The sequence below is a fragment of the Melospiza georgiana genome, chromosome 29 (genome assembly GCF_028018845.1).
Source record: "Melospiza georgiana isolate bMelGeo1 chromosome 29, bMelGeo1.pri, whole genome shotgun sequence".
In the NCBI taxonomy this organism is placed as follows: Eukaryota; Metazoa; Chordata; class Aves; order Passeriformes; family Passerellidae; genus Melospiza; species Melospiza georgiana.
Genome location: NC_080458.1, coordinates 5272852 through 5393897, shown reverse-complemented (window position 1 = coordinate 5393897; position 121046 = coordinate 5272852). Strand labels below are relative to the sequence as shown.

Here is a 121046-nt window from a genome sequence, read left to right as displayed (position 1 = left end):
CAGCTTCATCCCCCGTCGCTCCTCACCATCCCAAAATCCACCCCATGCTTGGAGATGTTTGGACATGACCAGGATGGGACGTTGAGCAGAACCAGCTTTGCCACATAACTATTTAATGATTAAGATTTAATATATTTAATAAAGTGTAAAGCTATTTTATCACCTAAGAGCTGCCCAAGCTCCCACGCTGGGCACGGGGGGCACCATGGCAAGATGGGCATGGGCACTCCTGGCTCAATTTAGGGCTTCAGCTCCAGAATGTTCTCAGCAGATCACAGCTGCCACCTTGGTCTGGCCCAGTTAGAGACTGGGAGGAACTGGGCAGCTGCTGGTTTTGGGCATGGCATGAGGTTATGGAGGGGTTTGGGTGTCTTAAAGTGGGCTTGGAGTGTTCAGCTTGGGGTTTGGGGTGCCCTAACCAGAGTTTGGGGTGCCCTAATGAGGGTTTGGGGTGCTCAGATGGTGGTTTGGGGTGCCCTAATCAGGGTTTGGGGTGCTCAGATGGTGGTTTGGGGTGCCCTAATGAGGGTTTGGGGTACTCAGATGGTGGTTTGGGGTGCCCTAACAAGGGTTTGGGGTGCCCTAATCAGGGTTTGGGGTGCTCAGATGGTGGTTTGGGGTGCCCTAACAAGGGTTTGGAGTGCTCAGATGGTGGTTTGGGGTGCTCAGATGGTGGTTTGGGGTGCCCTAATGAGGGTTTGGGGTGCTCAGATGGTGGTTTGGGGTGCCCTAACAAGGGTTTGGGGTGCTCAGATGGTGGTTTGGGGTGCTCAGATGGTGGTTTGGGGTGCCCTAATGAGGGTTTGGGGTGCACAGATGGTGGTTTGGGGTGCCCTACCAGGGTTTGAGATGCTCAGCCCATAATTTCGGGTGTTCTAATCAGGGTTTGGGGTGCCCTACCCAGGGTTTGGGATGCTCAGATGATGATTTGGGGCGCTCAGATGGTGGTTTGGGGTGCCCTAACCAGGGTTTGGGGTGTCAGTCTGTGGTTTGGGGTGTTCAACTCAGGGTTTGGGGTGCTCAGATGATGGTTTGGGGTGCCCTAACCAGAGTTTGGGGTGCCCTAATGAGGGTTTGGGGTGCCCTAACCAGAGTTTGGGGTGTCAGTCTGTGGTCTGGGGTGTCCTAACTAGAGTTTGGGGTGCTCAGATGGTGATTTGGGGTGTCCTAACCAGGGTTTGGGGTGTCAGCCTGTGGTTTGGGGGGCCCTGTTCAGGGTTTGGGGTGTCGGCCTGTGGTTTGGGGGGCCCTGTTCAGGGTTTGGGGTGCTCAGATGGTTTGGGGTGCCCTGTTCAGGGTCTGCAGTGCCCTGCCCGGGTTTGGGATGCCCAGCCTCAGTGCCCACCTGCCCCAACATGGCACACACGCACACACTCACACATCAAGCACATGCACACATCATGCTTGCACACACACACACCTGCACACACACAAATCATGCTTGCACACATGTCCTGCACACACACATCATGCTTGCACACACAACCTGCATTCCTGCACACACACTGCACACACACCTGCACACACACATCATGCTTGCACACACACACCTGCACACACACAAATCATGCTTGCACACACAACCTGCATTCCTGCACACACCTGCACACACACCTGCACACACACCTCCTGCACACCTGCACACACACTGTGCACGCACATCAGACACAAACAACACCTGAACACACACACCACACGTGTGTACACACACCAGACATGACTGCACACATGAACAATGCCTGAACACACATATCACACAGTGTGCACACACGTCAGACACAAACAACACGTGAACACACACATTACACATGTGCACACACACCAGACACGGCTGCACACATGAACAATGCCTGAACACACAAATCACACGTGTGCACACATATCAGACACAAACAACACCTGAACACACACATCACACACTGTGCACACACGTCACACACAAACAACATGTGAATACACCAATCACACACTGTGCACACACATCATGTTTGAACACACACATCACACATTTGCACACACATCACACACAGCTGCACACATGAACAACACCTGAACACACAAATCACACGTGTGCACACACGTCAGACACAAACAACACGTGAATACACCAACCACACCTATGCACACACATCACACACAGCTGCACACATGAACAATGCCTGAACACACACATCACACACTGTGCACACACACCAGACACAGACAATGCCTGAACACCTGCACATCACACATGCGCACACACGTCATGTTTGAACATACAAACCACACGTGTGCACACACATCAGACATGGCTGCACACCTGAACACACACATCACACACTGTGCACACACGTCACGTTTGAACACACACTGTGCACACAAATCGTGTTTGGACACATACGTCACACATGCGCGCACACACATCAGACATGACTGCACACGTGAACAATGCCTGAACACACACATCACATGTGTGCACACACATCATACACAAAAATCCCACTCGCATATCACACACATATCTCACACACTTATCACACCTGTATCACACATGTAGCTCACCCATATCACACTTATCACACACGTATATCTCACATATCTTACACACTTATCACACACGTATCTCACCCATATCTTACACCCATATCACACAATTACCTCACCCATACCTTACACACTTATCCCACCCACATCATACACATCTCACACTTACCACACACTTATCTCACACATACCTCACACACGTATATCTCACATATCTTACACAATTATCACACACGTATCTCACTCATATCTTACACTCATATCTCACACTCATATCTCACACTTATCACACACGTATCTTACACACTTATCACACTCATATCATACACACATCACACACTTATCACACACGTATCTCACACACTTATCCACACCCATATCATACACACATCTCACACTTATCACACACGTATCTTACACACTTATCACACCCATATCATACACATATCTCACACTTATCACACATGTATCTCATCCATATCTTACACCCATATCTCACATTTATCTCCCCTTATCTCTCCCTTATCTCCCCTCCCCAGCCCGGGGTCCCCTCCCGCTGTCCCCCCCCTCCCTTCCCGAGTGCGCACGCGCGAGTTCGCCCCGCCCCCTCCCCTTTAGCCCCGCCCCCAGCCCCGCCCCCGCTCCCCCTCCCGCCGGCGCTGCGGCCGCTCCGCTCCGAGGCCGCGGCGCGTCCCCGCCATGGCTGCCCGGGCCCCCCGCTTCCCTCCGGCCCTTCCATCCGCCCGCCGCTCCCCGCCGTCCCCCGCCGCCCTCCTGCCCGTCCTGCTCCTGCTCCTGGCCGGCCCGCTCGGCGGGGCCCGCGGTGAGTGAGCCCGGCCCGCACCGGGCACAACATGGCGGCGCCCCCGCCCCCGCCGTGAGGGGAACGGGGAGGACCGGGGAGGGGTCGTGAGGGGGAGCGAGGGATGATGGAGGGAGGCGAGAGGGAGGCGATGCGGGGAGCTGAGGGCAGCGCGGGGGGATGAGCCGGGGCCTGCCCGGGCCTGGGGGCGGCCGTGGGGCGGGCGGGTGTGGGGTGAGGCCCTGGGGAGGTTTTAGGGTGAGGGGAAAGGGGTGAGGGAGGGCTGGGGGTGTGAGGAGGCCCTGAGGGGTTTGGGGGCGGGGAGAGGCAGGGGTGGGTGTTCCATGGTGGTGAGAAGGGCTGAACTGAGGGGAGGGGTGGATCGTGGGGTGGGGTTGGAAGGGCCTGGAGGTGCCCCCAGGGCTGCCCCTGAGGGTTTGGGGTGTGGATGGGTGTGGGTGTTTCGGGGTGAAGGGAAGGATTTGGGGGTAAGATCTATGTATGGGTTTAAGGGGTCTGGAAGAAAGGGCGACTCTGAAGGCATCAAGGATGTGTGTTGGATATTTGGGGGCTCACAGTGGGGGTGTGGATAGGTGTGGGTGTTTCGGGGTGAAAAGAAGGATTTGGGGTGGGATCTATGGGGTTAGGGGTTCTGGAAGCAGGGGGGACTCTGAAGGCATCAAGGACGTGTTTGGGGGGCTTGGATAGTGTGGGTGTTCCGGGGTGAAGGGAAGGATTTGGGGTGGGATCTATGGATTTAGGGGTTCTTAAATCAGGGGGAACTCTGAAGGCATCAGGGATGTGTGTTGGATGTTTGGGGGGTTCACAGGGGGCTCACAGAGAGGCATGGAGAGCTGTGGGTGTTTCGGGGTGAAGGATTTGGGGGTGAGATCTATGGGGTTAGGGGTTCTGGAATCTGGGGGGCTCTGAAGGCATCAGGGACGTGTGTTGAATATTTGGGGGGCATGGATAGGTGTGCGTGTTTTGGGGTGAAAAGAAGGATTTGGGGTGGGATCTATGGATTTAGGGGTTCTTAAATCAGGGAAGACTCTGAATGCATCAAGGACGTGTTTGGGGGGCTTGGATAGTGTGGATGTTTCAGGGTGAAAAGAAGGATTTGGGGTGGGATCTATGGGGTTAGGGATTCTTAAATCAGGGGGGACTCTGAAGGCATCAGGGATGTGTGTTGGATGTTTGGGGGGTTCACAGAGGGGTGTGGATAGGTGTGGGTGTTTTGGGGTGAAAAGAAGGATTTGGGGGTAAGATCTATGGGGTTAGGGGGTCTGGAAGAAAGGGGAACTCTGAAGGCATCAAGGATGTGTACTGGGTGTTTGGGGGGTGTGGATAGCTGTGGGTGTTTCGGGGTGAAAAGAAGGATTTGGGATCCATGGGGTTAAGGGTTCTGAAATCTGGGGGGACTCTGAAGGCATCAGGGACGTGTGTTGACTATTTGGGGGGCATGGATAGGTGTGGGTGTTTTGGGGTGAAAAGAAGGATTTGGGGGTAAGATCTATGGATTTAGGGGTTCTGAAATCAGAGGGGACTCTGATGGCATCAGGGACGTGTGTTGGATGTTTGGGGGCTCACAGGGGCCCCGTGTGCTTTGTGTGAACCAGAGCTGCTTTGGGGCTTTGTGGGATGAGGATGTGTCAGGATGAGGCAGCAGCAATTGGGGCTGGGGGTGGCTCTGAAGACCCCTGTGCTCACCTTGAGAGAAGATCTGGGAGCCTTCAGCCTCAGGTTTTGGGAGATATGGATGGAAATGGAGATTTAGGAGTTTCACAGAGGATGGGCTTGGAGGTCTCAGAGCTTTCTGGGCTTGTCACAGAGGTGTGGATGAGCCCAAGGTGGGAAGTGCCACCGTGTTGTCGTGCAATTTCTGGGGTTGTGGCCTCTTCCCGTTATCCTGTGGCTCATGCTGGGGTGAACTGGGCACCCCAGAGGTGTGTCTGTACCACCCACCCCCCTCCAATCTGCAGTTTGGGCTTTTAAGGAACCCTTTCATACCCTGAGCTTCTGGAGCAGCTGTAAATATTTGTTTGGAGGGAGGTGAGGGGGGAGGAACTCTTTGTGTCTCTTGTTTGTTCTGCGTTGTTCCTTTTCCTTTCCCTGCTCCTGCTGCTCCTGGGGGAAGAGTGAGAGCTCTCAGCTCTGCGTTTGAGAGGAGCAGGAGGTTTCTGCTGCAGGTTTGGGGCAAACAGAGGATCCCAGCTCCATTTTTAGGAAGGAAATTGATTTGGGATGAACTGAAGGAACGATTTTCCCAAAGGAAAAACGTGACTGAACATCTCTGGGCACAGAGGACGGGCTGGTGGCCACTCTGGTGTTCAGGGCTTCCCAGAGCAGCCCAGCTCTGTGCCCAGGGGGGTGATCATGTTGTGTAACTCGGGTACCTGTCCTGACAGGTTCCTCTGGGGAATATTTTTCTCCTCCCCAACCTCTCCCCGTTTGTGCTCTGCATTCCCACCTGACAGACAGAGGGTAATAATAATAACTCTGTGTGTGTGTGTGTGTGTGTGTGTGCGCAGATCTGGGCTTGTCAGAGCACACAAAATGCCTTCCAACCTCACCTGGGCAGCAGATGAGGGTTTACCTGGGATTTCTGAGAATTTGGGGGTGCAAATTTGGGAGGAGAGGAGCCGTGTTTTGGTGTAACCCCAGCCTTACCAAGGGTGTTTCAACTCCTCCGTGATAAATGGCAGAGCAGGATCAGATGAGACTCATGGCATGGCTGTTCTCAGGCTTTCACTTAGCTAAAAATGGGTGTTTATTAAAAAAAAAAAATCATAATTAATAAACAGGAAAAGACCAATTGAGTGTACAAATCCCCTGGAAACTTGGCAACTCGTGGTGCCTTTGATTTTGGGCTCTAGGAGTGATTATTGTTTCCGCTTTTATTCAGTGCAAGGTGTGAGCTCAGCCTGGGCTGGAGGGAGCTGCACTCGTGGAATGAGGTGCAGGATGGCAGGGATCACCCTGGGAACAATAAAATAATCAAGAAAAATCATCAATTAAAAAAAAAAAAAAGGAAAATAATCAAGAAAAATCATCAATCTTTAAAAACAAAAAAGGAAAATAATCAAGAAAAATCATCAATCTTTAGAAACAAAAAAGGAAAATAATCAAGAAAAATCATCAATCTTTAGAAACAAAAAAGGAAAATAATCAAGAAAAATCATCAATCTTTTTTAAAAAAAAAGGAAAATATCAAGGCTTCTTTGCAAAGGGGTGTTGCAGCTCAGCTTTGCTTGAAATAAATCAAAAACCCACCTTGAGGGAATCATTTTGGGGCAGCAAATTTTATTATTAACACCACCTGCTTCAAATATTTCCCCAGTTAAATCAGGCGAACCCTGCGTGGTTTGCAAGTTACATCTTACAACTTTCCAAGAAAGCCTTTCTCTAACTGGAAATTAAAACCAGTGTCCAACAAACATTCTTGAACTCGTCCAGCTCCTTGGCCAGACACTTGGGTTGGTTTTTATTTTTTCTTTCCCCTGAATTCCCTGCCAGCAGTGGATGCTCCGGAAATGGCTTTTGCGAAAGGAGCCGAGTCAAACGTCAGCTCTCATAGCAGCAAGCAAAGTTCACTGGGTGGTGACAGCAGCAGAGCAGGCAGGAATTGCTTCTCTGTTTTATAGACATGAAATTCTGGGTGGGAACTCCTTATTCAAGGCCCTGCTTTTCAGCTGTTTTGTGCTCCTCTTGTGCAGCACTGTTTGTTTCTTTCTTTTCAGCAGAAAATAAAGAAACACTTTAAATCCCTACACTTTAAATCCTTGCTGCTTTTTGTGGCCTTCTTGCAAGTGTGGATTGCTGGATGTGGCAATGTTGGCCACACGCTAAACAATTTCCACTCTGGAAAAGCCTGAGAGAAGCCAGGATGGCTCTGAAGTGTTGTTGATAAACCTGGGCAGCATCAGGTGTGCAGGGTGTTCTTCCCCAGCACCAGTGGCTGTGGGGTCTTTTGCCTCCTAAACTGGTTTGCTGAAAAGTTAAAACACAAAATTGGTGTCAGTTAAAACACAAAATAGGTGTCAGTTAAAACACAAAATTGGTGTCAGTTAAAATACAAAATTGGTGTCAGTTAAAACACAAAATTGGTGTCAGTTAAAACACAAAATTGGTGTCAGTTAAAATACAAAATTGGTGTCAGTTAAAATACAAAATTGGTGTCAGTTAAAATACAAAATAGTGTCAGACCAGGAGCTCTGTGTCCATGGTCTGGGTGGAAGAGCAACAGCAGAAACATCAAGGGTTCCTCTAATTAACCTCTTAATGATGAGACTCCTGTCAATTCTTTATTTACAATTTATTCAGAAGCTGGTTTGTGTTCCTGGAGTGGATGCAGGGAAAGTTCTGCACTTTAAACACAAAATTGGTGTCAGAGCAGAGCCCAGAGAGGGAATGAGGAGCCCTGTGTCTGTGTTCAGGGTGGAAGAGCAACAGCAGAAACATCAAGACTTCCTCTAATTAACCTCTTAATGATGAGACTCCTGTCAATTCTTTATTTACAATTCATTCAGGAGCTGGTTTGTGTTCCTGGAGTGGATGCAGGGAAAGTTCTGCACTTTAAAGCCACATTCTTCCTGCCTCTTTTATTTTTTTGTTGTTTTCCATTTCGTGTGTTTTCTAGTCAGCCCTGCTGCCTTCACGTCAGGTCCAGCCTGTGCCAGGGGACTGCAGCCAGCTCAGAGAAGTTGAGGCTCTTACTTCCAACTTGAAATATCCCAGGATAATGTTTAGTTTCTGGATGACTTGCTTTAAAGTGCTTTGTTTTTCATAGTGTGCTTTGCAGCTAATTTTAACTCCATTTCATGTAGCAGCAGTGGGTCAGTAGATATCAGAAGCACCGGCAAGAAGCAAAAAAGAGAAATGTTTTGATCCACAACAGGAGGGGAAATGAGATGTGGGGAAGGTATGGAAGGGTTGATTTCTCCAGCTCCTTAGTGAGGAAATGGGCACTGACAGCACCCAGAGCTGGCCTGACATTGGATTTTGGGGGCAGTGGGTGCAGGTGACACCTGGGGAGCCACTTTGGACTCAAATTTATCCCCACCAGCAGGGTGGATGTGAGTATAAAGGGCCAGCAAGGGATGGAGCAGCTCCTGTGAGAAAAGGATGGGACAATTGGGATTGTCCAAGAAGCTTTGGGGTGTCCTGATTGTGGCCTTGCAGTACCTGAAGAGAGTCTGCAAGAAGAAATTGGGGAGAATATTTGCAAGGAGCTCCAGGACAAGAGGGAATGGCTTGGTGGGATTTTGGGCAGAAATTGCTCCCTGGGAGGGTGGTGAGGCCCTGGCACTGGATGCCCGGAGAAGCTGGGGCTGCTCCTTCTGTGCAAGTGTCCAAAGCCAGGTTGGAGCCACCTGAGATGGTGGAAGATGTCCCTGCCCATGGCAGTGGGGTGGAACAAAATGAGCTTTGAGGTCCCTTCCAAGCCAAGGCATTCCAGGATTCCGTGATAATAGAATGGAATAATAATATTCCATGATAATAGAATGGAATAATAATATTCCATGATAATAGAATGGAATAATAATGAATAATAATAATAATAATAATAATAATAACAATAATAATAATAATAATAATCCGTGATAATATAATGGAATAAGAATATTCCATGATAATAGAATGGAATAATAATATTGCATGATAATAGAATGGAATAATAATATTCCATGGTAATATAATGGAATAATAATATTCCATAATAATAATAATAATATTCTGTGATAATATAATGGAATAATAATATTCCGTGATAATAGAATGGAATAATAATATTGCATGGTAATAGAATGGAATAATAATATTCCATGATAATAGAATGGAATAAGAATATTCCATGATAATAGAATGGAATAATAAAATTCCATGATAATAGAATGGAATAATAAAATTCCATAATAATAATAATATTCCATGGTAATGTAATGGAATAATAATATTCCATGATAATAGAATGGAATAAGAATATTCTATGATAATATAATGGAATGATAAAATTCCATGGTAGTGTAATGGAATAATAATATTCCATGATAATAGAATTGAATAATAAAATTCCATTATAATACAATGGAATAATAAAATTCCATGATAATAATAATATTCCATGATAATAGAATGGAATAAGAATATTCCATGATAATAGAATGGAATAATAAAATTCCGTGATAATAGAATGGAATAAGAATATTCCATGATAATAGAATGGAATAAGCATATTCCATGATAATAGAATGGAATAAGCATATTCCATGATAATAGAATGGAAAGTAAATCTTGATTTTTTTAAAGCCTTCATCAGATGGCTCAGTGTCCCCTCATCATTTTCTCTGGGAAAGTGGAGCTGAGTTTTTCCTGTTCCTTTATCCAGCTGAACAAGGAGCACACAGGGACTCCTGGACACACCTGAGGAGTTCATGGCCATGGATTCCTAACCCTGGCTGATACAGGTTGCTCTTTATTCTGGCACAGCACAGAGCCAGACACTGACAGGTATTTCTTTCTTCCAAGCATGTTTCCACCCGTCCCTCTTCTTTAAAGCATCCAAAGAAGCTGCAGAGCTACAAAGCCAATTAATTGTTCCCCATTTCTGCTGCTGATATTATTCTGAAACTGGTGGTCCCAGAGTGGGGCTCAAAAGGCAAAAATCAACTGCAGCTCCTGTGCCCTCAAAGTCAGGGGAATCATTCTTCCAGCCTGTTGAAAAAGAACAGCAAAAAATCCCTGCAGAAAAAAAAAAAAATCTGTTTATCTGGTAAATAACGTGGGTGGTTATTGGCAATTTTACCAATGATCATCTTCAGGTTAATTATCCTCATCCATATTGATCAGGTAGAGTTTTCAGCCCTGAGAAAATGGCATCTTTCTTAGGGAGATGCTGGCAAATGTATTCCTAAAGGTGCTTTAACACCATTGCAGGAGATTCTGCTGTGAAACTTTTTCCTGTCTAGCTGCAGAGACATCTTGACACATGTGAGAATAAATCCGTGCAAAATGAGCTGGGAGAGCTGCTGGGAGAGGAGGAGAAATGTTCTTTGCCTGTCAGAGCTCAGTGTTTGAATCTCCCTGGAGCACAGAGCTGGAATCTGCAGCCCCCCACCTGTTTGTTTGGATCCATTTTGGGAATACAGGTTGTTTTAATGGAGGAACAGAACAATCCCAGTGGGTTTTTCCTTTTTTCTGTGGTTGATGCAGGGGGATATGGACACTTTCAGTGCCCCAGGATCCTTTCAGAGCTGGATTTATAACCTGAGAACCTTGTGGGGAGCAGGAATCAAACCCTGGGCTGGTCAAGGATTGAGGAGAGATCACTCAGCACTGCAAATAAATAAATTTTATTTTGTTTATTGTCAGAGCACTGGAATCTCTCAGGTTTTGGTGAACAGCAGTGAGGCCCAGCCTTGGATAGAGTCACAGCAAGGTTTGCTCCAAGCTGCTCCGTCCCTCCAGTGAGAACAAAGCTTTTCATGTTTGTTTGGATCCATTTTGGGAATACAGGTTGTTTTAATGGAGGGACAGAGCCATGCCAGTGTTTTATTCCTTCTTTGATGCAGGGGGATATGGACACCTCTGTGCCCCAGGATCCTTTCAGAGCTGGGTTTATAACCTGAGAACCTTGTGGGGAGCAGGAATCAAACTCTGGGCTGGTCAAGGATTGAGGAGAGATCACTCAGCACTGCAAATAAATAAATTTTATTTTGTTTATTGTCAGTGCTGAGGGATCTCTCAGATTTTGGTGAACAGCAGTGAGGCCCAGCCTCGGATCAAATCACAAACCTGCTCCATCCCTCCAGTGAGAACAAAGCTTTTCATGTTTGTTTGGATCCATTTTGGGAGTACAGGTTGCTTTTAATGGGGGGGTTTGGAGGGACAGAGCCAGCCCTTGTTTTTTTCCTCTTTTCTGCTTGATGCAGGGGGATATTTTGGTGAACAGCAGTGAGGCCCAGCCTCGGATGGAATCACAGCAAGGTTTGCTCCAAGCTGCTCCATCCCTCCAGTGAGAACAAAGCTTTTCCTGCCCAGGATGTGCAGCTGAGCCTTGGGCTTGTTCAGGCAGGGTCTGTGCAGGGCTGGGCTGGGCTCTGGCTGTCTGGGTGGGGAGCACATCAGGAGGGCTCAGCTCCAGCTCCAGCTCCTTCCACACAGCCTGAGCACAGGGGGAATGCACGAGCCCAGCTCTGGGAACTGCTCCTTGTTTCCCTTCACTGTTTCCTTCAGCCCAGGTTGGTTTTTTATTAAGTAGATTATATGTTTGGCTCAATAGGAGCTTTTCTTCCCCAAGGAAAAAAAGAATGCTGTTGGCATGAAAAATCCTTTTATCCACTCCTGTCTCCTGCTTTGCCCTGGCTGCTCTCAGAGCACTCAGGAGACACCAGCTCTGCTTCTTGCCCACCTTCTGTCCCCTCACCCAAAGGCAAACAACAATTTACTTTTTCCTGGCTTCTGATAAGTTTCTGATAGAAGAATGAAGCAAACTGGAGTTTCCTGGACCCACATGAGTTGCTCTGTAATTCTCCTCTCTGCCAGGAGCACACAGGCCTTTCCTCCCTGGCACACACAGAAAATTGGAGAGTTCCTGCCTGCAGCTTGAAGGTTCTGGCCAACAATACCTGGAAAGCCCCTCAGGGGTCTGTGCTGAGAGGTGGAGGAAGGACAGCATGTGCTGAAGGCTCTATTCTCTTTGTTCTAGCTGCTCTCTAACCATGGGGATTTTTGAGGTGCAAACATCAGAATTAAAGTTAAAACAGGGCAGAGAGGGGTGAAGTTGTCTCAGGGTGAGGTGAAGCCACGGGGCATCCCCCTCCTTTAGCAGGAAATTTTGGCTTTCTGCACAGAACAGATAAGGATCTCCCTCTGTCTCCAAGCTGGGGCTCTGGTATCATACCTTGCAGGTAAACTGATTTTTTTTCTGTTGTTGTTGTTTTTTAATCCTACAAAATGAGACTGAGCAGACACAACCTGCTTCTCTGCTTTCCCTCTCAAAGGCATGCTCAGTTTCAGGCCAGATAATTCACTCAGAAGTTTACAAAACCAGTTTTATTAGTGCATTTTGAAGTGTTTTGTTTGCTTTGTAGCTTCTGGAAGCAAAACTTGCCACAGCCTAAATCTTGGAATTGAGACCTCAAAAATGAGTCTAACAGGAACAAAGTTCAGTTTTGTTGTATCTAAATCAAACTGAAAAGAACCTACACAGTGAAATGTGTGTGGGTTAAATGTTTTTAATTTGTACCTCGAGCTTTTGATAAGTAATAAGGGAGATGCTTTAAAAGACCATTTCCTTTTAAGTAGACATGAAGGCAGGAATGTGCCCTGGGTGCTCTTTGCCATCTCAGATTTTCATAAAATCTCCTTTATCGCCAACCTTTGTTCCCCCAAGTGTATGGATTTTTCAGAATTGTCTTTTCTGCACTCTGCTGACCATGGGAAAACCCTGATCTTGGAGCTGTTTGAAGTGCATGTTAGTGGATGGTTTTTTTCCTTTCATTACAACATTTCCTCTCAAAATCTTCAGAATCTGTGGATGTTCTCCATCCTTCTCAACACTGATCAGTCTGTCCTGTCCGTTTTCTGTCCTGTGTCCCATTTCTCTGGCCTGTGCTGAGCACCTCCATTTGCTCATGATGCTTTTTAAAGGTGTCTCAGCTTTTGATCCCAGAGTTACAGAATCATGAAATATCCTGAATTGGACCCACCAGGATCATCCAGTCCAACTCCTGGTCTTGTGGAGACATCCCAAAATCCAACCTTTTGGAGAGCAGTGTCCAAACACTCCTGGCAGCTTCAGGACCCTTGGGGGAAAAACCTTTCCCTGTACCCATCCTAAACCTCTCCTGCCACAGCTCCAGCCCTTCCCTTGGCTCTCAGCACTGGATTTTCATTGCTGTTTTCAATCTGTTGATTCCAAACTAACCAGCACCCATGTCTGAACCAGCTCACAACAGCAGCTGGAAAAGGAGGAGCAGAGTCCAGAGAGAATTAAGTGAGTAGTAATGCAATTAGCCTGATTGATTTACCCAGGTCTCTGGGATAAGGCCTAATGGGTGTCTTCCTCCTAAAGGAACCCTGAGTAAATCAGGAGCAGCTTGTTTTTCATGAAGCTTAGGGTGACATGGCCCCCACACACAAATATTGAGGGTGATTTAGTGTGTGACTTTACACTGAGAGGATTTAGATCAGCTTGGGCAGAGTTAACTGTGGCCACTTGTATCTTTTAAAACCCTTCTTCGCACCCTCCCTACCTGAAAGCCCATTTCTGCAGCAGGTAAGGACATGTTTTGGATTCCCTCTGGGAAGGCTGGGAGAGCTGATGAAAGCTGCTGAAAAACCCAGCATGCTGCTAAACAAGCCCCACCCTTCTTCTTGACATTGTTGGATTCCTCTTTGTTCCCAAGGATGGCAAGGCCTGAGGATTTGCTTACAGTTTTTCAGGCAGCTTGAGAAAAGTACAATGACAGCTGGGAGGTGGAAAAAATGTGAGAATCTGCCTGAGAGTTTCTCCTTCTCTTTATCCAAATCATCTTTGTGGAGAGCAGGCAAAAAGCCAGGAATTTATTTGACCCAAGGTGGTGTCTCGGATCAGGGAAGCAGTTATTAAATAAGTGGCTGATCTGGCTGGGTGTGCACACTTGGCTCGTGCAGTCACTGGGGATTGGGTTGGCTTTGGCCTCTGCCAGCTGCTCCCTGTCTCCCTGAGCTGGGGTGGTCATCCCTGGCCAGCAGGGAGCCTGGACACTGAGCTCAGGTGGAATCAGGTTGGAGGAATTGTTGGGTTTTGTGTTGAGTCTGACCCAAGGTTGGGCTGGGAGAAGATCTCGGTCAGATCTCACTCGGATCTCACCCAGTTTGCAGGCATGACTTGGGTCATGGCTGGTGGTCCCTTGCCAGCCCAGATTAAGCAACTCCAGGGAGCCTGGACACTCAGCCCAGGTGCAGTCAGGTCAGTCAGCTTGAGGAATTGTTGGGTTTGGTTGAGTCTGACCCGAGGTTGGGCTGGGACAGGATCTCAGATCTCAGATCTCTGTCGGATCTCGCTTGGATCTCCCCCAGTTTGCAGTCATGACTTGGTCTCTTGCCTGCCCAGATTAAGCAGCTCCAGGGAGCCTGGACACTCAGCCCAGGTGCAATCAGATCAGTCAGTTGGAGGAATTGTTGGGTTTGAGTTGGGTCAGTTGGAGGAATTTTGGGTTTGGGTTGGGTCTGACCCAAGGTTGGGCTGTGAGAGGATCTCAGTCGGATCTCCCCCAGTTTGCAGGCCTGACATGGGTCAAGCTGGTGGTCCCTGGCCAGCCCAGATGAGGCAGCTCCAGGGAGCCTGGACACTGAGCTCAGGTGAATCAGGTCAGTCAGTTGGAGGAATTGTTGGGTTTGGATTGAGTCAGTTGGAGGAATTGTTGGGTTTGTGTTGGGTCTGACCCAAGGTTGGGCTGTGAGAGGGTCTCAGTCGGATCTCCCCCAGTTTGCAGGCCTGACATGGGTCATGTCTGGTGGTCCCTTGCCAGCCCAGATGAAGCAACTCCAGGGAGCCTGGACACTGAGCCCAGGTGCAATCATGTCAGTCAGTTGCAGGAATTGTTGGGTTTGGGTTGAGTCTGACCTGAGGTTGGGCTGGGACAGGATCTCAGTCAGATCTCACCTGGTTTGCAGGCCTGACTTGGGTCATGGCTGGTGGTGATTGCAACAGGGGCAGGCAAAGGGCTGCCTGGACAGGCACCTCCTGGAAAGGCTCCTCTGCCTCCACAGTCTGGTTCATGCTGAAATTGGATTCTTGCAGGTCTGGAATACTGAGTATGACTTGTGCTGTTTGCAGAGCCGGTTCTTCCAGAGCTTGAGAGCGGCTCTTGAAATGGAGAATTTAAAGAAGGTTTCCTCTCATTCAAGCTTTAACTCTCTGTGGGTTTTAAGGGGTTGATCTTGTTTTGATTTCAGCTTTGACATGTCTGTGCTCTGACTGCAAACAAGCCAACTCCACGTGTGAGACGGACGGCGCCTGCATGGTCTCAGTGTTCAACCTGGACGGTGTCAAACACCACGTTCGGACCTGCATCCCTGAGGCAAAACTGATTCCTGCTGGGAAACCCTTCTACTGTCTGAGTTCAGAGGATCTGCGTAATACTCACTGCTGCTACTCTGATTTTTGTAACAAAATTGATTTAATGGTTCCCAGTGGTAAGTAGAGAGTGAGATAAATCATGTGTTTGAAGTGGGAGGAGAGGAGCTGTCTGTTTGGGATTGGGAATTTGGAGTTCTCAGCCTTGTTTTCACTTCTTCCCTTCAGTTGCTGCATGAACTTGAGCTCTGGGTTTATTTCCTTCATCTGTAAAGTGGAAATAACAAACTACTTCAAATTCAAATGGGAATGTGTTTGTTCCCTTTTTCACTGAGCTGGCCCTGCCTTTATCAGCTGATGTTGCTTCCCTTCCAAGACTCCAAATCTTTTCAGTGCTGAGCACAAGTAGAGGAACATTGCAGCAGCTTCAGAGCAAAGTGTGTAGGGAGGAAGGTGCCTGTGTTCAGAACCATGCAGGGGAAGCAGCCCTGCCTCTGAGTGAGGCTGTGGGAAACTTCTGCTTCTCATCCCTGGGACAGAGAGGGCATGTGGTGCTTCCTCACACCTCCTACTTTCTGTTTTGGGCTGGTTTTTAGTGGGTGCTGGGAAGACTGCAGAGTCATTTTCCTTGGGAGCAGTGGGGAGGTCTCATCTGTGCTCAAAACAACAAATTATTGTCTTCAGGTTTGCTTCTGTAGCACTTGAAAGGAATGCCCAGAATAGATGGAAAGTCACAGTTTAGTGGTGCCTTTGAACTAGGAAGGTGGTTGGGTTAAAGAATTTATATTCTTTAATATTCTGCAGCAGATGGAAACTGTAGGAAAATCCACAGAGGCAGAGAATGTCACAACCTGATATTTGACCAGGTTCAGTTCACTGTTGCAGGGAAAAAGGGAGCAGGGAGCCCTGGCCAACTGGTTGAGTTCAAATAGGAGGTGAACTGCAGAGTGTTCTGGAAAATCAGCCCAGAACTCCTGTCTAAGAGAATGAATGAACAGCCCACAATCCCTAATCCCACAAAACTTCTTTTTGAGGTTTCAGCTGCATTTTGCCTGCTTGACGATCAGCCCCACCCTAACACTTTAATTAATATATCCTCAGGCTAAAATTGCCCAGGCTCTGAGAGAGCAGTAAAACACTCAAAAGTCCTCAAAGCAATGATAATTTCCTCAAAATCTCTGTTTGTTTTTCTCTTCCCAAGGACACCTGAAAGACAACGAGCCCCCGTCGAGCTGGGGCCCGGTGGAGCTGGTGGCAGTGATCGCCGGGCCCGTGTTCCTCGTGTTTGTCGTCATGATCATCGTGGTCTTCGTGTTCCACCACCACCAACGGGTCTATCACAACCGCCAGAGGCTGGACATGGAGGATCCTTCTTGTGAAATGTGCCTTTCCAAGGACAAGACCTTGCAAGATCTGGTCTATGATCTCTCCACCTCCGGCTCTGGCTCAGGTATTGCGAGATGATGGGACATGACCGGTGAGAAGTTGCTGTTGTCTCTTTGGGCTGGTGGTTGCCACAGCTTTGCTGCCTCAGAGCCTCTTCAGGGGCTCTGGCATGAGGAACTTGAAGGGATGTTTAAATTCAGTCTCATGTCTGTTCAGGTAGGAGCAATAGTTAAATTCCACCTTAACTGCAAGAGCAAAGAGCTGCATCTGTTCCCCATTTAGCCTTGGAGCAGGGTTTGGCTTGAAAACAGCCATGAACTTCTAACCTGTGTGTTGTTGGATGTCACCTGCATCAAAGCTGCAGGAAATTGGGGAAGATCCCAGCAGATCAACATTTTACAGTGCAAATAGCTCATTTCATCCCAAAGAACCCTTGGGTCTTCCCAGGTGGATGATGTGCAGTGTTTGCTTCTGTAGCACTTGAAAGGAATCCCCAGAATAGATGGAAAGTCACAGTTTAGTGGTGCCTTTGAGCTAGGAAGGTTAAAGAATATAAGGAATTCTACAGCTGTAGGAAAATCCACAGAGGCAGAGAATGTCACAACTTGATATTTGACCAGGGAATAAACCTTCAGCAGCACATCTGCTGCTAGATATAAAATATTTGGGATCTTTTCTATGTATGCCGTGGGCAGGTGAGCTCAATGCTTTCTGTGAGCAATGGCAGCAATGTTAGGACTCCTTTCTTAAGATAAATTTGGGGAGATTTCTGCTTTTTGGCAGAAAGTGACTTCAAGTTCCATTCTTTGCATGTTGAGGCTGCAGTTCCTTTCATGTGTTATGGAGCAGAATTTCCCCAACTGCTCCTTGCTGGATCTCTGCTTCAAAGCAAAATTCAGATGCTGCCCAAGAACTGGCACATCCCACACAGGAGCTGCCACCATTCCCTGCTTTGGGTCTTGCTCAGGCTCCCAGTTGTTATCAAATGTAAAATCTGCTGGGTTTCAGGACATTTTTCAGCCTCTGGTGTTTCAGGAGGTTTTTTGGTACCACAGTGTAGGAATGTGCCCCCTGTTGACAGAGTGACCAAATTATCCTTTGTCTCCTTAAAAAGGGAAAAAAGCTCAGAAGTTCCTTTCCTCAGTTAGCAAGGAAGACACCTCATAGGACCTGAGGGACTTCACCTCAAACTTCAGGATAGCCAATTGGACAGGAGCCAGAAATCCCACCTGAGCAATTCACTAGAAAAAGAAGAGAACAAAGGAACTGATTGCTTTTGTGGGATGTTTTACCAGGAGCAAAATCCTCGAGTTTTCTATATAAAGAGATTTATTATTTTGCCTTTTATTAAAACTTTTCCGTTTCCAACACCACCACAGAAAAGCCATCCTGCTGATTTTATGCCTTCTGAGGTAGCTGAGCCATCTTGGGTGTGAAATAATTCCCCAAGAGCTTCTGAGACCTGGCTTCTATCACCTCAGGGATTGATTCCTTCCTTTCCTTGTCCCCAGGCTTGCCTCTGTTTGTGCAGCGGACGGTGGCTCGGACCATTGTCCTTCAGGAGATCATTGGCAAAGGCCGCTTTGGGGAGGTGTGGAGGGGCAGGTGGCGTGGGGGTGACGTGGCTGTGAAGATCTTCTCGTCACGTGAGGAACGTTCCTGGTTCAGGGAGGCAGAGATCTACCAAACAGTGATGCTGAGGCACGAGAACATCCTGGGATTCATTGCTGCAGATAACAAAGGTAAGAGATGCCTCAAGCCTAGAGCAGAAGCTTCACCACACCCTTTCCAAGAAGTTTTCTCTAATTTCCAAGCTAAACCTCCCGTGGTGTGACTTTAGGCCATTTCCTCTGGTCCTGTTTCTTGTTACCTCACCTGGCTCCATCCTCCTGTCAGAGTGAGAAGGTCACCCCTGAGCCTCCTTCAGGTGGAGCCCTCCAGCTCCCTCAGCTGCTCTTCAGAATTATCCATTCCCCAGCTTCATTGCCCATCTCTGGTCACATTCCAGCACCTCCATCCTCCTGTCAAGAAGTTCATCAGAGTGAGAACATCACCCCTGAGCCTCCTTTTCTTTAGGTTGAGCCTTCCAGCTCCTTCAACTGCTCTTCACAAGTTATCCACACCCTTCCCCAGCTCCATTGTCCATCTCTGGTCACACTCCAGCACCTCCACATCTTTCCTGTCATGGGGGATTAAAGCTGATTAATTCAGCTTCTCTGGACCTCTACACTGCCCAAAACTCCTCCAGGATTCGAGCTGTTGCCTCACCAGTGCCTGGCACAGGAGGAAAAATCACTGCTCTGGTCCTGCTGGCCACACTGTGGCTGATTTGAGCCATTTCTTAACTCACCCCTGTCGAGCTGCAACCTCACCCAGTCCCAAAAACCTGTGGGATGCTCAGTGGCCATTTCTACTCTGGATCTGCCTGAGCTCCACCTCTTTCCTGTTGCAGATAACGGGACATGGACTCAGCTGTGGCTGGTCTCTGACTACCACGAGCACGGCTCTCTCTTCGATTACCTGAACCGCTACACGGTCACCATCGAGGGCATGATCAAGCTGGCCCTGTCTGCTGCCAGCGGGCTGGCCCACCTGCACATGGAGATTGTGGGCACTCAGGGTAAAAACTAAATTGGGAAATTGGGAATTCTCGAGGGGAGGATAAAGCAGGATTGCTGAGAGGAGCTTGTGATGGTGTTCACGGGGGTTCTTGGATGAGGGAAGTGGGAAAATTTTGGGATGGGGCACTGCAGACCCTCAGCACATCCCTGTGACCGTGTTCACAGGGGTCTTAGGATGAGGGAAGAGATGAGGATCTGACTCCATGTTTCAGAAAGCTTGATTTATTATTTTATGATATATATTACATTAAAACTATACTAAAAGAATAGAAGAAAGGGTTTCATCAGAAGAATAGAATAGCAAAGAATGATAACAAAGGTTTGTGGCTCAACTGGGCTGTGATTGGCCATTAATTGCAAACATCCAAGATGGGCCAATCAAAGATTCACCTGTTGCATTCCACAGCAGCAGATAATCAATGTTTACATTTTGTTCCTGAGACCTCTCAGCTTCTCAGGAGGAAAAATCCTAAAGAAAGGATTTTTCATGAAAGATGTCTGTGACAGGAGCTGCTGTGCTGTGCAGCAAACCCTGCCTGAGTCAGCCCAGCTTCATCTGGTGGTTCTGGAGCAGAAATAGAGTGATTGCTTTGGCTGGCTGTGAAGTGGGTTAACCCAGGAGTTATATCACCATTTCACATCCCATCCTAAAATTGGCGCTGCCTGGGTGGGATGTGAGCGCAGGCAGAAGCAGAATCACAAACTTCTGACGTCTGCACCTATGCTGGGATGTGGAGTTTACATCCCTCTTGAGGCCTCTGCGTGCCACTGCATCAGTGACGCCTCCAAAACACAGAATCACAGAATTATCACAGAATCAATCACAGAATCACAGAATTATCGCAGAATCAATTACAGAATCGCAGAATCAATCGCAGAATCAATCACAGAATCACAGAATCAATCACAGAATCAATCACAGAATCACAGAATTAGTCACAGAATTACAGAATCACAGAATCAATCGCAGAATCAATCACAGAATCAATTACAGAATCGCAGAATCAATTGCAGAATCAATCACAGAATCAATTACAGAATCGCAGAATCAATCACAGAATCAATCACAGAATCAATCACAGAATCAATCACAGAATTACAGAATCACAGAATCAATCACAGAATAAATCACAGAATCAATCACAGAATTACAGAATCAATTACAGAATCACAGAATTACAGACTCACAGAATTACAGAATCACAGAATCAATCACAGAATTACAGAATCACAGAATCAATCCCAGAATAATGAGATTGGAAGAGATCTCTAGGATCATAAAGTCCAACTTATGCCCTAACACCTCAACTAGACTATAGCACCATGTCCAGTCTTTTTTTAAACACATCCAGAGCTGGTGATTGTACCTCCTCCCTGGGAAGAGCATTCCAGTACAATTTGAGCTTTTCCCTGCTCTGTTCCTTATGAATCTAAACAGGAAAAAGTGTTGCAACAGCGGCTTTAACGCCCTGAAATCCAGTTCTGCCTCTGTGCCAGTTCAACAAATGGATTTCCCCAGCTTGTGATGGTGTTCACAGGGGTCTGAGGATGAGGGAAGAGACAAGGATCTGACTCCATGTTTCAGAAGGCTGATTTATTATTTTATTATATATATTGTATTAAAACTATACTAAAATAATAGAAGGAAGGATTTCATCAGAAGGTTAGCTAAGAAAAAAAAAAAAAAGAATGAATAACAAGAGAGTTATTCAAGTCTGAGCCAGCTCACTGTGATTGGCCATTAATTAGAAACAACCACATGAGACCAATCACAGATCCACCTGTTGCATCCCACAGCAGCAGATAATCAATGCTTACATTTTGTTCCTGAGGCCTCACAGCTTCTCAGGAGGAAAAATCCTAAGAAAAACATTTTACATAAAAGATGTCCGTGACAGACCCTTGCTGCTTTTTATTTTGCTCTGCTAGGAAAACCTGGGATTGCTCACAGAGACCTGAAGTCCAAGAATATTTTGGTGAAGAAGAACGGCACGTGCGCCATCGCTGACCTCGGCCTGGCCGTGCGGCACGACTCCGTCACCGACACCATCGACATCGCCCCCAACCAGAGGGTTGGAACCAAACGGTGAGAAAATGCATTTGGGTGCCTGGAAATGGTTGAGCTCTGGGTTGAATTCTCTGAATTTAGCATTTTCTGGTCCTTGCAGTATGTTTTGTGCCCAAATTGATGCCAAAGGGATGCTCCAGGTGAAGGCATTTGGGTGCCTGGAAATGCCTGAGCTGTAGGTTGAATACTGGGGGAATTCTCTGATTTTGGCATTTCCTGGTGTCCTGCAGTGTCAGTTTTGTACCTGAGTTGATGCCAAAGGGATGTTCCAGGTGAAGGCATTTGGGTGGCTGGAAATGCCTGAGCTCTGGGTTGAGCACTGGGAGAATTCTGAATTTAGCATTTCTCAGTGTCTTGCAGCATGTTTTGTGCCCAAATTGATGGCAAAGGGATGTCGCTGGTGAAGGCATTTATGTGGTTGGAAATGCCTGAGCTGTGGGTTGAGCTCTGGGGGAATTCTCTGAATTTAGCATTTCCTGGTGTCTTGCAGAGTGTTTTGTGCCCAAATTGATGGCAAAGGGATGTTGCAGGTGAAGGCATTTGGGTGGCTGGAAATGCCTGAGCTCTGGGTTGAGCACTGGGAGAATTCTGAATTTAGCATTTTCTGGTCCTTGCAGTGTGTTGTGTGCCCAAATTGATGCCAAAGGGATGTTCCAGGTGAAGGCATTTGGGTGCCTGGAAATGCCTGAGCTGTGGGTTGAGCACTGGGGGAATTCTCTGAATTTAGCATTTCTCAGTGTCTTGCAGCGTGTTTTGTGCCCAAATTGATGGCAAAGGGATGTCGCTGGTGAAGGCATTTATGTGGTTGGAAATGCCTGAGCTGTGGGTTGAGCTCTGGGGGTATTCTCTGAATTTAGCATTTCCTGGTGTCCTACAGCATCAGTTTTGTGCCTGAGTTGATGTTCACATGTTTCAGGTGAAGGCTGGAAAAGCCTGAGCTCTGGGTTGAGCACTGGGGGAATTCTGTGAATTTAGCATTTTTCAGTGCATTGCAGTGTCAGTTTTGTGCCCAAATTGATGCCAAAGGGATGTTCCAGGTGTCACCACGCTGGGAGGTGTGGGCCAGCCATCTACACCTGGCACCAGGAGCTCATTTAATACATCACAACAAGCTTGGCCTCACTAAAGCCTTTGGGACTTTCTGGTGGGAGCCTGATGTAGTTTTGGGACATTTCTACCTCTTTTCCCAGCTTGGTGTTATTCTTGAGTTATTTTTTTCACTCTGTTAGATCACAGGGCCCAGTTCTGTTCTGATGCCAGCAGAGCTTTTTCTGCTGGGAAGAGCTGTGTGGGAAAACCAATCATTTCCTGTATTCCAGAAAATTCCCTCTCAGAATGAAAATATTTTTTTCCTTTTTCTGTGCAGATACATGGCCCCAGAAGTCTTGGATGAAACCATCAACATGAAACATTTTGATTCATTTAAATGTGCTGATATCTACGCCTTGGGCTTGGTCTACTGGGAGATTGCCCGGAGGTGCAATGCAGGAGGTAAAAGTCCTGTCCTTTGTGTGCCTGGACCACTGGCCATGCTTGCTCCTGGGTCTCCCCCCAGCCTTGGGGTTCCATTGATGAGGAGGAAGGTGGTTTGATCAGATTTGGGAGGTTTGAGGGAGAGCAGGGCTGTGGGAGGACACGTCCCTGTGTGTTGTCACCAAGAAGTGACTCATGAGTGCTGCTAAGCCCAGCCAGTGTTGGGTCAAGGCTGTTGGTGCTCCCAGTGGTGGCTGGTGTTCCTTTGGATGGATTTTCAGGAAATGCTGGTGCTGATTGCTGGGGGACTCCCCCAGATCAGTATAAATGTCTTGGCACGTGCAGCTGCAGCCTCATCCCACGTGTGACAGCCCCACAGCGACCCTGGCGCCTTGCTGGGAGGTGTTGATCCCAGCCTGCTGACTCTGTTCCAGTTTAGGCAGCTGCATTTTATTTCCCTGAATTTTTCTTGTTCACTCCAATTCCAGATTCTTCATTTCTGTTCTAAATAACTGCAAAGTGTTGACGCATCTCAGCAGTGAGTCATGGAGCCCAAACCTCCGTCCGTCTGTCTTTAGCAAGCACAGTGTCTGTGGTCCCTGCTCCCAGGAATTTAATTTTTCCCTGCTCTGCCTTTCAGGTATCCATGAGGAGTATCAGCTTCCCTACTATGACCTTGTACCCTCTGATCCTTCCATTGAGGAGATGAGGAAGGTTGTGTGTGATCAGAAATTGCGGCCAAACATCCCAAACTGGTGGCAGAGCTATGAGGTGAGGTCTGCTTTCATCTCCATTCCTCTCCTATGAGGAAAGGCTGAGAGAACTGAGATTGTCCAGCCTGGAGAGCAGAAGCTTTGGGGTGACCTGATTGTGGCCCTGCAGTATTTGAGGAAGTCTGCAAGAAAAAGGAGAGGAGAACCTTTCCAAGGAGTTCCAGGACAAGAGGGAATGGCTTCCCAGTGCCAGAGGGCAGCGCTAGGTGGGATTTTGGGAAGAAATTCCTTCCTGTGAGGGTGGTGAGGCCCTGGCACAGGATGCCCAGAGAAGCTGGGGCTGCTCAGAGAAGCTGGGGCTGCCTCTTCCCTGAAAGAGTCCAAGGTTGGATGGGGCTTGGACAACCTGGGATAGTGGAAGATGAGATTTAGGATCTCTTCCAACTCAAACCACTCCACGATTCCCCCAGGATAAGATAACAAATTTTGTAAGGTGTGCTCTGATTTTGGGGGATGTGGAGGCTGTGCCAGTGCCCAGGCAGAGCAGCAGCCTGGCAGACCCACGTGGGCTCAGGGGAAGAGCAGAGCTCTGACATTTGCTGTCGTTTTCTTGGCCAGGCACTACGGGTGATGGGCAAGATGATGCGGGAGTGCTGGTACGCCAACGGAGCCGCTCGGCTCACTGCCCTCCGCATCAAGAAAACCCTCTCCCAGCTCAGTGTCCAGGAAGATGTGAAAATTTAGGCTCTGAGCCTCAACAGGAGGAAACTGCACAGGAGCTGCTGTGCTAGAGTAGACATGTGATGGAGGCCTACCTCGTGTTTCAGCCCAACCTACTGCTACAACCAGACAGCGGGACCTGCAGGCTGCTAGGCAGGGGGACGGAGCCTACGGAACCGCTCTCTTCCCTGCTTGGGTATGAAACAATCCAAAACCTTTTTGTGATCACCTCCTGAGAGCGTGGAGACTTGAAAGGGACTTCACCCGAGGGATCTCAGCCATGATCCTAACTCTTTGTTCCTTGAAAGGAAATCCCTGTAAAGTTGAGTGTGCGTTGAGCACCCGTTGATGTGCTCGGTGCCGGGAGCGGGAAGGGAAAGGGAAGGTTTTTCTTGCCGTACTCTCGAGGATTTTTCCAGGGACTGGCACGTTGATGCAGAAAAAGCAAAACAAATGGTGCTCTCTTCCAAGAGGCTGAGCCGGAACAGTTGATCAGCTTCACAACAACCGTTCTCCCTCCTTTTCTTAAGCTTGAAAAAATCCAACCGGGCTCCGCGCCGGGGCCGCCCCGGTGTGTGCATGCGCGAGGCGCGCGTGTCCCCGTGCCTGGTCATCTCCTCCATAGCCGTGCGGTGTCTCTGCCTGTGGGTGGCTCATCTCTGTCCGTGCTTCCTGTGCATGTGCAAATCTCGAGTGTCCCGTTTGTGAGCTGTTTGCTGGTGCTCTCCGTGCTGAGTCGTGAGCCTCGTGGAGCTTGGACAGGCTGCTGCAGAGCGGATCCCCGGCTCCCCGATGGGCGCCGCCACAACGTCCCATCAGGTTGCCTCACTGCCACCCCCCCTTTCCCTTTTTTTTAAGATGAAACAAATAAGGAACTGAGAATCACTCCTGGAATCCAGGTTTTTTGGTCTTGAGCCCCTGGGGTTTGTAATTCTTGGTAGATGGGAGTGAGTTGTGTCAGAGGTGGAGCAGGCGCTGTTGGGGAATGCAGGACTCAGTTCCCAACTCCAGCACCCAGGCAGATTTCTGGGGACCTGGTGGTGCAGCAGGACAGAGTGGCTGGACAGTGGCCTGGCTGAACATGAGCCAAGAGGTGGCCAAGAACATGCCCAGGTGGCCAAGCAGGCCAATGGCTCCTGGCCTGGATCAGGAATGGTGTGGCCAGCAGGAGCAGGGAGATCTTCCTCTGTACTTTACATTAGTGAGGCTGCACCCTTCCCTTTTTTTTAAGATGAAACAATTAAGGAACTGAGAATCACTCCTGGAATCCAGGGTTTTTGGTCTTGAGCCCCTGGAGTTTGTCATTCTGGGTAGAGGGGTGTGAGTTGTGTCAGAGGGGGAGCGGGTGCTGTGGGGGAATGCAGGACTCAGTTCTCCTGGGAACACAATTCCCAACACCCAGGGAGATTTCTGGGGATCTGATAGTGCAGCAGGACAGAGTGGCTGCACAGTGGCCTGGCTGAACATGAGCCAAGAGGTGGCCAAGAACATGCCCAGGTGGCCAAGCAGGCCAATGGCTCCTGGCCTGGATCAGGAATGGTGTGGCCAGCAGGAGCAGGGAGATCTTCCTCTGTACTTTACATTAGTGAGGCTGCACCCTTCCCTTTTTTTAAGATGAAACAATTAAGGAACTGAGAATCACTCCTAGAATCCAGGTTTTTTGGTCTTGAGCCCCTGGGGTTTGTAATTCTGGGTAGAGGGGAGTGAGTTGTGTCAGAGGGGGAGCAAGTGCTGTGGGGGAATGCAGGACTCAGTTCTCCTGGGAACACAATTCCCAACACCCAGGGAGATTTCTGGGGATCTGATAGTGCAGCAGGACAGAGTGGCTGCACAGTGGCCTGGCTGAACATGAGCCAGAACATGAGCCCAGGTGGCCCTGGATTAGGAATGGTGTGGCCAGCAGGACCAAGGAGACCATTCTTCTTCTTCTGTACTTGGCACTGGTGAGGTCACAACTTTTCCTTTTTTTAAGATGAAACAAATGAGGAACTGAGAATCACTCCTGGAATCCAGGTTTTATTGTCTTGAGCCCCTGGGGTTTGTAATTCTTGATAGAGGGGAGTTGAGTTGTGTCAGAGGGGGAACAGGCACTGTGGGGACTCAGTTCTCCTGGGAACACAATTCCCAGTTCCAGCACCCAGACAGATTTCTGGGGACCTGATAGTGCAGCAGGATGGAGTGAACATGAGCCAGCAGCATGCCCAGGTGGCCAAGCAGGCCAAAGGCTCCTGGCCTGGATCAGGAATGGTGTGGCCAGCAGGAGCAGGGACATCATTCTGTCCCTGTACTCGGCACTGCTGAGGTCACACCTCGAGTGCTGTGTCCAGTTCTGGCCCCTCAGTTTGGGAAGGATGCAAAGGGGAGGACAAAGAGGCTGGAGATGGGCTTGAACAACCCCTGTGAGGAGCCCTGAGGGAGTTTGGGGTGCTCAGCCTGGAGGAAAGGAGGCTCAGGGGTGATTTTATCCCTAAAGGTGGCTGTGCTCAGGTGGGGTTGGGCTCTGCTCCCACACAGAAGAGGGCACAGCCTTAAGCTGCTCCAGGGGAAGTTTTGGTTGGACATCTGAAAAAAATCCTTCACTGAAAGAGTGGTTGGGTGCTGGAATCATCAGCCCAGGGAGGTGCAGGAGTCCCTGAATGTGTTTAAAAATGGCACTCATGGTTTAGCTGATGAGGAGGTGTTGGGTTAGGGCATAGGTTGGACTTGATGATCTCAAAGGTCTTTTCCAGCCTGGCTGATTCTGTGATCTGAGTTCTGGGGGTTCCTCCCAGCAGGTGTGGGTTGGGAAATCAACATCCATCTTTTTAATCTAGGTGTATAAATATCTCCTAATGTGGAAGTGGCTGTGTCTCAGTGTGGGGTGGGGGGATCTGCATGGGTTTTCTTTTGATTCAAGGCCGAATCCAGGTGGGGGAGAGGTGGGGTGACTACAGAGACTCTGGAAGTGACAATTGTGGCTGCCCTGATGACTTTGGCAGTCCAGAAAGATCTGTGGTGTGGAGGTCAGGTCTGCAGTAGAGAACTCTGAAGCCATAACTTTTAACTGGAGTGGTTTTGATTATTATTTTTTTAATTATTATTATTGTTGTTATTATTATTATTGTTGTTGTTGTTGTTGTTTTCTGGGAGGGTCTGGATTTTAACTTTTTTGAATCTTGTTAATTCTTTCTAAGAGCAGAAAAAACAATCTCTAATTATTACCTCTTGACCTGTTGGTTTGTAAAGAAATCACTGCAAAAAAAAAAAAAAAAAAACAACAAAAAAAAAAGGAAAAAAAACCAAATGCACAGCTCGATTTACACTGGAACTGTTTCTACTCTGACCTTGCTTCTGCTCTCAAAGGTGAGGTTTCATCTCTGCTCTGGCTGCCAGGGTTGTCTTTATTTCAGTCCCTGTGTTCTTGCTGTCTGTCCCTGTCCGTGTGTCCCTCTCCCCGATTCCCTGTGTGTCCATGACCTTGTACAGAGTGAGCAGTGTGGGTTGGGTGGGTTTGGAATCATTTTAGGAGCTGGTTTGCACCCCCCAAAGGAGTTTTTGGCAGCGTGAATCTGCCCTGGGAGCAGAACTGGGGTTCCCCTGTGTCCCCCCCAGCTTGTCCTGAGTCACATCTCAGCCAGAGCTTCCCATGCACATCCCTTAAACTTAAACCTGCATTTAGGACCAAGGGGGCCCTTGCAAAACCTAAATGTCAGTTTAGCCCAGTTAAACCTGGACTTGGAAGCCAAGGGGGTCACTTGCAAGTGCTCAATGCAGGTTTAGCCCAGTTAAACCTGCATTGGAAGCCCTAGATGTCAGTTTAACCCATCTAAACCTGGATTTAGAAGCCAAGGGGGTCACTTGCAAGCCCCAAATGCAAGTTTAACTCATTTAAACCTGCATTGGAAGCCCTAAATATCAGTTTAACCCATTTAAACCTGCATTGGAAGCCCTAAATGTCAGTTTAACCCATCTAAAGCTGGATTTAGAAGCCAAGGGGGTCACTTGCAAGCCCTCAATGCAGGTTTAACTCATTTAAACCTGGACTTGGAAGCCCTAAGTGTCAGTTTAACCCATCTAAAGCTGGATTTAGAAGCCAAGGGGGTCACTTGCAAGCCCTCAATGCAGGTTTAACTCATTTAAACCTGGACTTGGAAGCCCTAAATATCAGTTTAACCCATCTAAAGCTGGATTTAGAAGCCAAGGGTATCACTTGCAAGCCCTCAATGCAGGTTTAGCCCAGTTAAACCTGCACTGGAAGCCCTAAATGTCAGTTTAACCCATCTAAAGCTGGACTTAGAAGCCAAGGGAATCCCTTGCAAGCCCAAAACTCAGTTAAACCTCAGTTTAACCCATGTAAAGCTGGATTTAGAAGCCGAGGGGTCCCTGCAGGCTGCTGGAACAGGCCCGGGGCTGGGAGCTGGGGCAGGCAGGAGGGGCCAGGGCACAGCTCAAGCTCCCCTTGGCTCCCCCATCCCTTTTCCCACAGCTCTGAAACTCGCACTGAACTCGCCCCCTCCAACTGTAGCCACACTGCACCTGCCTCAGCTCCAAACCAAGCAGGGGAAAAGACGAGGTGAGGAGGGAAACATCCCTCCCAGCAGGATTTTAGGGCTGAAATCTTCAGGAGAGATGGGGAAAAGCCAGCGGGGAAGGAGCTAACGCTGACCATGTAGCATTTACACAGCACTTTTCTCATGCAAAATCGGTGCCCGGGGGCGCCAGTGCTCGCAGAGCTGTCGGGATTTGCTGCTTTGCCTCCCAAAAAGTTGCAGCAGCTCTGGGGAGGGGGGGAAAAAAAGGAGAAAAATCTGCATTTTATGTAGGATAAGGAAAGGGGGGTCCATCAGCGGTACGTGGCTGCAGGACAGGACTCTTGGTACTTCTCTGCCCCTTTTTTTGATTTGTTTGGTTTTGTACATTTTTTTTTTCTTAGCAAAGGACTGTAAGAAAATAGCCACTTAGCCACTTTACCTCTTCAGTATGCAAAATGTACATACGGTGTAAGATAGGAAATCTTTTGTTTAATATAAAAAAAAAAACAGGCTGTCGATTTCTGCTGTACATTATTAAAAGTTTGTTTTATTCATGTGAGGTGTTGCAATCTCAGTTCACTGGGAAGGGGTGGGAATTGGAGCCCCTCACATCATCTCTTTAGGAATCCTGGTTCAAACATTTTAATGTTGAATATTCTCATTTTTAGTGAATATGAAGCTTCCAACAGCCACCAGCACAGTGGAGGTGACACAAAGAGGTGACAGGTGGGATTTTCCACCCAGCTGAACTTGGAGCTCCCACTCAGGGAAAGACAGCAGGAAGAATAAATAAATAATTTATTTATTCTCAGAGAATAAATAAATTTGGAGATTTATACCTGGAGATCCCCTCAGAGCATCCCTGGGTACAGTGGGCACCTCCTCTGGAGCTCCAAGGAAAGAGAAATCCCACAGCAAACTCCAAAATCCTGTTTGCTCCCAGGGTAAACGGTGCTGCATGAAGTGCAGCGTTCATTCCTTAATTAGAACCTCCTGCTAATGAGTTGTGAGCGGATCAAGGGCAAAATCTGCCGAGGCCTGGGGTCCCCCCCGGGCTCAGACAAGGTGGGGAGGGGGAGGCACCATCTGGGCTTTGTCTGAAGCTCCCCAGGAAAATCCAGCCCCATCCTGCAGCACTGAGATCAGAATATGGGGAATTTTAAAGCAAGAATTTTTGGGAATCTTAAAGCAAAATCTTTGGGAATTTTAAGGCAAAATTTTTGGGAATTTTAAAGCAGAATTTTGGGGAATTTTAAAGCAGAAATTTTGGGGAATTTTAAAGCAAAATCTGTCTCCTCCTCCAGGGAAAACAATCTGGGGTGGCTGCAGCCGAGGGGCCAAGCCATGACCAAATTTTGGGAACAAGATGGGGTCATTCCTGCTGGTTTGGTGACTCAGGGTGGGTGATGGCCTCAATCCCATCCTTCCCCCAGCAATTCCAGCCCAGAGCAGCTCAGCTCCTGCAGCAAATTTGTCTCCTGGTAACCCCAGGCCGGGCTGTGGGCGGGAGGTTTGGGTGGAACGCCAAGCGGGGATTGTTACGATCTTCAAATTTTTTTTTTTTGGCAAATTTTAAACAAACATTTGGGCAAAGCTCTGGACTGCAGCTGGAAAATTCCCGCTGCCCGGGAGCCTCCGGGAATTGTTCTTCCCTCCGTGTCCAGCTCAGCTGGGATCGTGCAGGAGCAGCTCAAATCCCGGGCTTGGGGCCGCTCCTGCCCCAGTCCTGCCTCCCGTTCAATCCCAAATGCGGGTTTGGGGATGTGAATGTGCTGGCAGCAGAGCCTGGCTTGGTTTTGCTCTGGTTTCTCCCCAAATCATCCCTGGGGTGATCCCTGGATCCCTCCTCGGTGCTTCCCGTGATATTCCCAGCAGCAGCATCGCACCCTGCGCCCTCCTCAGGGCACCGCCTCACCCGGGTTCTACTGCCCCAAGGAGCCCGTGGTGTCCCTGAGGATGTGCCCAGGACCCTCCCTCAGACCCCCACCTTGAGTTCTGGGGGATCTCCGTGCAGAACTTCATGAAGGGACCCCCCTATGGACCCCCACGGGGTTCCTGAGCAGGACCCTCACACCAGACCCCCCTGTGGACTCCCATGGAGTTCCTGAGCAGGACCCTCACACCAGACCCCCCCATGGACTCCCACGGGGTTCCTGAGCAGGACCCTCACAGCAGACCCCCCCTATGGACCCCCCGAGGGTCACCGAGCAGGACCCCGGTGGAACCTCCCCCCCTGGACCCCCGCAGGATCCCTAAGAAGGAACCTCAATTGTTCTGTCCTGCTGGACCCCACACAAGGGGACCCCCCGTGGGACCTCTATGGGGTCCCTGAGCACAGTGAGGACGCCCCCCACTGGAACCGAGCGGGACCCTCACACCGGACCCCCTCCCTGGACCTCCAGGGGGTCCCCAAGCAGGATCCCCCCACTTAAACCCCCACTGCACCTCCATGAGGCCCCCAAGTAGGACCCTCACACTGGACCCCCCACATTGGACCTCCACAGAACCCCCACTGGACCTCAATGGGGTCCCTGAGAAGGACCCCCCCCACCTCAGGACCCCCCACTAGACCCTCATGGGGACCCTGAGCAGGACCCCGAGTGGGATCCTCCCCACTGGACCCTCCACTGTTCCTCTATGGAGTTCCCGAGCAGGACCTTCATACTGGACCCCCATGGGGACCCAGAGCAGGAACCCCACCACTGGACCCCCCACTTGACCCCCATGGTGTCCCCGAGCAGGACCCTCACACCAGACCCCCTCCCTGGACCTCAATGGGGTCCCCGAGCAGGACCCCACCACTGGACCCTCCACTGTTCCTCCATGGTGTCCTCGAGCAGGACCGCCCCCTCTGGACCCCCACTTGACCTCCATGGGGACCCTGAGCAGGACCCCCCCCCCTCTGGACCCCCCTGGACCCTCATGGGGTCCCCAAGCAGGACCCCCCCCTCTGGACCCCCCCTGGGCCCTCATGGGGTCCCCAAGCAGGACCCTCCCCACTGGACCCCCATGGGTTCCCCGAGTGGGACCCTCTCACCGGACCCCCTCACTGGACCCCCACAGGGACCCCAAGCAGCCAAGCACCACTGGAGCCCCCCATGATCCCTATGGGGTCCCCAAGCAGGATCCCCGTCCACTGTCCCCTCCCTGGGGTCCCCTCACCGCGGACCCCCCGAGCTCCCCGCGGTCCCTTCCCGTGCCCGGGGAGCCGCCGGCCCCAGCCGGGCCCTGGGCGTGGTTTATCCCCAAAGCCGCGCTCTAACGCCCAAGCGGGCGTGTCCGGCCCCAAAAGGGGCGCGTCCCTTGGTGTCCCCACCCCCAGGGTCCATATAGCGGCTCCCGGCACGGCCCGGCCCGGCCATGACCCTGCGGCGGCGGCGGCGGCGGCGGCTCCGGCCGAAGGACGATGCGGCACCGGCGGCGGCCCCGGAGAGCCCTGGGCCCGCCGAGCTGTACCGAGCGCTGGCGGCGGCCGGCGGGACCCTGCCCCGTGTGCGCAAGGTAGGGCTGGGGGGGGAGCCGGCCCGGTGCCCCTGCTTGTGCACCGGGACCGGTAATGGGGGGAGCGGGGCTGCGCCGTGTCCCCGTCCCGCCCGGCCGCCGGTGGCTGCGGGTCCGCTCCGGTGTCTCCTCTGGGGCTCTTATCGTGCCCCGAGCGCCGCCCGAGCTTCCCTCGTGTCCCTCTCCCGCCCGAGCTTCCCTCATGTTCCCCTCCCGCTCCGGTTCCCTCATGTTCCCCTCCCGCTCCGGTTCCCTCGTGTCCCCATCCCGCCCGAGCTTCCCTCATGTTCCCCTCCCGCTCCGGTTCCCTCGTGTCACCCTCCCGCCCGAGCTTCCCTCGTGTCCCCATCCCGCTCCGGTTCCCTCGTGTCCCTCTCCCGCCCGAGCTTCCCTCGTGTCCCCATCCCGCTCCGCTGTCCCCCTCCCGCCCCGGTTTCCTCGTGTCCCCATCCCGCCTCGGTGTCTCGATGGCCGCCCCCAGCCTCTTGTGCTGCCCCAGCATCTCCTCGCCCCTGTCCCATCACCCCGCAGCCTCTTCCCGCTGTCGCCGTCCCCTCTCGCTCCGTGTTGTCCCCACAAGCGTCACATCCTGTCCCGGATCCTGCTCACGTCCTGCCCCGCGGTTGTCCCGGTACCCCCACCCTGGTTTCCCCCCGGGTCCCCACATGGAGATCCCTCCTCACCTTCCCTCAGGAATCGTCCCTGTGCCCCTTCCCGGTGTCCCCAAGCCCCACATCCTGTCCTGGTCCTTCTCCCTGTCCTGCCCTGCAGCTCTCAGGGCCCAGGACCAGACCCCACCCCACTGTTTGTGGCTCTGTCACTGGGGCGGGAGTGACCCCAGTGGGACAGGAGTGACCCCATAACCCCCCTGGACTCTGGCGAGGGTACCCCAGGAGCGGGGTCTGATTTAGGGACAGATCACAGGGTCTGGTTTAGGGGCGGTAGAGGACAGAGTACCCTGGGTCTGTTTTAGGGACACTAAGGGACATTTCCCAGAGTGCCCTGGCTCTGATTTAGGGAGGACAAGGGACAGATCACAGGGTCTGGTTTAGGGACAGCAAGGGACAGGTCCCAGCGCTCCCCAGCTCTGGTTTAGGGACAGTAAGGGACAGATCAGAGAGTACCCTGGGTCTGGTTTAAGGACAGGACCCAGAGCTCCCCAGGGCTGGTTTGGGGACAGTAAGGGACAGAGTTCCCCGGGTCTGATTTAGGGACAGTAAGGGACAGGTCCCAGAGTGCCCTGGGTCTGATTTAGGGACAGTAAAGGGCAGAGTAACCTGGGTCTGGTTTAGGGACAGCAGTGGACAGGTGCCAGCGCTCCCCAGCTCTGGTTTGGGGACAGTAAGGGACAGATCCCAGAGTACCCTGGGTCTGGTTTAAGGACAGCTCCCAGCGCTGCCAGCTCTGGTTTGCAGGGGCACAGGGCCCTGGCAAAGCTCCTCAGCTGGGCCCGACCCCGCCCTGAGGCTCCCCCGGCCCCGCGGCGCTTCCTGAGCGCGGTGGGAAGCGAGAGCGGAGCCGACATCCGGAGCAGAAGTGGCTGCTCTGCCACAGCCCAGACACGCACGGTGGCCTGGCCAGCAGGGCCACCAGCACCAGCCGTGTCCCCGAGGGCTCCAGAGCGTCCCTTCCTGTCCCTGCGGTGACGTGGGGCCCAGCGTGACAGGCGACAACGTTCCCGTTTCTGGTGGTTTTGTGCCTGTGGGTGCATTTGGGGAGGTCTGTCGTTATCTGGTGACACCAGCAGGGCTGGCGGCACCCATGTGGCAGAGCTGGTGACACCCATGTGGCAGGCAAAGCACAGAGAGAACCGCCGGCACCCTGCTGCCACCAAACCGTGCCATGTGCCACCAAACCGTGCCATGTGCCACCCTCAAGGGACAGCTTTTTGTGACACTGTGCTGCAGTGCCAGAGCCCAGCACCCTGCTGCCACCAAACCGTGCCATGTGCCACCCTCACAGGGCAGATTTTGGTGACACCGCCTGTGCTGCACTGGGGCTGCACCCCCAGAGGGGCATTTGGGGACAGCCCTGTCCCCTCCTGAGGGTCCTGCCAGTTCCTCCACCCGCCCACGCCTCTGCTCCTGCCACAACAGCGACATTGTCTGGGCTGGCGGGGAGGGAGGGGTGGATTTTGCACAAAAACCCCGATTTTGTGGCCACAACAGGGCCCCCTCTGTGCCGGGGCCCCTCAGAGCGTGGGGTGGGGCTGACGTCAAAGCGTGGGGCGAGCCCCGGGCGCTCTGAGGGTGCTTTGAGCCCTGATCAAAGCCCTGTTATGCCCAGGGGGCACCCGGGTGCTGCCTTGGCACGGTTTGGTGCTGTCCTGGTGGGGGATGTCCCCTCGGGTGTCCCCTCATGGCTCTTCCTTTGTCACAGGACACTGGGTTCAAGTGGGCATCACCCAGCCAGTCCCCGGAGGAGCACAGGTAGGGGCAGGGGGCACAGGAGTGGGGCTGGGGTCCCTGTCCCAGAGGGCTGGAGCTTGGCCTTGGGGACATTGTTCCACTCTGGATACCCTGGGAGGGCTGGAAATGAGGGGGATTTTATGGGGGAAGTGAGAGCAAACGTGGGGTCACAGCTCAGACACCCCCAGACCCTGTGGGCACATCCTGCCTGGCACCCACAGGATTCTGACAAAGGCAAACTGAGGGGGCAGAGTGGGGTGAATCCCATCTCAGGCATTCTGGGGAGCCCAAAGCAGCATTTTTGAGATTCCCACAGGGCAGTTTTGGGTGTGCAGGGATTTTGGGGAGCCCAAAGCAGCATTTTGAGGTTTGCACAGGCAGTTTTGGGTGTGCAGGGATTTTGGGGAGCCCAAAGCAGCATTTTTGAGATTCCCACAGGGCAGTTTTGGGTGTGCAGGGGTTTTGGGGAGCCCAAAGCAGCATTTTTGAGATTCCCACAGGGCAGTTTTGGGTGTGCAGGGATTTTGGGGAGCCCAAAAGCAGCATTTTTGAGATTCCCACAGGGCAGTTTTGGGTGTGCAGGGATTTTGGGGAGCCCAAAGCAGCATTTTTGAGATTCCCACAGGGCAGTTTTGGATGTGCAGGGATTTTGGGGAGCCCAAAGCAGCATTTTTGAGATTCCCACAGGGCAGTTTTGGATGTGCAGGGATTTTGGGGAGCCCAAAGCAGCATTTTTGCGATTCCCACAGGGCAGTTTTGGGTGTGCACCGAAGCAGCATTTTTGAGATTCCCACAGGGCAGTTTTGGGTGTGCAGGGATTTTGGGGAGCCCAAAAGCAGCATTTTTGAGATTCCCACAGGCAGTTTTGGCCGTGCCTGGTGCCCTGACCCCTGTGTCCCCCAGGAAGGTGGTGACGCTGCAGAAGAAGGCAGAGGAGTCCTTTGGCTTCGAGATCCAGGTGGGTGCTGAGCTGAGCCGAGCTGAGCCGAGCTGAGCCTGGCCCTGCTCCCCACACCTTGCTTTGCATCAGGGTATTTTTAATTTGCCTCCGATCCCCGGGGTTATTTTTAGAGGTGACACAATCACCAAACCTCCCCATGCTGTGCTGCTTGGGCAAACCCCCCCCCCCCCCCCAGCAGCAACCCAACACTGCATTGCTGCCCTTGTGGGGGTTCCCTGGGGGTCGGGGTGCCCCTGACTGCAGCCCCCCATCATTGCAGACCTACGGGCTGCACCACCAGGACAGCAACAGCGTGGAGATGTTCACCTTCGTGTGCCGTGTGCACGGCGGGAGCCCGGCCGAGGCCGCGGGGCTCAAGGCTGGTGAGCACATCCTGGGGGGGACCCAGGGGAGCCCCGTCAGCGGGGAGCAGCCCCCCTGAACCCGCCCCGCTCGCCCTGTGCTCCAGGGGACACCATCACGGGCGTCAACGGGCTCAACGTGGAGGGAATCCGGCACCGGGAGATCGTGGAGATCATCAAGAGCTCGGGGAATGTTCTCCGGTGAGTGAGGGGGCTCGGGGGGTTCCTGGGGGGGGCTGCAGCCCCCCCAGTGCTGACAGCTGCTGACCCACAGGCTCGACACTCTCTATGGCACATCCATCAGGAGGGCTGAGCTGGAGGCACGGCTGCAGTACCTGAAGGTGAGCTGGGGCTGAGGGGGGGCTGGAGACCCCTTAGCAGGGTCCTGGGCACCCCTCAGGAGGGTTCTGACCCCCTCAGAAGGGTCCTGATCCCCCCTCAGTAGGGTCCTGACGCCCTCAGCAGGGTCCTGGGCACCCCTCAGCAGGGTCCTGGGACCCCTCAGGGAGTCCTGACCCCCTCAGCAGGGTGCTAGAGCCCCCTCATCAGGGTCCTGGGACCCCTTAGCAGGGTCCTGGGCACCCCTCAGCACGATCCTGGGACTCCTCAGCAGGGTCCTGACCCCCTCAGCAGGGTCCTGGGACCCCTCAGGGAGTCCTGACCCCCTCAGCAGGGTGCTAGAGACCCCTTAGCAGGGTCCTGGGCACCCCTGAGGGTCCTGGGACCCCCTCAGCAGGATCCTGGGACCCCCCAGTGGGGTCCTGACCCCCTCAGGGAGTCCTGACCCCCTCAGCATGGTTCTGGAGACCCCTCAGCCAGGTCCTGACCCCCCTCACCCTCCCCACAGCAAACCCTCTACGAGAAATGGGGCGAGTTTCGCTCGCTGATGGTGCAGGAGCAGCGGCTGGTGCGGGGTGAGTGGGGCTCTCGGGGGGTTGTTTGGGAGGGTTTTGGGGCGCCACCCGCCTCCCCTGACCACCCCCGTGTTGTCCCCCATCAGGCGTGGTGGCCAAGGACCCCAGCATCTACGACACGCTGGAGTCCATCCGCTGGTGCCTGCAGGGGGAGGCGTTGCCGGGGGGCTCCTCCCGAGCCAGCGGCAGCGATGACTCCCTGTACCAGACCTGCGTCTTCGCCTCCTCCAGCTCCCTGAACGGCGACAATGACGGCGACAAGGACAAGGATGAGGACACCGGGGGTCCCGCGCCCCCTCCCCCGCGCCCCCGGCCCGCTCTGGGTCGCAGCTCCAGCCTCAGGTGTCCGGGGCCACCGGGGGCTGCGGGGAAGTTTTGGGCCCGGGCCGGGGATCCCGGGGACGGAGCCGCCGCCGTGCCCCGCAAGAACCGGCACAGCAGCTTCCGCCAGCGGCTGCTCAAGTTCATCCCGGGGCTCAACCGGGCGCTGGAGGAGGAGGAGAGTCACCTCTAAGCCTCCCCAGGACTATTTATTTATTTATTTGCGAGGGGCTTCATTCGCTCTGCCCACCCCCCCAGTCCTTTGGGGGCTGCACGGAGCAGGTTTGGGGATTGTGACGCTGAGGGACGGACGCAGCAGCAAGGGACAGACAGACGTGAGGACACTCCTGGAGCGGCTCACGGAGCTCTGGGCTGGGGGAGCACCGGGGGGAGCCCCAAATTCCCCAGGCTGGGGGGGCCCTGGGGGTCTCACCCTGCTCTGCTGTTGTACCTCGCTAATACAGAGAGGATTTGCAGCGATGCTTGGCTGTGAGTGAGGGGGGACAGAGCCCCGATTCTGTCCCTTTGGGGTGACACACCGATGTCACCTCGGACGTGACTGAGCTGCCGGGGTCCCCCCGGTGTCCCCCCCGGTGCCTTCGGCCGCGTCCCGGCGCTGCGGGGCCCCGGCCCGGCCCTTCCTGCCCCGTTTCCTGCGGCAGCCGGCGGGAAGCGAGTCCCACCCCGAGCCCTTCCTCCGGCACGGGACGCGGTGCCCGCGCAGGACGGGTCCCCCCAAAACTGCCTCGGTGTCCCCCAGCGCCGCTGAAGGAGCTGGGGGGGCATAAAGCACCCCCAGAGCCGCTGAAGAGATTGGGGGACACAAAGCGCCCCCAGAGCTGGGGCTCAAACAGCACCCCCAGAGCTGCTGAAGGAGTTGGGGGGCACAAAGCACCCCCAGAAACGCTGAAGAGATTGGGGGGCGCAAAGCACCCCCAGAGCTGGGGCTCACACAGCACCCCCAGAGCCGCTGAAGGAGTTGGGGGACACAAAGCACCCCCAGAGCCGCTGAAGGAGTTGGGGGACACAAAGCACCCCCAGAGCCTCTGAAGAGATTGGGGGACACAAAGCGCCCCCAGAGCCGCTGAAGGAGTTGGGGGGCACAAAGAGCCCCCGGAGCCGCTGAAGAGATTGGGGGACACAAAGCACCCCCAGAGCTGCGGGACTGCCACAACATTGGTGTGTGCACAGATGGAGCACCGAGAGCCCCCAACCCTCTGCTGTGCCTCAGTTTCCCCTCTGTTTGTGCCTCAGTTTCCCCTTTACTCTGCCTCAGTTTCCCCTCTGCTCTGCCTCAGTTTCCCCTTTACTCTGCCTCAGTTTCCCCTCTGCCTGCGCTGTTTGGGGACCCCAGCTCTCCCTGTCCCCCCTGGGGGTGACAACTGCCGCTTTCTGTGTGTTCCATGGCGGCAGATGGGGGGGCTCAGCCGGCCCCCCCACACTCCCCTGCCTTGTCCCCGTTCCAGGACAGCTCCGGGCTGGACATTTATGGTCCGGTTCCCGCAGCCCCGGCTGCTCTCGGCGTCCCTCCCGTGCTGCCAGCCCCGGAGCATCCCGTTCCTGCCAGAGCCACCACGGGACCCCCCCCCCTTTGGTGGCAGCTGCCACCCCACGCTCGGCTTTTTATAGCCGCGACCTGGGGCTGCGTGTGCCCGGAGAGGGGCAGGTGGCCGTGGGACAGCTGGAGTCACGCGTGGCACCGCCTGGGCACGGCCGGGGCACCGGGCACGCCCCGGAGCAGCCTGTCATTACCGATAAATATAGAGCGCGGGCACGGAGCCAGCCGTGGGCACCGGGGCGGGCACGGGCACCCTGGTGTGGCCATCGTGTCCCCAGCGGGTGTCGCGGTGGATCCCCGGGTACCCCCTGCGCCCCCGCGGCCTTGCGGGGCTGCTTGGGCTCGGGTTTCCTCCCCCGACGCCGCCGCGGCCTCTCCCGGGGTACAGCTAATCCCGGGATGCGGGGGCTGCCGGTGTCACCGTCCGGTAACCGAGCGAGGGATGCGGGGGGCTGCGATCCGCGCCCCCGGTGGCGTTGGGACCCCCGGCAGCTCCGGGACCCTCCTGTGTGATCCGTCCCGAGCGTTCGGGGCCGCATCCCCGGGCTGGCACCGGCCGTGGCCTCACCGGGCCCGGGGGATCCCTCCGGGGGCGTCGCCGGTGCTGCCGCGGGATCCCCAAGACGTCAGTGACCGGCGTGACGTCAGCGGGCAGGTGTGACGTCACGGAACCCCGTCGGGGGAGGGCGATAGCGAGAAGCGGGGCCGGAGCGAGGGAACGGGGGAGAGCGCCCGGTGCTGGGACGCCTCCTCCGGTACCCCCGGGCCGCCTCCTCCGGTACCCCCGGCCCGCCTCCTCCGGTAGCCCCGTGCGCCCTCCGGACCCCTCTGCCGGGCTGTCCCCGCTGCTGCTCACGGTGTTTCGTGAGGCCAGGCAGGGTCCCGGTACCGGCTGCGGCTCCCAGGGCACCGGGCACCGGCTCCAGCCCCCCCGGTGGGACCGTGCCGCTGTAGGGGCGCTAACGGGGGAGCGCTAACGGCGCTGTCGAACCGGGCACAGCGGGCCGGGTCCCCAAGACCCCCCGGTTTGTCCCCGGGAGTGGGAAGGGACGGTACCGAGCCGGTACCGACGTGTACCGGGAGATACCAAGGGAGTGACGGGGCGGTACCGGGGGGTATCACGGGAGGTGCTGGAGTGGTACCGGGATGGTACCGGAGGGTATGGAGGGGGTACCGGGATGGTACCGGGTACTGAGGGGGTTCCGGGATGGTACCGGAGGGCATTGAGGGGGCACCGGGATGGCACCAAAGGGCACTACGAAGTTCTGGGTCTCTTCCGTTCACCGTTCGGCCTCCCGCGGGCCCGGGCCGGGCTGAGCTCATTTTCCAGCCCCCGGGCGCTGTTCCCGGCGCCGCCGCCCGCCAGCAGCCGCCGCTGTTTCCATCGGGCCGGCCAGGGGCTCCCCGCGGGGACCGGGCGGGGGCGGGACCCCGCGTCATCCCCCCCGCACCGGCACCGGGCGGGAGGAGCCCGGGGGTACCGGTGCCGCTGAGCACCGGAGAGACCCAGATGGGCACCGGGCATAGCGGTACCGGGGGTACGGGAGGCACCGGGGGCACATCGGGAATGGGGCAACGGAGATACCGGCACCGAGAGGGCTCCGGGGATAATGGTACCGGAGATACCGGCACCGGGAATGGGGGCACCGGGGTACCGGCAACGAGGGGACACCGGGGATACCGGCACCGAGAGAGAGATGGGCACTGGGCATAGCGGTACCGGGGGCACACCGGGGGCACTGATTCTGACACCGAGAGAGAGATGGGCACTGGGCATAGCGGTACCGGAGGCACACCGGGGGCACACCGGGAATGGGGCAATGAAGACACCGGCACCGAGGGGGCTCCGAGGATGCCAACACTGAGGGGACAGCGGGGATAGCGGTACCGGAGATACCGGCACCGAGAATGGGGGCACCGGGGTACCGACAACGAGGGGACACCGAGAGGTTACCGGAGGTGGGGACTGAAGTGATGCCAGCACCGAGGGGGCATCGGGGGTGGGCGCAACGAGGGGACACCGGAAACACCGGCAGCAAGAGAGCGCCGGCCATGGAGGCACCGGGGCACGGTGCACCGGCAGCGAGGAGACACCGATGGGACACCGGGGATACCCCGGCCACCGGGGCCTCCCTCCCCGCTCCGGCGGCCCCCGGGGGGGATCAGGGGGGAAGCGAGGGGCGCCCGAGCTATTTTTAGCCGGGGCCGCGGGGGTATTTTTAGCCGGGGCCGCGGGTGCGTCAATGGAACCCCGCGTGCGTCACGGCCGCGCCCCCGCCGGGGCCGCCCCCCCCGTGCGTCACCGGCCCCGCGCCGCCCCGCGCGTCACCGAGCGCTTAAGAGAAAGTAGTGGCGGGGCCGGAGCCCGGCGGAGCCCGCGGAGCGGCCGTGGCAGGAGCACGAACCGGAGCGCCGCCGCGCCGGCACCCGGGTACGGGCGGCACCGGGATGCGGGGGGCACCGGGGGTGGTCGTGCGGGCAGTGGGAGGGGCACGGTGCCCCGGTGGTGTCCCGGTGGCACCGGGGGAGCGGGAGCCGTTTGATTCACATCGGGCGCGTCAGGTGGCACCGAGGGGATCCCGGGTGGGGCATCCCGGTGGCACCGGGGGCTCAGGGCGGTGGGCGTCCCGCAAGGTGCATGGATGTGGGAGGGTGTCCCGGTAGCTGGCGCGTCCCGGTGGAGCCGGGGCTGGCGCGTCCGAAGGGCGCTGTGGAAGGAACTCCCGGTGTCACCGGTGAGAGTCGGGGGTGCCGGTGGAAGGCACCGGGCGCTGCGCGCTCTGCGGGGTTGCCCCTTGTGGGTAGCCGGTGGCGCCGGGAGGAACCGAGCGTGCACGGGAGGTGCACGGGATGGGGCGTCCCGGTGACGCCGGGAGGAGCTGGGTCAGGAGTGCCGGTAGCACCGGGGGTCGCGCGGCCGGCGGGAATTTTCAGAGCGACCCCCGGCCCCGGGGGTCCCGGGACGAGCCCGACACCCCCCTCTCCTCTGTGAGGAGCTGCGCAGCACCGGGAGCGGCTCCTTGGTTCCCCCATCCCGGCACCGCAACCGGGACGCAGGGAATCCCCATCCCTGGGGTTGGCAGCGGGCAGAGCCGCCCCACAGCGGGCATCACGCCGGGAACCCCGAGCAGAGCGGGCACGGAACCGGAGAGGGCAGGCGGGAACGCTCGGGCAGCACCGGGAGCTGGCAGCGGAGAGCACCGGGATGTGCGGGCAGCCAGCCCCGTGCGGGCAAACCCCCCGTGCCCAGCGCTGCTGCGGCATTACCGGGCACAGCAGGTGCCGGCAGGGACGTGGGCAGCGGGAGCCACCCCCGGTGTCACCGGCTGCTCTCGCCCGCCCGCGGCTCGGGGCCCGGTGCCAGCGGCTGCCACCCGCCCGTGCAGGCGGCAGCGTCGGGGCTGGGCACGGACGGGCAGCTGCCCTCCCTCCCTGCCAAAGCAGGAATCTGCAAACAGAGCCCGGCCGTGGGCACAGCAGAGGCTGCTGCGGGAATCTGTGCCCGCTCCTCGGGGGGACAGCGCAGAGGGCACCCCAAACTCTGTCAGCGAGTGGGTGGGAGGAAAAACGTCCGAACTGGGAGCGCAGGAAGGGTCGAGGAGTTGCATCTGCCGAGCTTTTCATGCAGGCAAGGAAACTCCCGCTGGCACAGACAGTGTGCCCTGAGGGGTGCACCCAGCTCGGCCCGAGGTGCCCTGGGCTTCATTCGGGGACAGGAGGCAGCTGTGGGGTCGCTGCTCCCCCTCTGCCCCCGGCTGGACACGCACAAACCCCACGGGCACCGCCCGCAGGGGGCTGGGGGCCGGTGCCATCCCGCGGGTGCCAGCGCTGGAGCCACGCTGGGTATTTTTAACCGCGGCTCCTGGCGGGGTGTCGGCTTTCCTGGTGCCCCAGAGAGCTGCCCAGATTTGGCTGGGGGAATCCGGGGGCTCTGGCAGCGGGGGCCGTGCCAGGACGTGGCCGGGGGCCAGCGCAGCGCGACCTTTAAAGGTCTGCGAGATGAATTACATTATCGTCTTGCCACGGGGGTCACTTCTGGCTTGGCTTTCAGCTGGACACAGGGCTCTGCTTGTCTTATGTCCCACCAGGTCCGTGCACACAGCCCTGGGGGGCTCCAGGGACACAGGGTGGGCTCCTCTCCCCCTCACCTGCGCTGATGTTCCCAAAAAGCCCTAAAAGGGATGATGGGGGAAGTGGAGTCCTCAAAATCCAGCTCGGCCCTAACTCCAGCTTGGCTTGGCCAGCCCGAGGGCTTGGGAATCTGCTGGCCACATTCCTCCCTCCTTTCCTTTCGGGGCCTTTTGCTAAGCCAGCGTTTTGGGCAATGTCCTTTGCACCCATTGGCTGTGCCGTGACCTTTCCTGGGGACACTGGTGGCCGCCACCACACTGCCAGTGGCCATGGAGGTGCAGCTCCAGCACGAGAAGAGCCCTGGGGAAGTTCTCACTGTTCCCACCCTGTCCCCATCCTCTGTCTGGATGCCAGAGGGGCTGTACACGGTCCCCTGGATTTCTGCTGGGGAGCCTGAGCTGTTCCAGGGTGACACCTGGATTTGTCCTGGGGTGACGCCTGAATTTCTGCTGGGGTGACAGCTGGGTTTCTGCTGGGGATCCCGAACTGTGCCCAGGGTGACACCTGGATTTCTGCTGGGGGTGACACTTGGGTTTCTGCTGGGGAGACCCAGCTGTGCCCAGGGTGACACCTGGATTTCTGCTGAGGTGACACTTGGATTTCTGCTGGGGGACACCCAGCTGGTGGGAGGTGACAGCTGGATTTCTGCTGGGGTGACACCTGGGTTTCTGCTGGGGAGACCCAGCTGTGCCCAGGGTGACACCTGGATTTCTGCTGGGGGTGACACCTGGATTTCTGCTGGGGGTGACACCTCGATTTCTGCTGGGGGTGACACTTGGATTCCTGCTGGGGGAGCCCCAGCTGGTGGGAGGTGACACCTGGATTTCTGCTGAGGTGACACCTGGATTTCTGACACCCCTCTCTCCCCGCAGAGATGCCCTGCATCCAGGCCCAGTGCAGCACCCCGGGCGCCGGCCCCTGCGAGCGCTGCCCGGCCGAGCTGCTCAGCCCCGAGGGCGGCCGATTCCCCATGGAAGTGGCCGGAGCCGATCTGGCGGCCGCCGCTCCAGCCCTGCCCAGCTTCAGCACCTTCATGGACGGCTACGCCGGCGAGTTCGACGCCTTCCTCTACCAGCTGCCCGCCAGCGGCCAGCCCAGCGCCGCCACCGCCTTCAAGCTGGAGGATTTCCAGGTGTACGGCTGCTACCCCAGCGCTTTTGGGGGGCAGCCGGACGAGACCCTGTCCTCCAGCGGCTCGGACTGCTACGGGAGCCCCTGCTCCATCCCCTCGCCCGCCACGCCCGGCTTCCAGCCCCCGCCGGCCGCGGCATGGGAGGGCTCCTTCGGGCCGTACTCGCCGCTGCCGAACTACGAGGCCGGGCAGCCCTGGGCTGAGCCAGCCAAGAGTGGGGGGTCTCAGCCTCCCTTTTTCGCCTTCAGCCCCCCGGCGCCCAGCCCTGCTGGCTCCCCGGCGACCCTCAAGGGGCAGCTGGGCCCCTCGCCCCGTGTGGACCCGCGGCTGCTGGACACGGACGCGTTTCCCCCGAGCCAGGGGGGTCCCAGGGGGTTCGGGGGGCTGCCCTTGGCTCCCAGCTCGCCGCTGCTGGAGGGGCCCAGCAAGGTGCGCAGCCCCGGGGCGGGCGAGGGGCGCTGCGCCGTCTGCGGGGACAACGCGTCGTGCCAGCACTACGGCGTGCGCACCTGCGAGGGCTGCAAGGGATTCTTCAAGGTGAGGATACTCCCACAGTGCTCTGCGGCGGCGGGAGGATGCCGAGGGGTGGCCCGGGCAGGGACGCGGAGCCGGATGCTGGGCCGGAGAGGGAGGCACGGGAGGACAGAAGGGTTTTTGTTGAGAGCTGAGCGCCCCCGGGCTGAGCTCGGCCGCTCCTTCCCCACGCGCAGCGCACAGTGCAGAAGAACGCCAAGTACATCTGCCTGGCCAACAAGGACTGCCCTGTGGACAAGCGGCGCAGGAACCGCTGCCAGTTCTGCCGCTTCCAGAAGTGCCTGGCCGTGGGCATGGTCAAAGAAGGTACCAGAACCCTCCCCAGTCCCCTCTCTGCAGCCTCTGTGGCCGCTCTGAGGACAGGCACTCACTGCAATCCCAACACAGTGGTCCGGACCGACAGCCTGAAGGGGAGGCGAGGCCGGCTGCCCTCCAAGCCCAAGCAGCCGCCGGATGCGTCCCCCGTCAGCCTCATCACCTCGCTGGTGCGGGCTCACATCGACTCCATCCCCAGTGCCACCAAGCTGGACTACTCCAAGGTAGGGCTGGTGCCACCCCACGCCCTGCCCAGGGCCGTGGCTGGGGCTGCGGTTGGATCCTGACCCATCCCCATCCCAATCCTGACCCATCCCTGTCCCAGTTCCTCACCCATCCCTGTCCCAGTTCCTCACCCATCCCCGTCCCAGTTCCTCACCCATCCCCGTCCCAGTTCCTCACCCATCCCCATCCCAGTTCCTCACCCATCCCCATCCCAGTTCCTGGTGCTGTCCTCATCCTGTTCCTGATCCAAACTCATCCCTGTTGCTAACCCAACAGTTCCCGACCTGTCGCCGTCCCAAATCTTGATCCCATTCCCACCCAGTTCCTCACCCATCTTCATGCCAGCTCCTGATCCCATTCCCACCCCAATTCCCAATCCACCCCTGTCCTAGGTCCTGACCCATTCCAGTTCCTGACCCATCCCCATCTCAATCTTGACCCATCCCCATCCCAATCCTGACTCATCCCAATCCTGGCCCATCCCAGTTCTTCACCCATCCTCATCCCAGTCCTGGATCATCCCCATCCCAATCTTGACCCATCCCATCCCCATCCCAATCTTGACCCATCCCCATCCCAGTCCTGACCCATCCCATCCCAGTTCTTCACCCATCCTCATCCCAGTCCTGACCCATTCCCATCCCAGTCCTGGATCATCCCCATCCCAATCTTGACCCATCCCCATCCCAGTCCTGACCCATTCCCATCCCAGTCCTGGATCATCCCCATCCCAATCTTGACCCATCCCATCCCATCCCATCCCATCCCATCCCATCCCATCCCATCCCATCCCATCCCATCCCATCCCATCCCATCCCATCCTATCCCATCCCATCCCATCCCATCCCATCCCATCCCATCCCATCCCATCCCATCCCATCCCATCTCAATCCTGACCCATCCCCATCCCAGTCCTGGATCATCCCCATCCCAATCTTGACCCATCCCATCCCATCCCCATCCCAGTCCTGACCCATCCCCATCCCAGTCCTGACCCATCCCCATCCCAGTTCTTCTCCCATCCCCATCCCGGTCCTGGATCATCCCCATCCCAATCTTGACCCATCCCCATCCCAACCCTGACCCATCCCATCCCATCCCCATCCCAATCCTGACCCATCCCAATCCCGACCTGTGCCCACCTCGCTCCTGATCCATCCCCACCCCACTCCTGACCCATCTTAGTCCCGACTCATTCCCATCCCAGTTCTTTACCCGTGCCCATCCCAATCTTCACCCATCCCCATGCCAGATCCTGACCCATCCCCACCCCACTTCTTCCCCCGTGCCCACCCCACTCCTGACCCGTGCCCACGGCAGTTCCAGGAGTCAGCCCCGTGCCCGTTTGAGAAGGAGGACTCGGTGGACGTGCAGCAGTTCTACGACCTCCTCACCGGCTCCATGGACGTCATCCGCAAGTGGGCCGAGAAGATCCAGGGCTTCAGCGAGCTGCCCAAGGAGGACCAGGACCTCCTGCTGGAGTCAGCCTTCCTGGAGCTCTTCATCCTTCGCCTGGCGTACCGGTGAGCCCCGGGGCAGCCCAGAGCAGGGGGTGACACCTGGGTTTCTCCTGGGGGTGACACCTGGGTTTCTGCTGGGGGTGACACCTGGGCTTCTCCTGGGGGTGACACCTGGGTTTCTGCTGGGGGTGACACCTGGGCTTCTGCTGAGGGTGACACCTGGGTTTCTGCTGAGGGTGACACCTGGGCTTCTGCTGAGGGTGACACCTGGGTTTCTCCTGGGGGTGACACCTGGGCTTCTGCTGAGGGTGACACCTGGGCTTCTGATGAGGGTGACACCTGGATTTCTGCTGAGGGTGACACCTGGGTTTCTCCTGGGGGAGCTCAAGCTGGGGGGGGTGACACCTGGGTTTCTGCTGGAGGTGCCTGAGCTGTGCCCAGGGGTGGCACCTCAATTTCTTCTGGGGGATCCCGAGTTGTGCCCAGGGGGTGACACCTGGATTTCTGCTGGGGGTGACACCTGGATTTCTGCTTGGGGTGCCTGAGCTGTGCCCAGGAGTGGCACCTCAATTTCTTTTGGGGGATCCCGAGTTGTGCCTGGGGGATGACACCCTGGATTTCTCCTGGGGCATTCCAAGCTGTCCCCAGGGTGACACCTGGATTTCTGCTGGGTTGGCACCTGGATTTCTACTGGGGGAGTCCAAGCTGTGTCCCAGGGTGACACCTGGATTTCTGCTGGGGATGACACCTGGATTTCTGCTGGGGGAGCCCAAGCTGTGTCCCAGGGGTGACACCTGGATTTCTGCTGGGTGAGCCCCTGAGCTGTGCCCAGGGGTGACACCTGGATTTCTCCCGGCAGCTCCAAGCCAGAGGAAGGCAAACTCATCTTCTGCAACGGCGTGGTGCTGCACCGGCAGCAGTGCGTGCGCGGCTTCGGCGAGTGGATCGACGCCATCCTCGAGTTCTCCCAGAGCCTGCACCGCATGAGCGTCGATGTCCCCTCCTTCTCCTGCCTCGCCGCCCTCGTCATCATCACAGGTGAGATCCTGCCAGCTCCAGGCTTGTCGCTGTCCCCATCGCCACCTGCTGTCTGTCCCCGCCGTCCCACACGCTGTCTGTCCCCGCAGACCGGCACGGCCTGAAGGAGCCCAAGCGGGTGGAGGAGCTGCAGAACCGCATCGTGGGCTGCCTCAAGGACCACGTGGCGGCAGCAGGGCCCGAGCCCGGCCGCTCCAGCTGCCTCTCCAAGCTGCTGGGCAAGCTGCCCGAGCTGCGCAGCCTCTGCACCCAGGGCCTCCAGCGCATCTTCTACCTCAAGCTGGAGGATCTGGTGCCGCCGCCACCCATCGTGGACAAGATCTTCATGGACACTCTGCCTTTCTGAGTCCCCGGCAAGGGGCTGCCATGAGCCCCTGACCTGCCTGGGGACATCTGGGACCCGCCCTGGGTAACCCTGGTTCAGTCCAAGGATGCCTGGGAACCCTCTGGGCACCCCTGGGTCACCCCTGGGATGCCTGGAACATCGCCTGGGTACCCCTAGATCAGCCCTGGGATGTCTGGGACCCTCCCTGGGTGACCCCCAGAATGCCCAAAAACCACCTGGGGTATCCCTGGATCACTCCCGGGACGCCTGGAACCTGCCCTGGTCACTCCTGGATCAGTTCTGGGATGCCCAGGACACCCCTGTGGACTCCTGAACGACCTCTGGGACACCTGGGACCCCCCCCAGGCCATTCCCAAGACTCCATGCATACCCCTGGATCACCCCCAGAACCCCTGGAACCCCCTCCTGGGTCATCCACAGGATGTCTGGCACCCCCTGGGCACCCCAAATCGCTCCTGGGATCCCTGGGACCACCCCTGCATCACTCCAGGGATGCCTGGGATCGCTCCCAGGATATCTGGAACATCCCCTGGGTACCCCTAGATCAGCCCTGGGATGTTTGGGACGCCCCCTGGGTGACCCTCAGAATGCCCAAAAACCACCTGGGCATCCCTGGATCACTCCTAGGATGCCTGGAGCCCCCTCCTGGGTCATCCACAGAATGCCTGGGACCCCCTGGGCACCCCAAATCGCTCCTGGGATGCCTGGAACCACCCCTGCATCACTCCAGGGATCCCCTGGATCACCCCCAGAACACCTGGAACCCCCTCCTGGGTCATCCACAGGATACCTGGGCACCCCTAGGTCGCTCCTGGGATGCCTGGGACCACCCCTGCATCACTCCAGGGATGCCTGGGATTGCACCCAGGATATCTGGAACATCCCCTGGGCACCCCTAGGTCGCTCCTGGGATCCCTGGGACCACCCCTGCATCACTCCAGGGATGCCTGGGATCACTCCCAGGATATCTGGGTCCCCCCCTCAGATGCCTGAGTCTTCTTGGGGGCACTTTTTGGGGTGCCCCACGTGCCTTCACGGCTCAGGGCGCTGCCTCCCAGCAGCCCCGGCGCCGTCTTCCCCGGGGGCATCGCCGGCGCGGTGCCCTCCTCCCCTGTAAAAACGCCCCTGATGTAAATAGCGCCGGCCGGGTCCTGTACAGAGCGGGGGGCATGAGCGAGGGGTGGCTCCGGCCCCCTCAAACCCCCCTTTATATATATTTTTCTGATTTTCCCTCTTTTTGGCCATTTTCTGTATATAAACTTGTCCGTACAGTGAGAGCCACTGGGCGGGACCTTTGTCCCTTGTGTTCCCTTTTAGTTAAAATTCGGGGATTGGGAAATAGGAGGACACGGGAGCTGGGACAGGCAGACTGGGGACAGCTAGAGCTGGGGACAGGAGCTGGTGACAGCCGGGCTGGGGACAGTGTAGATGTCAGAGCTGGGGGCAGCTGGGACACTTGGGCTGGATGAAAACAAGACGCTGGAGCCAGGGAAAAAACAGAGAACTGGAGCTGGGACAGCCGGGGTGATGGAGCCGGGGACAGCTGGAGTCAGGGTGCCAGAGCTGGGGACAGCCAGGCCGGGGCATCTGGGGACAGCTGGGGCACTTGAAATGGCGACAGCCAGGATGCCAAACCGGCGACAGCCGGACCGGTGGATCTGGGGACAGCTGAGATGCCAAACCGGGGACAGCCGGGGCTCCGGAGCCGGGATGCCTGAGCTGGGGACAGCCAGGCCGGGGCATCTGGGGACAGCCGGGATGTCAAACCGGGGACAACTCGGATGCCAAAATCGGGGACAGCCGGGGCTCCGGAGCCGAGATGCCAGAGCTGGGGACAGCCGGGGCTCCGGAGCCAGGATGCCAGAGCTGGGAACAGCCAGGCCGGTGGATCTGGGGACAGCTGGGATGCCAAACCGGGGACAGCCGGGGCTCCGGAGCCGGGGACAGCCGGGACAGTGGATCTAGGGACTGTCAGGGCTCCAGAGCCGGGACACCAGAGCTGGGGACAGCCGGGGCTCCAGAGTGGGGACAGCCGGGGACAGCCGAGATGCCAAACCGGGGACAGCCGGGACGTCAAACCGGGGGCAGCCGGGGCTCCGGAGCCAGGATGCCAGAGTTAGGGACGGCCGGGGCTCCGGAGCGGGGACAGCCGGGGAGAGCCCGGGCTCCGGAGCGGGGACAGCCGGGGACAGCCGCGGCTCTGGAGCGGGGACAGCCGGGGACAGCCGCGGCTCCGGAGCCTCACGTTGCCCACGGCGCTGCCCTTGAACCGTCACTCACCCCCGGCTGCCGCCGCCCCGCACCTGTCGCCCGCCTGATTTATCCTCCCCAAAATAACCGGGAAGCGTGACCGCGATCCCCGCTCGTGTTCCTGGGGACGTGGCCGCTGGCAGGGCCAGCCCTGGCGGGGGGGTGGTGGCAGCGTTTGGGGTCCCCAGCCCAGGAGTTGGGGACAGAGCCGGGGACGCCAAAGCAGGAGGGTGACACGCGTGGCCGATTTGTCTCCCGGCTTGTCGCCTTCCTGCTGCTGGGGACAGCCTGGCCCCGGAGCAAACTGAGCGGGGACACTCTGAACAAGGGCCACATTGAGGCTCGGGGCCGGGGGCGCCCGCAGCGACAAAAAACAAGGGTCCCTCTGTCCCCCCCGCCGCCGCCCCCGCCTGGGGACAGCGCTGACGCACGGCGGGGCCGCGAACGGGAACCGGGACACGGTGGGCACCGGGTTGGCACCGGCGCGGTTGCTCTGTCCCCTTCCCACAGCTCAGAGCTGCCCTCTGCCACCTTGTCCCCATCGCTGTCCCCGTTCCCTCGGCACGGGCTGCTGCGGGAGGGACGGGGACGGTACCGGCAGGGCCGAGTGAAAGCAGCTCCGTGGAACCGGCGGGCGGGCCCGGGGCTGCTCGGCACAGACGCGGCCGTGTCGGTGTGTGCCCGCACGGTGACACGGCCACATTCCTGCTGCGACTGACACCGAGCCGTGTGTCCCCATGGCAGGATGGCAGATCAGTGCCCCAAACGTCCCCTTTCCCTGTGTCCCCATGTCCATCCGTCCCCTGTTCCTGTGTCCTCCAAGTCCCTGAGTCCCTGCTCCCACTGCGCCCCATATCCACGTGTCCCCATATCCATCCCTATCCCCATACCCAGCCATCCCGCTGTCCCTTTGTCCCTCTCGTCTTCATGTGCCTTCATCCACTATCCCCCCGTGTCCCCATATTCTGTGTCACTCTGTCCCTTGTGTCCATCTGTGTCCCCCCTTTTCTTTATTTCCCCTGTTGTCCCATATCCTTGTGTCCCTTCATACCCAGCTGTCCCCCGTGCCCTTCTGTCCCATGTCCCCACAGGTGTCACCCACATCCCTGCTCACACCGCACCCCATATCCACCTGTCCCCGTGTCCATCCTATCCCCATATCCAACCATCCCACTGTCCCTTTGTCCCTTTATCCAGTATCCCCCACGTCACGCTGTCCCTTGTGTCCGTCTGTCCCTGTGTCCCCCTCCCTTTCTTTATTTCCCCTGCTGTCCCATATCCTTGTGTCCCTTCATATCCAGGTGTCCCCCGTGCCCCTGTGTCCGGTGTCCCCACGCGTGTCCCCCCCGTTGTCGCCTTGTCCCCGCAGGGGTCAGCGGGGGACACCGGCCCCGCTGCAGTACCCCCGAGGAGCCTCCAGAGCTGGGGGCGCCATGGAGCAGGTGAGACGCTCTGGGCTGCGGCCTTCCAGCTCTATGTCCCTTTTGGAACGAACCAAGCAGCGAAGAGGGGAATCCGCGGACTCGGAACGGCCAATCCACCTCCGGTGACACCCCGCTGGCGGGAACGGCACCGAAAGGGAAAAATGTTAACGGAATCAAGTTCAGAGTGATGAAACACCGTGGTCATGGCCGGAAGGGTGGCTACGGTGCCGGTGGTGTGTTCTGCACTCCCCCCCGCGTAGATGGGATGATCCACCTCCCTCCTCCGTGCCGTCAGATGGTCGGGCCCGGGCGGTGAGTGGGGACCGGGGCCGGGCCCGGGGACCGAGGGGGCACCGCGGCCGGGCCGGGGCTGAGGGGGCGCAGGGACCGAGGGGGGACCGGGACCTCGAGCCTGGAGGGAGCCTGAGGCGCTCCGTGGGAGACTGAGGTGGGCTCCGGCCGCGACGTCTGGGCCTGTGTGGTGTTTTGGGGGACCCAGCCGGGATCCCCCGGGCTCCTGGGAGGTGGGGGTGGGCCCGTACGGGGACACCCGGGTCCCTCAGGGGTATAGGATCCACGAGGGGACCTGAGCAGGACATTTGGGTCCCTGAGGGGACCTGACCAGGACGTTTGGGTGCCTCAGACTATTAGATCCCTGAGAGGACCCGATCAGGATATTTGGGTCCCTCAGGTGTATTGGATCCATGAGGGGACCTGAGAAGGACATTTGGGTTCCTGAGGGGACCTGAGCAGGACATTCAGGTCCCTCTGGGATATTGGATCCATGAGGGGACCTGAGCAGGACATTTGGGTTCCTGAGGGGACCTGAGCAGGACATTCGGGTCCCTCTGGGATATTGGATCCCCGAGGGGATCTGACCAGGACATTCGGGTCCCTTCTGGGGTATTGGATCCCTGAGGGGACCCGACCAGGACATTTGGGTCCCATCCTGGGACACCTGGATCTCTTTGGCACACCCAGTCCTGGACCCCCCTGAACTTCTGCCAGGGCCCATGTCTGTGGGATGTGAGAGATTTCAACCAACCCCAATCTCTGTGGGGCTGTGGGGGGCCTGTACTGAGGGTGCCTGGATCCTTGTGGCATGTGGGGGACCCAAATCAGGACATCTGGGGCTATGGTGGGGGTCTATACCAATGGTGCCTGGATGTTTTTGGCATGTGGGGGACTCAAATCAGGACATCTGGGGCTACAGGGGGTCTATACCAACGGTGCCTGGATGTTTTTGGTATGTAGGGGACTCAAATCAGGACATCTGGGGCTATGGTGGGGGTCTATACCAAGGGTGCCTGGATGTTTTTGGCATGTGGGGGACTCAAATCAGGACGTCTGGGGCTATGGTGGGGGTCTATACCAATGGTGCCTGGATGTTTTTGGCATGTAGGGGACTCAAATCAGGACATCTGGGGCTATGGTGGGGGTCTATACCAATGGTGCCTGGATGTTTTTGGCATGTGGGGGACTCAAATCAGGACATCTGGGGCTATGGTGGGGGTCTATACCAAGGGTGCCTGGATTTTTTTGGCATGTGGGGGATTCAAATCAGGGCACTTGGGTCTCTCTGGGGTCTATACCAAGAGTGCCTGGATTTTTTTGGCATGTGGGGGACTCAAATCAGGACATCTGGGGCTATGGTGGGGGTCTATACCAATGGTGCCTGGATGTTTTTGGCATGTGGGGGACTCAAATCAGGACATCTGGGTCTCTGTGGGGTCTATACCAAGAGTGCCTGGATTTTTTTGGCATGTGGGGGATTCAAATCAGGACATCTGGGGCTATGAGGGATCTGTACCAAGAGTGCCTGGATTTTTTTGGCATGTGGGGGATTCAAATCAGGACATCTGGGTCTCTGTGGGGTCTATACCAAGAGTGCCTGGATGTTTTTGGCATGTGGGGGATTCAAGTCAGGACACCCGGCTGGGTCCCTGTGGGCTACCAGGACACCAGCACACAGTGGGGAGGCAGAGGGGCTGTCACCCAAGCCTGGCAGCACCCAACCCCCCCTGTGCCACCCTCGTGTCCCCTCAGCAGCCGCTGCTGTGGCCCCTCCAGCGCCGGCCCCGCCATGAACTGCCGCGCCGAGGTGCTGGAGGTGTCGGTGGAGGGCAGGCAGGTGGAGGAGGCCATGCTGGCCGTGCTCCACACCGTCCTGCTGCACCGCAGCACCGGCAAGTTCCACTACAAGAAGGAGGGCACCTACTCCATTGGCACCGTGGGCACCCAGGACGTGGACTGCGACTTCATCGACTTCGCCTACGTGCGCGTCTCCTCCGAGGAGCTCGACCGCGCTCTCCGCAAGGCTGTGGGGGAGTTTAAGGTGAGAGGAGGGAGAATGGGGAGCGTGGAAGGGGTTAAAGGGAAGCCACACATCTGCAAGGGTGCCCCAGGATGGAGCAGGGGGCTCCTGTGGGTGGATTAAAAGGAGGAGTGTAGGGGGATACATATGGGTAAATTAAGGTGATGTAGAATGTAATCTTATCCCCCAATGAGTTGTAGCTGGACTAATTAGTAAAAGATTAGGAGCTACACCTGTAGCCAATAAGAACAAGTGGTATAAAAGAGTGGATTGGTGGGATCTGGACTCAGATGATTACTGCAAGGACCAGGAAGAGTCAGTGTGTAGAGGAACTGCTTACAGAAAACATCGAGGAGGCACAAAACTCTGAGGGTATGGAATCCTTGCACTGTAATGATAACAGAACTCTTGATATAAAAGATAACAGCTGAGGGCTGGAGGAGACTGAGAGGAGACTCCTCAGCTTCATCCCCAGGGCAGCTCTGGTCTCTGCTCCGTGGGACAGTGACAGCACTGAGAGAATGGATAGAGCTGTGGCAGGGAAGGGGTGGGATGGATATTGGGGAAAAGCTCCTTCCCCCACAGGGTGATGGGGGCTGGAACAGCTCCCCAGGATGTGGTCATGGCCCCAAGGCTGCCAGAGCTCAGGGAGTGTTTGCACACTGCTCTCAGGCACAGGGGTGGGTCTGGATGATCCTTGGGGGGTCTCTACCAGCTCTGTGATTCCATAAACCCCAGTGGGATGTGCCTGGGGAGGGTTTGGTCAGTCCCTGCTCCCCCGTGACCCCCGGGCTGCCCCGCAGGACGCGCTGCGCAGCTCCGGCTCCGACGGCATGGGGCAGATCTCCCTGGAGTTCTACCAGAAGAAGAAATCCCGGTGGCCCTTCTCAGATGAGTGCATTCCCTGGGAGCTGTGGACCATCAAGGTGAACGTGGTGAACCTGGCCAACGAGCAGGAGCGGCAGATCTGCCGCGAGAAGGTGGGGGAGAAGCTCTGCGAGAAGATCATCAACATCGTGGAGGTGATGAACCGCCACGAGTACCTGCCCAAGATGCCCACCCAGTCCGAGGTGGACAATGTCTTTGACACCAGCCTGAAGGACGTGCAGCCCTACCTGTACAAGATCTCCTACCAGATCACGGACTCCCTGGGCACCTCGGTCACCACCACCATGCGCCGGCTCATCAAGGACACGCTGGCGCTGTAGGGCTGGTGTCACCCAGGCAGGGTCACCGTGGCACTTTTGGGGCAGTGACTCTGCTTGGATCCCCTCCTTCACCTCCAGAAAGCTTCTGGGAGGAGCTTGGCTTGGCCTAGCCTGTAATTTGGGGGTTGTTGCTCCTTGGTTTTGTCCATCCTGGAGAACTGGCTCAGTGGCTCCGGCCTGGCTGATGACCGGGGTGAGTCCTCAGGGCAAGGGTGGCACCAGCCCTGAGTGGTGCTGGGGCCTGGCAGAGGGTGCTGGGGGTCAGGGTGACACCCCACAGCAGCACACTTGGTGCCACACAGCCAGTGCTGGCCGTGTCCCTTATCACCACCTGTCCCCAGTGTCACTCCTGTCCCTGGGGGGCCAGAGCTGCCCCAAAAATAAAAGAGTTTCTGCTTTCACACAGAGCCTGGTCATGTCCTGGCTGTGGGGGCCATGGGAGGGGAGAATGGATGCTGAGGCTGAGCTGGTGGTCCCAAATCACATCCAAAACCAAGGGGCTGAGCTGGGGAGTCCCCATTGCTGTGGGGCTGAGCTGGGGGTCTCCAGTGCTGTGGGGCTGAGCTGGGGGTCCCCATGGCACACTCACACCATGGGGCTGAGCTGGGGGTCCCTAGTGTGATGGAGCTGAGCTGGGGGACCCCAGTGTAGTGGGGCTGAGCTGGGGGTCCCCATGGGGGATTGAGTGCTGTGGAGCTGAACTGGGGGTCCCCATGGCACACTCACACCATGGGGCTGAACTGGGGGTCCCCATGGCACACTCACGCCACGGGGCTGAGCTGGGGGTCCCCATGGCACACTCACACCATGGGGCTGAGCTGGTGGTCCCCTGAGCCATGGGGTCCCCATTGCACCCCAGTGCTGTGGGGCCGAGTGCCTGCAGTGGGGACAGCCAGAATGGGGAGCTGCCCCCCAGGGGCACCTCAGGAGGGGGCTGGGGTGACTCCCCCTTCCCTGCAGGACTCTGCACCCCTCCAGGGGGGCTCCAGGGCGGGGCAAAGCTGCTGCCCCTTGCCGGGGGGGGCACCCAGCGCCAGTGAGCGTGAGGGGGGCCGTGGAGGGAGGATCAGAGAGTTCCTGACATCACTTAAACCCTCGCGTCTGTCACCGCCACACTCCGCTCCCGGGAGGAAGACAAGGAGGAGGAGGAGGAGGGGGACATGAACGCCACCCGTGAGGACACGGGGCTGAGCGAGGCCGCCCAGATCGCCGTGGTCCTGGTGCTCTGCCTCGCCGTCACCTTCGCCATCCTCTTCCTCGGCTGCAACCTGCTCCTGCAGGCCGAGAGCCTGGCAGCGCCCACGGCGCAGGGCGAGCGGCGCCTGTCCGAGCCTGACCCTGCCACCGAGGGCACGTAGGGATCCGGCCGGAGCCTCACGGATGGACAGATGGACAGACGGACATCTGTCCAGATGGACACGGACCAGCACGGATGGACGTGGCCGGGCGGGAGTGTCCTTGGCTGCAGCATCTCCAGTGACCCTTGGGAATGGAGCAGGATGTGCACTGGGATCCTGGCCTGAGTGGCAGATGGACAGATGGACGGCTGGGTGTGGATGGACAGCTGTGTCCTTGCCTGTAGCACCTCTGAAGGTGTGGGACGGCGCTGGGGGCTTGTGTGGGTGGATGTAGGGAATGGGCAGTGAGCCCAGTGGATGGACAGATGGACGGGTGGACATGGATCAGTATGGATGGCATGGCTGGAGAGAAGCATCCTTGGCTGCAGCAACTCCAGTGACCCTTGGGAACAGGATGTGCACTGGGATCCTGCCCTGAGCAGCAGATAGATGGATGGATGGATGGATGGATGGATGGATGGATGGATGGATGGATGGATGGACGGACGGATGGACACGGACCAGCACGGATGGACATGGCCAGACATCAGTGTCCTTGGCTGCAGCATCTCCAGTGACCCTTGGGAATGGAGCGGGATGTGCACTGGGATCCTGCCCTGAGCACAGGGGACTCGGGTGCCTGGATGTCACTGAGAGCAGGTGGGACCCGCCTAAGCCTGGCGGACGGACGGACAGATGGATGGATAGATGGATGGACAGATGGACACGGCCAGACAGCAGCATCTTTGCCCACAGCATCTCCGAGGATCCCCAGGCTGGAGCAGGGGGTTTGTGTGGGTGGATTAAAAGGTCCCAGGTCAGCGGCGGCGCTGGGGGGGCTGAGGCCGGGCCAGATCCCACCCTGGGTGTGGCAGTGCTGGTAATCCCCCCAAGAGGATTAGAGAAAACTTTTATTCCCCGTTTCAGGGCTAATCCCTGGCCTGGTGGGGCTCAGTCAGGGAGGCCAGGCCCTTGTGCTGCTGCTGAGGGTTTGGGGTCACATCCTGCCCCTCCCAGCACCCCATGGCCACCCCCACAAGCCCTTTTTGCCATCCTGCCCCTCCAGTCTTTTGGGACCTCACCCTGCTCCCCCTGCAGCCTCTCACAGCCTCCAATCTGTTCCCAGTCCCCCATAGCCACCAAAAGTGGGGTGGAATGGGGCTGGGGGTGTGGGGGGGCTCCCAATTCCTCCCCAAACCAGGTCCCCCCTCTCCTTAACCCCACAGCTTTAATAACAGCACTGCAAAGCTCTGCCAAATCTCTGCACATCTCTGTGCCCCCTCCCTGTCCCCCCCAAACACAGAACCACAACCTGGGGAGGCCCCCAAACCTCCTGGGCTGCCTCTGTGCCCCCACCACGTTCCCCCAAATCAGGCACTGGCCATGTAAAAGACTCCATATATTTCACATGTACAAAAAGTCACTGTGGTGGTGGGGGAAGGAATGGGCAGGGGGGTCCTGGGGTGGGGGGCACCATCCTGCCCCTCTCCAGGTGCCCCCCCAGCCTGGCTTTGGTCCCTTTTTTTTTTTTTGGCACTTAGTGTTCACATCAGTGGTCAAAGTGTCGAGCGCGGGGTGGAGGGGTCCCCCTGGTCCCTGCAGTGGGGCTGGGGGCTCTGAGCCCCCCCAGGGAACAGGGGGACCCTGACGGGGAGGGGAGCACGCCATGAATCAGCTCCTGATGCTGGGGCTCCACCAGAGATGGATTTGGCCTCTGCCTTAGGTGGGCAGTGGGTGCAGGGTCTCCCCGGGCACAGGGATGTCACCCGTGGGAATGGTGGCATATTTTGGCCCTGTCTCACGTGGTGTCAGGGCAGGACGAAGCCTCACGGGGCACTTGGGGGGCAGAGGGGGGTGAGGAGGGGCTGAGGCAGCCCCAAGTCCTCCCCTGCCCCCCGGTCGGGCTCCTTTGCCTTGCTGGGCTACAGGCGGATCCACCTTCGGGCTGTGGGATGGAAGGGACAGTCAGGAACAGAGCCAGGGACACCTGGGGGTGCCCAGGTGACCCCCCCAGAGTACAGGCACCACAGGCTGAGTCCTCCAGGCACTGGCCCAGGATCCAGCAATGCACTGGGATCCCCACTCTGGGCTCGAGCAGGGCACTGGCACCATACCCTGGCATCCAGTCTTACACTGGGATCCTGCCCAGAATCCAGGAGTGCACTGGGACCTTGTCCTGGGACCCAGTAGTGCACTGGGATACCAGTGTGGGATCCAGTACTGTGCTGGGATCCCATCTTAAGATCCAATAGTGCACTGGGATACCAGCCTGGCATCCAGTCTTGCACTGGGACCCTGCCTTGGGATCCAGTTTTGCCCTGGGATCCTGCCCAGAACCCAGTAGTGCACTGGGATACCAATGTGGGATCCAGTCTTGCACTGGGATACCAGTGTGGGATCCAGTACTGTACTGGGGTCCCATCTTGAGATCCAGTACTGCACTGGGATCCTGCCCTGGGACCCAGTGACCCCACTCTGGGATCCAATATTGCAGAAGGATCTTTGCTGGGATCCAGCCTTACACTGGGATTGTGTGTTGGGATCCTGTGCCAGAGCCCAGCCTTGCATCAGGATCCAGTGCTGGGATCTTGTGCTGGCACCCAGCCTTGCACTGGGATCCTGTGCCAGGACTCCATTCTGGTTAGAACATTTCACTGGAATCCAGTTCCAGGAACTGGCCTTCCACCCAGATCCAGCCTTATGCTGGGATCCTGTGCTGGGATCCAGCCTTGAATTGGGATCGTGTGTTGGGATCCAGCCTTGCACTGGGATCCTGTGCTGGGATCCAGCCTTGAACTGGGATCGTGTGTTGGGATCCAGCCTTGCACTGGGATCCTGTGCTGGGATCCTTTGCTGGGATCTAGCCTTGAATTGGGATCTTGTGTTGGGATCCTGCCTTGCACTGGGATCCTGTGCTGGGATCCAGCCTCAAACTGGGATCTTGTGTTGGGATCCTGCCTTGCACTGGGATCCTGTGCTGGGATCCAGCCTTGAACTGGGATCTTGTGTTGGGATCCAGCCTTGAACTGGGATCTTGTGTTGGGATCCTGCCTTGCACTGGGATCCTTTGCTGGGATCCAGCCCTGTGTTGGGATCCTGTGCTGGGATCCAGCCTCGAACTGGGATCCAGTGTTGAAACTCAGCCTTGCACCAGGATCTTATGCTGGGATCCAGCCTCAAACTGGGATCCTGTGCTGGAATTGAGCTCTCTGTTTGGATCCTGTGCTGGGATCCAGCCTTGCACTGGGATCCTGTGCTGGGATCCAGCCTCAAACTGGGATCCAGTGTTGAAACTCAGCCTTGCACCACGATCCTGTGTTGGGATCCAGCTCTGTGTTGGGATCCTATGTTGGGATCCAGCCTTGCATGAGGATCCTATGCTGGGATCCAGCTTTGCACCAGGATCCTGTGCTGGGATCCAGCTCTGTGCTGGGATCCAGCCTTGCACTGGATCCAGATCTGTGTTGGGACCCTCTGCTGGGATCCAGCACTGGGATCCAGCCTTGCATTAAGATCCCGCCCCAATCCAAAATCCTGAGGCGCACCAGACACCCTGGGGTGACAACATGCAGGGAGGGGGGCGTGCAGAAGGGGGCATGCAGGGCTCAGGGGGAACCCAGGGGGATCCAGGTGGGATCCAAGGGGATCCAGGCATGCAGGTGGTACCTGGGCTCTTAACAGCTGGACTCGTCGTGGTGGGACGGGTCGCAGAAGAAGCGGGAGCCCCGCTTGGCCGTGCGGGCAGTGAAGGGGACGCTCTTCAGCGCTGTGGGGGGACGGGCAGGGGATGGGGGGGACAGGGACATGTCAGCCCCCGTGGCTGGCAGGGCCAGGGCAGGGGGCCAGGGGGGCCGAGGGGGCCATACCTGTGATGATGTCCTCGATGGTGCCATCCTTGCCCTCGTACATGGGCCGGTGGTCCTTGGCCTGGCGCCGCCGCAGCTCCGCGATCAGCTCCTGCTGCTGCCACTTGTTCCGCTGTGAGGGAGGCACAGGGGGCCAGGTGAGGGACACAGGGGTCCCCTCCGTTCCCCCTACTCCCCAGCCCACCCCGTGGCTGCCTCCACCAACCTTCTCCTGCTTTTTAGCCTCCTGTGCCAGCAGCTTCTCCCGCATCACCTCCTCCTGCTTCTTGCGCGTCTCGTTCTCCTGCTCCGCATCCTGCCGGGGCACACAGGTGGGCAGGGGTCAGATTTCCCCCACCATGGTGCCACTCACCTGCAGGGCACCCCCTCCTGGCCCCAGCTCACCTTGTAGGAGTGGATGAAGCGGACAAAGACCGGGAAGAAGACAGACGGGGGGGTGGTCTTGGGGCTCTCGCCGAAATACCGCACCACGGTGTTGTAGGCGTCCTGGCACAGGAGCAGGGTCAGGCACGGGCAGTGCCCGGCACAGGGGGAGGGCAAGGCATGGTGAGCATCATGTGTGGGCAAAGCAGGGCAGGAGAGCACAGGGAGTGTGCAAGACAAGGTGTGGGTGACAAGGAACGCACACAGAGAATGCAAAGGAAGGCAGGGGTGCACAGGGAGTGTGCAGAGCAAGGTGTGGGTGACCAGATGTGCACGAGAAGTTTGCAGAGCCAGGAGCAGAACCAGACATGCACAAGGACCGTGCAAGACAAGGTTTGGATGAGCAGATGTGCAGAAGGAGTGTGCAAAGCAAGATGTCCACACAAAGGCTGCATAGAGCAAGGTGTGGATGACCAAGAAAGACACAGAGCATGCAGAGGAAAACAGGGGTGCAAGAAGAGCATGCAGAGCAAGGTGTGGATGACCAGCTGTGCAGAAGGACCATGCAAGACAAGGTGTGAGTGACCAGGTGTGCACAAGGACCATGCAGAGCAAAGTTTCAATGACCAGGTGTGCCCATGGACCATGCAAGACAAAGTGTGGATAAGCAGATGTGCACAAGGACCATGCAGAGCAAGGTGTGGGTGACAAAGAATGACACAGAGCATGCAAAGGAAAGCAGGAATGCAAGAAGAGCATGCAGAGCAAGGTGTGGATGGCCAAGTGTGCACAAGGACAATGCAAGACAAGGTGTGGATGATGAAGAAAGACACGGAACATGCAGCGGAAAGCAGGAGTGCAAGAAGAGCATGCAGAGCAAGGTGTGTGGGTGACCAGATGTGCACAAGGACTGTGCAAGACAAGGTTTGGATGAGCAGATGTGCACAAGGAGTGTGCAAAGCAAGATGTTTGGAGAAAGGCTGCATAGAGCAAGGTGTGGATGACGAAGAAAGACACAAAACATGCAGCGGAAAACAGGGGTGCAAGAAGAGCATGCAGAGCAAGGTGTGGCTGACCAGCTGTGCACGAGAAGTTTGCAGAGCAAGGTTTCAATGACCAGATGTGCACAAGGACCATGCAAGGCAAGGTGTGGCTGACCAGCTGTGCCCGTGGCCGGTGCCAGGCCGGGTGTGAGCCGCCCTCACCTCGGCCGTGCGCGCGTCGCGCTGCAGCCGCTCCAGCTGCCCCTCGCTGCCGCCCAGGAAGCCGCGCAGCACCGCGCTCTCGTGCTGCCCGCACTCCCGCCGCAGCAGCTCCATGCCCCGGCCCAGCTCCTTCACATCCAGCAGCACGTTCTCCAGGGACACTGCAGGGACACGGGATGGGGTCAGTGTGGGTAACTGAAGGTGGTACAGAATGTAATCTTATCCCCTAAAGAGTTGCAGCTGAACCGTTTACTAAAGATCAGGAGCAGGCCTGATGTTAACAGGCCACACCTGTAGTAAATAAGAAGAGTGTTATAAAAGAGTGGATTGATGGGAACTGGAGTCAGCTGGCTACTGTGAGGATAAGGAAGAGTCAGTGCCTAGAGAAGCTGCCTACAAGAGAAACATCAAGGAGGTACAAAACTCTAGCAATATGGAACCCTTGCAATGTAATGACAATAGATCTCTTGCACTATAATGACAACACGTCAGTGGCTGTGTGAGGCTGGGACAGCAAGGTGGAGCCATAGTCACAGGTTGAAGGGCACCTGCTGCAGCTTTCTCCACAAAGTGCAGCTCCTGCCAGAAGGTTGCCAGCTCCGGGTACTTCTCCCGCACCGTCAGCGCGATGAAGTGCAGCAATGTCATCTTCCTGTCGGTTGACTTGGTGTCCAGGAGCTGCAGGAGGATTTGGGGAGGGGGTCAGGGCTGTGGGATGGGACCCTCAGGGTCCCAGGGAGCCGGGGAGGGGCTGCCCACCAGGTCCAGGCTCTGCAGTTTGAAGCCGTAGACTGCGCCGCGTTTGCTGCTGTTCATGTAGTTGCCAAGCGCCAAGATGATCTGCAGGGGCAAAGCAGCAGAGTTGGAGGGTCAGGAGGGAGTGAAACCCCCACAGGAACCTCCTCACCCAGCTACAGCGAGGCTGGATGAAGGACCCCCACCCAGCCCACCTCCAACATGTGCTTCAGCTTCTGCGACGACTTAACAGAGGCCGAGGCCGCGATGATGGCGTTGAGCTGCTGCAGGGGGACAGCACAGGGGGGCTCAGCTGGGGTTCAAGGTGGAGCAGGTCCAGTTCTCCCCCTCCCCAGCTCCGTACCGGTGTCAGCATCTGGATATTCTCGGCGAAGTTGCCGAGGAAGGCCATGATGGCCATGCGCTGGGGCAGCCTCTCCACCTTGCTGAACTGCAGCATGAAGCGATCCTCGTCCGCCAGCTCCTCCAGCGGCTTCCGCTCGCGCTCGTACTGCCTCAGCGCCTTGGCCTCCGCCTCCGTGGGCAGGAACCGCATCAGGCACTCCACGAAATCCACCGGCAGCGTCGCCAGGTCGAACCTGCCCCCGCACCGCAGCGTTGGGGAGCAGATCCCCAGAGGTGCCCAGTTTGGGAAGCCTGGATCCCTGTCTGGGCACCCTGAACCACAGCCAGAGCCCCTGCACCCTACCTGGGCCTCTGTACCCACCCTGGACCTCCTGAACCTCAAGCAAACCATGTGCATCCCAGCCAAGTCCTTCTGCACCTTGCCTGGCTCTCCTGTTGACCCTCTACCCCCAGCCAGACCCCCTACATCCCGAAAAGCTCCTCTGCATTCCAGACAGTCTCTCTGCACTCTGCCTGGCACCCCTGAACCCCAAAAAATTCCCGCTGCTCTTCCGCCAAGACCCCCTGAACTCTGCCTAGATCCCCTGAGCCCCAAGCAGCCACGCCGCCCCCCAACCAACCCTTTTGCATCCCTACCAGCCCTCTTGCACCCCTGTGTCCCCCCTGCACCCCATTTTTGACCCTCCCTGCCCCGTTTCTGCCCCCTCCAGCGCAGCCCATACGTGTGGATTGCCCGGCAGATCTCGTCGGCGCTGCGGCCAGCCTTGCGCAGGGTGATGGCCAAGTTCTTGGCACGGTTGGCCTCCAGCAGGGTCACCTTGGTGGCCACTTTCTGCGCCGCCTTGCTCTTGGCACACACCAGGTCCAGCGCCGGGCCCTGCGCCTTGGTCTTGAACAGCTCCTCGAAGCGCTCCAGGTCCAGGTCCTGGGGGATGAGGGGGGTCAGAATTGGGGCTGGGGGTGCCCACGTGGAGAGGAGGACTCCATAATATCAGAAGCCTAATTAATTACTTTATTATACTGTATTATTCTATACTATATTACTATTATACTGTATTTTTTACTATATTCTATACTATATTACTATTGTTATATTATATTATATTATATTATATTATATTATATTATATTATATTATATTATATTATATTATATTATATTATATTATATTATATTGTATTATATTATATTATATTGTATTATATTTTATTACATTACATTACATTACATTATATTATATATAATACTATACTGTATTATTCTCTACTATATTACTATATTATATACTATATTACTATAATACATATTATAATATATTATATTACATTATAGTGTATTCTATACTATATTGCAGTATATTATTCTATACTGTATTACTATATTACTATTATAGTATATTCTATACTATATTGCTGTTATTATACTATATTCTGTTATTCGGTACGATATTATTCTATACTATATCACTATTATTATACTATATTCTATTATTCTATACTATATTACTAAATTATATACTATGTATTTTAGTATATTACATACTATATTACTATACTATATTAAATATTGTAATATACTATATTATAGTATATTGTATGCTATATTACAGGATATTATTCTATATTACTATTATACTTTATTCTATGCTATATTATTCTACACTATATTACTATATATATACTATATATATTAGTATATTATATACTACATTACTATATTACGTATTGTAATATACTATATTATAGTATATTCTCTACTATATTACAGTATATTATTCTATACTATATTACTTAATCTAAACTGAATCTGCCAAACACTCAACTCCACTGCACAGAATCTTGTGACTGTCAGCAGTCCCGACACACATACGTGGATTCAATTGGTCAATTAATCAAATTGACCAGAATAACTGACCAAATAACCAGAATCCAATTACCAATTCCCTCCAGGTAAACAATCTTCCACAACGCACCCCACTCGTGAACAACAAGAGGAGCAGCAATTGAGATAAGAACTGGTTTTTTTTCCTTTCTCTGAGCTTCAGAGAATGTGAATCCCAGAAATGTCCTAGGGAAGCTGTGCCTTGTTTTTATTCTGTGAAGAGAAATGTAGCCACAGAGGGGTCCTGGGCTCACCTCCAGCACCCTCTCATCATCCAGCTCGCTGAACACCGTCCCGCTGATTTGGCTGGGCTTCAGCGCCGTCCAGTTGAACACAGGCAGCCGGAACTTGGTCTTGATGGGCTTCTTGATCCGGATGGCTGCCAGCGGGGCGGGAGCCAGCTCAGCACCCCCAGGGCATGGGGACATGTCCTGTGCCCACCCTGAGCCACCTGAGCCTGGTGACATCCACCCCAGGGCCACCCCATGCTGGGGTCTCTGAGCAGGTGTTCCTTGAGGATTGCAACCCCATCACTCTGGTGTTTGCAACCCTTTCCCTGTCCCTTGTCCCTGTCCCCACAGTTCCTCTGTCCTCCCTGTCCACACAATCTCTACACCATCCCTGTCCCCATGGTCCCCACACCATCCCTGTCCCTTGTCCCTGTGCCCTCAATCCCTATACCATCCCTGTCCCCATGGTTCCCACATCCTCCTGTCCCAATTGTCCTCACACTGTCCCGCTCCCCACACCCTCGCTGTCCCCTGTCCTTGTCCCCACTGCCCCTGCACTGTCCCCTGTCCTTGTCCCCACTGTCCCCACTGTCCCTGCACTGTCCCCTGTGCCCATCCCCTGTCCCTGTGCCCACCCCGTGGTCCCCCTCATCCCCACGTACCTGAGAGCCCCACGGTGAGGGCGATGGACGGTGCAGCCCCGGGCAGCGGCGGGGCCGGGGGACACTTCCCTGTGGAGCCATCAGAGGAGGGGGTGGGGAGTGAGACTCCAATTCTGGGGACCACCCAGACCAGCACCACGGACACCCCTTCCTGTGACCCCTCCCACCCCTGGGCACACCCAGCTCTGAGCTGCCCCAGCTTTGGGTACCCCGGGGTCTTCCTCTTCCTCCTCATCCTCACCTGGGAGCGGGGGCGCGGGGGGCGGCAGCGGGGGAGGCGGAGGGGGCGGCGGAGGGGGCGCGGCTTCCACGGCGGGCAGGACCGGGGGTCTCAGGGTCTCCTCCGAGGGCTCGGGCAGCGGAGGGGGCGGCTCGGCCCCGCCGGGCACCGGGGGCGGCTCGGAGCCGTAGTGCCGCCGGAAAGCCTCGTCCTTCTCCTTGATCATCCTGCGCAGCGTGTGCACCTGGTGGCTCGTGTGCTCGTAGGTCTCCTGGGGACGGCGAGGGTCAGATTGGGGGGATTGGGACCCTTCCCTGCTCCCCACAGCCCCCATAGCCCCCCAGCACACCTTGACCACCTCCAGCTCCTTCTCTCGCTGCAGCAGCTGCTTCTCCAGCTCTGCCACCCGCATCATGTTCTCATTCTCCAGATCCAGCAGCTTCTCCGTTAGCTGAGGAGAGGGACACGGCTGTGACAGCAGCTCGGGGACGCCCCTGCTGTCACCTCTGACCTCCCTGGGACCCAGCAAGGAACAACCCCACATCCCCCCGTGCTCACATACATGGGACAGGTGCTCCTCCAGCTCCTCCACCTTCTCCAGGGCCACATTTTTGGTCTCAGCATCCTCCAGCAGCCCCCCCACATCGAAGACGTTGTCCAGGTACGCCTGGATCTGCACCTGCAGCTTCTCGCTCTCCGTGTGCCTCGACTTCTATGGGCACAAAGGTGCCATCAAGGATGGGGGGACCCCCAACACAATTCCCCTGACCCTCAACCCCCCCCATACCTGCAGGAACTCCTCCAGCCCCAGTTTGGTGAACTCATACTGGAGATGGACGCGGAAGTTCATGTCCTCCACCGAGTGCACCACGATGTTGATGAACTGCATGCAGGCCACCTGCAGGCAGGGTTGGTGTCACCAGGTGTTGTGGTGTGATGAAACAGCCTGTCCATGCCGGTTCTTTCCCCAGGTGTGCCAATCACCTCTCCCTTCCCCTCCCTTGCCCCTGCTGAGTGCTGTCTGTCAATCTTGGCATTCCAGAAGGGTGTCGTGATTGGTGAGGTTCAAAAGATGCCTCTCAGCCCTGGGGACTTTGGGCCATCCAGGTGTCACTTGTCGCTTGAGACCTCCCCTCCTGTACCTGGTTGGTGGCTCCCTACCCCTTCCCTGCCCCTCTCCCCGGGGTTAAAGGAACAGCAACCACGGGCTCAGGGAGTTCTGCTGGAGCTGTTGCTGCATTCAGAGGCCTGTGGGCCAGAATAAAGCTCTGGATCCAAACCCTCCAGCAGAACCGACTCCTTTCCTTCACCATCACCTTAAAGCTTCTCCACCAGGGTAAACCTGAGCTCCTGCAAGCCTGGACTTGTCCCAAGCACCCAGCTGCAATATCCAGCTGGCCAAAGGTGTCTCTGGGGTGAAATCACCACAGTTGCCACCCTTGGTCAAGCAGCAAGGGCTGGACAAACCCAGGCACGTTCCATCCGGCTATATTGGGATTTAATTCCAATATATTGGCGCCCAACGTGGGGCAGCTCCATCCTGGGGATGGATCAGTCAGGGAAGAGACCCCTGAGGTGAAACCACCACAATTGCCACCTTTGGTCAAGCAGCAAGAGCCAGACAAGCCCAGGCATGTTCCATCCAGCAATATTGGTATTTAATTCCAATATATTGGCGCCCAACGTGGGGCAGCTCCATCCTGGGGATGGATCAGTCAGGGAAGAGACCCCTGAGGTGGCACCCTCACTTTTGCTGCAGCATGCAGCTGGCCAAAGGTGTCTCTGAGGTGAAACCACCAGAGCTGCCACCCTTGGTCAAGCAGCAAGGCCAGATGAGCCCAGGCACGTTCCATCTGGCTATATTGGTATTAATTCCAATAACCAGGATTCCTCCTGGCCCCCCCAGAGAGCCTCCCCCTCGCTCAGGACAGGGTGTCCCACCATGAAGTCGATGCTGCTGTCCTCGTTGCGGAAGTATTCCATCAGCCGCTCGAAGCGGTGTTTCTCCTTGCACACCTGGGCAGGCAGAAATGGGGTTCACCTGGCGCGGCCCCCCCAGCCACTGACCCTCCCCTCATCTCCTGGACTCCATTTCCCTAATCCCAGTCTGGTCCTGGTACTCCCAGACTCCCCCATTCCTCATCCTCCCTCATCCCTTCATCACCTGCACTCCAGATTCCCCTTCCCAGCCTGGTCCTGGGGTCCCTGGTGTCCCCATCTCAACCTTCTCTTGGGGTTTCCCCCATCCCAGATTGCTTCTGGAGTCCCCAGTTCCTCCATTCCCGAGGTCCTGCTCCCCAGTCCCAGCCTGATTCTGGTGTCCCCATTCCCCCCATCCCATCCTGGTCCTGTCTCCTCCATTCCCCCATCCCATCCCATCCCTGCTCCCATCCCCTTTTACCTCCTTGAAGTTGTCAAAGGCCGCCAGGATGATCTCGTGGCCGCCCCTCACCAGGCACACAGCAGCCAACAGCTCCAGCACCAGCGCCTTCATCCTGGCCACAGCGTCACCATCATCACCATCAGTGCCACCATCACCATCAGTGCCACCCCCTGCCAGCTCCACGACCCCCGTCCCACCCTGCCAGACCCTCCCTCACCTCGGGTTCTTGTTGTTGAGGCTCAGGGCGATCTCGTTGACGGCGTGGGGGTGAGACATGACCAGGTTGAAGCCGTACTGTGGGCACGGAGAGCACAAAACCGGCGTCAGCCGTGGTGGCAGCGGTGACAGCGGTGTCCCCACCGTGGGGGTGACACTACCTGGTAGTTCATGATGGCCCGGAGACACATGATGCACAGGTGAACATCATCCTTCTGGCTCACCAGGCGTGAGTTCTTCAGCGCCCTGCGGCTGGGCAGCGTGCCATAGCTGCGGGACAGGGCACACGGTGAGCGGGGCTGGCACCTCCGATGGGGGGCACAGCGTGGGGACAGCGTGGGGACAGACGGACGGGATTTGGGAGGGAAAAAGGCAGCCAGAGGGCGACAGGGACAGAGCGAGCAGAGGCGGAGCAGAGGCGGGCACGGGGCTGGCACCAGACACCCGGAGCAGAGGCGGGCACGGGGCTGGCCCTGGTACTTACCGAGCAGCGAGGTGGGCACGGAGGGGACAGAGAGAGAGCACAGCCAGAGAGGGGCACCCCGGCCCTGGAAGCAGAAACGGGGTGCATTACCCCGGGCACGGGGGCACAGCCAGAGCAGGGGGAGCGGAGCCGCGGGGGCACAGGACAGGCGGGATGGGGAGATGGCAGTGCCAGGGCTGCGCGGGCATAGAGGCAGAATAGGTTGTGGCATGAGTGCCACGCCAAGGGCGAGGCACAGCGCTGCGTTTGTGCCCATGCAGTTGGCATGGGACAGGGTGAGGAGTGACACCGTGGCAGGGCACAGACATGGCACGCACACACCATGGCACAGACATGGCACGCATCATGGCACACAGCATGCCACACAGCATGGCACATGGCACACACCATGGCACAGACATGGTACACAGCATGGCACATACCATGGCACACACCATGGCACATGGCACACACCATGGCACACACCATGGCACACAGCATGGCACACAGCATGGCACATGGCACACAGCATGGCACACACCATGGCACAGATATGGCAACAGCATGGCACACTGGCACACACCATGGCACAGACATGGCACACATCATGGCACATGGCACACACCATGGCACACACCATGGCACACTGGCACACAGCATGGCACACAGCATGGCACACTGGCACACACCATGGCACATGGCACACAGCATGGCACACAGCATGGCACACAGCATGGCACATGGCACACAGCATGGCACACAGCATGGCACACTGGCACAGCACTCAGCAAGCAGCCAGAGCCCTGCACAGGCCGTACCCCCATGGCAGGACGTGCCCCCAGAGTGGGGCATGCCCCCGGGCACGTACCGTAGGGCGGTCTGGCGGGCAGAGCGTGCCAGGCTGCTGCCGAAGGGGGCGGGCAGGGCGCTGGGGTGCTGCAGATCCTCGATGGACCTGCTCCAGGAGCGCAGCTTCTCCAGGGCACCGTCCTCACCTCCTTCCAGGCCCTCAAAATCCAACCTGGAGGGGGCACACGCATGGAGCGAGGGTGGCACAGGGCTCTGGTGGGTGGCACAGGGCTATAGCAGGGAGTTTATGGCTCTGGCAGTGGGCACAGTGCTTTGGCAGGGGGCACACGGCTCTGGCAGCGGGCACACAGTTCTGGAGGGGGGGCACAGGGCTTTAAATGGGGGCACAGGGCTCGGGCAGCTCTGGCAGGGGACACAGGGCTGTGGTGGGGGGCACACAGCTCTATCAGGGGGCACAGGGATCTGGCAGAGGGCACACGGCTCTGGCAGCGGACACAGGGCTTTGAAGGGGGGCACAGGGCTCTGGCAGCTCTGGCAGTGGGCACACAGCTCTGGCAGCAGGCACAAGGCTCTGGCAGCGGGCACATGGCCCTGGCAGGGGGCACAAGGCTCTGGCAGGGGGCACACGGCCCTGGCAGGGGGCACAGGGCACTAGCAGCGGGCACACAGCTCTGGCAGCAGGCACAGGGCTCCAGCACAGATGCAAGCACTGCAGTAGGTGCCAGGTGGATGCAGTGCAGTAGGTGCCAGGTGGGCACTGCGGGGTGGGCAGAGGCACGAGGGTGGCTCAGCAATTCCCAGAGCAGCCGGGCAGGGTCTGACATTCCCGCATCCCTCACAAACCGCTGCTCCCTCCCTGCCTCGGCGCTGATAACACACCCAGCGCTATCAGGGAGCGGCCACAGGCTCCCCAAGGACTCCCTGCACCCACAAGGACACCCCAAAGTCTCCCTGGACCCCCAAGGACTCCCTGGAACCCCCCCCTCACCCCGAGACCCCCGCCCCCACTCACATGACGGCGCACTGGGCGAAGGACAGGTAATTCACCAGCACGTCCAGCCCTTTGTTCTCGTCATTGAGGAACTCCCGCACCCACCTGCGGCACCAGGAACCCATCAGAGCCCGCGGGAAAAAACGGGGATCCCCCCAGAACAACCCCATTAAACACGGGAACCCCCCCCCAGAACGCGGAGACCCCCCCCAGAACATCCCCCTCCAACATGGGGACCTCCCCAGAACATCCCCATTAAACACGGGGACCCCCCCCAAGAACACGGGGATCCCCCCAGAACAACCCCCATTAAACACGGGAACCCTCCCCAGAACGCGGGGATCCCCCCAGAACAACCCCCATTAAACACGGGAACCCCCCCCAGAACGCGGAGACCCCCCCCAGAACATCCCCCTCCAACATGGGGACCTCCCCAGAACATCCCCATTAAACACGGGGAACCCCCCAGAACACGGGGACCCTGCCCCCAGAACATCCCCATTAAACACGGGGAACCCCCCAGAACACAGGGACCCCCAAGAACACCCCCTCCATCACCGGGACCCCCCCCAGAACAGATCCCTTAAACACGGGGACCTCCCCAGAACACGGAGACCCCCCCCAGAACATCCCCCTCCAACATGGGGACCCCCCCAGAACACCCCCATTAAACACGGGGACCCCCCCAGAACACGGGGACCCCCCCAGAACATCCCCCTCCAACATGGGGACCTCCCCAGAACATCCCCATTAAACACAGGGACCCCCCCCCCAAGAACACGGGGACCCCCCCCCCAGAACAACCCCCTCCAACATGGGGACCCCGCCCCCCAGCAGAACCCCCTCTACCACGGGGACCCCCCCAGAACACAGGGACCCCCAAGAACACCCCCTCCATCACGGGGACCCTCCCAGACCAGCCCCCTTAAACATGGGGACCCTCCCAGAACAGCCCCCTTAAACACGGGGACCCCCCCCAGAACACGGGGACCCCCCCCAGAACATCCCCATTAAACACGGGGACCCCCCCAGAACACGGGGACCCCCCCAGAACACCCCCGGCACCACGGGCACCCCCGCCCTGGCACGGGCACGCTGCGGGCACTGCCCTGGTGGGCGCAGCCCCCCCCCCCCCCGTTATCAGCAGTGCCGGCGTTATCAGAGGAGCGCAGGGCAGGGAGGGCTCGGTGCGGGCGGGAAACGGGGCTTGGTGATGGGGCTGCACCCCCAAACCCACCCCTGAGGGGAAAGGAGGAGATTCGGGGTGCCCTGACCCTTGGGGAGGGTGTTGGGGTGCATTGTGAGGTGCCAAGAAGGGGAGTGGGGGTACACGGGGTGGGGAATTCACCCCGATCTTTGGGACGGTGTTGGGGTGCACTTGTACCAACGGCCAAGGAGGGGATGGGGGTACAGGGGGTGGGGGTTCACCCCGACCCTTGGGAGGGTTTTGGGGTGCAATTGTGAGATGCCAAGAAGGAGGTGGGGGTACAGGGGGTGGGTGGTTCACCCCGACCCTTGGGAGGTTTTTGGGGTGCAATTGTGAGGCGCTGTACCCACGGGAAAGGAGGGATTCGGGGTGCCCTGACCTTTGGGAGGGTGTTGGGGGACAATTGTGAGGTGCCAAGAAGGGGATGGGGGTACAGGGGCTGGGGGATTCACCCCGATCTTTGGGAGGGTCTTGGGGCGCACTTGTGAGGTGCTGTGCCCATGGAAAAGGAGTGGCTGGGGGTACAGGGGGTGGGAGATTCACCCCAAACCTTGGGAGGGTGTTGGGGTGCAATTTTGAGGTGCCAAGAAGGGATTGGGGGTACAGGGCGTTGGGGATTCACCCCGACCCCTGTGAGGGTCTTGGGGTGCATTTGTGAGGTGCCGTGCCCACGGGAAATGAGGGGATTCGGGGTGTCCCGACCCCCGGGAGGATGTTGGGGTGCAATTGTGCGGTGCAAGGAGAGAATGGGGGTACGGGGGGTGGGATTACCGGGGGTCCCCAGCCCAGCCCAGCCCAGCTCCGCGCGTCACGGAGCCCCGGGGCCCGCCGGGGCCGCCCCTTTCCTGCCGCCGCTCCAGCCCCCGAGCCCCAGCCCTGTTTCCTGTCTCCGGCTGCTGCTATTTTGGGTTCCGTGGGCAGGGACGAGCGGGGCCGGCGGCGGGGAACAGCCCGCACGTGCACGAGCAGCCCCGGGCACGCCGGTGCCACCGGGAACCCTCCGCTGATGTCCCCAAAAACCCCCCCGGGGTCCCTGCGCATCATCCCGGGGCCGGTCGGGGATGGAACGGACCGAGCCCCTCCGGTGTGTCGGGAGGAGCCGGACGGGGATCCGACCACGCTGCCTCGTTCAGGGCGTCAGCACCGGCCCATCCGCCCCGGCATCCGCCCCCGGGAGCGGCCCGCGGGCCGGGGCAGGAACCGGGCCCAGTTCCTGCAGCGCCTCCGGCTTCCCCTGCAGCTGTGCGGGGCTGGGGACAGCACCCCGCGGTCCCCCCGGAGGCTCCAAGGCCATCCGGAACTCTGCACCCCACAAAGCCCAAAGTCTGCACCCCACAAACCCTCCCCGGGACCCCACAAACCCTCCCTGGGACCCCCCAGCCCCTCCCTGGGACCCCCCACTCACCCAATGTGGTTGGTCCTCAGGCTGATCTCCAGCTCCCGCAGCACCTTGGTGGATTCCTGCACCCTCCTCCTGAACTTCTGGGGGGCACAGCAAGGCTGAGCTGCGTCCCCCCAGATTCCCCAAACCCCCCAAGGCTCCCTCAAAGCCCCCCAAAGCCCCCAAAGCCCCCCAAAGCCCCCTCACCTTGCGTGTGACACCCGGCTCCAGGAAGCTGCGCAGCTTCTGGATGTAGGCATGGGGTGGGCTCTTCACCTGGAACCGCTCCTGGGAGGGGACAGGAGGGTGTTGGTGACATTGGTGACATTGGGACAGCGGCGTTGTCCCCTCCCCAGACCCTCCACGGGCCGCCCAGCCCCACCTGGTCACAGATGAGGTCCCACTTCTTCTCGTTGTCGTACTGGCGCAGCAGCCGGGCTTTGTCCGGGGGCAGGTTCATGGAGCTCTGGGGACACAGAGGGGGTGTCACCCTGAGGGACACGGGGACAGTGCCCACAACGGGCACCGAGACCCATGGCACAGCCCCAAAAACACCCACAGCTCAGCCAGGATCCCCTCCGAGAGCACCCTGAGACGTGGCATGGCCAGAGTGGTTGGCACCAGGGTGGGTGTCACCCTGAAGGACACGGGGACAGAGCCACCAAGGGCCACTGAGACCCATGGCACAGCCCCAAAAAGCACCCACAGCACCCACAGTGCCCCCCAAGGGGCACCAAGAACCATGGCACGGCCTGGGTGGCCCCAAAAAGCACCCACAGTGCCCTCCAAGGGGCACCAAGAACCATGGCACAGCCCCAAAAAGCACCCGCAGGGTCCCCTCTAAGGGCACCCTGAGCCAGAGCGGCTGGCACCAGACTGCACCAGCGGGCACAGATGTGGCACGGGCACAGCAGTGCCACCAGGGCCACGTGCCAAGCACCAGTGGCACCAAATCTCTCCATCCCTGACACATCCTTCCTGTCTGCAGCTGCTTCCGTGCCACAACCGCAGCCTCCGCTCCCGACCGGGCACGGGGCCAGGCACCGGTGCCAACTCCCCAGGACACCGGACACAAAGCCTGGCACCGGTGCCATCCCCCCAGGACACCAAACACAGAGCCAGGCACCGGTGCCAGCTCCCCAGGACACCGGGCACAAAGCCTGGCACTAGGTCACTGGGAAGAGCCCAGTGGGACGTGGCACAGGACAAATGGGGTGCCACAGTGGGCACCAGGGATGCCAGAGAGCCTGGGAGTGCCCTGGTGGGTGATGCCACCACAGGGAGAGATGCCAGCCCATGTGGGCGATGTCACCCTGGTGGGAGATGGCATTGCCTTGGGTGATGTCACCGTGGTGGGTGCTGCCAGCCCGGCTCATGATGCCACCCTGATGGGAGATGCCACCCTGGCGGTGACGCTGCCCAGGGCAGCCCCGTTACCAGGAGCTGCTCCTCCCCTCCGTGCCAGCCCTGCCCGCTCACCCCGATGCCACGGGAAACCGGGACCGAGCCCGGGGGAGGCCACGGGAGCGCTGGGCAAGGGTCCCACGGGACTGACCGACCACGGGACAGGCTGACCAGCAGGACAGACTGACCAGCAGGACAGACTGACCAGCAGAACAGACTGACCAGCAGGACAGACTGACCAGCAGGACAGACTGACCACCAGGACAGGCTGACCACCAGGACAGACTGACCAGCAGGACAGACTGACCAGCAGAACAGACTGACCAGCAGGACAGACTGACCACCAGGACACACTGACCACCAGGACAGGCTGACCACCAGGACAGACTGACCAGCAGGACAGACTGACCACCAGCAGGGACTGACCAGCAGAAGGGACTGACCATCAGCACAGGCTGACCACCAGGACAGACTGACCACCACCAGGACAGACTGACCACCACCAGGACAGACTGACCAGCAGGACACACTGACCAGCAGGACAGGCTGACCAGCAGGACACACTGAGCAGCAGGACAGACTGACCACCAGGACAGACTGACCAGCAGGACAGGCTGACCAGCAGGACACACTGAGCAGCAGGACAGACTGACCACCAGGACAGACTGACCACCAGGACAGACTGACCATCAGCACAGAGTGACCACCAGGACAGACTGACCACCAGGACACACTGACCACCAGGACACACTGACCAGCAGGACAGACTGACCAGGACACACTGACCACCAGGACAGACTGACCAGCAGGACAAACTGACCACCAGCACAGACTGACCAGCAGGACAAACTGACCACCAGCAGGACAGACTGACCACCAGGACACACTGACCAGCAGGACACACTGACCATCAGCACAGACTGACCAGCAGGACACACTGACCACCAGGACACACTGACCAGCAGGACAGACTGACCACCAGCACGGTGCCACCCAGACTGCCCCCGCGAGGGGCACCGTGCCCTCCGCACAAGCCCAGCGGTAAAACCCCGGGCCGGGCCCGGCGGCGGAAGGGACGCGCGGAGACCCCGCCGGGGGGCTCTGAGGCGCCGCCGCCCGCCCGCGCCGCCGTTCCCGCCGCTCCGTTTCCTGCCTTTGTGCTGGGAACGCGGCCGCTCCCGGCCGGCCGCTTCCCCTCCGCCGTCCGCCCCACCGGGAGCCCCCCACGCCTTGAATCCCACCGGGAAACGGCGGCACCGGAGGTTGGCGGGGGCTCCGGGGCGGATCCTCGCCTCCGGGAACCGCCGGGCTCCCATCACATGATGGAATGAATATTTTCCGCCCCCGGTAGCAGCCGGGACGGCACCGATGGCCGCGGGGACATTTTGGGGGAGGCAGGTGCCGCCACCCCGCAAAGTGACCCCCTCCCGGTACCGGTGTCGCCCACCGGGACGTGTCCCCCCCCGCCACAGGCCCCGCGTGGGATGCGGGACGGGCGGGAGCCGCTCGTTACCGGCGGGACGCGCCCACGCCGGTGCCCCCGGTGCCCCCGGTGCCTCCCGGTGCCCCCGATTTCGCCTTCCAGAGCCCCGTGGGACCGCACTCGGCATTTCCTGCCCGGCTGCGGCTTCCGCTGGCGGCGGCTCCCACCGGGATGGCGGGGCCGGGGGGGCACCGGTGTCACCCATCCCCGGTGTCCCCCACCGCCACCCAAAACAAAGCCGGGACCCCGGAGAGGCCACCGGGACGGCTCCGGGGCCACCCAAGCGCCGGTAGGACCCCTCGGCAGTATTGGTGGTCCCGGTGGCACCGGGGTGGGCACCGCCCCGGCGGTGACAGCGCACCGGGGACCGCGCAGGGCACCCGCGCCCACCGGGAACCACTTCACGCACCGGGAAACCGCGAACCCCCGCAGGCAGCGGGGAATGCCAGCCTCGCGCGCTGCCCCGACCGGACTTTCCCGGTTTGCAAAGTCCCCGGGCCTCAGGGGCCCCCGCGGTGGCACCGGGAGTGGCGTCACCCCCGGGGCTGTCCCGGCTGGGGAGTTCCCCGCGGTCGCTGCCCATCCCCGCGGGCACCGGCGCTCCCCGCCCGCCCCTGGCGGCTCCGGGCGGCGCTGCCGTCCCGGCGGTGCCCGGTGCCCGCCAACGGCTCCGGGAGAGCGCATCGGGAGGAGTCCCGGGGAGGGATGAACCGGGACGGGGCTCAGCGGGAACACCGACGGAGCGAACGGACGAAGCGCACCACCGGAGGCACACCGGGAACGGACGGTGAGCACCGGGAACTGGGGAGCGCGGCGGGGGTCGGCCTCTCACCAGCACCAGGGCGAAGCGCTCCTCCAGCTCGCAGGGCTCCGGCATCGGCATCTTTCCCGGGGCGAACAGTCCGGCTCCCCCCGGGGCCGCCGGTGTTCCCGGGCCCCGGGGCAGCGCCTCCCCGTCCGCGCTCTCCACGTTCCCCATCCCCGGCCCAGGCACCGGGGGGCGGTGGGGGAGGTTCAGCCCGTCGTGTCCGGCGCTGCCGCCGCCTCCCGCTCCCGCCCCGCCCGCCCCGCCCGGTCCCGCCCCGGCGCTGCCGGTGCGCGGCGGCGCCACCAGGGGGCGCCCTCAGGAGCGGCGGCGCCACCAGGGGGCGCCCGAAGGCCGGCAGCGAGCGCCGCGCTCCCATTGGTCGAGCCGCGCCCACGCTGACCAATCAGCGCCGCGCTCTCGCGCGGGGGCGGGACCTGCCCCTCCAACGGCGGCGCTCGGGCGAGGCCCGGACCGTGACGGCGGCTCGAGGGAGCCCCGCCCCTAGGGTTGACGACAACCAATAGAATGAGGCGGAAGGCGGGACTCCGCGGGGGTTCAGCCAATGAGCGGCGGGGGCGTGGCGCAGAGCTCGCGGCCTGGCACGGACGGCGGACGCGGCGCAGGTGCGGGCGGGGGGCGCGGGCGGGGCGGGCCCGGGGCGGCCCCGGGGGATCCCCGGGGGTCTCGGAGCGGCTGCAAACCCCGAGCGACCCCCGGAGCCCCCTCAGAGCCCGCCCCGAGCGGCCCGGGCGGTCCCGCCCCCACCAGGCCCCGTTTGCGGGGGGTTGGGGGGGGGGGGGAGCGCGCACGGGTTGGGCCCCCCCGGGGGTCTCGGCCCGGTTGTAACGTGAGGAGCGGGGGGGGAGCGGGGGAAGGAACGGGCAGCACCGGGCGGGGCGGGGGGGTAAAGGTCGCTTGGAGCCGGCCAGGGGCGGCAGCAGCGAAAGCGAAAGCGGCGCTGGGGGCGGGGAGGGCGGCTCGGAGCCTGCCCGGTGGAACCGGCGGTCACCGGCACCGGGTGGGGGGGGGGGGGGTGTCACAGCTTTGTCACGGCTTTGTCACACACGCACTGTCCCCACGGCTCCTCGCCCTTTGACCTGGGGCTTCCCCAGGCGGGCGGTGGCAGCGCTCCGGTGCCACTGTCCCGGTGCCACCCGGTGCCACCGTGCCCTGCTGTGGCACCACGGGCTCCTCCTCTCCCGGAGCCTCCTTGAAGCGCCCACCCCGCTCCCCCTGGGGCTCTGTTCTGTCCCCTCCATCCCTTGGGGACACCTGGCTGGTGCCACCGGCCGGGCAGGTGCCACAGGGCACAGAGCCGGCCCAGCCGGCCGGACCGGGACGAGGAGGAGGAGGAGGAGGAGGAGGAGGAGGAGGAGGAGGAGGAGGAGGAGGAGGAGGCCCTGCTGGGATCCTCCCGCTGCCAGAGCCACCTCTGGGGACGTCATTACGGGCACTAATGTCACCTGGCACAACGGCGTTTCCAGCTGCCGGCAGCGCTCCCGCGGCACCTCCGGGAGCTCCCGTGGCCCCGGAGCAGCTCGGCTGCGAATCCCCCGGGGCTGTGCTGGCCTTGCAACAGCCCTGCAACAACCCAGGGGCTCCTCTGGCCCTGCAACAGCCGGCTGGGCTTGCACCAGCTGGACAAAAAATGCTCCAGAGCAGCTCCTGGGCTCTCACTCAGCTCCTTTTGGGGGGTTCGGGAGCTCTGGGTGGGCTCCAGATCCTTTTGGGGAAGGTTTGGGGGCTCTGGGTGGGCTTTCAGCTCCTTTGAGGGATTTGGGAGCTTTGGGTGGGTTCTCAACTCCTAAGGGGGGTTTGGGAGCTCTTGGTGGTCTCTCACTCAGCTCCTTTGGGGGATTTGGGAGCTTTGGGCTCCTACAGTTCCTGTAGGAGGTTTGGGATCTTTGGGCCCTCACTCAGCTCCTTTGGGGGGTTTGGGAGCTCTGGGTGGGCTCCAGATCCTGGGGAAGGTTTGGGGGCTCTGGGTGGGCTTTCAGCTCCTTTGAGGGATTTGAGAGCTTTGGGTGGGTTCTCAGCTCCTAAGGGGAGTTTGGGAGCTCTTGGTGGTCTCTCACTCAGCTCCTTTGAGGGGTTTGGGAGCTTCGGGTTGGTTCCAGATCCTGAGGGAGTTTGGGGAGCTTTGGGTGGGCTCTCACTCAGTTCCTGTAGGAGGTTTGGGATCTTTGGGCTCTCACTCAGCTCCTTTGGGGGGTTTGGGAGCTCTGGTTGGGCTCCAGATCCTTTTGGGGAAGGTTTGGGAGTTCTGGGTGGGCTCCAGATCCTTTTGGGGAAGGTTTGGGAGTTCTGGGTGGGCTCTCAGCTCCTCAGGGAGGTTTGGGAGCTTTGGATGGGCTCCAGATCCTGGAGGAGATTTGGGGGCTTTAGGTGGGCTCTCACTCAGCTCCTTTGGGGGGTTTGAGAGCTCTTGGTGGGCTCTCACTCAGTTCCTTTGGGGGGTTTGGGATCTTTGGGCTCTCACTCAGCTCCTTTGGGGGGTTTGGGAGCTTTGGGCTCTCACTCAGCTCCTTTGGGGGGTTTGGGAGCTCTGGGTGGCCTCCAGCTCCTTTCTGACCCCCCTTTCCTCCCCCTGGCAGTTTTGCAGCCCTGTGGAGCGGCCCTGGGCCCATCCCAGCCTGGCACCATGAACGTCTTCGACCGCAGCATCAACTTCGATGCCCTCTTCAAGTTCTCCCACATGTGAGCGACACAAGGGGCAGGGCAGGGGGGCTCAGGGGGCTGTGCCAGCCCTCCTGCCCACCTCACCACCCTCCTCCTCCTCCTCACCCACAGCTCGGCCTCCACCCAGGAGCACCTGAAGAGGGTCTATGGCAGCTTTGCCATCTGCATGTTCGTGGCAGCTGCGGGCGCCTACATCAACGTGGTGACCCATCTGTTCCAGGTGAGGGAGCTTTTGAAGGGCTCAAAGTGGCACCCCCAGCCCTGCAGCACCCGGGTGAGGCAATGCCCAGCCCTCACCTGTGTTCTCCCTGTCCCAGTTTGGCTTCCTGACTGGCCTGGGGGCACTGGGGCTGATGATTTGGCTCATAGCCACCCCTCACAACCGCGAGACGGAGCAGAAGAGGCTGGGGATGCTGGTTGGCTTCGCCTTCCTCACAGGTAGGTGGGCACCGAGGGTTCCCCCCACATCCCACAGGACCCCAAATCCTTCACAGGGGCCGCATGAAGCCCCCCCAGAATGGCTCTGGTGCCACCCAGTTCTGTCCTTGCAGGCATCAATCTGGGACCCCTCCTGCAAATGTGCATCTCTGTCAACCCCAGGTAGAACACCCCCACCAAAATCCCCATCCCTCACCTCCAGCTGTCACACAGATCCTGTTTACCCTCCCTGGTGCCCCCCAAAACCCTCTGAGCCCTTTTCTTCACCCCCAGCATCATCCCCACTGCCTTCCTGGGCACTGCCACCATCTTTGCCTGCTTCTCTCTGAGCGCCCTGTACGCCCGGCGCCGCAGCTACCTGTACCTAGGAGGTGAGAGAGGCTTTGGGGGGGCTCTGAGAGGGGCTTGGGACCCCCTTTTTTGGGGAGGGGGTGTCCCCAGACTTGTCCCTGACTCCCTCACCCTTCCAGGTTTCCTGCTGTCCGGCCTCACCCTGCTGCTTCTCTCCTCTGTGATTAACGCCTTTGTGAGATCCACCTGGCTCTTCACGGTGAGTGCAGCCTGCCGGGGACAGACAGACGGACAGGTGACACCAGCAAGTTGGGGACAGTCCCCAAGTGATGCCAATTTACCCCCCCCTCACAGGCCCACCTGTACGTGGCCCTGATGATCATGTGTGGCTTCGTGCTCTTCGACACGCAGCTCATCATCGAGAAGGCGGAGAGCGGCGACAAGGATTACATCTGGTGGGGACAGCTGGGGACACAGGGGGGTGACACAGGGGACAGGGTGGCCTTCCCTGAGCACCCATCCACCCCTCCTTCCCTCCCTCTCTTTGCCAGGCACTGCGTTGATCTCTTCCTGGATTTTGTCAACATCTTCCGGGAGCTCCTGATCATCCTGGGCATGAACGAGGTGGGTGAGGGGCCCTGGGCAGGGCAGGACAGAGGGACAGAAGGACAGAGCTCATGGTGACCGTGGCCACTCTCTTCTTGCAGAACAAGAAGAAGGAGAAGAAGTGAAGAGGCTCTGGGCCAAGGCAGAGCCACCCCTGTGTCCCCATGTCCCCTCCTGTCCCTCTCTGTCATTAAAGGGGCTGCGCTTTGCTGCCGAGGAAGCAGCCAGAAGCTTTTGCACCCTCGTGGGTTTTTTTTTTCTCTTGTTCAGCTTTTTTTTTTTGTTTTTTTGTTTTTTTGATTAAAAACCAGCCAATTTGTGGATCCTGCTGGAGTTTGGCTCCCCCTTGGTTTTCCCCCAGCCTTTTGTGACCCTTGGAGTGGTCACCATTGTGTCCTTTTTCCTCCGAGGTTTGTCCCCAGCCCCACCTGGGGGTGTCACCTTTCCCCGGTGACAAAACCAGCCCTTGGGGGAGGGTCTTTGGTGGGACCCCCCCCCATCCTCAGCCAAACTCATTGGTGGAGCCTCCCCTTGAGCACCAGTGCCAAGAAATGAAGGTGTGCTGGGAGGGGGCCGTGGGGACGGGGCATTGCCAGCGCTGCCAGTCCCGCCACCTCCGCTCTTTGTACACCGGGATGATTCAATAAATCGCTCAGACTCCAAACTCTTGTCCCTTCTCTTTCCATCTCCATCCCTGGATCACAACGCTGACACAAACAACAGCACCACCACCGCCACGTGTATAAATAACCCGGGCTAGGAGGGGTGGCTTTATTGAGTTAAAAACCCATCGGCAGGGGCTGTACAGGGCCATAGCACCATCGGACAGAGCCGGGAGAGGGAGCGGACAGACACCGGACACTCCCAGCCCGGGCAGCACCCTCGCAGCAGGAGCAGGAGCGGCGGGGACGGGGCTGAAGAGGCGGCAGCGGGGCCGGGCAGGCTCAGCCCTGGCTGCCGCAGGACGAGAGGCTGTCGTAGAGAGAATCGCTGAGGGACTCGGAGTGTTCCAGCCCGGCAGGACCGTGCCCTCCATCCCGGGACCGCGCCTCCGTGCTGCCCTCGTCCCCCACGTCCGAGGCGCTGGGGGTGCGGCTGCTGCTGGCGCTCAGGGCGGGGGGCAGAGGTGGGGGAACCTCCGGGGATGCCCCTCGGTGTCCCCCCGGGCTGCACACGGGGGCCTGCGGAGGGACAGCGTGGGCAGGAGGGGTTGGTTGGGACTGTCACTCCCCCCGTGGTGAGGAACTCTGCACCCACCCAGGGCCGCTTTAAATCCTCCCCACCGTGGGCAGCACGATCACAGAATTCTGGGGAGTGAACTCTGCGCCCACCCAGGGCCGCTTTAAATCCTCCCCATGATCCCAGAATTCTGGGGAGTGAACTCTGCGCCCACCCAGGGCTGCTTTAAATCCTCCCCACCATGGGCAGCACAATCACAGAATTCTGGGGAGTGAACTCTGCACCCACCCAGGGCCACTTTAAATCCTCCCCACCATGGGCAGCACGGTCACAGAATTCTGGGGAGTGAACTCTGCGCCCCATCCAGGGCCACTTTAAATCCTCCCCATGATCCCAGAATTCTGGGGAGTGTTCCCCCCAAATCCTCTCCCCGTGGCTTCATCCCCACAGCAAAGGCAGGAAGGTCTGGGGTCTCTCTGCCGAGGTTTTGGGGTCCTGCTCCACAGTCTCACTGTCCTTACTCTGGAGTTTTGGGGACCCCATCCCAAAGTTTTGGGGTCCTGCTCTACAGTTTCAGTGTCCTTACTCTGGAGTTTTGGGGACCCTACCCCAAAGTTTTGGGGTCCTGCTCTACAGTTTCAGTGTTCTTACTCTGGGGTTTTGGGGAACCCACCCCAAAGTTTTGGGGTCCTGGTCCAGTTTCAGTGTCCTTACTCTGGAGTTTTAGGGACCCCACCCCAAAGTTTTGGGGTCCTGCTCTACAGTTTCAGTGTCCTTACTCAGGAGTTCTGGGGACCGCACCCCAAGGTTTTGGGGTACCCCAGGGTCCCCTAAGCTGCCCGTACCTGCCCAGGTCGATGCAGCCCCTCCAGCCCCCCGGGTGGGCACACGAAGGGGTCGGCAGCACCGCAGCCTTTGGCGTTGGGGAAGGTCCAGTTCTTGCTCTGCTGGACCCGCCGTGGTTTCCTGGCGTCATCCCCGGTGTCTGCGGGGACAACGGGGACAGCGCTGACCTGCGGGGCTCCCCACGACCCCCCCGAGGGTGGGCACACACCCTGGCACAGGGGGGTTCACCCACCTTGCGGCGCGGCGCGGTGCCCGTGCGGGTTGGGGGGCGCCGGGAGGCGGCAGCCCGGAGCGCTCCGGTGTTTCCCCGGTACCAGCAGCTCCTCGGCGCTCGGGACCTCCCGTTCCAGCGTCCGGGCCTTGCGCGGCACTTTGGTGACAGCGGCCGGCACGGCCCCGGGCAGCGGCTCGGGGCGGCCCCGCGGTTTGGGGGTGCTCTTAGCGGGGACCCCCCCATAATCGGGGGGTGGGAATGTGCCGATCCCGCTGTCCAGCGTCCGCGTCAGAGACCCGCAGGCTGTGACAGAAAGGGACGGATGAGCCGAGGAGCCCATTCTGGTGCCCCCCACTCCACCCGGAGCCCCCCATCACCCCCTCACTCACCGGCGAAATGCTGCCCGGTCCCCGACTCGGACAGGCTCTCGTCGGACGGCAGCTCGTCCCGGAGCGCCACGTCGGGCACCTGCGGGGATGCAGAGGCTGAAGGGCTGCGGGGTCCCCCCGGAGCGGAGCAGAGCTGCGGGGGGGACCCCCTCACCTTGTCCGAGGGCTCCCGCAGGTGTCCCACGATGCCGTTGCGGGGCGGGCGGCACAGCCGCGCTTCTTTGGCGTCGGGGGGGACCCTCCGGAGGTCACAAAGCTCCCGCTTGTGCTCCAGGCGGGTCTCGTAGGGGACGTCCTTGCCGTCCACCCTGCGGGGAGGCAGCGATCAGAGGGGCACCCCACCCCAATGCCACCCCCATGGCACCCAGGTGGGGGCTCACCTGTCCAGCAGCTGCTGCATGAAGGTCTCGGCCGTCACCTCCTGGTACATGACGGGGAGGGGACCGGGGCCTCGAGGGGGCCCACGGGGACGCCCCTTCTCCAGCGCCAGTCCCTGCAGGAACGCGTGCTCCTCCCGCAGCGCCTTGCGCAGATCCTCCGCCTTCTCCATCAGCTTCGAGATGTTGAGACTCTCGGCTTCCAGCTTGCGGGCGGCCAGCTTGACCTCTCGGCGAAGGGGTGCGGGGGTGCCAGCCCAGTCGCGCCCGCGCCCACCGTCCCCTCTCCGGCTCAGCGCGGGCAATTTGCTCCTCCGCAGCCCGAACCAGCTCGCCAGCCCCGCTGCTTTGCCCTTGGCCTCGGCTCCCGGCGCCCTCTCCTGCCCCTGCAGCCTCAGCACGTTCTCCTCGATGCCCTTCATCACCTTCTCCTCGATGGCCGAGTGCCCCGCGCCGCTCGCCGCCGGCCCCGTGGGCTCCGCGGGCTCCGCGGGCGTTTTGTGGGGACCCCCGCCCGCCTTGGCACCCGCGGGGGGCTCCTCGCCCCGCGCTGCCCCCGCGCCTTTGCCCGCCTTGGTGGGCAGCTTGGTGGGGCTGCCGTGGGGGCTGCGGGAGCTTTTGGCGGGGGGCGTGGGGGGGGTCCGGGACGGGGTCCTGCCGGTTCCGGGGCGGGTTTTGCCCCCCGCTTTACCGGGGTCCCCCATGGAACCGGAGGAGTAGCAGCGGGCCAGGGGCTCCGTGCCGTGCGCCGGCTCGGGGTGCTTCAGGCTGCCCCCCAAACCCGCCCGGGGTGGGGGGCGCAGTTCGCCCCCATGGCCCCGTTCGGGCCGGCCCGGCCCGGGCGTTTCTCGGCCCTCAGCCCCTCGCAGCTTGCCCAGCGCTGCCAGGCGCTCCTTGAAGGGCAGATAACCCGGCTCGGGGGGCTTCTTACCGGGCCGGCGGCAGGGCGCCGAGCCCCCCGTGCCACGGCGAGAGCTGGGCGGGGACGCCGCCGCTCGCTCCCCGCTCCCCGCCGGTGCCGGGGGTCCCGGGGGCTGCTCCACCGCCTCGAAGGTGCGGGGGAAGGCGGGGGGCTCGCTGGGAGCGGGCTCCGGGGCGGCATCGGGGGACGGGCGGCGGCTGAGCACCGGCGACGCCTCGGGGTGGGCGCCGCGACACGGGATCTTGGAGGGGTGGGCGAGCTGGGGGCTGAGGCGCAGCCCCGCGGGGCTGGGCGGCACTTTGAGCACCTTGGAGGGCGAGGGCAGCGCGTTGGGGACGGGGGAGAGCGGGGTGAAGCCGCCCTCGGGGCTCTCCTCACCGGCCGCGTAGAGCGCCAGGAACGCGGGGTGCTCCCCTCGCCGCTGCCGGGGGGGACCCCCGGGGGCTTCCCCGTTATTGCGCCGGCAGCAGCCGCCGCCCTCGCCCCGCAGCAGCCGCTCGGCCAAAGCGCTGAGCAGAGCGCCCCGAGGCGGCCCCGCTTCCTCGGGGGAGGAGCAGGGGCTGCCCTCGGGGCCCCGCCAGCCCCCCGCAGCCCCCGGGGCCCGCAGAGGGCAGGGGGGCCAGGCCAGGGCCGAGCAGGGCTCGGGGGAGCCGGGGGAGGCGGGCGGGGGTCCCAGCAGAGGGTCGGACTCCTCCAGCTTGCGCAGCACCTCCAGGATTTGGGCTTTCTTTTTGAAGAATGGGGACAGGGCGTCCAGGGGAGGGGCGCCGGGGCTGAGGCCAGGGCTGGCCGATGGCACTGGTGGCAGCACCTGTGGGGACAGGGCAGTGTCACCCTGTGAGCATCTGAGCGCCCTGGTACCAGAGGGGGACGCTCTGGGAACACAGAGAGGGACACAGAAGGCTTTGGGATGGGGACATGATGGGGACAGGGACATCTGGGGCAATGGGGTTTGGGATGGGGACATGATGGGGACAGGGACGTCTGGGGCAATGGGGTTTGGGATGGGGACATGATGGGGACAGGGACATCTGGGGCAAAGGCTTTGGGATGGGGACATGATGGGGACAGGGACATTTGGGGCAATGGGGTTTGGGACGGGGACATGATGGGGACAGGGACATCTGGGGCAATGGGGTTTGGGATGGGGACATGATGGGGACAGGGACATCTGGGGCAATGGGGTTTGGAGGCAGAGACACCCACAGATGGAGGTGGACACCATGGACCTGGAGAGGTGACACCACAGGGACCCTGTTGGAAGTGTCACAGGCACATGGATGGGGACACCACAGATCCAGGCAGGAGGACAGGACAGGACATTATGGGGACAAAATGGGGACAGGACAGGACATTATGGGGACAAAATGGGAACAGGCACATCTGGGGCAAAGGCTTTGGGATGGGGACATGATGGGGACAGGGACATCTGGGGCAATGGGGTTTGGGATGGGGACATGATGGGCACAGGGACATTTGGGGCAACTGGGTTTGGAGGCAGAGACAACCACAGATGGAGGTGGACACCATGGACCTGGAGAGGTGACACCACAGGGACCCTGTTGGAAGTGTCACAGGCACATGGATGGGGACACCACAGATCCGGGACAGGACATTATGGGGACATAATGGGAACAGGACAGGACATTATGGGGACAAAATGAGGACAGGACAGGATATTATGGGGACAAAATGGGAACAGGACAGGACATTATGGGGACAAAATGGGGACATCTGGGGCAATGGGGTTTGGAGGCAGAGACATCACAGACAGAGGGGTTTGGCGAGGTGGACACCCCGGACTTGGAGAGGTGACACCACAGGGACAGGGACCCTGTTGGAAGTGCCACGGGCACTTGGATGGGCACACCACAGATCCAGGGACAGGACGCCGAGCCTGGGAAGCCACAGTGTGCCACAGGCCTGGTGCCACCACACACTGAGAAAACACAACGGGGAAGGGGGTGACACTGCCCAGAGAGGGGGACACGGGCACAGGAAGGGCAGTACCCACCTCAGGCAGGGCCAAACTGAGGCCGGGGAGCAGCTGGGGGGGCTCTTGCTCAGCAGAGCTGGGCTGGGGGGTCACTGGCACATCGGCGGGCGCTGGCACCGCGTGCAGCGGCAGCTGGACAGGAGAGGGTTAAGCTGGGTTAAGCTTTGGGGGGGCTGTGCCCCATTCCCACCCCGTGCCAGCCCTGGCACAGCCCCAGACTCACCTGGGGGAGGGAGCCGGTGGAGAGCTGCAGCTTCTGCTGGAAGAGCTCGCTCAGCACCTGGTTCTGCCGCTCCAGCTCGAACACGCGCTTCTTCAGCTTGAGGCACTCCTCGCGCAGGTCCTGCCAGGGTGGGGGACCCCCGGGAACCCTCAGTGTGCTCCCGACCGCCTGGCACCATCCTGGCACCATCCCGACACCATCCTGGTACCATCCTGGCACCATCCTGGCACCCCCCTGGTACCATCCTGGCACCATCCTGGCACCCCCCTGGCACCATCCTGGTACCATCCTGGCACCCTCCTGACACCATCCCGACACCCCCCTGGCACCCTCCTGACACCCTCCTGGTACCATCCTGGTACCATCCTGGCACCATCCTGGCACCATCCTGGTACCATCCTGGCACCATCCCGACACCATCCTGGCACCCCCCTGGCAGCATCCTGGTACCATCCTGGTACCATCCTGACACCTTCCTGGCACACTCCTGGCAGCATCCCGACACCCTCCTGGCACCCTCCTGGCACCATCCTGGCACCATCCTGGTACCATCCTGACACCATCCTGGCACCCTCCTGGCACCATCCTGGCACCATCCTGACACCCTCCTGGCACCCTCCTGGCACCCACCTTTTGGTTGAGCAGTGCCTGCACCACGTGGTTGGCAACCTGGGGAGGAGAGGGGAGGTCTGGGTGGGGGCACAGGGCACAGGGAGGGTCCTGCCCAGCACACAGGTGGGCACAGGTGGGCACAGGTGCCCGGAGGGGGTGCCAGGTCTCCGGTACCTCATCCAGGCAGCGCTCGTACGTCTCCCTCTGGTTCTCGTTGGCCTGTGCCAGGGCGGAGTTCTCTGCCTAGGACAGAGCAAGGGCACTGAGGGCACATGCTGGGCACACTGAGGGCACACTGAGGGCACACCCAGGGCACACCCAGGGCACAACCAGGGAACACTCAGGGCACACTCAGGGCACACTCAGGGCACACTCAGGGAACAGCTCAGGGCATAGCTCAGGGCACACTCAGGGCATAGCTCAAGGCACAGCTCGGGGCAGATTCAGGGCAGAACTCAGGGCACACTCAGGGTACACTCAGGGCACAGCCAGGGCACACTCAGGGCACAGCTCAGGGCACACCCAGGGCACACTCAGGGCAGAACTCAGGGCACACTCAGGGCACAGCTCAGGGCACACACAGGGCACACTCAGGGCACAGCTCAGGGCACACTCAGGGCAGAACTCAGGGCACACTCAGGGCACACTCAGGGCACACCCAGGGCACATTCAGGGCACACTCAGGGCACACGCAGGGCACACTCAGGGCACAGCTTAGGGCACACTCAGGGCACAGCTCAGGGCACACTCAGGGCACACCCAGGGCACACTCAGGGCACACTCAGGGCACATCCCCGTGCCACCAAGCTGCCCTTCTCCATCCTGCTGCCACACACTGCAGGACGGGGCTGCCCCAGAGGGCCACAACAACCTGGGAAGTGCCACCCATGAGCACGGTGTCCATGCTGCGGTGGCTCCGTGGCACTGGCCTGGCTCCTTGGCACGGCTGCCCAGCGGTGCCACGTCCTGCCGGTGCCATCCGTGCCTACCTCCAGCTCCCGCAGGCGCTGCAGCAGCTCCTGGCTGGGGCCTGTCTCTGCCGGCGCCTCGGCCACGCTCTCCGACATCGCTGCTGCTGCTGCGGGGACACGAAATCACCCGGTACGGCCCGGTACGGCCCGGTACGGCCCGGTACAACCCGGTACAGCCCGGTACGGCCCGGTACGGCCCGGTACAGCCCGGTACGGCCCGGTCCAGCCCGGTATGGCCCGGTACGGCCCGGTACAACCCGGTACAGCCCGGTACGGCCCGGTCCAGCCCGGTACAGCCCGGTACGGCCCGGTACGGCCCGGTACAGCCCGGTACGGCCCGGTACAACCCGGTACGGCCCGGTACAGCCCGGTATAGCCCGGTACAACCCGGTACAGCCCGGTACAGCCCGGTACAACCCGGTACAGCCCGGTACAGCCCGGTACGGCCCGGTACGGCCCGGTACGGCCCGGTATAGCCCGGTACAGCCAGGTACAACCCGGTACAACCCGGTCCAGCCTGGTACAGCCCGGTACAGCCCGGTACAACCCGGTACAACCCGGTACAACCCGGTCCAGCCCGGTACAGCCCGGTACGGCCCGGTACGGCCCGGTCCAGCCCGGTACAACCCGGTACAGCCCGGTACGGCCCGGTACAACCCGGTACAACCCGGTACAGCCCGGTACAGCCCGGTACGGCTCGGTACAGCCCGGTCCAGCCCGGTCCAGCCCGGTCTTACCTGGCTTTGGGTGTCCCCAGCCCCGAAGCGGTGCGGCGTCACCTGGCAGGGAGAAGCGGGCTGAGGAAGAGGATGGAGCCTCCAGGGCCGTGTGCTGAGCCCTCCCCTCCCCTCCTGCTGCCCCCTCCTCCTTCCCGGTGCTACGGGGGAATGATCGGCCCCGGGATGCACCGGCACCGGGAGCAGCCCTGGGGCACCGGGATGTGCAGCAGCACCGGCACCGGTATCACCCCTGGGGCACCGCTGTGCCCCAAGGACCGGGATCGAGTCACGAGGATGTGCAGCACCACCGGGACCGGAATCAACACAAGCCCCGGGGCACCGGGACGTGCAGCACCCCCGGGCTACCGGGATACGCAGCACCCCCGGTTCCGGAGCACCGGGATGCGCGGCCCCGGTGTGCACAGGACCCGGGGCGTTCAAACGGGCCCCCCCCCCCCCAATGCCGCGCACCCCCCGTTCCACCCCGGGCTTCCCCCGTCGCTCCGCTGAGCGCCGGTCCCGCTCCGTACTCACGCCCGGGGCTCCCGGTAGCGCCGGTAGCGGCGGCTCAGAGCGGCCCCGGGGCCGGTCCCGGCGACGGCGGCGCTTCCATCCCGGCCCGGCCCGGCCGCGCTATTGTTGGGAGGCGGCGGCGGCGGCTCCGCCTTCCCGGCCGCGGCCGGGGAGGAGCCGGGATGGAGCCGCCGCCTCCCCCGGTGCGCGGCTCCGCCAGCGCCGGCCCCGGGCAACCGGCGATGAGACCCCGGGAGTGACACACCGGGAACGATCCCGGGAGGGGAAGCACCGGGAATTCACCCGCGGCACCGGGAACCCCCCCGCGGTACCGGGCAGGGTACGGAGGGATCCCCACAGGGCATCCCGCACCCACCGGAGGGACCGCCCGGTGCACCGGGGAACCGGCAATAAGGCCCCGGGAGCGGCGGCACCGGGAATGATCCTGGGAGGGGAAACACCGGGAACCCCCCGTGACACTGGGCAGAGCATGGAGGGACCCCCACCGGGCATCCCGCACCCACCGAGGGACCGCCCGGTGCACCGGGACCCCTCGGGGAGCCCCCCGGGAGTGACGGCACCGGCACACTGGGAACCATCCCGGGAGGGGAAACACCGGGAATCCCCCCGCGGTACCGGGCAGAGCACGGAGGGATCCCCACCGGGCATCCCGCACCCACCGGTGCACCGGGACCCCTCGGAATCGCCCCGGGGCTGCAGGAACGGAGCCGAGCCGGGACCCCCCGGTCGTGGCCGTCGCTCCCCGCTGCCCCGAGAGTGATTTTTGGGGTTTCGGGGTTCACACGGGGCCGCGCGTCCCCGCTTCACCCCGACCCCGCGGGGGCTCCCCGGGACGGGGCAGAGCGGAGGGGGCGAGAGGAGAATTCGGGGGTGATGGAAGGACAAGGAAAGCGCCGGGGGGTGATGGAGGGGACAAGGGGAAGGTCTGGGGGAGCACGGCCACGCGCTGTCCCCGTCCCCGCGGTCCCCATTGTCCCCTCGGTGCCCCGAGGGCCCCTCGGCCGCCAGCCCCGAGCAGGAAGCGGCCCCGGTGCCGGCGGCTCCGGCTGCGTCACGGGGGAAGTGAGGCTCCGTCTGCAGGGGAAGAGGAGCCCGCGGCCCCCCCAGGCGCCCCGGCGCGGACAGACGGGGGGGCCCCGACAGATGGACAGCGAGGCCGCCCCTCCCCCAGAGCGGGAGGGTCCCCGTGGGGAGGGGGACACGGCGGGGGCACCGCCAGCGCCACCCCCAGCCCGGGTCCCCTCCCCAGTGTCCCCTCCCCAGTGACTCCGTCCCCGTGGGGACAAAGCGCGGCCCTGGCGGTGCCAGCGTGGCTGTGACGGGCTGGCCCTGGGCTGGCCCACAGCAGGGTCCCCATGGCGAGCCGGGGACAGGGGTGACAGCCCCGAGTGTCCCCAACCTCACTGTGGGCAGCCAGGACACACTGGGGACAGTCCTGGGACATGGGGTGACAGCCCCGAGTGTCCCCAACACTGCTGAGCCACACTGGGGGCAGCCAGGACACACTGGGGACAGTCCTGGGACATGGGGTGACAGCCCCGAGTGTCCCCAACCTCACTGTGGGCAGCCAGGACACACTGGGGACAGTCCAGGGACAGGGGTGACAGCCCCGAGTGTCCCCAACCTCACTGAGCTGTTCTGGGGACAACCAGGACACACTGGGGACAGTCCTGGGACATGGGGTGACAGCCTCGAGTGTCCCCAACCCCGCTAAGTTCTCCTAGGGGCAGCCAGGATGGGGTGGGGTGACAGCTCCGAGTGTCCCCAACCTCACTGAGCTGTTCTGGGGACAGCCAGGACACACTGGGGACAGTCCAGAGACAGCCAGGATGCAGCAGGGACAGCCCAGGGACCTGAGGTGACAGCCCTAGGTGTCCCCAACCCCACTGAGCTCTTCTGGAGACACCCCAGGGACAGGGGGTGCCAGCCCCAGGCGTCCCCAACCCCGCTGAGCCGTTCTGGGGACAGCCAGGACACACTGGGGACAGTCCAGGGCCAGCCAGGATGCAGCAGAGACAGCAAGGACACCTTGGGGACAATCCAGGGACATGGGGTGACAGCCCCGAGTGTCCCCAAGCCTGCTAAGCTCTTCTGGGGACAGCCAGGATGCACTGGGGACAGTCCAGGGACAGGGGTGACAGCCCCGAGTGTCCCCAACCCCACTGAGCCATTCTGGGGACAGCCAGAACACACTGGGGACAGCACAGGGACATGGGGTGACAGCTCCGAGTGTCCCCAACCCCACTGAGCCATTCTGGGGACAGCCAGGACACCCTGGGGACAGTCCAGGGCCAGCCAGGATGCAGCAGGGACAGCAAGGACACCCTGGGGACAGCCGGGACACACCGGGGACAAGTGGGATGTGGCACAGAAATGGCCTCAGGCTGCGGGGACACATCGAGGACAGCTGGGCAGGGACACGCGGGGACAGCCGGGGACGCGGTGGGGACACGGCAGGGAACAGGCAGGATGTGGTGGGGACAGCAGAGACACGCAGGAGACAGCCGGGGTGCACTGGGGACACTGGGGAGACCTCTGGGACAGCCGGGGTGCACTGGGGACACTGGGGAGACCTCTGGGACAGCCGGGGTGCACTGGGGACACTGGGGAGACCTCTGGGACAGTCTGGGTGCACTGGGGACACTGGGGACACCCCAGGGACAGCCGGGGTGCACTGGGGACACTGGGGAGACCTCTGGGACAGCCGGGGTGCACTGGGGACACTGGGGAGACCTCTGGGACAGTCTGGGTGCACTGGGGACAGCCCAGGGACAGCCGGGGTGCACTGGGGACACCTCAGGGACAGCCGGGGTGCACTGGGGACACTGGGGACGGGCGGGTGGGATGAAAGGCAGTGAGGGACACCCAGGGACAGTCTGGGTGCAGTGGGGACATTGGGGACACCTCTGGGACAATCAGGAATGCCCCAGGGAGAGTCAGGGTGCAGTGGGGACATTGAGAACACTGCAGGGACAGCCGGGGTGCACTGGGGACACTGGGGACACCTCTGGGACAGTCTGGGTGCACTGGGGACACTGGGGACACCCCAGGGACAGTCTGGATGCACTGGGGACACCTCAGGGACAGCCGGGGTGCACTGGGGACACTGGGGACACTGCAGGGACAGCCGGGGTGCACTGGGGACACTGGGGACACCCCAGGGACAGTCAGGATTCACTGGCGACCCTGAGGACAACCAGAATGCTCTGGGGACACCCCAGGGACAGCCGGGATGCACTGGGGACACCAGGAATGCCCCAGGTCCAGTCAGGGTGCACTGGGGACACCTCAGGGACAGTCTGGGTGCAATGGGGACACTGGGGACACTGCAGGGACAGCCGGGGTGCAGTGGGGACACCTCAGGGACAGTGAGGATGCACTGGGGACACTGCAGGGACAGTCTGGGTGCACTGGGGACACCAGGAATGCCCCAGGTCCAGTCAGGGTGCACTGGGGACACCTCAGGGACAGTCTGGGTGCAATGGGGACACCAGGAACGCCCCAGGGACAGCCGGGGTGCAGTGGGGACACTGCAGGGACAGTCTGGGTGCAGTGGGGACACCTCAGGGACAGTCTGGGTGCACTGGGGACACTGCAGGGACAGTCTGGGTGCACTGGGGACACCAGGAACGCCCCAGGGGCAGCCGGGGTGCACTGGGGACACTGGGGACACCCTGGGGACAGCGAGGGTGCAATGAGGACACCCCAGGGACAGTCAGGATTCACCGGGGACACCGGGGACACCTCAGGGACAGCCGGGATGCTCTGGGGACAGCGGGGACACCCCAGGATGCCCCGGGGACAGCCGAGGACACACCGGGGACACGCGGAACGCCACCCACCCACCGGGCCACCCCCGCCGCTCCCCCGGGATCCACCCCCGCCCTCCCGGTAACCAGAGGCCACGGATGCCCCCCTCCCCCCCTTCCGGCTCCGGTACCACCGAGGAGCGGCCCCGAACCCCCACCCCCGCCCGGTCCGGAGACTCACCGGGGGCTCCGGCGGGGCCGGGGCGCCATGGCCGGGGCTGGCACCGGCACCGGCACCGGGGCGGGACCGGCGGCGGCGGCGGTGACGTCATGGCTGCACCGGGCCGGCCCCGCCCTGCGCCCCCGCCGCCGCCAATCCGCGCGCACCGGGCATCGCCCCCCTCCCCCGTTCCCGTGATCACCGGAACCGCCCCACACGGAGCCGGGAGCGCCGGAAACGGAGCCGGTACCGCTGTCCCAAACGGAGCCGGTACCGCTGTCCCGAACGGAGCCGGTACCGCTGTCCCGAACGGAGCCGGTACCGCCGCCTCAAACGGAGCCGGTACCGCCGCCCCCCCTACCCCGCCCCGCCCCGGTGGGGCTGCACCGGGATGGGACCGGCCCGGACCGCACCGAGCCCCCCCGAGCGAACTGCAATAAATGGGGACCCCAAAGGGACCCCCACCCAATAGCAGTAGTTGAGGACCGGGACCGGGGGACACCGAGACCCCCAGGGCACCCCAAAAACCTCAAACACCCCCAGACATTCCCCAGGACACCCCAATACCCCACAGGACACCCCAAACACCCCCAAAGAACCCAGGGCATCCCAAACACCCCCCAGTGTACCCCCAAATACCCCTCAGGACACCCCTGAACACCCCAGAGCACCCCAAACATCCCCCAGGGAATCTCAAACACCCCAAACACTCCAGAGAACCCTAAACATCCCCCAGGGCACCCCAAAACACCTCTCAGGGAACCCCAAAACACCCCCAGAGCACCTTGAACACCACCAGGACACCCCAAATACCCCCCAGGGCACCCCCAAATACCCCAAACACACCCCAGGGCACCCCAAACATCCCCTAGGGCACCCCAAACACCTCTCAGGGAACCCCAAAACACCCCCAGAGCACCTTGAACACCACCAGGACACCCCAAATACACCCCAGGGCATCTCAAACACCCCAAACACACCTCAGTGCACCCCCAACACCCCAAATTCCAGACTCATCACACGACACGGGGACACTGAGCACCCACCTCCATCGCTTTATTGTGGGGGGGACCCGCAGAACAGAACCTCTGTCCCCCCAAAACCCCTCAGGGTGTGGCAGAGACCCCCAGAATTTGGGGATTTCTGTCCCCCAGAATTTGGTGATTTCACTCCTGTGGCCGCTCCATCCCCACGGAGGACAGGAGGATCTGGATGGGGTTTTTGGGGTTTCTGTGGTTGTACAATCAGCAGAGCTGGAGCTGCAGCTCCTTCTGGCACTGGAGAAGGACCCCCAAGTCCCACGGTGAGGGTCCCCCAGAATTTGGTGATTTCTGTCACCCAGAATTTGGTGATTTCCCTTCCGTGGCCGCTCCATCCCCACCGAGGACATGAAGGTCTGGATGGGGTTTTTGGGGTTTCTGTGACTGCAGAAATCAGCAGAGCAGCTCATCCTGGCACTGGAGCAGCCCCTCCAGGTCCCATGGTGAGGGTCCCCCAGAATTTGGTGATTTCTGTCCCCCAGAATTTGGTGATTTCTGTCCCCCAGAATTTGGTGATTTCCTGCCCCATCCCCACGGAGGACAGGAAGGTCTGGATGGGGTTTTTGGGCTTTCTGTGGCTGCAGAATCAGCAGAACTGGAGCTGCAGCTCCTCCTGGCACTGGAGCAGCTCTCCAGCCTCCCCAGATCCCATGCTGACACCCCAGGTGTCCCCCAGAATTTGGTGATTTCCCTCCCGTGGCCACTCCATCCCCATGGAGAACAGGAGGGTCTGCAGCCCCATCTTGGGGTTTTTGGGGTTTCTGTGACTGCAGGAATCAGCAGAGCAGCTCATCCTGGCACTGGAGAAGGACTCAAGGACCCCTAAGTCCCACGGTGAGGGTACCCCAGAATTTGGTGACTTCTGTCCCCCAGAATTTGGTGATTTCTGTCCCCCAGAATTTGGTGATTTCCCTCCCGTGGCCGCTCCATCCCCATGGAGAACAGGAGGCTCTGCAGCCCCATCTTGGGGATTTTGGGGTTTCTGTGGCTGCAGAATCAGCAGAGCTGGAGCTGCAGCTCCTCCTGGAGGCTCTGCAGCCCCCCCAGGTCCCACGCTGAGGGTCCCACAGCAGGCTCAGCCCACGGCTCCTGGCTCCAGGCTCCCGTTGGCTCCTCGGGCTGGGCTGGTCGAGGCCGTTCCCTGTGGCTGCTGCTGCTGGGGCTGCAAGGGAAGGTGACACTGCTGGGACAGCACAGGGACACGGCAGGGGGTGCTGGGACACAGCCTGGGGCTGGCACTGTCACTCCCACACGAATTGGGAACTCCACAAGGTGGGAGCACCAACAGACCGGGAGGGTTTTTTTTTTGTGCTCTGGGCTCTCGTTTGAAACCAACAGTTACGGAAAAACTGGGGGTCTTCAGTCAGAGCCTGGGGTGTGACACCCTCCCCACCCCAAAACGTGGCCTTCACACCAGGACAGGACAGTGGGTGACATCACCTGTCACTGTGGGGACACCCCAAAATAGTCCCAGAAAGGACGCCAGGAACAAATTTCAGTCAATAGATTTCTGTTATCCCAGTGAGAATTAAGACTCCGAGGAAGAAAGGAGAACCCCTGGGATGTGGCCCCAAAACTTGGGTTTCACACCATGACAGGACACTGGGTGACATCACCTGTCACTGTGGGGACACCCCAAAATAGCCCCAGGCTCCAGAAAGGATGAGAGGAACAAATTTCAGTCAATAAATTTCTGTTATCCCAGTGAGAATTAAGACTTCAAGGAAGAAAGGAGAACCCCAAAACCTGGCTTTCACCCCAGGAACCATTAATCCACAGGATTAATGTGGATTAATTAATTAATCGACAGGACAGTGGGCGACATCACCTGTGGGGACACCTCAAAGAAGCCCCAGGCTCCAGAAAGGATGCCAGGAACAAATTTCAGTCAATAAATTTCAGTTTTCCCAGTGAAAAGTAACTCCAAGGAAGAAAGGAGAACCCCAAAACCTGGCTTTCACCCCAGGAACCATGACAGGACAGTGGGTGACATCGCCTGTCCCTGTGGGGACACCCCAAAGAAACCCCAAGCTCCGGAAAGGATGAGAGGAATAAATTTCAGTTTTCCCAGTGAAAATTAAGACTCCAAGGAAGAAAGGGGAACCCCTGGGCTGGGAAACAACTCCCCTAAAAACCCTCAACTGGGATTAAGAGGTTCCAAGAGCATCCCAGACATCCCCATTGTCCCAGACATGCCCAGGACAAGGGTGGCACCCACAGCCTGGCACTCCTAATGCCACCCAGACCATGGGCACAGCCAGCTGCTGTGTGAGGAGGAAGAGAAAAACTCATCCAAGATGGGATCAAGGATCTCCCAGCTCAGGGATGAACCCTAAATATGGGATCAAGGATCCACCATTATGGGATCACCCCCAAATATGGGATAAAGGATTCCCCAATATGGGATCAAGGATTCCCCAATATGGGATCAAGGATTTCTCAATATGGGATCACCCCCAAATATGGGATCAAGGACTCCCCAATATGGGATCAAGGATCCACCATTATGGGATCACCCCAAATATGGGATAAAGGATTCCCCAATATGGGATTAAGGACCCCCCAGTATGGGATCACCCCCAAATATGGAAACAAGGATTCCCCAATATGAGATCACCCTCAAATATGGGATTAAGGATTCACCAATATGGGATCAAGGACACCCAATATGGGATCAAGGATCCCCCAGCTTGGGGATAACCCCCAAATATGGGATTAAGGATTCCCCAATGGGATCAAGGATTTCTCAATATGAGATAAAGGACCCCCAATATGGGATCAAGGATCCCCCAGTATGGGATCAAGGATTCCCCAGTATGGGATCACCCCCAAATATGGGATTAAGGATTCACCAATATGGGATCAAGGACCCCCAATATGGGATCAAGGATCCCCCAGCTTGGGGATAACCCCCAAATATAGGATTAAGGATTCCCCAATATGGGATCAAGGATCCCCCAGTAGGGGATCAAGAATTCCCCAATATGGGATCAGCCCAAAATATGGGATTAAGGACTCCCCAATATGGGATCAAGGACCCCCAATATGGGATCAAGGATCCCCCAATATGAGATCAAGGAGCTCCCAGTATGGGATCACCCCAAATATGGGATCAAGGATTCCTCAAATATGAAATCAAGCATCCCCCAGCTCAGGGATCACCCTCAAATATGGGATTAAGGATTCCTCAATATGGGATCAAGGATCCCTCAGCTCAGGGATGACCCCAAATATGAGATCAAGGACCCCCAATATGGGATCAAGGATCCCCCAATATGGGATTAAGGATTCCCCAAATATGGGATCAAGGACCCCCCAGCTCAGGGATTTGTGGGAGCTGCTGGGTTTGTGGGAGCTCTTGGGGTTATCAGAGTTCCTGGGTCTTTGGCAACTCTGGCTTTGTGGGAATTGCTGGATTTGTGGGAACTCCTGGGTCTGCAGGAGCTCCTGAGTTTTTGGGACCTATTGGGTCTTGAGGAGCTTTCAGATTTCTTGGGAAATTCTGGATTTTTGAGAGCCCCTTGTTGTTGTTTTTGGGGTTTTTTTCCCCTGGAGTTCTCCTACTCCCCCAGCCCTGTGCAGGGAGCTGGAAGCTGCTTTTATTTCTCTCTAACCACCACAGACCTCAAAATAAAGCCAGCAGAAATCCCATAGAACAGCCAGAGAAGCTGCTGTGGGCAGCTGGTGCTCCTGGGAGGGAGGGAAGGGTTGGGTTTGTGAGAGCTCCTGAGTTTTTGCGACCTCTTGGGCCTTGAGGAGCTTTCAGATTTCTTAGGAAATTCTGGATTTTTTTTTCCCTTTATAACCACCAGAGCCCTGTCAGTCCATACCTGGGCAGGCCCCTGGGCTGCAGGGATGAGGGGGGAGCAGGAGCTGCCCCTGTCAGGCTCCTCCAGGGCCAGGATGTCGATGGGAGCCTCAGCCATGTCCCTCAGGGCTGGATCCAGGCTCACAGAAGGGTCAAAGAGCAGAGGGGAAGGTGGGCACTGCATCCCATCACCCACCACGTCCAGGTCCTGCCAGGGAAAAGAGAGATTATCAGGGCTGGAGCAGCAGGGAAGGGAGGAGGAAGGCAGGGAGGAGGAGGAGGAGGAGTGGGCACCATGCCAGGGGGGCTCTGGACACCTCAGAAACCTCTGCTCTCCAGGATGTCACACACACATTCCAGGGGACCTCCCAGAGCAATCCAGGGTGTCACACACAGTTCTGGGGACCCCCAGATCAGTCCCCCATATCCAGGATGTAACACACACACTCCTGGGGACCCCCAGAGCAATCCAGGATGTCACACACACTCCTGGGGACACCTGGAACAGGAGAGGCTGGGATTTGGAAGAGGCTGGGATTCAGGAGAAGCTGGGATTTGGAAAGGCTGGGATTTGGGACAGACTGGGATTGAGGAGGAGCTGGGATTTGGGAGGAACTGGGATTCAGCACAGACTGGGATTCAGCAGAGCCTGGGTTTTGGGAGAAGCTGGGATTTGGAAAGGCTGGGATTTGGGACAGACTGGGATTCAGCAGAGGCTGGGATTTGTGAGAGGCTGGGATTTGGGACAGACTGGGATTCAGCAGAGGCTGGGATTTGTGAGAGGCTGGGATTTGGGACAGACTGGGATTCAGGAGGAGCTGGCATTCAGCAGAATCTGGGATCTGTTTTGGCTCCAGAGGGGCTGTGACACCAGGGTGACATTCCTGGTGACATTCCTGGTGACATTCCCGTGCCTCAGGAGTGGCACCTCCCCAGCCTGCTGAGACACAACACAGACACCCCCCCCCAGCAGCTCCCGTGGATCTGCAGCACCCCAGAGAGAGCTCAGAAGCCTCCCAAGGGACAGCATGAGGGAAACCAGCCCTGCTTTTCCTTTCCAACCCAAAATTTCACCTCCTGTTTGCACAGAAAGGGGCTGGGATCTGATCTGAGCCCTCCCCAAGCCTGACCCTGCTTGTTCTCCTGGCTCCTGGGGCTGGAATCTCTCCTCCATCACCAGAGATCCAAGGTTTGCCTCCAAGAGCAGAGCTCAGCAGCCCCCAAAAACTGAGGGGACCCTCACAGGAGCAGCTCCCCTGGATCCTGCTGCTCTGCTCTGGCCTCAATGCACTCCTGAGGCTCTGAGCTCTGTTGCTTTAAATGCACCATGATGCCACAATAATCTGGGGATTAAAATCTTCCTGTTTTCCTCGTGCCGGAGAAAATGGGGGTGGGGGATAAAAAAATCCTCTTTTTAAGGGATTTAAATGAGCACAGCCATTCCAAAGGAGCAGCCACCAAGCCTGGAATAGCTCCCAAACCTTTCCCATTCCTGCATTTTCAGACTAAAGGATGGATTTAGAATGTAAAGATCATCCATGGACAGGGACAGGGACACCTTCCACTATCCCAGGTGGCTCCAAGCCCTGTCCAGCCTCATCTTGGACATTTTCAGGGATCCAGGGGCAGCCACAGCTGCTCTGGAAAATCAATTCCATGGCCTCCCTATAGGGAGATTCTTCACAGGGAGAAATTTGTTCAAAATATCCCATCTAACCCTGCCCTCTGGCAGTGGGAAACCATTCCCCTTTATGCTGGCACTCCATCCTTTGTCCCAAAGGGGCTCCAAGGTGTCCCTGGATCCTTCTCCTCTCCAGGCTGGACATCCCCAACCTGATCCCAGAGCTGTTCCAGTCTCACTCCAGCAGCTCCTCCTGTGCTCAGAACCTCAGAATGCAGCATCCCAGGTGGGATCTCAGGTGGAAGAGGAGGAAAAGGTTGGAAGAAAAGGTTGGAAGAAGTGAATGGGGGTTGGAAAAGAGGAAGAAAAGGATGGGGATCAGAGGAGGAGAAGGAGAAATGGAAGGGGAGGAAGGGATGGGAAGAAAAGGAGAAAGAGAAATGGAAGGGGAGGAAGGGATGGGAAGAAAAGGTTGGAAAAAGCTCCTCTCCCATCCCAGGTGGGCTCTCAGGTGGAGGAGGAGGAAGGGATGGGAGGAAAAAGTTGGAAGAAGTGAATGGGGGTTCAAAAAGAGGAAGGGCTTGGAAGAAAAGGATCGGGATCAGAAAAGGAGAAAGAGAAATGGAAGAAGAAAGGGTTGGAAGAAAAGCTTGGAAGAAAAGGTTGGAAGAAGTGAATGGGGGCTGAAAAGGTGGAAGAAAAGGATGGGGATCAGAGGAGGAGAAAGAGGAATGGAAGAGGAGGAAAGGGTTGGGAAGAAAAGGTTGGAAGAAGTGAATAGGGGTTGAAAAACAGGAAGAAGAGGATGGGGATCAGAAAAGGAGAAAGAGAAATGGAAGAAAAAAAGGCTTGGAAGAAAAGGCTGGAAGAAGTGAATGGGGGTTGAAAAAGAGGAAGGGGTAGGAAGGAGAAAGAGAAATGGAAGAGGACAAAGGGATGGGAAGAAAAGAACAGGGGTCAGAAAAGGAGGAAGATAAACGGAAGAGGAGGAAGGGATGGGAAGCAAAGGTTGCAAGAACCTCCTCTCCCAGCCCAGCTGTGCCACTTACATCACTGAACTCCAGGGGCAGGCTCTCGGTGGGCTGCAGCTCGGCTGCACTCAGGTACAGCTCCGAGGGCGCTGCCCCCAGCTCCTGGGGCACTGCCAGCCCCTGCTCGGGCACGTACATCTGGGGGGGCAGCCGCAGGTGCAGGGGGCAGCACGGCTCCTCCGACAGGCTCACGGGCACGGGCTTGTTGCAGGGAACCTCCTCAGAGCCCTGGCAAGGCTTGAAAAGGCTCTGGTTGGTGTCCTGGCAGATATCTGGGGAGAGGAGGTCAAGGAAAGCAGCAGAGGTACAGGCAGAGAGTGATCCCATATTGGGGTGATCCAATATTGGGGAATCCCTAATTCCATATTGGGGTGATCCAATACTGGGGAATCCCTAATTCCATATTGGGGTGATCCCATATTGGGGTGATCCAATACTGGGGAATCCCTAATCTCATATTGGGGTGATCCCATATTGGGGTGATCCAATACTGGGGAATCCCTAATCTCATATTGGGGTGATCCCATATTGGGGTGATCCAATACTGGGGAATCCCTAATCTCATATTGGGGTGATCCCATATTGGGGTGATCCAATATTGGGGAATCCCTAATCTCATATTGGGGTGATCCAATACTGGGGAATCCCTAATCCCATATTGGGGTGATCCAATATTGGGGAATCCCTAATTCCATACTGGGGTGATCCCATATTGGGGAATCTCTAATTCCATATTGGGGTGATCCCATATTGGGGTGATCCAATATTGGGGAATCCCTAATTCCATATTGGGGTGGTCCCATATTGGGGAATCCCTAATCTCATATCGGGGTGGTCCCATATTGGGGAATCCCTAATTCCATATCAGGGGTCATCCCTCAGCTGGGGGGATCCTTCATCCTATATTTGGGGTTATCCCTGAGCTGGGGATCCTTGATCCCATATTTGAGGTCATCCCATACTGGGGGTCATCCCTAAACTGGGGAATTTTTTGATCCCATATTGGAGGCCATCCCATATTGGGAAATCCTTGATCCCATATTGGAGCTCATCCCTGAGCTGGGGGATCCTTGATCCCATATTTGGGAGTGATTCCATAATTGGGGAGTGATTCCATAATTGGGAATCCTTGATCCCATATTTGGGAGTGATTCCATAATTGGGGAGTGATTCCATAATTGGGAATCCTTGATCCCATATTTGGGATCATCCCTGAGCTGGGGAATTTTTGATCCAATACTGGGGGATCCAGAGGGATAAATGCTCCCAAATCCCCCACAAATGTTGCTTAACCCACCCCAATTTATCCCAGATCAGGAATGCAGAGGTTAAAACTGCACCCCAATGCCCAAGGATGTGGGTGACATCATTTCCACGATGGAAATCTGGAAATCTGGGACAACAGCCATAATCCCCTCTCTGTGGGGGCTGGGAGATGTGGCTGGATCCCATAAACCACTCAGAGATTCTCAGCTGGATGGCACAAAGGCTCAGGATTAACTTTTGTTTGCAGACATCCATGGGAAATGATCCCATATTGGGGAATCCTTGATCCCATATTGGGGAGTCCTTGATCCCATATTTGGGGTCATCCCTGAGCTGGGGGAATCCTTGATCCCATATTTGGGAGTGATTCCATAATTGGGAATCCTTGAGATCCCATATTTGGGAGTGATTCCATAATTGGGAATCCTTGATCCCATATTTGGGAGTGATTCCATAATTGGGAATCCTTGATCCCATATTTGGGAGTGATTCCATAACTGGGAATCCTTGATCCCATATTTGGGAGTGATTCCATAATTAGGAATCCTTGATCCCATATTTGGGAGTGATTCCATAATTGGGAATCCTTGATCCCATATTTGGGAGTGATTCCTTAATTGGGAATCCTTGAGATCCCATATTTGGGAGTGATTCCATAATTGGGAATCCTTGAGATCCCATATTTGGGAGTGATTCCATAACTGGGAATCCTTGATCCCATATTTGGGATCATCCCTGAGCTGGGGAACTTTTGATCCCATATTTGGGAGTGATTCCATAGAATCCTTGATCCCATATTTGGGGGTCATCCCTGAGCTGAGGGATCCTTGATCCCATCTTGGGGGTGATCCCATATTGGGGAATCATTGATTTCATACTGGGGAATCCTTGATCCCATATTTAGGGTCATCCCTGAGGTGGGGAATCCCTGATCCCATACTGGGGGACCCAGAGGGATAAATGCTGAGAAATGCTCCCAAATCCCCCACAAATGTTGCTTAACCCACCCCAATTTATCCCAGATCAGGAATGCAGAGGTTAAAACTGCACCCCAATGCTCAGGGATGTGGGTGACATCATTTCCACGATGGAAAACTGGGACAACAGCCATAATCCCCTCTCTGTGGGGGCTGGGAGATGTGGCTGGATCCCATAAACCACTCAGAGATTCTCAGCTGGATGGCACAAAGGCTCAGGATTAACTTTTGTTTGCAGACATCCCTGGGAAATGATCCCATATTGGGGAATCCTTGATCCCATATTGGGGAGTCCTTGATCCCATATTTGGGGTCATCCCTGAGCTGGGGGGATCCTTGATCCCATATTTGGGAGTGATTCCATAATTGGGAATCCCTGAGATCCCATATTTGGGAGTGATTCCGTAATTAGGAATCCTTGATCCCATATTTGGGAGTGATTCCATAATTGGGAATCCTTGAGATCCCATATTTGGGGGTCATCCCTGAGCTGGGGGATCCTTGATCCCATCTTGGGGGTGATCCCATATTGGGGAATCATTGATTTCATATTGGGGAATCCTTGATCCCATACTGGGGGACCCAGAGGGATAAATGCTGAGAAATGCTCCCAAATCCCCCACAAATGTTGCTTAACCCACCCCAATTTCTCCCAGATCAGGAATGCAGAGGTTAAAACTGCACCCCAATGCTCAGGGATGTGGGTGACATCATTTCCACGATGGAAAACTGGGACAACAGCCATAATCCCCTCTCTGTGGGGGCTGGATCCCATAAACCACTCAGAGATTCTCAGCTGGATGGCACAAAGGCTCAGGATTAACTTTTGTTTGCAGACATCCATGGGAAATGATCCCATATTGGGGAATCCTTGATCCCATATTGGGGAGTCCTTGATCCCATATTTGGGAGTGATTCCATCATTGGGAATCCTTGATCCCATATTTGGGATCATCCCTGAGCTGGGGAATTTTTGATCCCACACTGGGGGATCCAGAGGGATAAATGCTCCCAAATCCCCCACAAATGTTGCTTAACCCATCCCAATTTCTCCCAGATCAGGAATGCAGAGGTTAAAACTGCACCCCAATGCCCAAGGATGTGGGTGACATCATTTCCACGATGGAAATCTGGGACAACAGCCATAATCCCCTCTCTGTGGGGGTTGGGAGATGTGGCTGGATCCCATAAACCACTCAGAGATTCTCAGCTGGATGGCACAAAGGCTCAGGATTAACTTTTGTTTGCAGACATCCCTGGGAAAAGATCCCATATTGGGGAGTCATTGATTCCGTATTTGGGGTCATCCCTGAGCTGGGGGATCCTTGATCCCATATTTGGGAGTGATTCCATAATTGGGAATCCTTGATCCCATATTTGGGAGTGATTCCATAATTGGGAATCCTTGATCCCATATTTGGGATCATCCCTGAGCTGGGGAATTTTTGATCCAATACTGGGGGATCCAGAGGGATAAATGCTCCCAAATCCCCCACAAATGTTGCTTAACCCACCCCAATTTATCCCAGACCAGGAATGCAGAGCCCAGAGCTGCACCCCAATGCTCAGGGATGTGGGTGACATCATTTCCACGATGGAAATCTGGGACAACAGCCATAATCCCCTCTCTGTGGGGGCTGGGAGATGTGGCTGGATCCCATAAACCACTCAGAGATTCTCAGCTGGATGGCACAAAGGCTCAGGATTAACTTTTGTTTGCAGACATCCCTGGGAAAGGAGCAGCTCCAGCCCCACGGGCAGGGAGATCCCAGCACACACAATGCCTCTCCCACAGCCAGCATTTTGGTTATGTTATTTCTATTTTCTCACTGCATTTTCCTTCCCAGTGGAAAAGCTGTTCCTGCCAGAGGTGTAAATGGGATTTCCTGCCTTTAATCCCAGACAGAAACTCCTCTTCAATTGCATCACACTTGCAGAGCCATCCAGAGGCAAAGGAGCTCCAGATCAAAGCCATCACCTCCCAACCCCTTCCTCCTCTTCCCACACCCACCCTCTTCTTCCTCTTCCAAGCCCTATTCTGATCCCATCCTCCTCTTCTGACTCCACTCCTCCTTTTCCTCCTCTTTAAATCTTTCTCTTCTTCCCACCCCTTCCTCTTTTTGAACCCCCATTCACTTCTTCCAATCTTTTCTTCCCATCCCTTCCTCTTTTTCCATCCTTTTCTCCTCTTCTGATCGCCATCCTTTTCTTCCCAACCCTTTCCTCCTCTTCCATTTCTCTTTCTCCGCTTCTGATCCCCATCCTTTTCTTCCAATCCCTTCCTCTTTTTTTTTTTCAATCCCCATTCACTTCTTCCAACCTTTTCTTCCCATCCTTTCCTATTCTTTCATTTCTTTTTCTCATTTTCTGATCCCCACCCTTATCTTCCAACCTTTTCCTTCTCTTCCATCCCTTTCTCCCCTTCTGATCCTCATCCTTTTATTCCAACCCCTTCCTCCTCCCACAGCTTTCTCCTCTTCCATCCCCTTCCAACCAGAATCATCCCAACTGCAATTTCTTCACACACACACACCAGTGTGGGAGGAGGGGAAAAAAAATCCCCCAAACTCACAAAAAATGGGGAAAAGACACCAAATTTAAGGCAGTTTCTTAAAGCTGGCTGAGTTTGAGATTCACTCCTCCCTCCTCTCCTCCCTACTTCAAGGATTTCTCAGGAATTCATTTCCTGGCAGACTGTGGGGGAGCCAGAATTTGGGCTGGCAGCAAAATCAGAGCCCAGCCCAAGAGAAAAGGACCTGGGACACCCAAGGGAAGCTGTGGTGAGGGAACAGGGAGTGGGAAAATCAGATTTTCAGCTCCAGCACCGGCTTTACTGGTAGCCAAAAGCACAGATCGCCAAGAGGACAAAAATCCCAAGCTCCATCTGGAACTTCCCAGCTTTCCCCCATCCCTTTAGTGCCCTGTCACAAACAATCCAGCTCCTGGAAGCAAACAGAGCTCCAGAAAAGCCACAGATGTTATCAGATGTTATCAGCTGCCCCAGGAAAAGCTTGTTTGTGTCACTGAGAGTCAGACCCAGCTCCTTCCTCCCTCCCAGGAGCACCAGCTGCCCACAGCAGCTTCTCTGGCTGTTTTAGGGGATTTCTCCTGGCTTTATTTTGAGGTCTGTGGTGGTTAGAGAGAAATAAAAGCAGTTTTCATCTCCCTGCACAGGGCTGGGGGAGTAGGAGAACTCCAGGGAGAAAAAAACCCAAACAAAACAAGGGGTCTCAAAAATCCAGAATTTCCCAAGAAATCTGAAAGCTCCTCAAGACCAAAGAGGTCCCAAAAACTCAAGAGCTCTCACAAACCCAACCCTTCCCTCCCTCCCAGGAGCACCAGCTGCCCACAGCAGCTTCTCTGGCTGTTTTATGGGATTTCTCCTGGCTTTATTTTGAGGTCTGTGGTGGTTAGAGAGAAATAAAAGCAGCTTCCAGCTCCCTGCACAGGGCTGGGGGAGTAGAACTCCAGGGAGAAAAAAAACCCAAACAAAACAAGGGGCTCTCAAAAATCCAAAATTTCCAAAGAAATCTGAAAGCTCCTCAAGACCCAATAGGTCCCAAAAACTCAGGAGCTCCTGCAGACCCAGGAGTTCCCACAAATCCAGCAATTCCCACAAAGCCAGAGTTGCCAAAGACCCAGGAACTCTGATAACCCCAAGAGCTCCCACAAACCCAGCAGCTCCCACAAATCCCTGAGCTGGGGGGTCCTTGATCCCATATTGAGGAATCCTTAATGCCATATTGGGGGTCCTTGATCCCATATTTGGGGTCATCCCTGAGCTGAGGGATCCTTGATCCCATATTGAGGAATCCTTAATGCCATATTTGAGGGTGATCCCTGAGCTGGGGGATCCTTGATTTCATATTTGAGGAATCCTTGATCCCATATTTGGGGTGATCCCATACTGGGAGCTCCTTGATCCCATATTGGGGAATCCTTGATCCCCTACTGGGGGATCCTTGATCCCATATTGGGTGTCATTGATCTCATATTGAGAAATCCTTGATCCCATATTGGGGAATCCTTTATCCCATATTTGGGGGTGATCCCATACTGGGGAATCCTTGATCCCATATTTGGGGGTCATCCTTGAGCTGGGGAGTCCTTGATCTCATATTGGGGAATCCTTGATCCCATATTTGGGGGTGATCCCATACTGGGAGCTCCTTGATCCCATACTGGGGGATCCTTGATCCCATATTGGGGGTCCTTGATCCCATATTAGGGGTTATCCCTGAGCTGGGGGGTCCTTGATCCCATATTGGGGAATCCTTAATCCCATATTTGGGGCTATCCCTGAGCTGGGAGATCCTTGATCCCATATTGGGGCTCTGCTCCCAAGGAACAGGACAAGAGGGAAGAGCCTCAATCTTTGTCAGGGGAGGTTCAGGAATTTCTGAATTCATCAGGAGGAATTTCTGAGCTCATCAAGGATTTCTGAGTTCATCAGGGATTTCTGAATCCATAAGGAATTTCTGAATTCATCGGGAGGAATTTCTAAGCTCATTAGGGATTTCTGAATCATCACGGATTTCTGAATTCAGGGATTTCTGAATTCATCAGAAGGAATTTCTGAATTCATCAGGGACTTCTGAATCCATCAGGGATTTCTGAATTCATCAGGAGGAGTTTCTGAATTCATCAGGAGGAGTTTCTGAATTCATCAGGAATTTCTGAGCTCACCAGGGATTTCTGAATTCATCAGGAATTTCTGAATTCACCAGGAATTTCTGAATTCATCAGGAGGAATTTCTGAGCTCATCAGGGATATCTGAGCTCATTAGGGATTTCTGAGCTCATTAGGGATTTCTGAATTCATCAGGAGGAATTTGTCCATAGAAAACAAGCTCAGACATTGTTTCTCCCACACGAATTGGCTGATCCATGGCAGGGGAGCACCAACAGACAGGGGAGACAGAATTCTGAATTTATCACGGATCTCTGAATTCATCAGGAGGAATTTCTGAATTCATCAGGAGGAATTTCTGAGCTCATTAGGGATTTCTGAATTCACCAGGGATTTCTGAATTCATCAGGAATTTCTGAATTCATCAGGGATTTCTGAGCTCATTAGGGATTTCTGAGCTCATCAGGGATTTCTGAATTCATCAGGAGGATTTCTGAATTCATCAGGAGGATTTCTGAATTCATCAGGAGGATTTTTGAATTCATCAGGAATTTCTGAATTCATCAGGAGGAATTTCTAAGCTCATTAGAGATTTCTGAATTCATCATGGATCTCTGAATTCATCAGGAGGAATTTTTCCATAGAAAACAAGCTCAGACATTGTTTCTCCCACACGAATTGGCTGATCCATGGCATGGGAGCACCAACAGACTGGGAGACATTTCCTCTGGGCTCCTGCTTGAAACCAACGGCTACAGCAAACCGAGGGCCTTGATTCAGGGCCAGGGAGGGAGAAAAGAGGCACAACCAGGGGGAAAACTGCTGGAAAACACTCAGGGAGAGGCTGGGATCAAAGGATACGTGTGAGGCAGTGCCTGGTCAGTGGCAGGGAGGGGTTGGAGCATCTGACATCGTCCACAAAGGCCAAGCAGCGCTGGCTGGAGCGGGTGGTGTGAGCCTGGAATCGTGCAATGGTTTGGGTTGGGAGAGATCCTAAAGCTCATGTTCCCACAGCAAGGACATTTTGCACTGCCCCACGCTGGTTTAAGTCATATCCAAGCTGGTCTTGAGCATCTGAGGGATGGGGCAGCCAGAGCTGGTCTGGGAAATGCATTGCAGGGCCTCACCACCCTCACAGGGAGGGATTTGTTCCCAATATCCCATCTAAACCTCTCATGCCTTAGTTTAAAACCATTTCCTCTTGTCCTGCCACTGGATGTCTATTTAAAACTCCCACTCCTTTTTTTTTTTTAAGCCTCTTTTAGGCACTGGAATGGACTCACTCAGAGCCAGGAGCTCCCAAAAACCTGAGAGCCTTGACAAACAAACCCAGGAGCTTCCACAAGCTGCGAGCTCCTAAAAATCCTCAAACCTCCCAACACCCTGAGCCCTCTTTTCTCCAGGAGTTCCTACAACATCCCCAGGAGCTCCCACAACATCCCCAGGAGCTTCTCCAAACCCAAGAGCTCCTACAACATCCCCAGGAGCTTCTCCAAACCCAAGAGCTCCCACAACATCCCCAGAAGCTCCTACAAACCCAAGAGCTCCCACAACATCCCCAGGAGCTCCCACAACAACCCCAGGAGCTCCTACAACAACCCCAAAAGCTTCTCCAAACCCAAGAGCTCCTACAACATCCCCAGGAGCTTCTACAAACCCAGAAGCTCCTACAAACCCAAGAGCTCCCACAACAACCCCAGGAGCTCCTACAAACCCAAGAGCTCCCACAACAACCCCAGGAGCTCCTACAACAACCCCAGGAGCTTCTCCAAACCCAGGAGCTCCTACAACAACCCCAGGAGCTTCTCCAAACCCACGATGGTGGCAGTTAGAGCTGTCCTTGCAGGAAGGACAGGAGGTCCCACAGATCCAGAAGGTCCTACAAACCCAGGAGTTCCTACAACATCCCCAGGAGCTCCCACAACATCCCCGGGAGCTTCTCCAAACCCAGGAGCTCCCACAACATCCCCAGGAGCTTCTACAAACCCAGGAGCTCCCACAACAACCCCAGGAGCTTCTCCAAACCCAGGAGCTCCCACAACATCCCCAGGAGCTTCTCCAAACCCAGGACCTCCCTTAACCACCCCAGCTGCTTCTCCAAACCCAAGAGCTCTTTCAACATCCCCAGGAGCTCCCTCAACAACCCCAGGAGCTTTTCCAAACCCAGGAGCTCCTACAACATCCCCAGGAGCTTCTACAAACCCAGAAGCTCCTACAAACCCAAGAGCTCCCACAACAACCCCAGGAGCTCCTACAAACCCAGAAGCTCCTACAACAACCCCAGGAGCTCCTACAAACCCGAGAGCTCCCACAACATCCCCAGGAGCTCCTACAAACCCAGGAGCTCCCACAACAACCCCAAAAGCTTCTCCAAACCCGAGAGCTCCCACAACAAACCCAGGAGCTCCTACAAACCCAAGAGCTCCCACAACATCCCCAGGAGCTCCTACAAACCCAGAAGCTCCCACAGCCAACTCCAAAAAGCTTCTCCAAACCCAGCAGGGCAGCACCCTGGCAGGAAGGACGTTACATGGGGCAATCTGCCAGGGCCTGGGGTCACTGCCAGGGTGACAGGAGAACACGGAGCCCCCTGCAGGGTGTCCCCACGGACCTGCTGGGCCGCGCCGTCGGTGGCCAGGACGCGGCGCTCGCGGAGCTGCCGGTGCAGCAGAGCCTCCACCCCGTAGCGCTGCCGGTACCGCCGCAGGCACTTGAGCCTCTTCAGGTTCTCCCTCTCCTTGGCCATCAGCCCCTCTGGCCCTGTCAGGAGGCTGCTGCCTGCAGGAATAAAGGAAGAGTCAGGAATCTGCCTGGATTTTTGAGGTTTGAGGGCCCCATCCCTCACCCACCAGCTTTGGGTGACGCCTGGCGGTGCAGGTCCCATCCCAAAATTTATCCTGACCTCTGCTGAACACCAGGAACCCACAGGGTATTTTTAAAAGCTCCTTTATAAAAATAATTCGAGCCGCTCCTGTGCACTGTGATTTCAGCAGAACAAAAAACTTGTCCAATTCCAGGTCACTCCTGGGTGAGTTCTGGAAGCTTCCTGCCAGCATTCCTGGTGTAATTACAGGATCTGTTTTTCTCTGCCTGCTTTGCTAAAAAGAGTTCTGCAAAACTGGTATGTACCAAACTCCTGGTTATTTTTACTCGAGCCTGAGCTGAATTATGGCGTTTTCCAGGATGAGCTATTAAAGGATGATGCTGGAAAAAAAGAGTCCTTTGCTCTGCAATACTTGGGATCAGTTACACAACTGGGTTTTGCCTCTGTTGAACTGGGAATTCCTGCTTTCAAAAGTATGCTCTGCATAGAGAGAACGGCAGCAGAGGCAGAGGGAAAGCTGATAAGGAGGGGTAAACCAATACAGCAGCACTGGTGTTACTGGAACCAGCTCCTGTCCACACACCAAGGGCCTTATGGATGAATATTTTTTTGTTTGTCAAAGGAAAAAACAGGAAATCCCAGTACAAAATAAGCACTTTTGTCTCAGAATTAACATTATAGCTCATTTCCTGCCAACACTGCAAGCTCTGAAGAGCAAAGAAATGCACAAGCTTTGGAGCTGCAGTGATAGGGATCTCTGGGCACAGGACCAGCACAGAATCATGAAATCACTCAGGCTGGAAGAGCTCTCCAGGATCAGAGTCCAACCTGTGACTGATCCCCACCTTGCCAACCACACCAGTGCACTGAGTGCAATGTCCAGCTGTGCAGTGAACTCCTTCCTGGGCATTTCCAATGCCTGACCACCTTTTCCATACAGAAATCCTCTTGATGCCCACCCCAAACCTCCCCTGGCACAGTGTGAGGCCATTTCCTTTTGTTGCACTGTTCTGTGGGAGCAGATATATTACAATATATTATAGTATTATAGTATAGCATACAGTACATTATACTATACTATATATATAATATATATACATATACTATGATATTCTATAATATATATCATATATAGGATAGAATATCATATTAAATATATATTATATATAGTATGTAGTATAAAATATTATATTACATACATATACCATATTATATACATATACTATATTTTATACTATATAGAGTATATATATACTATATATATTATATATAATATATATAGTATATATACTATTTATACAGTATATATAGTATATAGTATACATAGTATTTATATATACTATAGATATACTATATATATTATCCTATAATATACTATACTATAAACTATATAAGTATTATATGTATTCTATATTATAGCATATATATTATATATATGTACATATATTAAGATATTCTATACTATATATATTCTATATACCATATATATACTATATATATATTATATATAATATATATAGTATATATACTATTTATACAGTATATATAGTATATAGTATACATAGTATTTATATATACTATAGATATACTATATATATTATACTATAATATACTATACTATAAACTATATAAGTATTATATGTATTCTATATTATAGTATATATATTATATATATGTACATATACTAAGATATTCTATACTATATATATTCTATATACTATATATATTGTACTATACTATAATTATATATGTATAGGGTTATACTATATATAGTATCCTATATATAGTGTACACTATATATAGTATCCCATATAATATTCTATACTATATATATTCTATATACAATTCTATACATACTATATATACACACTATGCTATATATTCTATACTATATTACATTACTATATATTTTATACTATATATTCTATACTATATTACATTACTACATATTCTATACTATATATTCTATACTATATTACACTACATCTAAACAAAGGAGGAATGATGAGGAGGACTCAGGGAGTCACAGACTGAGATGGTCCCACCTGAGCCTCCTTTTCTCCAGGTTCAGCCCCTCCCCAGCTCTCCAGATCCTCCTCCTTGTGCTCCAGCCACTTCCCCATCTCTTCAACAAAACACCAAGTGTGGGAACCCCCCCCCCCACCTTTATCCTGCTCTGAAATCAGCCTCTAGAAAGGCCCAACCCCTCCATTTTTAGCAGATTTCTGTGCCCACCCCCAGGCAGGAGGTCTGGGCTCACCGATGGCCTCGTGCTCTCCCTTCCTGCTGTGCAGGAACCGCCGTTTCTTCTCCTTCAGGAGGTGCTGGAGCCGCTTGAACTGGTCAATGTAGAGGGACTGGAGGCGGATCAGCTTCTCCCTCATGATCAGAGCCACCTCCTCGGCTGTGTACACACCAGCATGCCTGGAAAACCCAGGGAAATAGGGTCTGTTTGGGGGTTTCCTGGAGACTGATTCCCCCAAAGGGTGTGGGGGTTCCTCAGGGCTGATCCCTGAAGGGTCTGGGGATCCCAGGTTTTTTTCTGCAGAAGAGTCTGAGGGTTCTTCATGGAAGAGTCTCCAAAGGGTGTGAGGGTCTTTTGGGGCTGATCCCTGAAGGGTCTGGGGATCCCGGGGTTTTTTTCTTCTGAAGAGTCTGGGGGTTCCTCAAGGATGAACCCCCAAAAGGTGTGAGGGTATCTTGGAGACTGATCCCTGAAAGGTCTGGGGATTCCATGGATTTTTTTCTGCTGAAAAGTTTGGGGTTTCCTCTGGGATGAGCCCCCAAAGAGTGTGGGGGTCCCCAAGGGCTGATCCCTGAAGGGTCTGGGGATTTAATGGTTTATTTTCTGCTGAAGAGTCTGAGGGTCCTTCAGGGATGAAACCCCAAATGGTGTGGGGATCCCATGGGTTTTTTCTGCTGAAGAGTCTGGGTTCCAGGCTGAGCCCCCCCAAAATATAAATTTAACTACTCCCCCAACCTACTTGAGGGGATCCTCCTGGTCGCTGTCAATGCTGTCAGCTTCACTGTCAGGGTCCCCACGCCACGTCTGCTCCACAGTGACAGGGTCCTGCTCACAGTCACTCCAGCTGTCCTCGTCTGCAAGACACAGCAGCAGAGTGACAGGACACTGTCCCACATCCCAGCATGGCCAGGGACACCCTGGAACTCAGCCCCATCCCAATATGGCCAGGGACACCCTGGAGCTCAGCCCCATGGAGCTGAGCAGGCTCTGCCTCATGCCAAGAGGGAATTCTCCACCTCAAAACTCTGAGTGAGGGACATGGAGCAGGCAATTACAGAAAACATCACAGTTTAGAACAACCAGAACAACCAAAACACACTTGGAATGATGCTTCAGCCCTCCCAGGAACCAGGGAATTCCAGTCAGCACTGGGGGCTCTCTGGGATCAGTTATTGGGTTAAATGGGAAAATAATCCCGGTGCCAAAAGGAGATCATTTATTTGGGGTCAGTTATTGGATTAAAAGGGAAAATAATCCAGGTGCCAAAAGGGGATCAGTTCTTTGGGATCAGTTATTGGGTTAAAAGGGAAAATAATCCAGGTGCCAAAAGGGGATCAGTTCTTTGGAGTCAGTTATTGGGTTAAAAGGGAAAATAATCTAGGTGTCAAAAGGGGATCAGTTCTTTGGGGTCAGTTCTTGAGTTAAAAGGGAAAATAATCCAGGTGCCAAAAGGGGATCAGTTCTTTGGAGTCAGTTATTGGGTTAAAAGTGAAAATAATCTAGGTGTCAGTTCTTAATTGGATAGTTTAGTCTTAAAAGACCTTGGAACAAGAGATTGTTGGCTGTTTTGTGCTTTGTGGCTGAACTCACAGTAGTGAGACTGTTTTTCTGATAAGAAATAAAAACCACCTGAGCTGGAACATGAATTACTGGTTTAAATTCCTTCAATCCAGACCCAGAAAAACCAACGAGTGGTTCCCCCACAGGATTTGTAAAAAACTAAAAGCTCAAATCTCAAGGCAAGGGGCTCCGTGCTCACCCAGGATGCGGCTGGCCTCGCTGCGGCTGCTCTCGGCGCTCTGGCTGCCCAGCTCTGCCCGGGCATAGGAGCTCAGCTGGCACAGCAGGGTCTCACCCACGGGCCCGGGGTTGGATTTCTTCACCTGAGCCTGCAGTGCCAGCGCGTTGCGCCGGGCGTGCTCCGCGCAGAACGAGGTGCTGTGGGACAAAGCAGCGGAGGATTTTGTGGGGTACTTTGGGTAGGAAGAAGCTAAAAGCTGATTTGAGCCTCCCCTCCTCCCCAGCCTGACCCTGCTTGCTCTCCCAGCTGCTGCTGCTGGAATCCCTCGTCCATCAGCAAACACTACAGCTGCAATGAGGAGGCCCCGATGAAGGAGGAATGATGAGGAATAATGGAGGAGGACTCCATCGATATCAGAAAGCTAATTAATTACTTTACTATACTATATTATAATATTCTAGTATAGGATACACTATATTATATTATATTATAATATACTATACACTATACTACATGCTATATATACTATATATAATATATACATATACTATAATATTCTATGCTGTATACTATATACACTATATATAATGTATATGCATACATATACTATAATACTCTACACTATATATATTCTATATACTATATATAGTATACTATAATTATACTACATATTATATATATAGGATTATACTATATATATAGTATATACTATATATAGTATACTATAATATTCTATACTATATTGCATTACATCTAAACAAAAGAGGAATGATGAGGAGGACTCCATTGATATCAGAAGGCTAATTAATTAATTACTTTATTATACTATATTATAATATTATAGCATATTATATACCATATTATACTATAATACACTATACTATATATGCTATATATATTATATATAATATATATACATATGCTATAATATTCTATACTCTATACTATATATACACTATATATAATGTATATATACACACATATACTATAATACCCTATACTATATATATTCTATATACTATATATAGTACTATATACACTATATATACATATTATATTATATTATATTATATTATATTATATTATATTATATTATATTATATTATATTATATTATATTATATTATACGTATGCTATAATACTCTATACTATATATATTCTATATACTATATATAGTACCATATACACTATACATACACTATATATATTACACTATATTATATTATATATACTATACTATATTATAATTATACTATATATAATATATAGGGTTATACTGTATATAATATAGTATACTATATATAGTATATTCTATACTATAATTTTACTATACATATATACATATATCCATAGTATACTATACATAGTATACTATACATATTAATATTCTATACTATACTATTTTATAATATATTACATCACATCTAAACTGAATGTGCCAAGATCCCAGCATTCTGAAACTCGTGACTGTCACCACACACACACAGGGCCCTCATAGGCCAAGGAAACAAAATACCATCACTTTGGGTAAACAATCTCCCTATTGCATTCATATTTGCACAAACACAGGCACAGCAAACGATAAGAATTCTGTTTCCTTCCTCTAAGGTTCAGAGAATGTCAATCCCAGAAATATTCTTGGGAAGAATAACTGTGCCTTGCTTTTCTCTGTGGAGAGAAATGTGGCCAAAAAATGCCAAATCACAGTGCACGTTTGCCTCCAAGAGCAGAGCTCAGCAGCCTCAGCAGCCCCCAAAGGACAAATCCCCAAATGGTGTGGAGATTCCATGGGTATTTTCTGCTGAAAAGTTTGGGGTTTCCTCAGGGATGAATCCCCTGAGGAGGGGACAACACTGAGGGGACCCTGACAGGAGCAGCTCCCCTGGATCCTGCTGCTCTGCTTTGGCCTCAAAGCACTCCTGAGGCTCTGAGCTCTGTTGCTTTAAATGCACCATGATGCCACAATAATCTGGGGATTAAAATCTTCCTGTTTTCCTCGTGCCGGAGAAAATGGGGGTGGGGGATAAAAAATCCTCTTTTTAAGGCATTTAAATGAGCACAGCCATTCCAAAGGAGCAGCCACCAAGCCTGGAATAGCTCCCAAACCTTTCCCATTCCTGCATTTTCAGACTCCCAGGATGCTTTAGAAGGTAAAGATCATCCATGGACAGGGACATGGACAACTTCCACTGTCCCAGGTGGCTCCAAGCCCTGTCCAACCTGGCCTTGGACACTTTCAGGGATCCAGGGACAGCCCCAGCTTCTCTGGGAAATCCATTCCAGGGCCTCCCCACCCTCACAGGAAGAAATTTGTTCCAAATATCCCACCTAGCCCTGCCCTCTGGCAGTGGGAAGCCATTCCCTCTTGTCCTGGCACTCCATCCCTTGAAAATAATCTCTCCATCTTTCCTGCAGCTCTTTAGTCATCTCTGAGCTTCTCTTCTCCAGAACAATTTAAATTCTCTCAGCCTTTCCTTCTAAGAGAGCTGCTCCACGCTCATCTCTGAACTCATTCCAACTGCTCCGTGTTTTTTCCCTGAGCTGGGGGGGTCAGGAAAAGCTTCCTGAGCTCTGGAGGCAGCTCTGGATGCAGGGTTTCACCTGAGCAAGGCAGAAGTGCAAGGAACAAGCTCTGGCACATGGAATCTCTCACAAGGAGCTGCAGATCCAGTCTGGGAATGCTGAGATGCCACCCACCACTGTGGGAACATCACCTCTGCCACCAGCAGCAGGGAGTAAAACCAGCTTTTGGTTAAAACCAGTGAGGTGAGGGAGTTTTTGAGCTCTTTTGCTTCCAAATGTTCTCACATTTTATGGCACAGGGACTAGGGTGGAGACATCCACTGCCCACATTCCAGTAAATCCCTGAAACAATGCTCCTTGTCAGGAATCTGTGCTCTATCATGCATAACTGTTCCACTCCTTAAACATTTTAAAGGCCATAAGGGAAGCAGCAGCAGCACAACCAAAGCTCCAGAGGCTGCTCTGGGGATTATCTGGGGATGTGCTGGGATGAGGGAGGGACTGCACACACACATCCAGTGCAGGGCCTGGAGCACTGCAGCCACCTTCTGCTGGCTCAGGGCACAGCCCACAGTCCCCAGATAACTCCATGGAGTCTTTCTCCAGCTTAAAAACATTTTGGGAAAAGGGAGATGCTTCTCAGAGGTAATCCAATATAGCAGATGAAAGAGAAGAATTATGGAATATCCTGAAAGGGACACACAAGGATCACCAAGTCCAACTCCTGGGACATCCCAAAATGCCACCACGTTCCTGGGTGCATTATCCAAACACTCCTTGGGCTCTGGCAGGGCTGCAAATGTCACCACTGCCCTCAGGAGCTGCTCAAGACTGCCCTCAGGAGCTGCTCAAGTACTCAACTGGGGGAAGATTCCCCAAAATCCAGCCTAAATCTCCCCTGACACAACTCCAGCCATTCCTTCAAAAGGGAAGGCAAAGGAAAAAAAAAAAACCTCCCCCTGTCTGTTTTAATTCTACAGAGTCTGGGACTGGAAAAGCAGGAGGAAAAGCCACTCACCCATCCTTCTTCTCAGGTTTGGGAGCAGCATTAGGACAACGCTTCCCGTTCTTGGTGGACACGTAGCTGCACTGTTTGAAGGGAGCATTCCTGTCCTCGAGGATGTGCTTGATGCAGAATTCCTGCCCCTCCAGGCGGGGCTGCGAGCAGGGCCGGGGGCTGAAGGAGCAGGCCAGGGGCTCCTGAGGCCGCGGCACCGGGGTCAGGCGGCCCCGGCTGGTCGGTAACACGTGAATGCGGATCCTGTTCATGCTGCAGAGCAAGGGAAGGGAGGGGAACGAAACGCTGATACAATGAAAAGTAGCAGCGGGGAAGAATTTGAATCCAATCCGAGCCCTTCAGCAGAAGATGAGGCTGCTCCTGTGGAGGTAACTCCCAAAAATGCTGGAGGGAGCTTTGAGCCCTGCATGAATCTGGGGGGATCCTCCCAGTGAACCCCCAGTGCCTCTACCTCGGTGTGTCCCGGTGATTCGTCCTGCTCCGCCGCCTGTGTCCCTGCACGGCTCCGTACCGGGGCATCCCCGCTGCCCACCCAGCCCCGAGCACGCTCAATCCCGGTCCTTTCTGGTGCTCACCCCGCTCTATCCCGGTCCTTTCTGGTGCTCACCCCGCTCTATTCCCGGTCCTTTCTGGCGCTCACCCCGCTCTATCCCGGTCCTTTCTGGTGCTCATCCCGCTCTATTCCCGCCTCTATACCGGTATCCCCCAGTGCGCATCCCGGTCTATCCTCGGGTGTATTTCGGTGCCAGTCTGGATCTATCCCCGTGTCTATCCCGGTCCATCCAAGGCTCTCTCCCGGTGCCCATCCTGATCTATCCCGGTATATCTCGGTCCATCTCAGCCTCTCTCCCGCTGCCCATCCTGATCTATCACCGTCTCTATCCTGATCTATCCCGGTATATCCCAGTCTCTCTCCAGGTGCTCCTCCTGATCTATCCCGGTCCATCCCAGTCTCTCTCCCGGTGCCCATCCCGGTATATCCCGGTCCATCCCAGTCTGTCTCCCGGTGCCTGTCCCGGTCCATCCCAGTCTCTCTCCCGGTGCCCATCCCGGTATATCCCGGTCCATCCCAGTCTCTCTCCCGGTGCCCATCCCGGTATATCCCGGTCCATCCCAGTCTGTCTCCCGGTGCCTGTCCCGGCGCTCTCCCGCCCGCGCACGTGCTCTGCCGCCCCGCTCCCGCGCATGCGCGCTCCCGCCGCCCAAGCGCCGCCATTTTGTCCGCGGGCGGTGGGCATAAGGGGCACCCCTGAGGGGAGCTCAGGAAGCGCTATCGGAGCGGAGAGCGAGAGGAAAGCCGCCCCCGGGACGGCGCGGGGCAGATGAGCCCTGGAGGAGAACTCAGGGGCCGCGCTGAAGGGCACACCGGGCCCCATTGTGAGCAGGAGGCGCCGCCGCCATCTTACCTCTCTGCCGCCGCGGCCTCCGCGCTGCCGCGCCGTGCGCCCGCCCCGCCTCCTCACTGGCCCGCCCGTCCGCCAATCAGCGGCGAGCACGGGGGCGTTCTCGCGCGTGACTGGCTCAGCTCGCCGTCACTCACGCTGGGAGAGACCACGCCTTCCTAGGGTCACGTGGGGGCGGCGCGGCGGGAACGCGACACGTGGGGGCGGCGGGAGCGGGACAGGACCGGGGCGAATCCCGGGACAGGACCCAGGGGACAGCGGGGTGCCGGGCCAGGACACCGGGGCGGGGGTCCCGGGACAGGGCTGGGGCGGGTCCCAGGGGAAGAGGGGGTCCCGGGCCTGGGCTGGGGCGGGTCCCGGGGAGAGGGGGTCCCGGGCCAGGACACCGGGGCGGAGGTCCCGGGACAGGACACCGGGGCGGGTCCCAGGGCAGAGGGGTTCCCGGGACAGGACTGGGGCAGATCCCAAGCCAGGATACCGGGGGAGAGGGGGGGTCTCGAGCCAGGACACCGGGGTGGCGGTCCCGGGACAGATCCCGAGCCAGGACACCGGGGGAGAGGGGGGTCCCGGGCCACGACAGGGGCGCATACCGGGCCAGGACACCGGCCCCAAAACCGGGGGTGGAGAGGGGGAACGAGGCGGGACCGGGTTTTGGCTCCGGGTCAGGAGATGCTCTGGGCTCGG

At 57.2% G+C, this 121046-nt stretch overlaps 8 protein-coding genes and 1 non-coding gene across 18 annotated transcripts; 5 read left to right on the top strand and 4 right to left on the bottom strand.

Moving 5' to 3' along the window:
* Nucleotides 1-3224: 3224 nt before the first annotated feature.
* Nucleotides 3225-29434, top strand: ACVR1B (activin A receptor type 1B). The gene is made up of 10 exons (XM_058042177.1): nucleotides 3225-3346; nucleotides 15266-15505; nucleotides 16588-16836; nucleotides 18284-18514; nucleotides 19225-19392; nucleotides 21323-21479; nucleotides 22828-22952; nucleotides 23575-23705; nucleotides 24266-25640; nucleotides 26023-29434. Exons 2-9 carry the CDS (start codon nucleotides 15331-15333, stop codon nucleotides 24389-24391), a joined length of 1362 nt encoding a protein of 453 aa, XP_057898160.1. The 5' UTR covers nucleotides 3225-3346; nucleotides 15266-15330; the 3' UTR covers nucleotides 24392-25640; nucleotides 26023-29434.
* A 2804-nt stretch (nucleotides 29435-32238) lies between these two features.
* On the top strand, nucleotides 32239-37706 carry TAMALIN (trafficking regulator and scaffold protein tamalin). The gene is made up of 8 exons (XM_058042171.1): nucleotides 32239-32379; nucleotides 34759-34808; nucleotides 35691-35745; nucleotides 36008-36110; nucleotides 36197-36290; nucleotides 36364-36430; nucleotides 36937-37003; nucleotides 37090-37706. Exons 1-8 carry the CDS (start codon nucleotides 32239-32241, stop codon nucleotides 37515-37517), a joined length of 1005 nt encoding a protein of 334 aa, XP_057898154.1. The 3' UTR covers nucleotides 37518-37706.
* Nucleotides 37707-41245: 3539 nt separating this feature from the next.
* On the top strand, nucleotides 41246-48845 carry NR4A1 (nuclear receptor subfamily 4 group A member 1). The gene is made up of 7 exons (XM_058042116.1): nucleotides 41246-41313; nucleotides 43886-44682; nucleotides 44856-44985; nucleotides 45067-45218; nucleotides 46540-46742; nucleotides 47539-47717; nucleotides 47807-48845. The coding sequence occupies exons 2-7, from the start codon at nucleotides 43888-43890 to the stop codon at nucleotides 48061-48063; spliced, it is 1716 nt and encodes a 571-aa protein (XP_057898099.1). The 5' UTR covers nucleotides 41246-41313; nucleotides 43886-43887; the 3' UTR covers nucleotides 48064-48845.
* Nucleotides 48846-51922: 3077 nt separating this feature from the next.
* On the top strand, nucleotides 51923-55664 carry ATG101 (autophagy related 101). 4 transcript variants are annotated; one of them, XM_058042184.1, is made up of 3 exons: nucleotides 51923-52049; nucleotides 53787-54072; nucleotides 54855-55664. In XM_058042184.1, exons 1-3 carry the CDS (start codon nucleotides 51925-51927, stop codon nucleotides 55257-55259), a joined length of 816 nt encoding a protein of 271 aa, XP_057898167.1. In that variant the 5' UTR covers nucleotides 51923-51924; the 3' UTR covers nucleotides 55260-55664. The 4 variants fall into 4 exon arrangements, with proteins under 4 accessions (XP_057898167.1, XP_057898166.1, XP_057898169.1 ...); XM_058042183.1 differs by having other exon boundaries at nucleotides 51924-52049; nucleotides 53784-54072; XM_058042186.1 differs by lacking the exon at nucleotides 51923-52049 and adding an exon at nucleotides 52098-52185 and having other exon boundaries at nucleotides 53784-54072.
* A 2351-nt stretch (nucleotides 55665-58015) lies between these two features.
* FMNL3 (formin like 3) lies at nucleotides 58016-77488 on the bottom strand. Of its 2 annotated transcripts, XM_058042085.1 has the most exons (27): nucleotides 77295-77488; nucleotides 73958-74041; nucleotides 73783-73863; nucleotides 73600-73676; nucleotides 71009-71092; nucleotides 70055-70207; nucleotides 68885-68993; nucleotides 68725-68801; nucleotides 68526-68619; nucleotides 68066-68140; nucleotides 66912-67022; nucleotides 66687-66836; nucleotides 66474-66575; nucleotides 66146-66395; nucleotides 65905-65973; nucleotides 65267-65391; nucleotides 63854-64056; nucleotides 63130-63364; nucleotides 62981-63049; nucleotides 62790-62870; nucleotides 62579-62708; nucleotides 62031-62191; nucleotides 60847-60948; nucleotides 60668-60757; nucleotides 60463-60574; nucleotides 60263-60362; nucleotides 58016-58541 (listed from the first exon to the last, which is right to left on the bottom strand). In XM_058042085.1, exons 1-26 carry the CDS (start codon nucleotides 77439-77441, stop codon nucleotides 60271-60273), a joined length of 3063 nt encoding a protein of 1020 aa, XP_057898068.1. In that variant the 5' UTR covers nucleotides 77442-77488; the 3' UTR covers nucleotides 58016-58541; nucleotides 60263-60270. The 2 variants fall into 2 exon arrangements, with proteins under 2 accessions (XP_057898068.1, XP_057898069.1); XM_058042086.1 differs by lacking the exon at nucleotides 70055-70207.
* Nucleotides 77489-77832: 344 nt separating this feature from the next.
* Nucleotides 77833-81948, top strand: TMBIM6 (transmembrane BAX inhibitor motif containing 6). The gene is made up of 10 exons (XM_058042182.1): nucleotides 77833-77893; nucleotides 79865-79967; nucleotides 80061-80169; nucleotides 80267-80387; nucleotides 80501-80549; nucleotides 80661-80758; nucleotides 80858-80937; nucleotides 81033-81133; nucleotides 81230-81302; nucleotides 81386-81948. Exons 1-10 carry the CDS (start codon nucleotides 77833-77835, stop codon nucleotides 81407-81409), a joined length of 819 nt encoding a protein of 272 aa, XP_057898165.1. The 3' UTR covers nucleotides 81410-81948.
* Nucleotides 81949-82023: 75 nt separating this feature from the next.
* Nucleotides 82024-94317, bottom strand: NCKAP5L (NCK associated protein 5 like). Of its 5 annotated transcripts, none has more exons than XM_058042087.1 (13): nucleotides 94257-94317; nucleotides 89751-89792; nucleotides 89032-89120; nucleotides 88217-88285; nucleotides 88061-88099; nucleotides 87431-87550; nucleotides 87226-87339; nucleotides 84293-86022; nucleotides 84067-84220; nucleotides 83913-83991; nucleotides 83542-83826; nucleotides 83309-83448; nucleotides 82024-82465 (listed from the first exon to the last, which is right to left on the bottom strand). In XM_058042087.1, exons 3-13 carry the CDS (start codon nucleotides 89107-89109, stop codon nucleotides 82229-82231), a joined length of 3045 nt encoding a protein of 1014 aa, XP_057898070.1. In that variant the 5' UTR covers nucleotides 89110-89120; nucleotides 89751-89792; nucleotides 94257-94317; the 3' UTR covers nucleotides 82024-82228. The 5 variants fall into 5 exon arrangements, with proteins under 5 accessions (XP_057898070.1, XP_057898073.1, XP_057898071.1 ...); XM_058042090.1 differs by having other exon boundaries at nucleotides 89032-89117; XM_058042088.1 differs by lacking the exon at nucleotides 94257-94317 and adding an exon at nucleotides 90267-90350.
* A 1483-nt stretch (nucleotides 94318-95800) lies between these two features.
* KANSL2 (KAT8 regulatory NSL complex subunit 2) lies at nucleotides 95801-120409 on the bottom strand. Of its 2 annotated transcripts, none has more exons than XM_058042126.1 (10): nucleotides 120366-120409; nucleotides 118960-119211; nucleotides 115437-115615; nucleotides 114417-114531; nucleotides 113693-113856; nucleotides 111220-111386; nucleotides 109470-109566; nucleotides 101754-102007; nucleotides 99106-99291; nucleotides 95801-96437 (listed from the first exon to the last, which is right to left on the bottom strand). In XM_058042126.1, the coding sequence occupies exons 2-10, from the start codon at nucleotides 119208-119210 to the stop codon at nucleotides 96351-96353; spliced, it is 1500 nt and encodes a 499-aa protein (XP_057898109.1). In that variant the 5' UTR covers nucleotide 119211; nucleotides 120366-120409; the 3' UTR covers nucleotides 95801-96350. The 2 variants fall into 2 exon arrangements, with proteins under 2 accessions (XP_057898109.1, XP_057898110.1); XM_058042127.1 differs by lacking the exon at nucleotides 120366-120409 and adding an exon at nucleotides 119535-119758.
* Nucleotides 109267-109394, bottom strand: LOC131094576 (small nucleolar RNA SNORA2/SNORA34 family). The gene has a single exon (XR_009115690.1). It is a non-coding gene; the product is annotated as a small nucleolar RNA SNORA2/SNORA34 family (small nucleolar RNA).
* Nucleotides 120410-121046: the final 637 nt, after the last annotated feature.

Bases quoted from the DNA above. Each gene is read 5' to 3' on its own strand.
- NCKAP5L (XM_058042087.1), bottom strand. From the start codon at position 89,109: ATGTCGGAGAGCGTGGCCGAGGCGCCGGCAGAGACAGGCCCCAGCCAG. The intron at 83,827-83,912 runs GTGAGTGAGGGG...TTTCTGTCACAG, and splicing joins GACCGGGCAGCATTTCGCCG to CCTGCGGGTCTCTGACGCGG. The intron at 83,449-83,541 runs GTGGGTGAACCC...TTGTCCCCGCAG, and splicing joins GCACCGCGCCGCGCCGCAAG to ACACCGGGGATGACGCCAGG.
- ATG101 (XM_058042183.1), top strand. From the start codon at position 51,925: ATGAAACACCGTGGTCATGGCCGGAAGGGTGGCTACGGTGCCGGTGGT. The intron at 52,050-53,783 runs GTGAGTGGGGAC...GTGTCCCCTCAG, and splicing joins CAGATGGTCGGGCCCGGGCG to CAGCCGCTGCTGTGGCCCCT. The intron at 54,073-54,854 runs GTGAGAGGAGGG...GCTGCCCCGCAG, and splicing joins AGGCTGTGGGGGAGTTTAAG to GACGCGCTGCGCAGCTCCGG.
- NR4A1 (XM_058042116.1), top strand. From the start codon at position 43,888: ATGCCCTGCATCCAGGCCCAGTGCAGCACCCCGGGCGCCGGCCCCTGC. The intron at 44,683-44,855 runs GTGAGGATACTC...CCCCACGCGCAG, and splicing joins GCTGCAAGGGATTCTTCAAG to CGCACAGTGCAGAAGAACGC. The intron at 46,743-47,538 runs GTGAGCCCCGGG...TTCTCCCGGCAG, and splicing joins ATCCTTCGCCTGGCGTACCG to CTCCAAGCCAGAGGAAGGCA.
- TAMALIN (XM_058042171.1), top strand. From the start codon at position 32,239: ATGACCCTGCGGCGGCGGCGGCGGCGGCGGCTCCGGCCGAAGGACGAT. The intron at 36,291-36,363 runs GTGAGTGAGGGG...GCTGACCCACAG, and splicing joins AGCTCGGGGAATGTTCTCCG to GCTCGACACTCTCTATGGCA. The intron at 37,004-37,089 runs GTGAGTGGGGCT...GTCCCCCATCAG, and splicing joins GGAGCAGCGGCTGGTGCGGG to GCGTGGTGGCCAAGGACCCC.
- FMNL3 (XM_058042085.1), bottom strand. From the start codon at position 77,441: ATGGGGAACGTGGAGAGCGCGGACGGGGAGGCGCTGCCCCGGGGCCCG. The intron at 68,994-70,054 runs GTACGTGCCCGG...CCTGTCCCGCAG, and splicing joins GCCCGCCAGACCGCCCTACG to CTATGGCACGCTGCCCAGCC. The intron at 68,620-68,724 runs GTGAGGGAGGGT...CGCTGTGGCCAG, and splicing joins CTCAACAACAAGAACCCGAG to GATGAAGGCGCTGGTGCTGG.
- ACVR1B (XM_058042177.1), top strand. From the start codon at position 15,331: ATGGTCTCAGTGTTCAACCTGGACGGTGTCAAACACCACGTTCGGACC. The intron at 18,515-19,224 runs GTAAGAGATGCC...TTCCTGTTGCAG, and splicing joins CATTGCTGCAGATAACAAAG to ATAACGGGACATGGACTCAG. The intron at 21,480-22,827 runs GTGAGAAAATGC...TTTTCTGTGCAG, and splicing joins CAGAGGGTTGGAACCAAACG to ATACATGGCCCCAGAAGTCT.
- KANSL2 (XM_058042126.1), bottom strand. From the start codon at position 119,210: ATGAACAGGATCCGCATTCACGTGTTACCGACCAGCCGGGGCCGCCTG. The intron at 114,532-115,436 runs GTGAGCACGGAG...TGTGTCTTGCAG, and splicing joins CGAGGCCAGCCGCATCCTGG to ACGAGGACAGCTGGAGTGAC. The intron at 113,857-114,416 runs GTAGGTTGGGGG...TGGGTTTTCCAG, and splicing joins GACCAGGAGGATCCCCTCAA to GCATGCTGGTGTGTACACAG.
- TMBIM6 (XM_058042182.1), top strand. From the start codon at position 77,833: ATGAGCGGCGGGGGCGTGGCGCAGAGCTCGCGGCCTGGCACGGACGGC. The intron at 79,968-80,060 runs GTGAGCGACACA...CCTCACCCACAG, and splicing joins CTCTTCAAGTTCTCCCACAT to CTCGGCCTCCACCCAGGAGC. The intron at 80,170-80,266 runs GTGAGGGAGCTT...TCCCTGTCCCAG, and splicing joins TGGTGACCCATCTGTTCCAG to TTTGGCTTCCTGACTGGCCT.